Source organism: Tachysurus fulvidraco, chromosome 4 (assembly GCF_022655615.1).
Source record: "Tachysurus fulvidraco isolate hzauxx_2018 chromosome 4, HZAU_PFXX_2.0, whole genome shotgun sequence".
Lineage (NCBI taxonomy): Eukaryota > Metazoa > Chordata > Actinopteri > Siluriformes > Bagridae > Tachysurus > Tachysurus fulvidraco.
The window spans coordinates 20,499,758-20,643,936 of NC_062521.1; the positions used below are offsets into that span (position 1 = coordinate 20,499,758).

Below are 144,179 nucleotides of genomic sequence, written 5' to 3' on the forward strand. Positions count from 1 at the left end.
ATCCACCTCACTATATAAGCACGTGGTCTGCAAACACTCCTTGCCAGATTGTCTCATCGCGTTACCGATCGTGTATGCCTTTCCGGCCTGTAAGTTTCACTTTCATTTCCCGTGTTGGATTTCAGCCGGGTGTGTGTGTCAAACTGTGGATTTTCCCTTTTGTTATTTTTTGGATTACTCAATTTTGCCTTTGTTGGCCAGAGACCCTTTTTTGTGTTTTTGCTTCTTTCGTTTGTGGATCAGTCCTATTTTTCTGACATTTTGGTGGGATTTATTTTTTGTTTTTCATTCTGTGGACTTAAGGGCCTTGTTGGATTATTCATTTGTTTTCTTCAAGAATTTTTCCTGGACTCGCTCTTCTTGATTTTGTTTGTGGATTCTTCTCTTAGTCTCTTGTTGGAACATTTTGCTTGGTCTGTTTTTTCTGCGACTATTTATTTCTGTGTTGGATTATTCCCTGACATTATATACATTCCCTTATTAAATCTATTTTTGTGGAAGTCGTATGTGTTCTGCATTTTTGGGTCCATACCCCCCTGCACCCTGACAGTACAATCTGGCCAACCATGGACTCAGCAGAAGCACCAGACTTGCCCACTATTCTCTCGAACCTATCACAATCTTCTGCAGCCCATGAGAAGCAGTTACAGGATCTCACCAAAGCCACTCATGAACTCATACGATGTGTTGGCTCTCTCTCCAGTCCTGCTGCCTCAGCCCCCACACCGGCCGAAACTCCTCCAGTCATGCCCCCGGTCCGAGAGCCACATCTGCTACCTCCTGAACGCTTCAATGGTGAACCAGGATTGTGCCGAGCCTTCCTCATGCAATGTGCGGTCGTCTTTGAGCTCCAACCCTCCTCTTTTCCCTCAGAGCGCTCCAGAGTGGCCTACATTATCTCCCTCCTGTCTGGCAAGGCAAAGTTGTGGGCCACTGCACAATGGGAACGGCAGTCACCCATCTGCTCCTCAGTCAAAGCTCTCTCCTCTGAATTACGGAGGGTTTTTGACACCACGCTCCCGCAGCAAGATGCGGCCCGGACACTGTTCGAGACTGCACAGGGAAGCTGTTCGGTGGCAGAGTATGCAGTCGGGTTCTGCACAGCCGTGGCTGATAGTGGATGGAATCCCACGGCCCTCTATGACGCCTTCTATCGGGGACTCTCTCCTGAGCTTCAGGACGAACTCGCTGGCAGGGAGCTACCCCATGAATTGGATGATCTCATTTCTCTAGCCACTCGAGTCGACCGAAGGATCCGGGAGCGAAGGGCTGAGAGAAATCCTCAGCATGTCTACCCCTCGCCCCAGCTTTTCTCCTCTGCCAAATTCCCCACAACCCTCATCCTCTGCCATACCCATTGAAATTGGTCGGTGGCACATTCCAACCAGTGAGAAGGAGAGGCGCATGGTCAACGGACTATGCCTATACTGTGGACAGGCTGGGCATATGGCCTTCTCTTGCCCGGCAAAAGGTCGGGCTCGCCATTGAGCAAGGGGGCAGTGGTGAGCCAACAGCATTCAGTCCCCTCTAAGCCTCTTCTAAAGCTTCGGATCACGCTTGACAGCCAGACTCACGACTTGGCGGCCTTTTTAGATTCAGGAGCTGATTCACAATTCATGGCCCGTGAACTGGTACATCAACTGGGTATTGAGACTGAACGTTTGCCTTGTTCACTCATTGTTCGTGCCCTGGATGGTCATATCCTCCATCAGGCCACTCATCGCACCAAGCTGCTCCAAGTCACCATAGCAGAACATCATCATGAGAGGCTGTCATTTCTGGTCATTGCTTCCCCTCAGACACCTGTCATGTTGGACTTCCCGTGGCTTTGCCAACACAATCCTCATCTGGACTGGAGCAGTGGGTGTGTCCTTAAGTGGGGTACCCATTGTCAATCTCACTGTCTCCAGCCCCCTGCACCCAGTTCCTCCTCTGACCCCAATGATTCTCTGGACCTCAGTTCAGTGCCGCCTGTTTACCATGACTTCAAGAGGGTTTTCAGTAAAGCACAGGCCTCCTCCTTACCCCCCCACCGACCATTCGATTGCGCCATTGATCTCCTTCCCGGGACTTCTCCTCCTCGTGGTCGTCTATTCAGCCTCACAGGGCCAGAAAGGGAGGCCATGACTACATACATTCAGGAATCACTGGCTGCTGGTCTTATTCGTCCGTCCTCCTCCCTGGCTGGAGCCGGGTTCTTCTTTGTCGGTAAGAAGGATGTTTCACTGCGACCCTGCATTGACTATCGGGCACTTAATGCCATAACAATTAAGAACCGATACCCACTGCCTTCTGCTTTTGAACTGCTCCAGGGGCCACTATCTTTTCCAAGCTCGATCTCCGGAACGCCTATCATCTGGTGCGCATCAGGGAGGGTGATGAGTGGAAGACTGCTTTTAACACTCCCACTGGTCACTATGAATATCTTGTCATGCCGTTCGGCCTCACTAATGCCCCGGCGGTGTTTCAGGCGCTGGTAAACGACGTGCTACGGGAGATGCTTAACCAGTACGTCTTTGTCTATCTCGACGCTATACTCATCTTTTCCCGTTCCCTGGAGGAACATCAAGTGCATGTCCGGACCGTGTTGCAACGCTTGCAGGAGAATCATTTGTTTGTAAAGGCTGAGAAATGCGAGTTTCATGTCAAACAGACCACCTTCCTGGGGTTTGTTCTCTCAGTAGGCAGCATCCAGATGGATCCAGTTCGTATTACGGCAGTCAAGGATTGGCCACGCCCTAGGTCACGCAAGGAGCTTCAAAGGTTCTTAGGATTTGCCAACTTTTATCGGCGATTTATACGGGGCTTCAGTGCGGTTGCCGCCCCCCTCCATCGGCTCAGCTCCACTCTTCAGACCTTCACCTGGAACTCGGAGGCCGAGCTGGCCTTTAATAGGCTCAAGGAGCTCTTCACCTCTGCCCCCATATTGACTCTACCTGATCCAGCCCTCCAGTTTATCGTTGAAGTCGATGCATCCAATCAGGGAGTAGGAGCCGTTCTCTCTGAGGTCATCCAAGGACAATCGGGTCCACCCCTGTGCCTTCTTCTCTCGCCATCTCACCCCAGCAGAACGGAACTATGCCATTGGGGACCAGGAGCTTCTGGCTGTTAAACTCGCCCTTGAGGAGTGGTGTCACTGGTTGGAGGGGGCGAATCAACCTTTCATTTTTTGGATCGACCACCGCAACTTGGAATATCTCAGAACGGCCAAACGTCTGAACGCACGGCAAGCTCGCTGGGGTCTCTTCTTTGGCCGGTTTAACTTCACCCTGTCTTATCGTCCAGGATCCAAGAACGGCAAACCTGATGCCCTGTCACGCTTATACTCCCCAGAAAAGGAGAATTGTAGCACCGAAAGTGTCCTTCCCACTTCAGTGACCGTCCGGATTCTTCAACTGGATATCGAGAGGAAGGTCCGTCAGGCCACCTCTGGGCAAGCCACTCCCAGCAATTGTCCTGCAAACAGACTTTTTGTCCCCAATAGTCTACGCTCCCAGGTTCTCCAGGGGTGTCATTGCTCGCCTTTGTTCTGTCACCCCGGTGTGTCCCGCACCTTGGCAACCGTTCAACAGCGGTTCTGGTGGCCCACCCTCCGCCGGGACGTTCGCCAGTTTGTAGGGGCATGTACCACCTGTGCTCAACATAAGAGCTCTCATACTCCACCTGCTGGGTTCCTTCGTCCTCTTCCTGTCCCTCGTCGACCGTGGTCTCACATTGCCGTGGATTTTATTACTGGATTACCTCCCTCGGCTGGCCAGACCACCATCCTCTCTGTCATGGATCGGTTCTCGAAGATGGTTCACTTTGTATCATTACCCAAGCTCCCTTCTGCCAAGGAGACTGCTCTGCTCCTCCTCCAGCACGTCTTTCGACTGCATGGCTTGCCTAGGGACATTGTTTCTGATCGAGGACCTCAGTTCACATCAGGATTCTGGCGAGAGTTCTGTCGACTACTGGAGGCCTCAGTCAGCCTGTCATCTGGATTCCACCCCCAGACCAATGGTCAGGTTGAGCGTTGTAATCAAGATTTGGAGGCAGGTCTTCGCATCTTATGTGCTGAGCAACCTGAGTCCTGGTCCACCAAGTCGGTATGGGTGGAGTACGCCCACAACTCCTTGCCCTCCTCAGCCACAGGCATGTCTCCGTTCCAAGCTGCTTATGGATACCAACCACCTCTTTTTTCATCCCAAGAATTCGAGGCTTCTGTCCCCTCTGCTCTCGCCCTAGCCAAACGTTGCCGTCACACCTGGAGAAGAGCTCGTGAGGTGCTTCTTAAGTCCTCACAGAACTATGCCCGGTTGGCTAACAGCAACCGGCGTCCGGCACCTAAGTACCGTGTCGGCCAAAGGGTATGGCTATGCACCAAGGACCTTCCTATCAAGGGGTCTTTTCGCAAGCTCACTCCTCGCTTTATCGGACCATTCCCCATCGCCAAGATACTCAACCCAGTAGCCGTACGTCTCAAGCTTCCTAGCAGCTTACGTATACATGCCACTTTCCATGTGTCTCGCCTCAAGCCCGTTCAGGCCTGCTCTTTGGTTCCCTCCTCCAGACCCCCTCCACCCGCCCGGTTCATTGATGGGGGCCCTGCATTCACTGTCCGGCGCCTCCTACGCTCCAGGCATCGTGGGAGGGGTATACAGTTCCTGGTCGATTGGGAAGGCTATGGCCCTGAGGAGCGTTCTTGGGTACCGGCTCGTCACATCCTTGATCCTGACCTCATCGCCGAGTTCCACAGATTGCATCCCGACCAGCCTGGTCGGTCGTCGTGAGACGCCCATAGGAGGGAGGGTACTGTCATATTTTTCCTACCCTGTCGGAGGTTATACGCCCACTTCCGGGCGGCAGCCATCTTGGCTGTGGCACTTCCGGGTTACACTATTTTATAATCCACCTCACTATATAAGCACGCGGTCTGCAAACACTCCTTGCCAGATTGTCTCATCGCGTTACCGATCGTGTATGGCTTTCCGGCCTGTAAGTTTCACTTTCATTTCCCGTGTTGGATTTCAGCCGGGTGTGTGTGTCAAACCGTGGATTTTCTCTTTTGTTATTTTTTGGATTACTCAATTTTGCCTTTGTCGGCCAGAGACCCTTTTTTGTGTTTTTGCTTATTTCGTTTGTGGATCAGTCCTATTTTTCTGACATTTTGGTGGGTTTTATTTTTCGTTTTTCCTTCTGTGGACTTAAGGGCCTTGTTGGATTATTCATTTGTTTTCTTCAAGAATTTTTCCTGGACTCGCTCTTCTTGATTTTGTTTGTGGATTCTTCTCTTAGTCTCTTGTTGGAACATTTTGGTCTGTTTTTTCTGCGACTATTTATTTCTGTGTTGGATTATTCCCTGACATTATATACATTCCCTTATTAAATCTATTTTTGTGGAAGTCGTATGTGTTCTGCATTTTTGGGTCCATACCCCCCAGCACCCTGACATCCTCAGAGATAAAGGAATCCTTAAACCCGGAAATGTGATTGTACTTTATAAAGGAATCCAAAAATTGTACCACAAGACACTTGGTTTTTGCGTGTTTTGTTTAAATGTCTGAAATAAAGTCTGGGCCTCAATTATTTATTTGCATATATAATAAAGGCCTTGTGCTCAGCTGATTTAAGGTTCTGCTTAAGTTTGTGGATTCCAACACACCAAACAAACACAGGTTTTTGTCATTACAAACATCACATGAAATAGCCATGATATAGAGGTTTTATATTGGTGATATTATGAATCAAATTCCTAAGCCTGGGTTGCTGCATGTTCAACCTTTATTCCTGTTTGCATGATGTCCAGTGATAGACTAATCGCCCGAGCAAAGTGTATTCCCAGAGCACAGAGTGACCTCTTTCTACTGAACATTGATTTCTCTTCCATGGAGATCGCCAAGAGCACTAAATCCCTTGGTGTTCACCTGGCAGAGAACTTCAATCGGTCACCCAACACCAGCTCCATCAGCAAGAAGCATCTTCGTATGAAGGCTGAGGACAACGCATCTCCCTCCACTCATCTTAACCACGTTTTACAGTGCGACCATTAAAAACATCCTGAGCAGCTGCACCACTGTCTGGTTTGGGAATTGCAACATCCCAGACTGCATTTGGGCCCTCACAATCAGACTACACACTCTTCCAATATACATCCACATCCACATATACAGCACCACCCATATCAAACTTTTTACATGCTGTTCTGCACACCGTTTTTGCACTCAGTTTTTAAGTGTTCATTCCAGTATCTCTGCACGTACATACTGTACGATAGAACATACAGTATGTAAACTGATCTGCACTTTTTTTGTGTATTGTCTTTTGTCCTGCACTGTTTGCACTAGGTTGCACAGATGTACTTTATGTGGCTAGGATTAATTTACTAAGTCCTTATAGCTCTGTGATGTTCTATGTAGCACAATGATCCTGGAGAAACGTCTTATTTCACTATGTACTGCGTCAGCTATATATGGTTGAAATGACAATAAAATCTTCTTGACATGACTTGACCTGGGCAGTTTTGGTGAGCAAATACTGTACATGCAGCATGTTTATGGGAACTGGGAGAAAACCAGGAATCCGAAATGAAACCCTTGTATTGACATAGGGAATATGTGCATGTATATTTTTTCATTCCCTTTTTTCGTTATATTTTTAATTAAGTGGATTTGTTGCGCCACTTCGACAGAATATATCAAAGCATAACAAAAGCAACAGAAAATGTGTATGTTTGAGCTTTTATTTTGAAACGGAAGCTGCGTAGCTGGGGCAAGTTTCTCCGTTGCACATGTGAGGAGTGCATGCGAATATGGATCACGCTCAGAAGTGGAGCGTTTTACCAACTGCTCCGAGTTTAAAACACCTCACAGAGGCAGGATTTGGGCTTCCTAAAGAGAAACAGCACGAAGCTGTGCAGGATTTAGTGAAAGCGCACATCGAGTCATTTGACCAAGCGGTTACTGATGGACTGTGCCGAGTGGTTCAGGTCAGTGCTGTGGGGCTCACGTGGTGCAGGCCATCAACAACACTGGCATATAAATAAGCTTTATCTGTTTTACCATCATCATACACAGACTCTCTTAGATGGAGAACTGCAAGTGTTGTCTTATTGCATTACTGTAGCTTACACATTCTAAACCCTGCATTTTCATTTATTTGCTGTATCTCACTGATCTAACTCATTTAACAGTCAAGGACTGATGTAATGGGGTGTATAGCAGGGAAAACACTCGTCCTTTTTATATATGACTTTTAAAAAAAAAATAAAAAATTATTAAATAATGTATTCATGCGTCCTCAATAAATATAATCAGAATATTTGTATCCCATTTAGTAAGGCATGTTTGTGTGTGTGTGTGTGTGTCTATATATATATATATATATATATATATATATATATATATATATATATATATGCGTGTGTGTGTATGTATGTGTATGTATATATATATATATATATATATATATATATATATATATATATATACATGTATACGTGTGTATGTGTATAATATATATATATATTATATATTATATATATATATATATATATATAAAGTGTGTGTGTATATATATAATCAGGACAGCTTAGTTGATCAATCATACTACAGTGCTGGTGAATGCTGGACTCTGATTGGTCAGAAAGGTGTTAAATAATTTTCCATAACAGCATGTCTGGCAGTATTGGTTTATATCAATGCACTTGTTTTAATATGCTGTCATTTCTGTACTAACTGCTTACACAGGAACTGGGTATAGCAGAAGCTCCAAATAAACAGCTTTTAAAAATATGCATAATTGTTATGGTGAAGCTTATAGTTATGGAAGGAGTCCATAACGTATTAGTGCATTGTAGATGGTACTTTAGGAATTCTATGTAACATGACAAAGCTGCCTTCATGTTTATCTTATTAGCTTTAAGTGAGGTGGGGGTATAAACATAATAGCCACAATAACATTGTTAAATGGGATCACACCAACCATGCCCCTGCTGATTATTTTCCTTTAAAAGCATGCCCCATTGTCTTCTATGCCTGGCACGATCCTTCTGAAAGTTGTCCTTCTCAGTTTCACCTTGTCTCTCCTCAGGCCATTCCTCCTCTGGAGTTCCTGTACAAGGGCGACAGAATCAGCCTGTCGTTTGTGGAAGCTGCTATCCACAAGCCCGCTGTTGGCAAAGGTGGGATCTGCAAGGATCTCCATGTGTATCCTGCTGAATGTAGAGGAAGGAGGTGCACATACAGAGGAAAATTAATGGTAGGACAGGCTGAGGCATTGCAAAATAAAACCAAATACCTCAGCATGGTTGAGTTACTGACATGATCTCCTCTTTATGTTACCTGTGTTTATGCCTGCAGGCAGATGTCAGTTGGTCAGTCAATGGGATCCCTAAAGGAATTATTAAGCAGTCGTTAGGACAGGTACCCATGATGGTGAAATCCAAACTCTGTAATCTCCACGGACTCTCGCCTAAAGAGCTAATAGAGCACCATGAAGAAGCAGAGGTGAAAACTGAGATTTTAATTTTTTAAAACCTACAAATAGTGGTGTAATTCCTGGAGAAAACCACATTTCTCCTGTGTATGCATATGGTGCTTGCTTAATCTTTCTCCACATTTGTCCTTTAGGAAATGGGAGGCTACTTTATAGTGAACGGCATCGAGAAGGTGATCCGCATGCTTATCATGCCAAGGAGGAACTACCCCATCGCCTTGTCAAGACCAAAGTTTAAAAGTAGAGGTCAAGGCTACACTCAGTATGGTGAGTATTAACATTGTCCTACCATGGATCTAAATGCAAAAGTTTGAATTCCCTCACTATCAAATGTATATGACCTTTACATAATTTATACTAATAAAATATTGGGTGTGATTTCACAAATTGTAGCTAAAATAGTTTCAGTCTTTCTGAATGTGATGTATATTCTTCAATAACTGATCCATTTCCTTTTGGCTTTCAGCTTTTTTTTTTTTTTTCTGCAAAAATCTTTCTGCCTTACTTTTTGGATTATTATATTGATATCTTGATACTTTGACATTTTGAGTATTTCAAAAACTGCTGATCTCCTAGGATTGTCACAAGCAACAATCTCTAGTGGTTTAAAAAAAAATATATATATATATGTTGTGGAAAAACACACTGGTGGAAGCACCATGATGTTAAGAGAGGTCCTCACCATCTCTTATCAACAATGTGTTTCAGCCCGATGACCCTCAGAATGCAGTATGTCCTGAGAATATATCTGAGTAAACTTTAAAGACTGATGTGTGTGAAATTCACTGATCAACAGTATTTGAAAAACTGTCAGTGAATTTTTCTTCCTTTTGATGGGAAAATGAATCGAAGCCTCTGGACCTGTATCAGTATGTTTGTATGCGTTGTGCTGCAGCCTCATGATTGGCTGTTTGGAATTGGTGCATAATTAAGCAGGTGTACAGATGTTCTACAGAGACATAAAATAATAAGTGTAACATGTTTTTAGCAATTTCAGTGCATTGCGTGAGAGAACAACATACATCCATTAACATGAACCTTCACTACCTGGATAATGGAACGGTCATGCTGAACTTCATTTATCAGAAAGAGCTCTTTTTCCTTCCTCTGGGCTTCGCTCTTAAGGTAATTCTGAAAAATATGCTATTTATGGGCTATGTTCACATTACCAGGCTGAAATGACATAGATCTGAATTTGGGTCATTTGCACTTATGAATGTGAGCCATTAAGATATTCAGAAATAAAGAGATCAGTATTGGAAAAAAAATTGTACAAAGAAGCATATAATGTAAATGTAATGATATTCTTCCCTTAGACCTAAGGCATATATTCTGTTATGAGAGTGTCTGAAAGTGTCCAGATAATGGATTCCTTTATAAAGCTTTGTATGAAGCTGTAGTAAATTATATATAATGTATATATGTAATGTCTATGGCTCACAGGCCTTAGTGGACTTCTCAGACTACCAGATCTACCAGGAGCTAATAAAGGGCAGAGAGGAGAACTCCTTCTTTAAGAGCTGTGTGTCAGAGATGCTGCGCTTGGTGATGGAAGAAGGCTGTACTACCAGAGGGAAGGTGCTTGACTATCTAGGAGAACGCTTTCGGGTCAAGCTGAACTTGCCTGAGTGGTACACACATGAGCAGTGTGCTAGATTTCTCATGGAGTAAGTCCTTTTTTAATTAGTCATAAACTGCAATGTTAGTCATTTAAATAACAACAACAGATAAGTAGTTAATTAATGAATGAATGAAGTAGATTTGTTTTCTGCTGCCTATAATGTCTGCAATATTTGTTTTTCCATTTTCCCACAGCGAGTGTTTGTGCATTCACCTTAAGTCTGACACTGAGAAGTTCTACATGCTTTGTCTGATGACACGAAAGTTGTTTGCTTTTGCCAAACAGGAGTGTATGGAGGAGAATCCAGACAGTCTGATGTGTCAGGAGGTCCTCACACCTGGGCAGCTTTTTCTCATGTTCCTGAAGGTGAGCTTTGAGCCTGTGTCCTCGGCTTCCTGCTCTAAGCTTACAGGTTTGAACCCCAGCAGTGGTGTTCAGCATGTATTATGGCGTTATTCCTATTATAGTAATTTGATCATATAACGTGTGAGTGCATATAGTGCCTACTAATGTTTTATCCTTTAATATCCAGCAGAGATTTATTAATGTACACTGTAGCCCCAGCTTTGTCAAATGGTACAAAACGTTACTAAAACAGGGATACCTGTATCGATTTCCTTGTAGTACATCCCTCTTTTAATGTGTAATTATTTGTATTTTTCAGGAGAAAATGACTGGTTGGCTGGTTTCTGTGAAACTGGCATTGGATAAAAGAGGCCAGCGATTCACAGCATTGACCACAGATAACCTGACTAAAATTTTCAACATGGGCACTGACCTCACCAAAGCCTTTGAGTACCTGCTGGCTACAGGAAACCTCGTCTCTAAGACAGGTATCATTATGTAATACTCAAAAGTGAAAGTCTGGACTTGCTGAACTATTTCTTATTTGTATAAGATGCTGGTTTACACATCTTTCTGTCTCTTAGGTCTGGGTATGCTGCAGGCCAGCGGTCTGTGCGTGGTGGCTGACAAGCTAAACTTCATTCGATATTTGTCCCACTTCCGGTGTGTGCACAGAGGAGCAGCGTTTGCCAAGATGAGGACCACAGCAGTGAGAAAGCTTTTACCTGAGTCCTGGGGCTTCCTGTGTCCTGTGCACACACCTGATGGAGCACCATGTGGTCTGATGAACCACCTAACAACCCACTGTGAGATTGTGGCTCCTGTTCACCCCACTACTACAATCCCTGCCTTGCTCTGCACACTAGGTAATCAACAGTGTGGTCACACCATAGAGGGACAGTTGAGAGATGATCTGATGCAAGATTTCAATTCTTCTTACTCATCGATTTGAAGCAGCACTATAGTTCTAATGCTTAATTAGTTTCCTTTAGTTTATTAATAAATAACAAAATAGTAAATCATTATGTACAAACTAAAAGTTAGGATTTTCCTTGTGATTTAAAATTTGGGACTTTTCTCTCAAACTTTAATTACCTCTGATTTACTGATCTTAAAGTGGGTCTTTTAACAAGGCTTTCTCTCTTTGTCAGGTGTTACGCCAGTGGATGGAACTCCTGGTCAGCCGTACTCCTGCTGCTATCCTGTCATACTGGATGGCACCATGATCGGTTGGGTTGAGAAAGATCTCGCACCCGTTCTTGTTGATTCTCTCCGCAGGTTCAAGGTTAGTATCACTTTTTTCCAGGTCAGTCAGTACCATCATACAGTCATAATAATAATAATAATATGTTTTGGGGTATGGACACATTTTTTGTGCTGGTGTCATTAAGAAATTGACCTAAACATCTGAATTGTTCTAATTCTTTTAAAGCTTTTTTTTTGGGGGGTGAAATAATGTTTTCTACTCTTCATACAGGTGCTGAAGGAGAAAAAGATTCCTCCGTGGACTGAAATTGTGCTAGTTCCTCAAACGGGTAAAGCAAGCTTGTACCCAAGCCTGTACCTGTTCACAACACCGTGTCGCATGGTGCGACCAGTCCGCAACCTCGCCTTGGGAAAAGAGGAGCTCATTGGCACCTTCGAACAGGTCCATCAACATTGTCAATCTCACATCAGTTATAATTGATCACCAGCTTTATGTAGTGATGAGCTTTATTCGCATCATTCATCCACCAAGCACCAGTAAGAAATAACTGTGCCAGTATAAAAAATGGTCAAGGTGGTGTGATGTGTCCTGGAGTGATTTTAATTGATTTTCTACCTCTAATGCCATGTGCTAACGTGTTTTATTCTTGTTATACCACAGCAGTTTGCCAAAAAGTACATTTTGATCGGTTTTATCCATTTATAGCTGCATTTAATGTTGGGGAACCTCCACAAGACAAGAGAGTTCCTTTCGCTATAGCAACTAAAACACCTGTATCATGTTACATAGAACCTGGAAAGTGAAAGCTGTTTGTCCTGAAGACTTTCCCACTGACACACTGAAGACATCCATAAATGTTAAATAAATGTCTCTTCCCAGGACACTGTCCGTGTTAAGACCTATTATGAAGTACTAGGAAGTACTATTAGGAAGTGTGTTGAATTACAGCCATGGTCTATTGTAATGGCTTTGTTATAGAAAAAGCATCAATGCCTTCTGACCAATCAGAATAGAGTATTTAACACAGATGTGCATGTATAACTAATATGAAGTGTACAACATTTATAATGGAAGCACGAGGTATTGAGTCAGCATTTTATGTTGTTTCAGATTTACCTGAATGTAGGGATATTTGAGGATGAGATTGAGCATGGTGTCACCACCCATCAGGAACTCTTCCCCCACAGCATGCTCAGTGTGGTGGCCAGCTTCATCCCCTTCTCAGATCATAATCAGAGTCCTAGGAACATGTACCAGTGCCAGATGGGTAAGGTTGCTCACATACCACATAGTGATCATGCTGTAGTGTTCCAACTAAATTTAAAACATGTCCAATGATTGATGTGTAAAAAATTGTCCCAATTTTCTCTCACCTTTGTGTGCAGGTAAACAGACTATGGGTTTCCCTCTGCACTCGTATCAGGATCGCTCGGATAATAAACTTTACCGCTTACAGACCCCCCAGAGTCCACTGGTCCGTCCTCTCATGTACGACCACTACAACGTAGACAACTATCCCATTGGCACGAACGCTATAGTGGCTGTGATCTCTTATACTGGCTACGACATGGAAGATGCAATGGTCAGCACTGATTGTCTTTCATTGTAATTGTGCTGATCATTTTCTGGTAGATTTGTACTTGGTTGCATGTGTTTATCTAAATTGATGTATATCTTGTCCAGATTGTGAACAAGTCTTCCTGGGAACGTGGTTTTGCCCACGGCTCTGTCTATAAGACTGAGATCGTGGACCTGTCCTTGAAGGCCAAAGGTGAGGACAGCATGGTGTTTGGGATTAAATCAGGTGACCCAAAGGTGTCTGGCAGGTTGGATGCAGATGGATTGCCACCTATAGGATCCAAGCTAAATTACGGAGACCCTTTTTACAGCTACATCAACCTCAACACAGGCCAGAGCTATGTTACCTTCTACAAGTACGTTATCACTATCATTTACTGTGAATTGAAATGTCTTTACATTGCCAGTTATCATACAATCATTTCTGCCTCACTGGAAAGCTAAATTAAAAAAAAACTTTGTTAATGCAATTGCAATGTACAATAAAAACAATGTAATCCCTGCTTCTATCCATGTTTCTCTCAGGAGTCAGGAGAGTTGTGTAGTGGACAACATAAAAGCATGCAGCAATGATGCAGGAACAGGCCGCTTCAAGCGTGTGTGCATTACTATGCGAGTACCACGCAACCCCACCATTGGAGACAAGTTTGCCAGCAGGCATGGCCAGAAGGGTATCCTGAGTCGCCTGTGGCCGGCTGAGGACATGCCTTTCAGTGAGAGTGGCATGACCCCTGACATCCTGTTCAACCCGCATGGCTTTCCGTCACGCATGACCATCGGCATGCTGATCGAGAGCATGGCGGGCAAATCTGCAGCAATGCACGGCCTGTGCCATGACGCTACGCCGTTCACCTTCTCTGAGAAGAATTCGGCCCTGGAACATTTTGGCACCCTGCTGAAGGCAGCAGGTTACAATTATTACGGCACAGAGCGTCTCTACTCAGGACTCAGCGGACTGGAACTGGAGGCTGACATCTTTGTAGGTGTGGTTTATTACCAGCGTCTGCGCCACATGGTCTCGGACAAGTTCCAGGTGAGGACGACGGGTGCGAGGGACAAAGTGACCAATCAGCCAGTTGGAGGGAGGAACGTGCAGGGTGGCATCCGCTTTGGAGAGATGGAGCGTGATGCCCTGCTGGCCCATGGCTCATCCTTTCTGCTGCACGATCGTCTGTTTAACTGCTCGGACCGATCCATAGCTCAGGTGTGTGTGCGCTGTGGCAGTTTGCTATCTCCACTGCTGGAGAAGCCACCCCCTCACTGGTCAGCCACACGACATCGGAACACTATCTGCTCACTGTGCAAGAAGAGTGATGCTATCGACACAGTGGCTGTCCCCTATGTGTTCCGCTACTTTGTGGCTGAACTGGCGGCAATGAACATTAAAATTAAACTAGATGTGAAGTAGATTTCTGTTTGGTATTTAAATATGCAGCATCGAATATTATTATTCTCATGGATCATAATTACAGACTATTGCTCTTCACACTTTTTATGTCCAGACAGTTTATTTGTCAGTGTTGGCAATTGATATAATGCTATTTTTATATTGAGACTTCATAGAGATGTTTTCTTTTTATGGATTGTTTTAAGAGTCAAGTGGACTCTGGCTTCTTCAAAAACATTATCTGAGCAATATAACAATACTGTACACTGCTGGATGCTAAGAAACTTGTGATTGCAGGTGGATGGGGGTGGGGTCGATTTGTGATACTTAAATATACTCACTATACAAAATACAACACAATATATTCACCTGAGGAAAAACAGTAAAATAAGAATATAACTTGATTGTCTAATATTTCTTTATTCAAAAATGACCTGAACAAGAGGAAGAATTAAACTGTTGTTAAGGAGAAGTATTATTATCTGTGCACCTGCTAATCCATTACTGGGAGCAAAATGACATTGGGGTGGGGTAATTGGGACACTATTGATATCACATCTCTCCAAAAACTATGTGATTATAATAATAAAATGATTATTAAAAAATGTGAAGTTTTTCATGCAACTCCATAAGTTTGTTTATTCAAAATCATTTATAAAATTCACATACTTGTATATAAATATTTCTATTGCCTTAGCTTAAAAATATCATTTCAGTTTAGCTAAAACATCAGGCAAATCCAGCACAGAGGAAATGGTGTAATCAGGAATCACACAGTTCTCTAAAAGAACGTCTTTGCTCTTATTAATCCACACTGTAGCTCGAACCCCTGCATCAAACCCACCCTGGATATCTGTGTCCAGTGAATCTCCCACCATGATGCACTCCTGTGGCTTCACTCCTAGCAGCTTGAAGCAGTGTGTGAAAATAGAGACTGCAGGTTTCTGCTCAGTATGTTCTCCTCCTACCACCACAGCACTGAAGAGTCCCTCACATCTCACTGCCTCCAGCTTCTCCCTCTGTGTCTGTGCATCACCGTTAGTCAGCAACAGCAGTTTGCATGAGTGTTTGAGCTCTTGCAGCAAGGCTAAAACCTCAGGAGATAATGCTAGAGCCTGGAGACGTGTGGTTTTCCAAGTGTAGTAGCAGTCAGAGGCCAGAGCATGGCCAGGATCCACACTCTGTGCTTCCTGCAGGGCCTCGTACCAGTGATTTATCCGAACATCATCAATCGTTATGCCTGCAGATGGGTCAAACCTTTCTGCACGAAGTTTATGGGCAAACCGCTTACAAATATCGCTGCTGTTTGTGTCCTTCAGTTTACTTCTCAACAGCTCGCAAACCTGTCAGGTTTATAATATAAGTTTTAGTAAGTGATGCTAATATTTAGACAATTAAAACTTTAGGATGAAGACTACTTTTTGTATTAGGACTGGGCAAAATTGCCCTTTCATTTATTATTTCTAATATTCTTTAGAAAAACAGAAAGGATTCACCAGGTTGTTTTGTATAGAGTAAAAGGCCCAATGCTATTTTGTAAAAAACTGTTTGAAATTTTGTTCACCTTCTTCATGCTACATATAACAGACCTAGAAAAATTGCTAAAAAAAAATTCTGAAGATTCTACTGTAAATATAATTAAAATCAGACCAGAAATAACAAATGAGAGTTTCTCCACATCCTGCCTGCCTTTGTCTTCTCCTATGTTGTCATTCACTAATAAATTGCTAATTTATTATCAATGTTAAGCAGGATAGCACAGTGATCAGAAATCAGTCAAATGTCTGATTTTTATATACATTTTGCATTTCTCATACCCTCCCTGTCCACTTTATTAGGAACACCTGTAGTTTACCTCTGCAGCAGACTAAGCTAAAAAAAACATGTGAATACAGATCAAGAGCTTCATCGCCAAACATCAGCATGGAATAATAATAAAAAACACAATAAATAATAGGTAATAGGTAAAATAAAGAACATATTTTATGCAAATAATATAACTATAATATACCTATAAAAAACCTAATCAGCAAGAAAGCACAACGTAGAATCCATAAACAAAATATAAAGATAATGAAGATTTTAAATATATGCAACTAATATGTAATACTGCTATTTAATTGATATTATTTAATCTTGTGTAATTCGGTGTCACTTGTTTTCATTCCCCAATCCCACCTTGTGTAAAGCAAGCTGTCCTGCTCCTGCTGTGTCCACCAGAGTGTTGTCCAGATCAAACAGTATTGCTGATATTCCGCTTTTCTCCATGTCGAGCAGGGAATATTCACAGCCTGTATAATTACTTTCAGCGAATAAAAATATAAAATCCAGGAAGCGGATCTTCAGAGGTAACGTCAGCAGGACATACCATTTAAATTTTGGTTCCGGTTGTTTGTGTGAGTCCGGACAGTTTGAGAGGAACACAAGTTGTGCGAGTGAATGTTGTGTGAAATGGTGTTGTGATTTTAGCTCTAGCTTCTTTATCTTTCTTTTTCTTTTATATTTATTATATATTATTGACATGTTTACATTCAGTTACACGTATACTCTCACATTATATACATATCAACATATTATTTACACCTATTATTTATTCACAATTAACGACTTATTTATTAATACCGCTTTGACTGCGGTTGTTTTTTATTTACATTCTTGAAATTGCACAAATTAGACGTGACTTGGCCTGTTTCATTTCAGTATAGTGACAATAAAGGAATCTTGAACCTTTGAATCTTTCAAGTTGGGTCATATATGTATATGTGTACATATGTATATATGTATATTTGTATATATTTATATATGTATATTTGTATATGTGTATATATTTATATATGTATATTTGTATACAGTACAGACCAAAAGTTTGGACACACCTTCCAAAAGTTTGGACACACCACCTTTTCAACAGGACAATGACCCCAAACACACCTCCAGGCTGTGTAAAGGCTATTTGACCATGAGGGAGAGTGATGGGGTGCTGCGCCAGATGACCTGGCCTCCACAGTCACCGGACCTGAACCCAATCGAGATGGTTTGGGGTGAGCTGGACCGCAGAGTGAAGACAAAAGGGTCAACAAGTGCTAAGCATCGCTGGGAACTCCTTCAAGACTGTTGGAAGACCATTTCAGGTCTCTTGAAGCTCATGAAGAGAATGCCAAGAGTGTGCAAAGCAGTAATCAAAGCAAAAGGTGGCTACTTTGAAGAACCTAGAATATGACATATTTTCAGTTGTTTCACACTTTTTTGTTATGTACGTGTATAATTCCACATGTGTTAATATGTATGTGTGTATATAATTTTCAAGTATCAAGGAAGGTTCCGGGGGGCACGCCCTTAGTGGTTAGCACGTTCGCCTCACACCTCCAGGGTTGGGGGTTCGATTCCCACCTCCGCCTTGTGTGTGTGGAGTTTGCATGTTCTCCCCGTGCCTTCGGGGGTTTCCTCCGGGTACTCCGGTTTCCTCCCCCGGTCCAAAGACATGCATGGTAGGTTGATTGGCATCTCTGGAAAATTGTCTGTAGTGTGTGATTGCGTAAGTGAATGAGAGTGTGTGTGCCCTGCGATGGGTTGTCACTCTGTCCAGGGTGTATCCTTCCTTCATGCCCGAGGACGCCTGAGGCACAGGCTCCCCGTGACCCGAGGTAGTTTGGATAAGCGGTAGAAAATGAATGAATGAATAAATGAATGAATGAAAGGAAGGTTCTTTCCAGAACATGTGGTACATGAAAGGGAACGAAACTAAGCACTTGAGGTCCCAGTGACAGCAGCCTAAATATCCAACTTAGTGATAGAAGAAAAAAATAAAACCCATAAATATATAACTGTATAAGACTGTAAATATATAACACTGAAAGACTGAAAAACAGTATGACCTTTCAGAGCAGTTTCTTTGTACTCTCGGTTCCTCTTATCCTACTAATTCTCAACAGACATCAGTCTAACTCTAACCCCAACCTGAGAGTTTTGCACTTTAACAATATATAACATTCTATATCCATATTCATCACATTCATAGCACACTCTACTATATGTGGATCTAATCACTGTATTCGGATACTATTTCTTTTTCTTTTGCAATTTTCCACCATATTTTCCTATATATGATATATGTTCTATTTAATTTTATTTAATTGCATTGTATTTGTATCTTATTTGTATTTTTTGAGTTTGTATTATTTCCATTATTTTCTGACTCGTAAAAAGGACAGTTGTAATAACAAAACAAAAACATTTCATGTTATATCATATCATATCATGCTATGTATGATATTGTATGAGAGATTTCAATTTTAATTTGAGTACATGATATTGCCAATATTATCTGACAATTACACACATATCTGTTTATTGAACATATTATTCCAAAAACATGGGACCAATATAGAGTTGATTATTCACTAGATATTGGAGCATGGTTGTGGGGAGCATTAGTGAGGTTGGGTCAGGGAGCCTGGGTGCAGTCAGGGCTCTGTGAAGCCTACAGAAGTGCTTCTAATCCAACATTGATAGATCATGTCCTTTTTCAACCTCATTTTGTGCTCAGGGGTAAAGCTCAAACATGTTTGGACTAATCAAGTCAAGTTCCAGTGAAGGGAAGTTATAAATAATTATAAAGCATAAAATGACATTGTAGATAATCACATGTCTCCAAATTTATGTCATGAGTTTGAGGAAAGCCCAAATTGTGGGCTTTCCTCAAAAAGTCACATACTGATTCACATACTGATACACACATACCAAATCCACATACTGATTACCATGTAGGGTACGTCTAACAATTTGTGTCTATTCTTGTATTCATCACCTAATGGGGTATTATATTAGAAGTGTGCTTTAAATACTTCAGAATAATTAGATACCCTTTGAAATATAGTGCCCCTTGGAGTTGCATTACATGTTTATGACCACTAAAGGGTGCCAAGTCATTACATTTAGGGCTAGATAGCCTAAAACACACATAAACATATTTGCTATTTAAACACATTATCACCACTTATGTCCTGATAAAGGACACACAGCTTGCTAATGATCCAGAATTAGGTTGCCATCTGCAGCAGAAGTGTAATTTCAGGATTCTGTGTGGTGTTCCAGAGAGGAGAAACAAGTTAGAGGACCCTGCTTTTAGTAGCCAAGCATTTTTAAAAAGAATGAAATGAAAGTAGTTAGTAAGTAGAAGGATTGGATCAATTTGACTGAAACAAGGTGTTCTTTATTTATTAATCTATGAAGAACTGAACTGCTGAACCCGAGTTTAGTCCACATTTCTCCTGCAGGCATGCATCTAATGTAATAATGGTACTCTTAAATAATTGCACGCTTTACAGAAGCAAAATCTGCCATATAAGAAAAATCTGCCATAAAAACTCATATACTGTATGAAAGACAAAGAACAACAACAACAACAATAATAATAATAATAAATGTGCATACAAAATTAGAGCCTATATCAGTGAACAATGATGGGGGAAATTAGGCCACTGCAAGTTTCTGATTCCTTCCTTGAGAGCTCATGTACTACTTTATGTAAGCTGAACCTCACCTGGTAGCGTGCTTACAGACCTGGCCAGGTGCCAAAGGTTTACACGCAAATATGTATCAGTACATACTGCACTCATAGTGACAACTCAGGTCATTTCTCACGCACAAATATACTGCTCATAGCCCAGATGCCAAGCCCTGTGAAAGCTATTCTGTCATAATGCCAGTGACTTTTAGAAATGTTCTGCAAACCTTGGTTTCAGGAAACAGGGAGTGTGAGAGCAGTTGTTAACCTAGTTTCTACTACTGAAAAAAACCCTGCTTCCTGAGGTACTGGATCCTGCAGATAAATGCAATTAGCTGTATTTTCACTCTGCCCTTTTCTTTAATTGATATGTTCAAAAGTCATATGTACATATAAATACAAATGTTCATATTACTCAGTGGGGGAAACGTTTGATATTTTTGACATTTTTCTGCATGCTCTCCAGGCAGACGCTATGTTTTCTCCTTTTCATCTTGGTGGGTGGCCGGAGCTGCAAGCACGCTATCTGGTAATGTTTCTCAGCTATCACAACCAACACCTGTCACATGATGTTCAGATGCTTCAGATATATATGAAACCCTAAACATATGAGGAAACTCAAACAACAGGACCAAATAGCACATCTTGGGATTGTGCGTCTTCAGCTCACAATGAATGCCTTTTAGTTTAGCAAGATGAATGGTCAATAAAATAATAAAAAATATTAATAAAAAAGACAGAAACAAAATTATTGATACTTGAGTATCACACAGGTGAAGCGGTCACTAATATATACTAATATATGTTGTTGAAGATATCTTTCGGTTGCTCCCTGTTCAAGGACGTCACAGCGGATCGTCTGATCACAATATTTGATTTAGGTACAGGTTTTACGTTGGATGCCAATCCTGAAGCAGCACTCTCATTTTATCCAGACTTGGGACCAGCACTGAGAGTTTGTTGGTTGGTACATACATATTATTCTGTGAATACACAAACATACACCTAACATCAATCTACATCAGTTATTGTGAGATTTAAAGATCCCAACTATATTTGTGAACATAGCTTGCACTTTTGAAAAAGATTTCTTCCTTACATAGAGAAATCAGCCTATGTGGAAGCATGCAGTGAGTCGACTGCACCTTTTATGTTTCCTTTTCAGCTGGCTACTGAGTCTATCTGATTTGTTATTATATGCATGTTGAGACCTGTGTGTGATACATTGCTTAATCTGAGCATGAGTGATAAGAGATGGTTTTCAATATGGCTGTCAATAAGAGGCTTTTTGGGCATTTGAAGTGAATAATGGAATGATATGTTTTTTTTTGTTTCATTGTTAGTCACTCAGTCTCTTGTTTGTCTGACACTTTAGGCAATGAAAGAGTGTTTTAAAAAGGAGGTCCAAGATGAAGTCTTGTGGTCATACTGTAATAACTTCCAGGGACAGGAAACATTCTTGTTTTGATGAAGGCCTGGATGAAGTGCTGACAGCTGGCCAGCGAGGCCGTCTTACCCATTAGTCCGTACAGCATCTGTCACGACTGGGTGATTCACATTTCTGAACACACACAGAGTGTGTGAGTGAATTTTCTGGTGTATATTAAAATAATTTAGAATATCAGGTAACTAAATCAATGACCATTACGTGGTCTTTATACTTAACTTCTGCTTGTGGTTATAGTCAGCGATGTTGGTTGTTGAATTAACTTCACATTTCCAACAAAAATAATCTATTTTCTTTGCAATCTGTTTAAGACAAGGGCTTCAAACACATTCATGTATGTGCCTATAGTAGGCTTAGTACACTTGTCCAACACCTTTATCACCTTAAACACTGTGCTGCATTTCAATGTAATTTAATTGATTAAATATTAATAATTATTATTTTTAGTAGTAGTAGTGATGTTCTACTTATTGTATAAACTTTTAAAATAACTTTTAATTAAAAAAGCTGCATCAGTTTACAAACGTTATAAGAATTCTATATATAAATATTATGAGATTTAAAAGAAAAGACTAGCACACCATCTTAACCTTCATCTTCTCCTAAAACTTCACAACACCCTCTTAATGAGTTATGGAGTAATTCATAAATTGGATTAAATCAGGGATTTTGTGAGCAGATAAAAAATAATGGTTCCTTTAGTGTTAATTATTTAGGTTCTAGTAGTACTGACAGCAGACCGACATAAAGCAAAGATAAATGATAGCATGAAAAATGCTATCATTTATTTTTAGGAGCAACAATTTCTTCATAATTGAGGTTTTCATATGAATCATCAGTGCCCAGTAGCATCTCAATAGTAGTAACTGAGTATAAATGAGTACTGGTACAGTAAGAAGGTCTTTATTAAGGAGCAGGGTGTATAATTTGTATTGCTGGCACTAGGTGGTCGATTAGCCGAGATTAGCCAAAGATTTCATTTGGTCAAAATACTTTAAATAACATGTTTCAAAGGTCAAAATACTTTAAATAACATGCTTCATGTTGATTTTATAGATGCTGGAAAGAGCAATTCCCTTCTCCGTGTTATTAAATTAGAGAACCCTGTTTGTACCAGTCATGTCAATGGTCAGTAGTCATGAATTCAGACCGTGGGAGTTGTATCCATAAGTTACAAGTTCAGGCCCAACAGCTGTTAATGACACTGAATACTCACAATGCATTTGTGAGGCTATAAAAGATTTGTGCCAATAACATTCTGATTACAAATAAAGATATTATCAAACATGTCATCAGGTGGTTTAAATGAAATTCATACCAGGGTTGTGGTGATAGAGGATTTACGGTCACTGAGCTCATAAGCATTACCATTCAACTCATGACAGTTCAGTGTAAAACCACAATAGTGTTAAATAGCAGGAGTGGTTTGCTCTTAACTTCCACATAAACTTTTATCTTATTAAGCATATAGTTTGTCTGTTGGTATTTTAGCAAAAAATGCTGTGGTGATAACATTCATGATTGTGTCATGACTGACAAGTTTTTGTTGTGACATTACAATATATTTGTTGTCTCCCAAACAACTGTAATGGTTATTACACTGCAGAAATGAACATGTTTCCTTTTTCCAACCTTTGTTTCCTCCTTTTTGGCTCATGACTCGTGCATACATTAATAACCAAAATGAAGTAAATATGGAAATCATTGATAACATGCAAAGTATGTTTAGTATAAATAGATTCTCTCAAACAAATAAAGCGCTAGTCACATTATATTTAGAAGGAAACCAATGAGTGTTTATCTAACTTGTAGAATACTGGCAATGAGGATGTAATGCTTTTGTCAATATCGTGTCAGAACTTGATTACGTAATTTCACACCTTCTACTATATCACGTGTTCAGTTACGACAGAATGACATTATGGAAAATAATAGAGCACTCATCTTTACAAAGATTAGGTCATTTCCACAAATGCCAATATGTCAGGTTTTTTTGGGCTTCATAATGACATGAGTTCAACATGTCATGCTATTACTTCAGAGCTAGTCAGCCACCATAGAGACAAAAACAGGAGAAGAACGTGGAAAATAATTGTATATGTCCATAATGAGACTAAAAGCTGTTCTCATGTTCTTATTTTTGGGAATGACCTCAGGTTGCATGGGTCTGAGAGATTATGATGTGCTGTGTTTAGTTACCAGGGTTTAGTTAGATTGTGGGTTTTGAAAGCCACACATTGTCGTGTTTCTGGAAGTCACGCAATTCAGTCTATGTTAAAACATATGACCTATATGCCTTAAATCACAAATGTGGTATTTGAAGATTGAACTAAACTGCAGTAACACATCTATGCACAATGTGTTACATTTTTTGTATTTTGCAGTAACATCATATTTTTTTTTATAGTAACATTGTAAACAATTGAAATTAATTAGGACAGACAAACCTGTCGTCACTGATATGCTGAAGGTTTCTGTGAGATTTATGTAAGGAGTCTGCAGTGTCAGTTATTTGTAACAGTCAGTAAGTTTTCGATCATGGGAAAGGCTTCAGGACATAGCACTGAGCACATGATATCATGACAAGCTGTATTTGCTTGTCTTATCTTCTCTGTTCAATTGAAGATTTAAAAAAAAGGAAGACTGTTAAAGGAATGGCTGTGTATGATGATATAATGTAACCGGAACAAGCTTGTTTAGGAGATTTTCCATATTAAACCATAATTTAAGTTACTGTCATTCAGTAATTTTAAGATATTACTGAATGAATGAATTTCTGGTAAAGAGCTGTCATATTTATGATGCACTATTATTGGACAAGAACTATCTTCTTGGAACTATCCAGTCATCAGAATCAGAATCAGAAAGGTCTTCATTGCCAAGTATGTTTTCACATACGAGGAATTTGTTCTAGTACAGGAGCTCCACAGTGTAAACAGAATGGCAATGATAAGAAATGAACACATATATAATAGACAGTTGTATGTACAGTGGAAAAAAATGTGCAAATTGAAATATAAATGTGCAAATTGAAGTATAGATGTGCAGATTCAAATATAGATGTGCAAATTGAAATATAAATGAGTACATGTAAACAATGTAAGAATAGGGTTTGTTCTGTGTATGTTAGGTGTGTTAAGTGTTCATCAGATGGATTGCCTGAGGGAAGAAACTGTTCCTATATCTGGTCCTTTTGGTGCTCAGGGCCCTGTAGCGTCAACCAGATGCAACAGTTCAAAGAGTGAGTGTGCTGGATGTGAGGGGTCCAGAGTGATTGTCTTTGCCCTTTTGCTCACTCTGGAGAAGTACAGATCTTGGAGAGCGGGGAGTGTTGTGCCAATGCAGCAGTCCGGACTCAGCAGTCCGGACTACCCTCTGTAGTCTCCTGAGGTCGGATTGGGTAGCTGAGCTGAACCAAAAGTCACTGATGTTATTTTCCTGTAACTATGCCCTGTCATGTGTTATTCCTTACACAGAGAATTAATTACCTTTATTTGCATCTCTAAGGCAATAAATTGACAATGCTCTTAAATAAATGACAATAAATCAATAATTGTATGACTATTTATATGAATTAGTCAGGATGTTGGTTTATAAAATAATTCAATAATGGAGCTTTAATATGTGTAATAAGTGTAATACGAGTAAGGATGAGTGTGCATGTAAAATAAATAAAGGCAAAGAAGGGAATTTTAGCCTGCCATTTTGAGTCTTTGACTGATCAGAAACAAAGACAAGGAAGTACAAAACGTCAAAGGAAAAAAGATCAAGAGTTGGTGATGATGCTGAAGGCACTGGCGTTCTTTCAATTACCCTGGTGAAAAGAGCACAACAGTGATAACGTTGTCAGCCTCCTACCTCACTCACCAGAATGATGGAAACATGGAAACTACCACCTCCTCCTACGTGTGGTCAAAGTGTAGCAGTTGTACAAAGAAGCCATTGATCCACTGTGCATCATGATAAGTTTTCTTTTTAAGGAAGTAACATTTGTTTTATCTGAGACAGGAAGTGATTCAAGAGCTATTTCTGGTGTATTTACTAGCATGGCAGTTTGAGTCTGTGACGTTTTTGTGGTCATTTCATTTGCACATTTTTCTAAGCATTCCACAGTGCTGATGCAATATACAGCTTTCTACACGGGTAACAGATGCCTAGGGATTTAATAAAGCCAATTTTAAGGTATTTGCATGAGCCATTTTTAGAGAGTACATGTCGAAAGCATGAAACGTGTATGTGAGAGGGGAAAGAAAAGAGGATATACTGTATATATAAGTGTTTGCATTACATTAAATACTTCAGAAACCTCAGTTTTGATGTTTGAACAGTGACAGTGTACTACATGTTACTGGATTTGAAATCAAGCATAGATTATTGTCTCATTTAAATTTGTAGTAATAACAGGATTTAGTATATGGCATGCGCTCTTATCCAAACCTCCAAAGAATTTGACTGTGCTGTAATGTATATGTGACAAAATAAAGGTTTCTTCTTCTTCTTCTTCTTCTTCTTCTTCTTCTTCTTCTTCTTCTTCTTCTTCTTCTTCTTCTTCTTCTAAATGTATTATTTTTTATCTAATAAAACTCTCTTGTGCTTAAACTAAGATTGTTCAAATTTGAGAAAATCTTTAAATATCATGTCTCATTGTTGTCCCTTGCATGTCAATACTTTTTAATATTTGAACAAGCATGAACGCACAAATCCTTCTGGCAATATGCCAAGTAATACAGTCAAAACGCAAGGCAGATTTTATGTACTCTTCCTTTGTGACAGGTCCTGTTCCTTTCATTGATTCTCTATAATCTTGACACAATACTGCTGTTTTAGCTAATCAGTGAATGAAAGTCAAATTTGACAACAAAACAAATCTGTAGCACACAGTTTCATCTTTTCCTCAATTTGTGTACCATGTGACTTTTTCCCAAAATATCATACAATACTGAGAATAGAGACAGACAAAATTACACTTTAGCAATATACTTAAGCAATTAAACCCTCTCAGCTTTGTATTTGATTAAAAAACACCAGAACAACAAACCACAGCGAATGCCAGAGCAACCAAACACAGCAAATACAAAATCACACAGTCTCTAACAAACAGAGCAATACAGTCATCACCAGGCGATGAGGCTCAAAGACTTCCCAAAACAAATAAAATATGTGTCCAAGCTCCTTTGTGCTCATTCTGATTAGATAATGTAGTGCTGCTAAAATCCCTCTGTCTGCACAATTACAAAACAGTTTGTTTTGGTTATGTTGCACAATATAATCTTGTGAAGAAATGAGATAATCCAATGAGGTCAGAGGAGAATAGTCCAAGTGGATTGAGCTGCAAGGATGGCTACAGTTACTCAAATAATACCAACTCTATACAACCAGTGTGAGCTGAAAAGCATCTCATAATGCAACAAGTGGATCCTTGGAGGGGATGAGCTACAACTTTAGAGTAAGTTCCACCACTTTGAAGTGAGATCAGGAGTCTGTGGATACAGCGGGTATTTATCAGTTGTGCTGATTGAATATTTGCACTCAAACTGTGTTTGTATTTAAACCTGATCTGGGTTTGGTTTAAAGCAATTTCTTACATTTCATTTTCTTTTTTGAGTTAAATGGAAATACTTTTATTAAGCTCTGGGAACATGGGAAAACATGGCACAAATCCCAGAATTAGCACTGTGTCTTAATTCTGGCTACTCGGTTCATCAAACTTAGCTACCCAACTGCTGAGGTGCCAAGAACCTTTTTTCACCCTGCTAATGCAGTTACTTGTTTTGCTTGTACCTACATGTACAGGTGCAACAAACAAACTTGCAGCCTAATTTAGACAAAGATGAATGACTGAACACTGGAAAGACACTGCATAGTGCGGTATGATCATGTTAATCAATGTGGATTTTCTGTATCTTTTTAACTTCATATCTGACCGTTCTCTATACCCGGATGAAAGAAAACTTCTTCCTTTCACAGGATCTGCAGGTTCAATGCATAACTTTTGGTCTCAGTCAGATACCATTTGTATTTTTCTAATCCCTAATTCAAATCAAGGAGGACTCAAAAAGCATTTAATAAACTAAAATAAATTAGATCAGTAGGGAAACTTATGAGGCCCTGTAGGGCTTTTTTGAAACCCTGAAGAGAGTGTGAAAATAACAAAGGGAGTCCAGAAGTGTAAATCCATACCTAAGTCACTTGGCATATTAACATTAATTAGTAACCTATAAACAAAAGCTTGTCACTACGTCCCAACAAAAGTGTTACACTCTTTGATGTGTCAGTACTGATATTTAGCAGTTGATAATTACAGAACACTTTATTTGTCATGTTGATCCTGTGGGAGGGATATTTTTATTTGGGTCACGACAGAAAATCTAAAAATATGAAACATGATATTAAGAAAACACAGTACAGCCATAATAGACAATGCAGTAAAATAAACCTACTTGATCAACCTAGTTGACCCACTTGATCACTTCAGACTCAAGTGATGCCTTTAAAAAAGCTGGAAATAATAACACAGGTTCGAAATTTATGTAAGACCGGGGGTTCTTTCTCATCTCTGGATTATGTGATGTACTGTATATACCTGGTTTGTGCTATGGTAACCACTATTTATTTACACAAAGACTTTCACATGTTAAAGCCCTCTGGTCTGCTTTCTTAGCAAAGGCACTTAGCAAGTCTTTTCAGTATTCAGCATGAGAATAACGCTAATACACTGGAGATGAGAGACATTTTGTCTGTGTGTTTTTAGGATATGAGACAGTCTGACTCCTGTGCTCAAAGGAGCTGAATTGCCAACCACTTATATAAATGATATTCTATTTAAATACAGAAGATAACAGGTAACATGGTGTATTGCTAACAATAGGCTTACGTTTTCTGCAAGAAGTTTCTACTTAATTTCCAAAGCTACAGTACTTAATTTCCAAAGCACTTTTTATACACCAAATATCTAATATGCTGTGAGATAAAATAAGGATTTTCAGGACTTTTTTATATTTATTTATTTGATTTACTCCCGGACCTGTATAAGTCTGACATGAATATATGCAGGGGAAGTTTAAAAAAGTACAATAACAAATGTGTCAAAATACTTATTTCTCCTTCTGAAACTACTATATGAGATACCCTCATATAGTACCCTTTTACTCTGGGCTTCATGTAAAGATGAAACCAAATTAACCTGAATGAATAAAAATAAAGATATTGATATTGAGCTGCACTGTTAGATATTTCTCATTTCTGTCACGGACACAAAATAACATATCTTTTCCAACTGCTGCTCATGCTGAATCACAGACTTTGGGGTATGAGCTATCTGTCCACTTCTCTAGTGATGAGCTCATAGACTAGACACAATTTCCTCTTACCCACTCATGACCTACCTACTATGCCCAGATTCGCTCTCTTTAACTCTCAGCCACAGACATCTGTCACATCATTGGGACTCAAACTTGTGATATTGCAACAATAAGTTTTCTTTTTGTCCTACTCTTCATGCTCGTTTCTGCTATGTATTTGTTGTGAGCCTGTCTAGAAAAGGGCTTTCTGAGAGCTAATGAGAAATAAAAATTCATTTGCAAAGATGTGCATATTATATATAATTTCATATAATAAATGTAAAAAAATAATATGGTGTATTCATGAAATTTTTACAGTATTTCATTTCATTATGTAAAACAAATTTAATATTGTGCTAACAAAAAACAGGTACACAACAGAACTAGAAATAAACAACGACTTACTGTATTTTCTGGGATAAATGTAACATAGGATATTTATTCCTCTTAAACCACAGCAATTTAGCAAGGCTATTTTCTTTATCCATTTATTGTTTGTGAAAATTCTAGTTATCACTTTCAGGAATTCTCTCTTTTTTCCTCTCGATATTAACTGGATTAAATAAATAAATAAATAAATAAATAAATAAATAAATAACAATCAATATCATCTGTCCTGACCAACTACCCATTTTGGAAACCTCTAACTGTAACAAAACAATGACACTATAGATTTTTCTCAGAACTGCAAAACAAACATCTCCTCACAGAACGTTTCATCATATCAGAAACTTTACTTACAATTCTTTACTCTTGTAACTAAATGCCTTTCTTGTTAGTTTAACTGTAGTTACTGAATAATTCATCAGAGTGAAAAATATGCTCTACAGAATAACAACCCAAGACTGTAGCCGATAAATTTCATGTCATCATACAGTATTTAATCATATATTATGGCAGGTAATTTTTAATTGTAATGCCAATAACAACTGCATATCACTCCTTGAGTTGGACACGACATAATGTACACGAACTAGATTTAGAAAATAAAACAACAACAATGGATTATTGAAGCCAAGCTATTATTACATTTATACCTTTTATCTATTATTTGTGTAAAACTTAAAACAGGCTATTTACTGGAAAGGCATTTGTGTCTAAATGCACACTAATAAAAGTGAAATTCATGATTTAATGTAAATATTGAACAATAATAAGTAAGGTGCAAGGCCTCCCCTGTGCTCTTTAGGGGTTCAAGGGTTCAATAATGATTATGTCTGGTGATTGAGGAGGTTGTAGAATACACATTTTTGACTGCAGTTTTGAGACACTAATCTTGATTATTTTAGTCATGTGCATGGTTCTATTACCATCTTAGGAATGGGATCATTGTAAGGAAACAGTGCTGCACAAAAGACTACGCCTGGTCCTCATATTGTCATTACTAAGCAATCATCAGACCTCCACTTTTGGCTTTGTTTAAATATACAGTAAACACATCCAGATGTAGGGACAAAGTGGTAAAAGATGACTCATCAGACTTTAATAATTGTTTTCCATTATTCAGTAGTACAGGTTAATGTTCTTTATTTGTCAGTACAAGCAGCATTATGTTGCAGCTGACTGAAAGGTGGTTGTTCTCACATCAAAATCTATGTTTTTAATCATTTATGTAAACAATGTGTCAATAAACATGACACACGCTTAGCCGACTAGTCCCCTTGCTCTTCAGTCACACATACTGAAGTTGTACATAGTCAGAGGTTGTAAGTTAAAGAATTATCATGTCAATTAAATTTCCACCTGCTGTGACTCACTTACATCCCTTATCTGTGTAAAAGATGGAACCAGGATGCGATATTCCAGGAGAAGGCAAACTGGTTGAAAATTGAGAATGGTTGGAATGGCCTGATTTAAAATTTCTGGACAACGTCTAGTACATCCCACAGATGATTAAAATCCAGCGACATGTGGTACCACAGCACTGTCTTGTCTGTCTTGTTTGTACCAGGTTGCACAGTGGTTTCAATGTTATGGCTGATTGGTATACAGCTAATAATAGCTTCATATGGTGCTAAATCATTCATTCATTCATTTTCTACCGCTTATCCGAACTTCTCGGGTCACAGGGAGCCTGTGCCTCAGGCGTCATCGGGCATCGAGGCAGGATACACCCTGGACAGAGTGCCAACCAATCACAGGGCACACACACTCTCATTCACTCACACACTACGGACAATTTTCCAACCTACCATGCATGTCTTTGGACCGCGGGTGTGAACCGGAGTACCCGGAGGAAACCCCCGAGGCACAGGGAGAACATGTAAACTCCACACACACAAGGCGGAGGCGGGAATCGAACCCCCAACCCTGGAGGTGTGAGGTGAACGTGCTAACCACTAAGCCACTAAGCCACCATGCCCCCCTGGTGCTAAATCAGATTAAGTTAATTATATGAAGGAAAACTTGAAGAATTGATAAAGAAATACTAGATAGATTAAGTTATAAAGATTGTTTAAGGTTGTATAAATTGTATAAAAAGACTTAATTCTACTGACCCTTAATCCTGTTAATCTATCTATCAAAACAAGCTAGCTCCATTTTCTACGTGCAAATTTATGAGGAAAGAAGCAACAGCAACTCCTCCCCCTCCTTTTTTTTGTCTTACTTCACACACAAAAACTTTTTTCCCCTCCCTCCCTCTCCTTCATGGGTCTTTCGTGAGAAGACAGTCAAACAGGGAGCAGCTGGGGTGGAGCCTGTGGTGTGCTGCAACAATAAATGTACAATGGCTCATCTTTCTAACTCTACATGTCCACTGACAAAGAAACCACAACAAAGCTGTAAAGTAGTGTGGTATGAGTAACTTAATAGCTTTTGTCATGTGACGCTTGGAATATATTTGGTAATCTTCTGAATGCCTCACTTATAAAAATAAAGTTTAGATACAATACTGAATACTATGTACTTTTACATAGTCATTTAAACCAAAAAAACATTAAAATAATTTTCTTAAATATCAGAGAACTGTGCAAGCATTAACATTACAATAAATTAAGCATTACAATAAACACAATACAATACATGTGGTGTACACTTTCTATTAGGATGCACATATAAAATGTATATGAATCATGTGTTAATGTTTCAAAAATTATGACAATTGTCTTGTCTATATTATTGTTACTTAAATGATATGAAAATACTCATTTTCCAAAAGCAACAAATTATATCCTGTACATACTGTCTATTACATGGTAGTAGTTGTGGTAGATTGTTATTTCAAGATATTTTTCATGAAAGCCACAAATGTTGGGGTTTGCCTTGAAGAGGACTACGCTTCAATCAGTGCAGGCCAAGTTTGGATTATTCGAAACAAGCACTGAGTTAATCCGCAAAAGATGGTTGAGAAATTGACATTTACAGTACAGACATGCACAGCCCCAGACTCACAAACATACACAGTGTAAATAGATGACACATCTTTACAACATTTATAGCAATAAGTAACCAGGTCTGTAGCATGTGTAGAGTTAATGCATTCCAGTTTTATTCTACCACATTTATTTTGCTTCGGTAAATGCAGTGAATAAAGTATTGAGGGTTGGCTGCACATGAACAACTATTGATGCACTTGCAACATGTAGTGACATCTGATAGTGTTTGTGGGTTGAACAGGGACAGTGTGGGTGGTGTACGGGTATGCGTGCGAGAAGCAAAAGATTGTAGAGAGCTCACGTGTTCCTTCCTTCCCACCTGGCCAATCCAGTTTGGCATGCTTCACTGAGAATGATACATCTTCCATTACTAGGTTACATAAGTCCGTGTAAACTACAAAGAATGTGACAGGTCTGCTAATACATACACATTTACAAGTTCCCTGCTTTCTTTTTCTCTGACACACACTTGTTCTCCCCCCCTCTTCTCTCACATATACACACAGCTTTTATCAATGGAAAGAAGAGAAATGTTCCTGTCATTCATAAAACACCTCTGAATGAAAAGAGGTGAGAGCCCATAGACTTTTTTAAAAACCCTGCTCATGTGGACCTAAGCACGAGAGCTAGGTCATGACAGGCTAACAATCTGGCTAGCTTCCATCTTGCTGTTTAATCTTTCAATAGGATGATGTTTAGACACAGTAACAGTGGAATCTATAGAAAACTTGTGAAATTTTTATTTGGCATTGACTGGATGTATAGTATCCACCATGTTGGGTCTATTCTTGCTAAAACCACCTTCTCTATGTGCACATATCCACACACACACACACACACACACACACACACACACACACACACACACACACACACACACACACACACACATATATATATATATATATATATATATATATATATATATATATATATATATATATATATATATATATACTGTATCAGATTTCAGATGATTGGAGACCGCTGGTAAGCTAATTTTCTTATATTGAGTCCTGGGCATTGACTGGGTTATTGTAACATATACAAGTTTTTGATTTTAAAGCACTCCAGTGTAGCTTTGACAGTATGCTTACATATGATGTCTAGATGGAAGGTGAACATCCATCCCAGTGTCAAGTTTATTTCAGACTGGAACATGAATAGAAGAGTCCATTATCTTCTTTTCAAAATTAGACTCTATTTCACCAATGTTCTGATAAACATAAAAGTATTTAAGGTACTTTTTTCAAGGTATTCCAGGTAGCTTGAAATACACAACTCTGAGGATCTGACCATTGCTCATCACATCCAAACTCAGAGGTGCTAAGCCAGTTAATGGTTGTACCCTCTATGACTGTTAGGGGACTTGTTGTACCTTCTCTGTACAACATCTGCACCAGGTGATGTAGTAGAAGAGCCACTAAAATCCTCAAGGACTTCACAAAGACTATGTCTGTTCAGCCTGCTGCACTCAGGCAAGTGCTTTTGTAGTGTCAAGTCAAGTCAAGTCAAGTCAAGAAGCTTTTATTGTCATTTCAACCATATATAGCTGTTGCAGTACACAGTGAAATGAGACAAAATTTATCCAGGACCAGGGTGCTACATAAACAAAGACAGAGCTAAGGACTTAGTAAGTTAGTCCTAGCCACATAAAGTGCATCTGTGCAACCTGGTGCAAACAGTGCAAGACAAAAGACAAAAAAGACAGAGGGACAAAAGACGGGGCAAACAAAAAATACAAGGCATTACACAAAAGACATAAGACAATATAAAAAACAGTGCCGACCAGTGTAAATACTGTATGTTCAATCAATATTAGGTGTGTGGAAATACTAGAATGAAATTAGTATTATAGCACGAGGTAATGTAAAGTATTGCGCAAAACAGCAAACGACTGAAATATGAGACAGCGTGTGCAAAGAGCAAAAACAATGTGCACTACAGCTTGTAAACAGTTTGTAATGATGGTGCTGTAGACATGGATGTGAATTGGAAGTGTGTATTTGGTGTAGATCATTGCAGTTCATACAATTGATTGTGTGTGTGTGTGCGTGTGTGTGTGTGTGTGTGTGTGTGTGTGTGTGTGTGTGTGTGTGTGTTTATGTGCATTGTGCTCGGTACAGTTCAGTTATGTGATTACTGGAATTGAAAATCTCAGGAAGAGCTTTATCCCTAAGGCCATTAGACCCCTCAACATGGATATGTCCACCATACAGATAGCTCAGACTTCATAAAGGCTCTCTTTTCACTATGTGTTCTACTGACACGCTTGTTGAACTTGTACTTGTTGTAACATTTTTGTAACTTTATTGGCTTATTTCTGTACAAGTAGAAGTAGGCCAGGGTTGGGTTTGTCTGCATGTGACAAATAAATAACATATTGGTCTCTTAAGCTGTTAGTCCATTAATAATTTAGTGCTCTGTTTGGAAACTAGTGGTGTAAAACAATGCCATGTATTCGATTAGTGATCCAAATCAGTGGGCAGCCGAAACTGAACCCTACCATGAAACTTACCATGATTTTTCCAGAAACATTACAAGGCACTGGAAAAAAACAAGCAGTAAAATGCAGAACTGTCAGTATCTTCTGTAAATGTTGTCTGTCAGCCAAATCACTCGAGTTCATAACTGGGCGATGCCCAGAAGCCATTGCATCATCAGGTGCTAAGAATAAATGAATAAATGGCTGAATGCTGTAAATGCACCATGCAGCATCGCACATTAATATGAATGAATGTATTCTTTCTTTGTCCTGTAAGCTTCAAATCTAATTGCTTGCTAGCAACTGCATGAAAAACTAAAAATCCATAGTCATGCATAATTTTTTTGCATCCTTTGATTTATTGCGCAACTTGCACAAATCCTATATATGTATTTGTTTAGAAAATTTTAGCAGTCCATTCATAAATAATGTAGAATAAAATAGAATTGTAATATTGCAGAATTCTGATTATATCTATTATGAAAACCAAACAGTAAGACATGTTTCCATGTACCGTTTCATGTGCCCTTCCACAATCAGTGTATATGTTGTGAACAAAATAAAAAAGGAAGAAAAAATGTAAAAAGTTTTATGCTTAACTGGCTCTAAAAGAACTACTGAAAGTAAGCAGGATCCTTTGATGAGGTGAATCAGGGCTGCTCTCTGTTGCTCTATGTTGTTGGTTCATTTAAAAGCATAGTATTTTTTAAACCACTGTGGGTTGCAATGCTAATCCCTTTCACTCTAATTACGTCTGAGATCTGTCTATAATAAACTCTATGGGAGAAGCTGGGACATCCTGGCTATGTTGTGGCAACACAGAGAGCATCATGGTTGAGCAGTTCTGCTTCTCACATCTCACAGTCTGTTTGGCTTTTGTGTGTGTGAGGAGGTTCTATGAGGATTTTAAAGCCAGTGAAGCTGAACCCTCATTAGTGGTAGTCAATGAAGTGAATAACATTCACAAATACTTTGGAGGGAGTAAAAGATTTCCAAATCAAAGAGTCTTTCCACATGTAATCTCTCTCTCTCTCTCTCTCTCTCTCTCTCTCTCTCTCTCTCTCTCTCTCTCTCTCTCTCTCTCTCTCTCTCTCTCTCTCTCTCTGTCTCTGTCTGTCTGTATATATATATTTTTCCACAGTATATATAGAAACTGCCACCAAAGTATCTTATCTCACATAATAGCACATTTGTAATAGATCATATCCTCCAGAAAGTCATATAATGGCTTGTCTAAAATTAGAAATGAGAGAATAATGGGCTAGAATGTTTCCTTGTTGGCTAGACACACAATATCCGTGACAGGCCACATACAGTCTCATTAGAAATTGATACATGACTGATGGTGAAATTTGCTCATTTTCCTTTTCAAAATCCCCCGCATCTCCTCCTAAGTATATAGAGCTCCCTTCCTCCTCTTCTTCCTGTGTGCTGTTTATTTTGGAGCCAGACTTCCCACTGCCCTCCAGAAGCCATCTATTTATTATTGTGGAGAAAGGGGACATGGGTGGAGAGGAAGGAGCTTGTTTTCACTGGGAATGCTGGGAAACCTGGGAATATGCCGGTTTAGATGATCGTACGTGCCTGCATGCGTGTTGGCAGGAATATTCTGTGATATGCTACACCTGATATTTAAAGGTCTTAAAGGTCCAACATTTCTCCTTGAAGAACAATAAAATATATCTATTTATACAGTGGTATCCAAAATACTGAGAGTACCAGTGTAGATGTTTTTCTTTTATATTCTATTTCTATTTATTCATATCATTTTCAATACAAATGATATTCATTCATTCATTCATTTTCTACCACTTATTCGAACTTCTCAGGTCACGGGGAGCCTTCATCTCAGACATCATTGGGCATCAAGGCAGGATACACCCTGGACGGAGTGACAACCCATCGCAGGGCACACACACTCTCATTCCCTCACGCAATCACACACTACAGACAATTTTCCAGAGATGCCAATCAACCTACCATGCATGTCTTTGGACCGGAGGAGGAAACCGGAGTACCCGGAGGAAACCCCCGAGGCACGGGGAGAAAATGCAAACTCCACACACACAATACGGAGGCGGGAATCGAACCCCCAACCCTGGAGGTGTGAGGCGAATGTGCTAACCACTAAGCCACCGTGCCACCCCCAAATGATATTATTTGCATGAATTTATTTGAAAAACAGAATACAGTATTAGAAAGATTTACATAATTTTTAGAGTTTCATGGTATTTGGTACATCCCTATTTGAGCTGGCATGGACACCACAATTTTTTGCAAAACCTTATAGTCCATTTTAGATCAAATCAATCCGAGTGGTGTTTTTAAAACATGCTTCAGTTAAAGTATTAGGATGAGGAAAATCTGACCTTTTGTGCATAGTATTTAACCTGGTCACTATCACAACTTCTCTTCCATTTAAATAGGAACATAGAAATAGTGCAGAATCTTAAATATCACATTAAATATTACTTTCTTTGTTTTAAATTTGATTTAAATTCTAAAATCTTTATTTTTATATTTTAAATGAAATTTAAAAGTTTATTTCCAATTTTAAATGAAATAATATCCCAGATTTTCACTATGGATTCAGATTTTTGGATGCCTCTGTATAGATATCTGTATGTAAAAATAAAGCTTTTGGTATTAAACAAAAAAGAGAAATATTGTTTTAATTGTGGAAACTAGACAGTCGCATCATGATATGATCATGTATTTATATGCTACGATGGACCCCCACCTAATTACTTTACATCACTGTGTAGTTGTGTGACCAACCAAAGATCATTCCCATGCTCAGTTTCAGTCACGTGTGTGTCAGGTATGAATGGCTTATTAGTAACAACAAAAAGCCCAAAGGAAATGGTACAAATTCTTCAGTGAACAATACACTCGAATGATTAGCTGTAGGGGACTTTCACCACAGAGGTGTTTCAGTTCAAGGGGATTTCAGCTTTTTTCATTTCTATAAATACATTTTGTCACGCCATGTCCTTTAAATAGATTTATGTGTGCCATGTATTCATTTAACTTTGTTCATCTCAAATATTGTTTGAAAAATACAAATCCTCTCTTCATCTTCTAAATTAAGGACCATGAGTTGTCCTTCAGTATAACTTTTACCAAATGTTCATATATTAACAAGTCTTTATGATCTTAAAAATGTATTAATTAACCAAAGTTATAATATGAATCAAATATTCATTAACACATTAGGTATTCAACATAGGGATATGAAGATGAATATTCACAAATCTGAATCTTTTTAAATAATGAAATTTACACAGTGCCTTTTTGGATTTACTTTATAACAGTTCTTTCTTTATATTAAAATATATCAATTAAAATATCAAATGCAGCATTGCTGATATTAACAAGCATTTCAGAACTGCGATGTGAGCAGTGTGTACTGTATGGTGCATGAAGAAGACAGTCGTGTACTGTATACTATACTATACTATACTATACTATACTATACTATACTATACTATACTAGAAAATCAGAAAAGGTTTAGAAGTAAGTACCTAAGGGGCATTTCAGTATTATTTTTTGTAAATTCAGTGCAGCTGACCTCCTCACACACACAAAAGCCAAACAGACTGTGAGATGTGAGAAGCAGAAATGACAAAGCTATTTTTGGAGAGAATTATTTAGCATCATTTGCCTCACAGGCACTGAGTTTCACACACGTGCCACAGGTAATGTAAAAAATGAAAACTTGTTAGTTCACTGAACAAATTTTCTTCCTGTTCTGACATTTCCGCAGTTGTGCTGGCCTTGCATGAAATAGCTTCTATGGAGGCTGATACCACTGGAGCATGGCTGTCAATCATCATTACCTGCTTGTGAAAACACTGCATCTGGGTTACAGATTGAGAGGGCAGCATTTTCTTTGAGTTTCAGCTGACCTCTGATCTCTAGCAGAGGGACTGGGTAAACACAGGGGGGCTTAGGAGATGAGCTCCAGTAACATTTTCTGTGCTCCAGGGAGTCAGTCTGATGAGGCTTTTGCAGGCAGGGGTTTAGATTTTATTTTAGTAAACTGAAATAGATCTGGAAATCTGGAATGGCAGATTTAAAATTGTTCAACAATTGCTGTACCTCTAATGATCTTAATAGAAAAGCATTAAAGAAAGTGACTGGTTGGACAAGATGTGAAAGTGTACAGACATTCAAAACACCGAATATTCTACATTCAAGCGTTAGATTACATTAACAAATTAACCTGGAACTGCGTGTTTTTTCTAAAGTTAGTTTTATTTTTAATTTTGATCATGAACTAGAAAAGTACTATAAATATGGATTATTATTTTTTTCCCGTGGTAACATTACCCCACTTTAATGTACCACATCATTATGCTTTCTTTTTAAACTGTGTACTCAGTGTCCACAAATGACAATGGCACTGAGGCTATTAGATGTAAAAAGAGTTCATGTGATGGGAAATAGGGGCTACGGCTACAGCTTCCCAAACTGAAAGCGCACTCGTGCGATTGATCACGTACCACCATATGACTATGCTCCCATTCTTTCCAAAGCCTTCTTCTTCCAAAGGTTCCCTCCACCCCTCCACTATAAAAAAAGAAAAATTTCGAACGCCAATGCAGTATTACAGGGAAAATGCCATCTTGGGGTCAGAAAAAAGGGAGACGCCTTCACGGGCTACTGACTACGCTTTGGCAAGGGCCTCTGCAACAGTTGGCTAGACAAAGAAAAAAAGGAAATGGCCTGATAGAGAGACGTCCAAAGGCCACAAGGCCATTAGGATAGCTGAAAAGGGTTTTTATTATTTTCTGGGAAATGTGGGGGTTTTTGTGGAATAAGCTGACATTTGGAGTCACGGAGTGACAAGAACCAGGGCTCTGTTTTATGCTAATTGGCGTTATGTTTATAGTAATGAATTTTATAGGCACTTTTCCAAAATCAATGTAAAATTGAATGGAGACAGGACAAAATCCAATTCTCAAGCTGAACACTTTATGGACTGGCAGATTTAAACCCTTTCATATTTCAATCATTGTATAAAGAAGCAGTGTGTCTGCTCAGGACAAAAAATGTATTTATAAAGAGTTTACTGTCCAGTAAATGGTGAGCTTTTTTTTCTATGCAAAAATAAAAACATCCCTAATGTTCCCACTCACTCCTACTGAGGCCATAGATCCAATTCAATTCATTTCATGTATTTGTATAGCGCTTTTTAAAGTCAACATCGTCATAAAGCAGCTTTACAGAACATAAACATATATATATATATAATATAATACAAAATTCAAGATTAATATTAGATATATTAAAATGTGTTTGTATTACACTTTGTATTAATAGATCTGGTGTGTGCAACAATGATGTATTAAAAGCTTGTCCAAAGAGTGTTAATCTTTTATTAATTAAAACAAAACATACCTGAATCTGTCATAGGATCTCCTTGAAGTTGTGGCCATGCTGTCTACCAATAACAGTTTACAGTGTGTTAGTGCAGTGACATCCAAAAAATATCCATTAAGTAAAATAATGAATAATGAAGCACATTGTTAAAATTAATACTAAATAATAATAATAAAAAAATTATAATAATATATAAATTATAATAATAATAATAAAAATAATTGCCACATTGAATGATATATTATAGAAGCGCTGTTAAAGTAACTGCATGTGATGAGACAGCTAACAAATTAGTTTAAGAAATGCAAGTAGATATTTAATATGGATGTAACCAAAGATAAATACATTACTTAAGTAGAACAGAAGTATTCTAAACAGATATGAATATAAATACAAATATCATATACTTTGTTTTTTTTCTTCAGGTTTAAATCTAATACATTATCAGGCTTAAACAGATTGCATCACACTTCTATAGCATAATACACTGAATCATTTAATAAACTTTAAAGCATTACATTAAAGGTTTATATTGATTATAAGGATTATAACTATAATAGCTGCTATTGCTATGTAAAGACTGAATTTGAATGTGTTATTAATTTATGGTATTCAAATATATATATATATATATTTGAGATATAAAATCAGAATTCTGAGGAATAAACTCTGAGATGTCTGTTTTGTACATCTATAGCAAACAAATGAAGAACACCGGTAAGTTTTACGCATTTAATGGTCCTTTTTGGTTATGCTATGTAATATATATAAATATAGATAGATAGATAGATAGATAGATAGATAGATAGATAGATAGATAGATAGATAGATAGATAGATAGATAGATAGATAGATAGATAGATCCAGATTTTATTTAAATTGATATTATATTATATTATATTATATTATATTATATTATATTACAATAAATGTCATAATCAATTCCCAGAGTCAAAGGCACATGTTTTATCGTGATCTTGATTAAGTCTAAGGATGATAAATCATCTTTATCACTCATTTTCTCAGACAAATGAGTTTATTCAAAGCCTACCAGAAAGATTAGATAACCAAGGACGTTAAATTAATTTACAATATGAACACATACATTCTTAATCATATGCCTAATATGCTGGAACGTTTAATGTTCTTCATTAACAATACCGCATTACATTACATAAACCACGTAAATGCAATTACATCTCTGGCTATTACTGTCAGTCGTTTGGCTTTAAAATACCTTTGTTTTGAGCTCAAACAATTTCACGTTGACTAGCACTAGTAGCCTGCCGAGGCAGACCACTCTAAAAATGAAACTTTTAATTAATTAAGAAAAAAATTTCAATTGACTTCATTTTTTTCTAACAACATACACAGAGCAGCACCAAAAATGTGACGTGACATGACATACAGCTAAGTACAGTGACCCATACTCAGAATGACGAACACGCACCCGGAGCAGCCATTTATGCTGTGGCACCCGGGGAGCAGTTGAGGGGGTTCGGTGCCTTGCTCAAGGGCACCTCAGTCATGGCCGGCCTGAGTCTCGAACCCACAACCTTAGGGTTAGGAATCAGACTCTCTAACCATTAGGCCACGACTTCAGTATTGTAAAATACTGTAAGGATAACTTGACCATATATGGGTTATTGGGGATGTTGTGTACCCCTCAGTGTTCATGGTGGTTACGGATTTGGATCAAATGGATGAGCTTCCTTTTCCCCCGTAGTTTCCTTCATACTGAAATTTAGGATAAATGCATTAAAACATCTCTTAATATGTTCAAAATGAATACGTATAGGCAAAGAAGTTAAATTATTTAATTCATTTTCTTATTAGTAATGTCATGATTGAAAGAAGCGGCTTCATGTGCCAGTTTGGTTTAGATTTAACCCTGAGACATAATCTAGTTTTAGGCCTACTAAAAATTCAAAATAAGGCAAAATAAATCTTGACCATTTTGTCAGAGGAGCATATTTATTACTAAGAACACAGTGGAGATCAAACAACTTGCATATTATTCTATTTATTTATGTATTTATTTCTGTGATTTTTATCAGTTAAATTCCCTTATTTTCTTTCTTTAATGTGTTCTCTGAGAATCTTGACTGAAATTTCATTTATTTTTTGCATTTGGAGGGAAATAATCATTCAGGGACTTTCATATCAGAGCCTCCCAAACATTTAACCTGTTAAGTGCACTACAGAAATTTCAAATAAAAACTGACAATTATAATAAACAATAAACTATTAGTAGAGGAGTTATATAGATTATTGCTAGGATTAAACTAAAACCTCTGAAAAAATATTTTCAAACATTCATGATCTTTCTTTAGTAGCTACTGTACCTTGAAATCACTGATCAGAGAGTGAGTGTAATTGTCTACATTTAAAAAACTGAAGCCAAGAAGATATAAATACTTTAATCAACAACAAAAAATGAGTGCACATTCTTTGTTTAAAAAAACTGATGATCATGTCAGTGTCAGTTTATTAAAAGTATGCACAGAGGTGTATTGGTGTTTATTTAACATTGTGTCTTGCTTCATTTTGAGATAAAGACTTAGAAGTTAGGTCTGATTCAGACAAAATGCTGTGTGTGAGACCTCTACCCCTCCAGCCCAAGGCAATAACATAAATACAGTAGGCAGATAAATACTTTTCTATATTGTTTGTTTTGTCCCACACTCATCCAATCACTTCAGCTGAAGGAATGTAAAATATCAAATACTGCAGAAAGGCAATTGATTCCATTTGCTCCATATCTCCAACTTTAGACATTACGCTGTGATCTTGTTAAATTATTGCACTGCAGGATGTTGACATGCAGTAGGCAGAGCGAAGCATCTGTGTAAAACTGTATAAAATACACATCATTCACCACTGATCCTTTATTGTGTGACAAGCTCACATGACTGCTAGCAAATATGTGAAAAATGTAAACACTCTAAAAAGATACCTTGAACTAAACCCTGAACCATGCAAGAGAGCATTAGTCTGATATGCATTAAGTGTACTGTTGACATAGCTGACATATAGGCTACAGTAAATCAGATAAACACCCTGTACAAGTGTGGTGAACAGAAAAGCATTTCAGAACACACTACTATATCAATAGTGATTTTCTTCAGGCTAGGATTCCTTTTAATTCTTAAAATTAAGTTAAGTTTCCTCAAGGGTCCCAAATTTTGTGGATTTAACTAATTAATTTATGTTCACAAACATAAATTTCAAAAACCTTGCTGATGACAAATCATGGTCAGGGAAGCACAGTCAAAAAAAACTCAAAAAAAGTGCTCTTTTATGAATGCTAAATAAAAAATCATTACAGAATGCACAACGCATCAAACCTTGAGGTGGATGAGTCAAAAACTCGAAGGCAGCATAATGGAATAATGCACTTCCAAATGACTAGAGAGTATGGTAAAACATATCATTTGGTGCTGTTTACTCAACATCTCCTAAAGATTAATGTAATGTTTTTTCAGGCTACATTTAGCAGAGGTCTACATGGCTGATTGATGATCACTTTAGGATGCACTTCAAATGCTACAAATCTTATAGAAGGTTTTGGTGGTTCTGCACTATACCAGACAATCGTATCCTAAGAAAAGCATTCATTGTTGAGCATGTTAGAATTCTAGGTGTAACAGACAAGTTCAAATGCATAATAAAAGGGACTGTCTTTCTGCAAAGCTAAATGAGACGGCCAAGTTTGACAGGTCCAATGCCATGGTTTGTACCACCTCAGGAAATTATAGGTTTTTGTTAAGGTAGGGGCACATGATTGCCATGATGATGATGATGATGATGATGATGATGATGATGATGATGACGATGAAGTTGATGATTATTTTTGCTGTTGTTGTTGTTGTTGTTGTTGTTGTTATAACCAAAATGGTTTAGTCAAAAATAGCATTGCAAGACTTTTCTGATTTTTTAAACCTTATCATCTTTCTATCTTTATTCATATACCTTTAACTCGTGTCTATAATTTTGCCAGCATTTGTCATTTGTCACTGCGTGCCAACATGTAGTGTTAAAATTCAACCATATCTTATTCTAACCTGTTGAAAACTTGGTTAATATCCATGTTGTTGTTTGTTAAAGGCATGCAAATATACTTCACCTAATCTGAAGTTTATGTAACTTAAATTACTAACATTCTTGTTGTCGCGTCCTAATTGCTTATGTTTGCATTACGCATGGCGCTGAATAAATAAATGATATTTTTAAAATGGTGCTGTTGCATATTGTGACTCTGACAGATTTATTTATAGCCGTAAAGTCAAATAAATTATTTAAAACATAACGTCTTCATAATTAAAAGATAAACCTTGGCGTATAACTAGAGACGATGTTTTGGAAAATTATAAGTTATCTAGTGAGGTTTTAAAAAGAATACCAAATTACTATTTTAAAACAACTTAATACTTTTTATATTCTTTAAAAAAAATTTGGAATCAAAAATGATTTATTATTAAAAATGATATTTGTCTCTTTTTGTCTCCATAAGTCACGTAACTGATTACTGCGCTAAACTTAGTTGAGCGCATGCGCTGTCCGTGGTACTGAAGGACAGCTGCTGTGGAGTTTTCCGCTGATTACGCTGTTACACATTAACCTGTAATTATACACTACCCAGATTTAATAGCTAAGGTAGACGTCTGTAAAAGAGTGTGATTTATTCGTATGAAGGTCCAACCGTGAACCTTGATGTATTTTAAAATTAGGTATTGCCATTAAAATTAGGTATTGACATTGCCAAAGTAAAAATATTGAATCATTTTTGGTTTTGAAGCAATAAGAATACTGAAAGTCTTTATCACAAGCGTATGACTTGTTCATCACGTACAATGTATGATGATGATACGATGGACTTGAAAACCAACAACAGACACATTCTTCTGTTTTGACCAGATTAGACTTATATTCTTTTTACATTACAGGTAAAATCTAGCGCTAAAATCTCACGTTATATATATAGACTACTACTCTTTAAGTTTATTTCTATGTAAAAAAAAAAAAAAAGTAATATATATTCATCAAAAACCTTAACAATATAGGTGAGTTTTGCTGCATGTGTTGAACTATTAATTCCCCAAAAATGTACCCTGACAAGAATAAATGGATAGTGTCCTCCTAGTGGCAAAATGTAGGATGTCGTGTCTATTTATCATTTTAAAAGCAAATTTCGATTTGAACATGTTTATTCATAGTTCTTTATTATTTCATGATTTCTTCATTGTGAATATCGTAATAGCCTTTTGTACTTCAGGTCAAAGGTTGACTCATTCCTACAGCAACACTTTATATAACATTCTCAAGAATAATAACAAATGAGTTTCCTCCGCAGGGTGGCTGGCGCACCCTTAGAGATAGGGTGAGGAGCTCAGTCACTCGGGAGGAGCTCAGAGTAGAGCCGCTGCTTCTCCACATTGAGAGGGGTCAGCTGAGGTGGCTCGGGCATCTGTCTCGGATGCCTCATGGGCGCCTCCCTGGGGAGGTGTTCCGGGCATGTCCAACCGGGAGGAGGCCCCGGAGAAGACCTAGGACACGCTGGAGGGACTATGTCTCTCGGCTGGCCTGGGAATGCCTCGGTATTCCCCCGGAAGAGCTGGAGGAAGTGTCTGGGGAGAGGGAAGTCTGGGCATCCCTGCTTAGACTGCTGCCCCCGTGACCCGGCCCCGGATAAGCGGTAGAAAATGGATGGATGGATGGATGGATGGAAGAATAATAACCTCAAGACTTTGAAAAATAATACTCTATGCTTAATTACAATACAACAAGAATATATTATTATTATTATTATTATTATTATTATTATTATTATTATTATTATTATTATTATTATCAACAGTGCTCTAAATGCCCAATGCTGGGCATTCATGAGTGAAATGAGTGGTTAATATTAATAGGCCCATGGTGTGCCAAGAAAACTTTTCCCACACCATTACACCACGTCCACCAGCCTGGACTGTTCAAAGCTGGTTTGGTTCATGAAATCTTGCTGTTGGTGTTACATTTTGACCGTATACCATCTGTGCACCTCTGTATAAACAGATTCATCAGACTAGGCCACTTTTGGTGTCTGTGCTCACTACAGCCTCAGCTTTCTGTTCTTGGATGAAAGAAGTGGAATCTGATGTAGTTTTCTGATGTACATCCACCTCAAGGTTTAGAATGTTGTGTATTCTGAAATGCTTTTCTGCTCACCACACTCATACAGGGAGTTTATCTGAGTTACTGTAGCCTATATGTCAGCTTTTACCAGTCTGACCATTCTTTGTTGACCTTTCTCATTAACAAGGTGGTTCTGAGTAAACTATAGATACTGTAGTGCTTGAAAGGAAATATTCAAACTATCCCATCTGGCACCAACTATCATGACAATGTCAAAATCATAGAGATCACATCCATTATGATGGTTCATGCGAACATTCTCCGAAGCTGCTGGACCATATATGATGGCCCATATAAGATTCTATGGATTGCTGTCACAAATAATTTCCATAAAATAGTTGACTGCTGTAAGATAAATAACTGGTGATGAGCCAAAGTACTTCTGGATTACAAAATTATAGATAGAATTATGGATTTGTTTATTTATGGAGTGTTTCTGAACGCAGACACTGTATTTCAATTCAGTTTGTTTCTGATATAAAATTGGGACAAAAGAATGCACTATTGTGATTCCTAACTCATCTATATCAGCCGCTTTTTAGAAAAAATTCAAATACGTGATTTCTGAGTTGTTGATTTATAAAATATTCTAAACATTATTTGACGTTATTCGGTGCGCCTGAATTGTCTCTAAGTCAAAACACATGTTCCCCTCTGTTTAGACTGTCAATACAGCGTATTTCTTTCTTTAGAGTACACAAACATCATGTCTATTCTACAAACTAGTAAAATACACTTACACATTACACATTACACAATACACATTAGCAATTACAATTAAATTTAAATTATCTGTGCACATTGTAAATGTTTGTTTAATTATATATGAAATCTGGACTAAGGCATTTGTGTATACATTTCCAAAGTTCAGTTTTTACGAGTTGAACTTACGAGCTAAAAGGCTATATTGTGCTAGAGCTGCTGTACCAGAAGTCCTGCGTTGCTGAGTGACGCCGCTTTCACACACAGAACACGCTGTTAACTTTCACGGAGCCAGCATCCAACCCACGTTGCCAGATCATGTACATTTACTCGAAGTTAAAATTACTGACGTGGTAGTGGATATCTGCATAAAAAGGTGGATGGGCAAACCGGAGAATTACAGTCTACTTTGGTTTAAACAGGTTCACCGTGATTGGGTCAGGAAGTGTAAATCCTTCGAACTGGCAACTTAAGTTTCTTTGATTTTTCTGTGTGAGTGTGGATTTGTGGAAAGAGCGAGCGAAGCCGAGAGGAGGAGGAGGTGTATGGTACATAACGTATAACTAATTCACTCAGCTCTCGTCTGCGTTACTGGAGCTACGAACTGCGCGTCTAAGGGACTGAGTGTGCGCCGTATCCAAATAAGTGTACTGATGTTTCGAAGTATTGACTTAACCTTAAACGGTTTTTATTTTTGCTATATATCAAGAGTTTGGATATAATTTGATATGGTTATACTACAGTGCGTTCTGAGTGGCATGTTTCTTTTCATAAAAGCATTGAGTAAAACTTTAACGTCGCGTCTTCGTGATCACTCTGTTCCTAAAAAGACGTTTGCTTTTCCCACGCATTTAAAATGATAACTGCAGGCAAAAACATGCTTATAATTGGTATAAAATTTGTCTGATTTGTAAAATGGATTTCTGCTTTGGAGCTGCTTTACGCACCAGTTAATGCATCATATAGATGTCAAACACAACAAGGTTTGTGAAATATTAGAAGCACATTTTGATATATCGATTTATTTTTATTGTTAAAAACGTAGAATGGGTTTTCCAGAAATTATACCAGACTTTCCCCAGCTGTCGATGGAGAACATTTTGCTGATTTGGCTTGCAATTTTGATCGCAGTCCACTTGCTCACTGATTTGGTGCGCCACTGGAGTATGCGGACTTTACCGGGCCCTTTTCCGTGGCCGATCGTAGGTAATGCGGTGCAAATGGGGAGCTCCCCGCACATCTACTTAACGCGCATGGCGCGAAACTACGGCGACGTGTTTCAGATCAAGCTTGGCAACAGGTCCGTGGTGGTGCTTAACGGCGACTCTATCCGACAAGCGCTCGTGCACAAGGGTGTAGATTTCGCAGGCAGGCCTGATTTCGCCTCGTTCCGCTTTGTCTCTGGTGGTCGAAGCATGGCATTCGGCAATTACAGCGACTGGTGGAAGGTGCACCGACGAGTGGCGCATGCCACTGTACGCAAGTTCACCTCGCGTAACCAGGATACCAACGCCATCGAGAACCACGTTGTGGCAGAATTCAAAGAGCTGATCTCGTTGTTTATGCGCGAAACGAGCGCACATGGCTATTTTGAACCCCACCACTACCTTCTGATGTCCATGGCAAACATTTTTAGCGGACTGTGCTTCGGGAAACGCTATTCGTACAACGACGCCGAGTTTCAGCAGGTGGTCGGGCGCAACGACAAGTTCACAAAGACGGTGGGCGCTGGCAGCATTGTGGACGTTATGCCTTGGCTTCAGTTCTTTCCCAACCCCATCAAAACACTGTTCGACCAGTTCAAGGAACTCAACACAGAGTTCTATGATTTCATTCTGGCCAAAGTTGTTGAGCACCGGAAGACCATGGAGCCGAGCATCGTCCGGGACATGACAGACTCGCTCATCATGACGCTAGAACGCGGCATAACTGGGGCTCCCGGGGTCTTATTGGATGAGAAGTACGTGACCCCGACCATCGGTGATATATTCGGGGCGAGTCAAGACACCACATCCACTGCACTGCAATGGATTGTTCTACTGCTCGTGAGGTATTTCTCATTCATTTCTATTCATATTATTGAACGAAATATCTTTCGCGCACTTTACACTTTACAGGATTAAGTAAAATGTATCTTAAAAGTGCAAGTGATCTGTATATTTAAACAATAGACGGTAAAAGTGAATAAAAAGGTATACTTATAAATGCAGAAAACATATAAAAGGTTGAAAAAAAATTAAACTAGCCAGCACTTTTATCGAGTCGCCAAATAAAAATTAGATATTTTTTGCACGTTTTGCAGCAGACTGCGCGTGTCAGTGCGCACCAGACATATTTAATAAGTAACCAGAGGAGGAGGCTACATAACGCATAGGGACTGAAATAAGAGCTCGCCAATCATAAAGATACGAACAGGACACAGTAGAGCATTGAATGTATGTATGTATGTATGTATGTATGTATGTATGTATGTATGTATGTATGTATGTATGTATGTATGTATGTATGTATGTATGTATGCACGTGTGTGTATGTATGAATGTATGTATGTATGTATGTATGTATGTATGTATGTATGTATGTATGTATGTATGTATGTACGTGTGTGTGTATGTACGTGTGTATACATACATACATGCATACACATACATACACACACACACACACACACACACACACACACACACACACACACACACACACACACACACATATATATATAGATACATACTATCATACATCTATACGTGTTCCCAAAACTCTGCGATATTCAATAATATCGCAGAGTTTTGGGAACACATATAGATTTAGTTTGAATCTAATATCTATATTAATATAATACTCATGACAGTAATTAATGAGAGAATGAAACAATCATGTGCCAGTTTTGTGTATTATTAGCTATTATTTCTAATATTTATCATAGAAAATTATTTTTCTAATGGAACACGGCACATTAGAATCGTTCGTAAGCTGAGGATTTTGAGTTAAATCAATTAATTTGGTCAGCATTTAGATGTGACATTAACCACTGAGTTGGATTCTACTGTGTGTGGTTCTATTTTATTTCACATAAAAAAATACTTATATTATTTCAAGAGCTAGGGATTTACAACAAAAGCATTTTGCTGCAGAATTTATGTTAATGTAAATGTTCATGTGCTCTGACTGACTACTTGTTTGCATTTTAATACCAAAAGTGGTTCTACCCTTTTCCCCATGTATTTGTTCTGTAATAAAATAGAAAAACAAATCCTACTTTGTATCTACAAATTTCTATAAAACAAATAAAATGTTATGCCATATAATTTAGTCTGATTCGCCCAATTCTGTAGGTATCCAGATATTCAGAAGAAACTTCAAGAGGAAGTGGACAAAGTAGTGGGAAGGAATCGTTTACCTTCCATCCAGGACCAACCACATATCCCATATGTAATGGCTTTCATCTATGAGATGATGCGGTTCACCAGTTTTATCCCGATGACAATCCCCCACAGTACAACCAAAGACACCTCCATTAATGGATATCCCATTCCCAAAGGCACCGTGGTTTTCATCAACCAGTGGTCCCTGAACCATGACCCCAAAAAGTGGGATCAGCCTGAGATCTTCAACCCACTACGCTTCCTGGATGAGGAAGGGGAACTAAATAAAGATGTCACTGGCAATGTCTCAATCTTCTCTATGGGAAAGAGGAGGTGTATTGGAGAGGAACTGTCCAAAATACAGCTCTTCCTCTTCACAACCCTACTGACACATCAGTGCCATTTTACAGTGGATAAACAGCCCACTATGGACTACATGTATGGGCTAACCCTGAAGCCCAACCCATTCCAAATAGCAGTAACTCTGCGTGACTGATTGCACTGGATGGAGATGGACCACATCTTCATGAGCAGGAAGTGAATGAAGAGTGTGAATAAACTATGAACAGTGACTAAAATAAAAACTCACATCTAGTATCCACCAAAATCATTTAAAAGCTCTGTTGTTTAAAATTGACATTATAACCAGCATAGTTTTAATTTCAGTTTTTGGGGGAATACAATACTAATACCACCTAATCCTTTGTACAAAGATGTTTAACTATGTAACTGGGTTCAAAATCTGCCATAGGTGTGATCAGCCAATCCAGTGAACCCTTGAACAGATTTTGAACAATTCTGTATAAACATTTTTGTTAAACTTCAAGAAATGTGTTCAAAGATAAATAATCTGAAATACAGAAAAATACATATAAAATAGGTATAAATTAACTAATAACAAAACTATTGTCTGGATCACTATAATTCAGGGAATTTGATAATTCACATAGCTGCCTCCATTTCATGGTTTTATATCCTTGTAGTAATTTAGTCAACAAGGTTGTGCTAAACCTAACCCTAGCTTGTCAGTATGAAGACTGACTGTTTCACACGGAACACAGGGCAGCACTGAAGGATTTATTCTTTTTTGAATAGAACTCAAAAAGGGAACATAGTATTTCTTTGAGGCTGTTAGTATGGTTTCAATATAACTAGATTGAGATGTGAGCTTAACGTGACTTCAGGCTTTCAGCCCTGCACTTTTTCTCCAAAGTCTTCATTCTGGTGATGTAGACAAAGTAAAAATATCAAGAAAACAAAAAGTCCTTGTGGGTGAATGAATTAAAACACAGGCATTAGGACATGGCATCAATGTATTAATCAGTACAATGCACAATTTACTCCCTACAAACATTAGGGGAACATAACCAATATTTCCTCTTAAACCCTTGCCTACAGTTTTAACTAGGCTAAATAATTTAATTCATGAAAAATGAAGGCGGCTTATAGAACAATGAACAATGAAGCAGATCACTGTTATCAGGTAATACCTACTGTATGTGTATGAGAACATGTTAATATATTTATGAAATAACTACACTCAGGCAACCCTTTCTGATGTAAAGTTTAAGTTGAATGACTGACATTCAGATAGTTGTGGACATTAAGGCACTGGCAAAATTCAGTTCAGTCAATAACCTCATATTCTCAGTTCGAACTAAAGAGGCTAGTGCATATATTCAAGCTATATGTTTAGTTCTACATATTACATTTACTTGTTTTTGTTCAAGAGTTAGTAACCTTTTTATTTTGTGCTTTGCTATATATTATTATTTGCAGAACATTATTAAGCACACATGCATGCGCACACACACACACACACACACACACACACACACACACACACACACACACACACACACACACACACACACCTCTGAGATAACTGTTGTAGCAGATTCATTTTAATTAAATATTCATATATTTATATGACGTATTGTATAGAAAGGATGGCCTATTTTTTGTTTGTTTCACAAGGCTGATTGTTACGGGGTTTATGGGGTAGAACCCTGCCAGACTGAGGAGCAACGTCTAACCCATAACAATCAGCCTTGTGAAACAAACAATCTGTAAACCAATAGCCCTTGATTTTTTGATTGCTGTTGATAAGTTGTTGCTGGGAGATGCAGTAAATGTGTATGGTCTTGATACTCCTGCAGTAGAAGGTGATAAGCAGGTCTTTAATGGTGGTTTATTTTCTAAAGAGACATTAGAAAGTGGAGCTCTGCTGCTGCTGTGCTTTCTTCTTCATCTAGGTAGTCTTACAGTTCATGACTGATATGCTCTATTCTCTGATATGTGCACACCAAGGAGCTTGAATGTTGGCACTTTCTTTATCATGATTCTATTCATGCAGGGAGCAGGAGCTTTGCCACCTTTTGTGAGGTCTATGATAAGCTACTTGGTCTTATTGGTGTTGACCACCAAGTGGTTTTGATGGCAGTAGTGAAGAGCACTGTATAACATAACAGTGAGGAAATTCTGACACAGTGTATGACAGAGCTGAGATCTGGTGTCTGTGGAGGCAATATGTTTAACATACAATAAACATGATCAGACAAAATCCATAACAATAGAGAGCTATGGGCTTTTATTTTAATTTGCTACCGATCTGTACTATTTGTTTTCACTGTAATTGAATTTAAAGTTATGTTTTAAATAGGTTGATCTATAGGTTTTATTAAGCTTAATCTAGGGTCCAAAATAAAAAGCTAGTTATTTGAGTGTGCTTGAGGCTACATATGCAGCAAATTTCTTAGAAATGTAGTAATGAATCCAACAAATAGGACTCATATTACATGGTACTTTTTTAGTCCCCATACTGAGAGGCTTCAGTTCTCTAATGTTCACTGACTTGTAGTTTAATAATGATCTTAACTGGTAAGAGTTTCCAAGCATCTTGTATAACCAGCCACAAATATTCTACTGAATTTATCACACTTGCTTGTTTTTACAGATAACTCCAGACAGGCTCCATTGGGTTTATTCTATTTAGTTATTATTTATTATTTTTGTTAATTTCTTGGTTTCTTTGTTAACATACAAATACTTCTCTGTAATGTTCACTTATGTATATATGTTTAGTTGCATCATTGTTTTTCATTACATGTGTAATAAAATATTAATTGATTAATTTTGCAAAAATTTTGTATCATGATATTGTTTATTGTTTCATTCAGAATTCTCACTTTAGAATGTTTTTTTTCTCACTGTAAGCTTAGATATTTGTCTGCTCTGAAAATTCCACATATGTAAAGTGAATAGTGGTAACTGGTAAAGCAATTTATATTATGAGCTTTTCTGTACATTCTGTAACTTTTTACTGTATATGATCATAGGATGATATACATATTCAAAATTATGTTGCTGTATGAAACGTTTATGTGATAGCAGGCAGTGTGGCTGCCTCACAGGTCCTAGTCCCTGAGTGTATCCTGAGCTTTTGTCTGTATAGAAACAAAAACATGGCAGGAGGTGAACTAATCTAAATGACCCCTATGAGTGAATGTGTAGGTGCATACTGCCCTATGATGTAGGTAGAGCCAACATCCACTATGAGCCTTACAAATATAAAGAGGTTAAATACTATCGTGAACAAAAACATAATCATATTCTTATATATGTTTTACTTTTCTTTTGTTCACCTTAGTGTTTACAATTTCTTAAGTGGTCATCCTGTTTCACTGAGGTATGAATATTATAATTCGCTTTATCTACATCATTCCTTAACATAAGAAGGAACTGATATTGTAGGAAGGTTTGAAAGATAAAAAAATGTGGGATATTCCAGCAGGTCAGTGATCAAAAACATGCATCCAAAAGAGAGATTCTTAGGAGACTTAGGAGGATCCAGAGTGATTAAGTATTAAGAAATGGTCTCAGATTCTTTACTCTGTATTCTTGGTCTCATCAAGGATCCTTTTTAATAAGGTCACTGAAAAATTATTTACAATTTTTTTTTATTACAAACAAAAAACAATACAGCTTTGCCAAGAAAGGCAAACATTTCTAGAGCTGTCTCTGTATGTATGTGCATTTATTAGTAATAGGGCTGTAATGGCACTATTTATAAGCAGTTATATTGAGTGTAGTGAAAAAGAAAAGGGAAGCGTTTAGGACAGACCTCTCAATGCACTGCAGCTTATCTCCTCTCCCAGAACATCCTGTTCTTGATCAGCCAGAGACTTCCAGCCAGGCTGCCAGTCCTCAGTGCGTGACAACTGCAGATAGAACCAACTGATTACTGATACATCAACACCACCATGTCTCGACCTCAATGCTAAACTAAAAAAAAAAAGGTAAATGTAAAGGCCTTACTTGCTCTAAGATTATATACACATATTGCACAAGAGAGCAGACATGACTATCTCTAGATAAAAAAAAGCACACATGGAGGAAGACATGAAAGACAGACCTAGTATCTGATACAATATCATAACCCTAAAACTCCTGTGTTCATTCATTCCCACAATGCAATGCAGGGCCTGCTTTTGGGTTTGTGTACAAGAAGGCACACCTCTCACACGTATACACACATCCTTGCATAAGCAGTCTTTTCTGTGCATCAAGGCTACACTTATACAGTAATACCACTAATGTGAGTGCTTAAGACATACAACAAAATCACAACTTATTTTTGGTTATAACAATTAACAGTAGATCAAAACATATGGTATACTGCCCTTTAGTTCTTTTTTGTTATTAAAGTTATTATTATTCTGTGTTATTCACATCACTATTATCCATTCAAGCCATTCTTTTAGTCAACCATGTGGCATCAGAGCAATGCATAAAATCATACAATTACACATCAAGTGTTTCAGTTAATGTTCACATAAGACATCAGTCAGAGGCTCAGCAAAGTTGTAGAGATGAAAATTGGACCAGGTCCAGTTTTGGTGAGGCTGTACCACCAGATTCCTGCTCATGGCTGTCAGAAGTTGAGCCTGGTGCAGTTTTCTGTTGTATCCAGCTCAGGGTTTGATGTGCTCTGCTTTCTGATGTGTTTTCTTCTTCACCACAGTTGTAAAGCGCAGGCTATGAGTTACCGTAGCTTTCTCCGATCTCTGTAATCAGCAAGGCATTTGTGTCCACAGAAAAGCCACTCATTGCATGTTTTATTGCCTTTTGCTCCTCGTTGTAATTTGTCCATCAGTTGTTTCTGAAATACTAACACCATCTGGCATCAACCTTGCTATTGTAAAAATCACCAGATTTTGTGATTCTGTTTGTTATGAACCTTAATTGAAGCTTTTGACCTGTATCCGCATGGTTATAGATATACCCGTCATGTTCTTGTAACATTGTCTGCAGGACACACACAGGAACTTGAGTAACAGTATCAGAGCTCTTTATCGGTAACAGACCTGTATTAATAAACCCCTACTGTTTCCATTACTCTCTTTAAGTACACAGATGCAATATGATTCCATTAAAGGAAGCACATTTGTGACACTGACCCTGCAACTGCTTAAGCTCAGGAATTGTTTCCCTTATATGCATATTGGTCGATTCTGGAAAACTGTGCAATGTTTATTTTAATATAAATATATCATTTATAAATATGAAATACAATACAAACAGCAAAAAAAGAAAATTGATCTAAAACGATTGTGCATTTTACCAAGTATTTTCATACTACTCCCTTGACAACTATCACTATGAAATTCTAAAACATTTATCTGAAATATTTTAAAATGTACATTTATATAACCTTTATCGAGAGCATAACTGTAGCCTTGAATGGACAGTGTGGGTTGGACACCGATTAACTCTGCCTTTTGAAGTAGTGTCTATACATGCAGCCACTTGGGGAAAGTAGCTGTGCAGAGGCGAACAGGTCACTTCCCTTTGGAGCTGACTGCTAGGCAATGATGGTCTCATGTCAGCATGCTCTGTAATTACTTCCTGTTCCAGATGTCCATTGCGTGAGAGAAAAGTGAGAGAAAGAGAGCAATAAACATTATCCTTCTCTTCGTGCATTAGTTTCTATGTATAATTTTCAGCTTATTCTTGATTTTCAGAAATAACTAGGACTTCAAACACTTCTGTTCTACAAGAGACATTCATCAGGCCTTCCTTCTGGAGGGAAGTACCGAGATTATTTATTGTTTTTTATCAAGACAACTGACTGCAAATGATTCAAACCTGTTACCAATCGCAGCCCTGGAAGTTACAGAGGGAATAATCCAGATACATTTGACCATTTTAGTGAGGGTCATATATTACACATTCTAATCACATAACATTTATACTAAAACACATTTGGTAGATCAAAGAAATGTAAAACAACATTATTTAGTATTTTTATATATGTTGTGTGTAAATTATAATATGGAGAATATGGCACTTTATCTCTAGACCTGCACAGCACAGTGCCACTTTATACACACCATACTGCACATGGACACTTGAAGGACAATCATTAAAACCATACATATTTATGTATATGTACACACACAATTTTTTTCACATATATTTTCATATTTTATATAGTTTTTATATAGTTTATACTTTTTATTTATCTACCTCCTTTTGGTGTTTTTTTTTAATCTCTAATTGCATCCCTTTTATGTTTGAATACCAGACAGATGGAAAAAGCATTTCACTGCATGTTGTACTCTGTATGTATGTTAAAATTGGATTTGATTTGATTTTTAACTCAACAATACCAGCAGCTACTATTTCACAGATTACACATAATATTCCAAATTTCATAAAGAATAAACTACAATGAATGATATATTGCTGTTGCTGACAAACTACAAGACTACAAAACCCTTAACAACAAATTAATAACAAAAACAAAACAAAAAACCCAGGATGGACATGGGTGCGACATTTTCTTTTGGTTTCTTTGGTTGGGCTGAAACATATACGAAAACTAAAAAAAGTAAGTAATCATCCTTACAAATACATCCAAACAAATATCATGGGCAAAATTTAAACAATATATTTAAACATCCAGTTTAACATCCATTATACACTTATGTTTTTGACAGAGGGTTGCATTCTTTTTCATCCATTCTTTTAGAGGAATAGACTAGCTGTAAATACAGCTAGTTTTAATTAGACCTAGGTATACATGATTGGAATTACATTACCCTACATTAACAAATTCAGGATTAGATTTATAGTTTTATCATACTGCCTATACTAAGAAGTGGGAGCATATGACATCTCTCATATTTACTGTAGGTACAAAGAATCTCTAAATCGAGGTCAGAAGCATTTCATTAATATTCCAGATTTCACACTCAAGAAAGATGTAAAACAATAACAATTACAAAAATCCACTAATCAGGTTTAATACAGTATATGCCCTCCATCCCCTCCAAAATATATATATATACTAAATGTATGTTTTTTCCAAAGAACAAATATGAGAACACAATGTACTGAAAATAGACAAGAAAGAGGAGAAAATGTGCAAAACAACATGTAATGTAATGGATTGGATTGCAATGAACACTGGTCATGATGTCAAGAACAGAGGAAAGCTCTTACACTTCTGGGATGGTTAGATAAAGAATTCATTATTTGTGTGCTACTAGTGTATATGGGTGCTTTTCATGACTTTTCGCAGTAAATTGGCATATGCCACAACTATGAGGTAACATATTGTGCTCCAGATTATCGCCCATTCATCTCCAGTCAGCAAAGATGGGAGAAGTGAAACTTGATCTGTGACAGATTAAAGCATGACATGCTGCCTCATAGTTTGTGCCATATGTCGTGATGCAGCTTATTGCTGGTCAAAGTTTAGTTGTCTTTAATAGTAATAGTCATTTACATTCAGCAGAAAATTTTAAGTCAGAGTCAAAATAACAGTCATACGGTCACAACTTGAGCCCATCACCACAACTGTGGCCTAAATGTAGAGAAGACATGAAGAGTGTTTTGATTCTGTTTCTGATTAAAGAGACAAAAGAAGAGAGTCCAGCTCCTTTTGTGCTTCCTCGTCCTGTCACAGACAAACAAAGATGTAGAAAATTTAAGGCAAACATTTTCACAAACCAAAAAGATCAGACTGTATGCACTCTATTAACCTACGTCTCTAGTTATTATTTGCATATCCGATGCAGCGTCACACATCATCTTGGCTTGGTTCTTCTGGCCCAGGTCTTTATAGCACTAAAATCAATGGAGAAAAACAATTCACATCACCATTGTTAATGCAAAAACATGATAAATATGAAGATATTTGTCTCTGATATTTTACCTTTGCTAAAAACACATAGTTGAATTTAGAGTATCTTGGACAGATCTCCTCTGCCTGTGAAAGAAAGCATAACAAAACAGGTTTTTGCAGAATAATACTAAATATTCTAAAAATCGTAAGATCAAGAAATTAGTAAATGTTACTTTTGGCACTTTGTAAAATACTTATTTGAATTTAGAGCTTGCAAATGAATGTTTTTTGGCTCTCATGCATTTATTTGGTTCTTAGGGTAAAGCAGTGCAATTGAAAAAAGAAAAAAAAAACATACTTGCACCTAAATAAATAAGGATTTTATGTATTTTTTAAATAAGCTCCATAAGAATTTTATGAGTTTAATGAGTTTAAAACCAATAATGAGTGTGATAAACCATCACTTGCCAGTTCATCAAAAAAAACCCAACCATCTCATCTACATTTGCATCAAGTTAAAGGCAGGGTCTCCGATTTTTGAAAGCCAATGTTGACATTTGAAATCACCAAAACAAACACACCCCTAACCCAAATGTGTCCCACACCTGTATTGATAGCTCCGCCCACACATACATATCTAACCCAGGCAAATAATGAGAATGCCTATCGAGAAGGAAAAAAGCGCCTCAGTGTCTTAAGTAAAGTTGGTCGCATATTCACAGATTGGAGTTTCCAGAGTCAATAACTCCTGAGCTAAACGCTGTTACTAGCAAAACGCGGTTGTAGCTGCCTCTCTATATTACTACGATAGAAAAGAGGTGTTATTTGTGTAGTAACAGAGTTTAACTCAGGAATCTCCAATCTGTGAATATGCGGCCAACTTCCCGCTCCTTCAGTTCTCTCCAGCGCTGGAAAGCTGATCCTATATTAACACGGGTCCTACTTCTTGCCTTATCGTAAGCCTTTCTTCGCTTTCTTTCTTTGTTTTTATCCTGCATGTCAATGTTAAAACCGCTTTCTGCTAATGTCACACATGCACACTGAACAATCTCTCCGCCGCATATTGACAAGACACGCCCCTTTCTGCTCATTGGCTACACGTTTGTTTATTATTCGGCCCGACTCAGTTTTCTGAAGCATTTCTCAAAAATCAGAGACCCTGCCCTTAATCATAGCATAAAAGAAAAACTACAGCATCCAAGTGTAGTCCTCTAAATAAGCTTGAAATGTTTCCCTGATTTTTCAAATCACTGTCATTCAAACCATCACTTATGCCAGTAAACACTTAGGTTTGTTTAACAAATAATACTCCCTCTGTTGGCTGAACACTGGTCAAGAAACAAAGGATCTTCTCATGCAGTTCAGGCTAAAACAGCCCTAGTCGCTGTGAGCTGGTCGGCAACCTCTTTTAGTTGCATGAGAAAATTTTCAGCCAGAACCTGTTTCTCGGTGCTGAAGCTCTGTTTTTGTAGCTAACTACAGCCAGGGGATGTTGTATAACTCCACAGGATGTGTTTAATAGAAAATGAGACAGCTCTTGGCCTCCAGGCACGATGCAACAAGTTACAACATACGCCACTTAAATCAAAATTGATGGGTGAGATATACAAGATGATGAAGAGGCATGCAAGTGAGTGTCTTGGACAGGAATGATTTTATTTCTTTATATAAACATATGAAATATTGGAACACAGATTAAAACCTGTTAAAATACTCTAGGTTTAGTCTTTAACTGGGTGCAAAAACAATGCAGGGGTAAACAAAATGGCTCTGTGCTCCCACACAAGGCAGATGGTAAAAAGATCCATAAACTCAATGAGAAATTATGTTATATTAACTGTATATATCAGCAACAGTGACTTAAGTTTCTACATTTTAACTTAGATATTAGAAATAACTAATTAGCTAAATTTATGTAAATTGCTATACTCTGTACAGATGCAACTTTTGTATGTAATGGTATTAGAAATAATAAGTAACAATTTTAAATGGCGATGAATGACTTTATGCATAAAATATTTAAACAAAAACAAGTTTTAAAGAATCTTTTAGAAAGATCTTCTGGACTTACGGAGTTTCCACTCAGCAAGTGCGGCCTACCTTGAGAAAGTTATGCAGGGCATCGTGGACTGTTGCATTCGGAGGCTCTCCAAACAATGTAGCAGCAATTTTCCTCTCAATCCATGTACACTGGGCCACCTGAGTGTCCACACACACACATGCACACACACTTTGTTTAAGCTCATTTTCCAGAAAAATCCAACACTGAAACTGTTATTTCTTTGTTCTCTGTAAGAAGGTGCAAATTAAGGTGTACAGATACGTACATATCAGGTTTAACACTAGATCTTTGTTCAACAGCAATACTGTGCAAATTGATGTAAGACAGCAGTAAATACAGCAAATACGTCCAGCTTTTTCCTCTATATGCAGAATGGATTAAAAAAAATGCTCCACACCCCTGTTAAAATTACAGAGATTAGTGATGCAAAAAAAAAAAATCAAGATAAATCATGTCAGAAATTTTCCCACCTTTAATGTGATATTAACAACCAACACAATACAAGTGGGAAAGCAGCTAGATATGTTTTGCAAACTATTTTGCAATAACCTGGGTGCATTAGTGTGGACAACCTTTTACAATGGGTCATTTAACTAGGCTCAGAATTAACCTTAATCAAATCACATTCGAAATTCAATTCAATGTTCAAAAGTAATTATCATACACCTGTCATTAATAAAGTGATCGTGATTAACTGATTTTGTAGGATTTCCTTGTTATCGTCTTGGTTTCATTTGTCTGCAGAAGCCATGCTATGCAAAGAGCTTACAAGAATGTACATGATCCCACTGTAGAAAATGATCAATCAGGACAGGGTTACAAATTCCCATGAAACCTGCTGAAGGCCATCATCAAGAAGGGAATAAAATAGTTCATCACAATGACATTTCCAAGAACAGTACAAAATGGATGCTGCCATGAGACATCCTGCAACATTAATGAAGCTGCAGGAATATCTTGGCATGCACTGGTCACATCCTGCATGTATAAACAATCTCTTGAATTCTTCACATGTCTGGACCGTGGGGTTGGGTAGTTATGCTAAAACCCGTTTTCATAAAGAAAAAAAAACACCCAAGCCTACCTAAATCTTGCCAAACCCATGTGGGAAAATGTGCTAGGTAGAACATTTTGGGGAAAATTCCAAAAGATATGTTTACCAAAGAAGACCACATACTGTAAAGCATGGTGGTGGTGGCATTATGTTATTGTATGTGGACGCTTCTCTTCAGTTGGGATTGCTGCTTAAGTGAAGATAAAGGAAATCTTGGATAGCTACATTTCCAATCTTTTTAAGAAGAAAGCTTGCAGAACTCTGTTAGACAGCAAAAAAAAAGTTCAACATTTTGGAATGACCAGATAGATCCGAATCTTATCAAAAACATGTAGAATCGAAAAGGGCTGGGGAAAAGATGCAATTGAATAATCTGTAGCAAGGAATAAAAATTGGAGAACAAAATGCCAGTCAAAGCTGTGCTAAGCTAACTTTTACCCAAAGTGCTGCATTACAAGCAAAAGGTGCTTTGACAAAGTATTACTGAAGGACAGTAAGCACACATCATGTCGAGTGGATTTTTATTGTAATTTCGACCACATGTAGCTGATGTAGCACAAACTGAAATCAAACAACGTTCATTTCATCCAGAAACCTGGTGCTACATAAAGACACTGAGCTACATAAGACAACACACAACCGTGGGCTAAAGAGTAAAAAGAAATTAGCCTATTAACAAAAAGTCAATGTGTTGAACAAACAGTGCAAGACAAAAGACAGTCAAAACAAGCTTATGCAACCAGGTTATTGCAGTTTCCCCTATTTGTGTGGTTATAATAAAACAGCACTGCCTGAAGTGTGGTATTCCACTCATACTACTGCAGTTTGCTGAAGATAACTTTTTTTTATTTGTTAATGAATGACACGAACCACTTTTTAACCATCCAATATGCCATTTCTAATCTTTCTGCTGTTCATAAAAAACAAAAATAGTAAAGAATAAATTAACCTATTTATGGCTTTCAGGTTTTCATGCTTCGGCTTGCACTTAAAGGTTGCAGAGCAATTAAATCTCCCAGGCAGAAGGAATCCAACGAATTATGCATAATGCTTCAGAACAATAGTTGCAAGCGCTGAATTTTGACCTTGTCAGTATTAAATGAGTGAAGAAAAGGTGAAGAATGTCATGAAGAATTGATTGATATACTTCCACTTCAACCTCTTATTTCCACTTAAGAGAACTGTCAAAGAACATTGTCAAGACACATTGCTTCCTGTTATTGTTTATGTTACAACAGCTGTAGTCTGTTCCTCAGCAGACTCTCTTGTTTTCTCAATCTTGAAATTAATAAAACAAAAAAGCAGCTTGTCCTCTTTATGATAAACCAGAAAGTGCAAACTCCTCTGTCGTGAAGACTCTCCTATGTCAGGATACTTACTAATACGTTACAAAGCAGTGATGCTGACAGACTACATTCTGCATGTTACATGAACCACTCCTAACAGAAAACTTTAGTAATATAAAGAAAAAAAAATTTCATTTCTAAAACACAAAATATGAAAGTGGTATAATCTTGTACTGGTCCCCCAACAACTGCAAAAGGAAAACCCTTCCCTTCTTTCATGTACTTTCTTATATGGGATTTCTTAAACAGGTAAAACAAACAATAAACAGGTAAAACAAACAAACCTCAGTGGTAACAAACAGTAATAGTGTGGATAAATTTTCTTTACTCACAGCATAGCACCAGCGGCCCAGCAGATAATAAGACAGTGGATCCTTTGGCTTCAGCTCAATGGCTTTATCCAAATGGTCCTGTTTATTTAAGAAAGACAAAGAAAGCCAAAGAGATCCATTACTTTACATTACGTGACTTATTTATTCCTGCTCCCAAGTACGTCTAAAATTCCACCTCACAAACATGCAAACGATTACAAACATACTGAACCACTCACTCTGGGCGGTCACTCAGACCCTGTACCATACTTTAGCACATCACCTCAGTCTCTCTGTAGCTTATTCTGTGTTACTGTTTAAAAGATTGTGCGGGGAAAGTAGAGCTCAACGTTACCTGGGACATTTATGGATGTTTTCATAAAATTCTGACAAAATACACATCATCTACTGAAAGTTAATCTGCCCACTATATAAAAAAAATGCTTGCTAATATAACTATAGATAAAGTTATTAATACAAAGCTCTTAGAAATTGTGTTTTTAGATTTACCTTGAAGAGATAACCATTCTTTATCTTATTCTGGATAGATTCGTATTCTGATAGAAGTCCACATAGAATAGCATACCTAGGGACACAAAAGGAAAGGCAGATTCTTAATAAAAGTCCCTAACCGTAACCCCCCCCCCCCATGCCCCAACCCACAGATTAATTATAAATCACTTCCCATTAATAATCTGTTTGACAAGCATGAAGTAAATACATTTCAAATGAATCTCCTTCACTGGAGATGGTTGTACTCCATGAGTCCATCAAGTGCAAGGCTTGAAAGAGCATGACTGCCTAGTTAGTGTTTTTTTTGTGTACGTGTACATGCACATGCTCGATGGCAGGTTTAAAGAACATTTTGAGAGGGAGGTATGAAGTGATCAAAGCTTCACCACCACAGCAAAGTAAATCCTGCTGGTAGCCCCACTCAAAGAGTACATCCTGAGCATGAACGCCGTTTAAACAGAGCATCAAGCGATGAAAACACTGTCAGTTACCAAAATGGTGGTGGCAAGCATAGGGGACTCAATTTCTATAAATATATGTGTTCGCATGTATGTACATGTGAGAGATAGTTTCAGCTTGTGTATGTTGGTCCTGGTGCTGAAGTCAGATTTCTGCTCAGAAGAATGTTTATTTATTTATTTATTTATTTATTTGGGAGAAGGTCTCTGGGTTGGTCACCCTACCATCCTTCGTGACCTTCACTTGAATCCGACATGCTGTTACTAATCAGCCTGCTGCTCCCAAAACAAAAAAAAAGTAAAGAATAAACAAGCTTATCTGCTGGTTTCAAGTTTCACTTCTTAAGCTTACAGGAAAAGTTGCAGAGCTGTTAAATCTTCACCAATAATGTTCATTTATTATATTAGATGATTTATTATCTCAGATATCAGAGCTAACTCTTGTGTTTTTTTTTTTTTTTTTACCTTTTTAGCATAACATAAGTGAAGAAAACTTAAAGGATTTCTTAAATTTTGATTGATGATTTCTATTGTATTGTGTAAGATTTGCTATCTCCATTTGTTATTGTTCATTTAGCGTTAGATTAAAAAAAACATGCCGTTTTTCACATCTCTGTTTATCCTCATAAGTCCAAACTTAAATATACAAAAAAAAATACAATTTGTTTATGATATATACATAAAACAAAAAAAGAAAAAATTCTGATATAAAATGTTGCCCTGTGAAGGTTGTTGATGTCACCATTTTTTATTTTATTTTACTGCTCTCACAATATTTCTGTCATCAACTGCTGTTATTGTAAACTGTGTTTCTGGGTAGGATGAAGAAACAGTGCACTGTCCAATAAATAGTTAGAGATTTTTCTCTAAATAAAACTCGCCTGCACACACACCAATTAGTAGCAATCTCTTAGTAGTCAAACAAAAAAAATAAGGAATAAAAAAACTGTCAATAACAGATGTAATATAAACCAGAATATTTGTAGAATGTTCATAAAACAAATTAACCCATCAACTAGATAATTGCATGGATGAATAATGTGTAGCGGTATCATGATTCATTGCTAATAAATTTGGAACGAAGTCAGAGGGTAAGATAATAGCAAGACACATAGCATGATTACTAAATGATTACTAATACAGCCTCCGATAACAGAATGTACAGGTGTGAAGAAGAAAAACTATTGCTCAACAATCCTAAGGGTAATTTTGTTTTTAGCTTTTTTCTCTTATTAGTATGCGAAGTGCTCATACTGAACTACAGCACATAGTTTTCATGTTCTGGCAATGCCTGTAGAGGTGTGTGCTAACCTAAAGGTGTGTGAGCTAAATGCAAAATGTCTTCTGACTGTCTAAATGCATCACAGGTTTGGCACATGCCTGACCTAGGAATCTGGGGATTCCCCTCTAAATACGAATTGTGGGCAAACATCATTCTAACTCAATACATTCTGTGGTTACTTTAACATTAATAAAGTCTTTGATCGTGTTTTTTTAAGCAAAATCAATTTTGTTAAGATAGACAGCAATTTCATCGCTGTCCTTCAAACTGTATTGTGATGGAAGAGAAAAACATACTGTTCCACAGCACTGATAAATGTCTAGCCATTAATTCATAAGCTGTTTCCTTAAATAAACATTCACCATATCAGTGATTACAAGCACGTTTTTAACAGCAATGTACAAGTTCCTGTGAATGTTTTTATGCTCTGTGTATTTTAGAAAATGAGGAGTTTTACACACAATGCTCTCTCGAGTTTACACAGAATGGTGTGAAAAACAAAAAACATTCAGTAAAAGAAGAAAAAGCATCTCAGGACACACAATATGTCAAACCTAAAAGGTGACCACAAATAAAAATGCTCTAATTACAACTATTTAATGGATTTATATATCCATTTTATCTGTGGAACAGATAAAATGACCGCATATTTACCTGAATTTATTTGACACAGACACACTCACATGAAGATGTATTAAATTGGGTGAAAACTGTACTTCTATGTACTTCTAAATCGGGTGAAAACTGTAAAAATTACAGAAATATTTATAATAATATCCCAAGTTTTCAGGGTTCAAAAATATTTAGGGTTTGAGTATCAGGGCAAGAGAAATTAGGATACTATAAACAGGTTTTAAGTGGTGTTTAAAGCCAGAGGTGTCTCAGTTTTTTCTGCCAGATGCTTACAGTTGGGCCCATACTTACTTGCTTATTGATGTAATTTTGCCTCTGTACCACCTTAATAGATTAGAAATAAAGTCGTGAAAATGTGACTAAAGTGCAGATTAACCTGTTCCAGAATGATGGATAGAGAAGAGTTTAAATAAGGAAAGGAAAGGCCCATGATACAAAGCATACCACATCATCAAACATGGTGGGGGCAGTGTTACAGCATCAGCATGTATGGCTGCCATTGGAACTGAGTCACTGGTGTTTATTTATGATGTGCCCGCTGAGAAATGTAGATAGATGATTTCTGAAGTGTAAGGTTTCTGTACTTCTTTATTATACGTACTGCTCAAATTCAGTCAAATACTGCAAAACTGATGGACAGCATTTTATAGTACAGATGGATATGCTAAAACATACAACAATGCAACCCAAGAGCTTCTTAAGGCAAAGAAATGTAACGATCTTCAGTCGAAAGAGCGGAGACTGTGAAAGAAACTGTTAATCTAAGTTGCCACTTGAGAGACTAACCCCTATAAGTTCCTATATTTTTACCCATACACATACACATGCTTATAAAGGTGGAGAGTGATATAAGCGATAAAGCGATAAAGTGTGTTAACCATTAATAAAAACAGATGAATAACAATGGAGCGGTTACTGCCAATAAGTTATGCAAACCTCTATCACTCAAAACATCATGTGATAACAAAGAGGATTAAGAACAAACTGGTGAATGGAGAGAGGAAGATTCATTAAACCTCTACTCTAAAACTGTTAGACCTGCAGGAAAGGATTCTAACTACCTTTCTATGTACACAAGTATTTCCCCATACTTGGCCTTAGGCTCATACTGAAACAGCTCACACAGGTATTCCCGACCACTTCCATTCAAGGACAACTAGTATGTTGTATTTGTCAGTAAGGTGACAAATATATTGTGCAAAGGCAAGTGGCCAGGTATAACACTAGGATAAGTGTTCCAACACCTTATTTCCCTCTCAGAAGGATTCTTAGAAACCCCCTTTCACAGAAGTATTAAGGCACAGTAATGCATAATTAACAAAACCCACCTGCCTGTAATACAAACTCCTCTATTGTATATTACAGCTAAAAAAAGGGTTCTATTACTCTACTAGATTTCTGTTGAGGATTTCCTGTTAATCCTGTGCTAAGGAGAAAATGGTGGCACCCAACACAGTGGGATTTAAATAGACTAAATTCAGTTACATGGATAAGAAAAAGGATAAAGAATAATCTTTATTATAACTTGGAATATGAGGGTGTGAGCCATCACATTTCCCAAATGTCAACAGAAATTAAATAGACATGCAAACTTACTCACATGCACCCACACATGCACCCACACATGCACCCACACACACACACACACACACACACACACACACACACACACACACACACACACACACACACACACACACACACACACACACACACACACACACACACACACACACACACACACACACACACACACACACACACACACAGTAGTTTTAGGTCAAACACATCATCCATTCCAGGTTGGAACTTCTTGGTGTGTGAAATATTACATGGAAAAGATTAAAAATACTTGGTGGAGAGCTAAATCCAAAAATGTCTCTGATTGTGCCTGAGCTCAAAAGGGTTCTTTGACAGAGGGAAGTATTTTCTTTCCTCTGGGTGAATCAGGGCAATACAGTACTATAGTCCTGAATATTTCACTTTGTACCCTTGTATCCATGTAGCATGCTTTAGATTTATAATTAACATTGTGTACCACAGTCATCAATGTGCCAGATACAAAAAAAGTATAATTTTTTTTATACAGTATAATTTGATCATACATGCTGTTGGTATGATATCTGTTCAACAAAAACTATGTACTAGACCACACGGTGGCTCAATATAAAAATGAATCGGTCTATTTAACACCTAGTTACCACATCTTTTAAGCATGTTTTATTCCCAAAGCTATCTTAAAGATGTCTGTCATCACAGTTCTGCTTAAGCCTCTTGAGCTGTGTGTTTATTGGGAAATTTTGCTTTCAATCGTTCAGTGGTGAAACCAGAGAAACTGAATGACTTTATGTAATCCAAGTGTTTACAGACTCAATTCATAAATTTGGAGCGATGAATGCTCAAGTTAAGACATGAGCAGGATTTGATTAAGAATGAAGCATTCACAGCTCTGCAGATACAGATATCTGTCTCCTGCCAAAACAAACAAACAAAAAAAACCAAACATAAAATACAACACAGCGCATCTCGTACCATACTGAGATAAAATATCATGGTGACTGCTCCTTTCATCTGAAGTGAGGACTGTTCAATTTTACCTAAAGCACAGATTATTTACAAATTAATTACAGAATTTATTACTTTTCAGAAGTTTAATGTGCTTTTAAACATGAATTGAAACATTCACTTCTTGACAGTCTCTAGCTATCTCAAATTGTTATCACATCTCATTTAAAAATTGTCTTAGTCCCATAACTACATACATGTTTCTTCAAACAGACACTACTAGCTATGTAATTAAATCTTGTAAACAGGCAGCAATAAAACTCCTGACAAAAAAACGTGACCTTGACCACAGTCAGCTGTCCAACTACAGGCCATTATCAAACCTCCTCTTTATCTCCAAAATCCTACAAAACGATTAGAATGCAGCAGGTAAACTCAAACACTCCACAGAAATAACATTCATGAACTCCATCAGTCAGGATTTTGACTTCATTGTAGCACTGAGACAGTAACGGATAAAATTTTAAATGACATACTGTACTACTGGCTTCTGATTAGGGTTGTGCATTCTTACTTGATGGATGATGCTTGAACTTAGAGACTTTTTGACAACACCAATCATACAATTCTCTTTGATAGACCCGAAAAACACTCTCTGCTGTCTCAGGTCATAGTTGACTGATTATCATTTTATGGATGCAAATGGTGATTTCTCTATGCAAACTGAGGAAAAAAGTTTGTACCACAAGTTTCTGATTTTGACCCACTGTTTTTGTCACCTGAGTCACCTCAGACTTGCTCATTAGAGATAAATACAAATACTTTTAAATATATCTAATATTAGTCTTGAACTTTTGTATTATATTAATCTTTATATTAACCTTTTGTTCTATGTTGATGCTCTGTAAAGCTGCTTCGAGACAATGTCAATTGTTAAAAGTGCTATACAAATAAATTTGAACTGAATTGAATTGATTTTACTCTATTTATGCAGTTGAGCCAGATGATAGACACCAGGTTTATAGACAATTTTATTAATGTGTAAAGTCAGACACAACACATTAGACAGTGGATTCTTATTAACTTCATTCAGCACTTCATTTTGATATAACATAAGTACTTGTACTGGGACCACATGTAGCTAGAAGAAAGTGTTCTGGTTACACAATAACTCCAGATGGACGGCCTTTCAGTTTCATCATGTGCAGCAGTAACTAGCTCTTACCTTTGTTACTTCTAGGTAGGACATTCATAATGCCTTGTACACAATGTACCAATAGGTGCATAATATTCTCCAATTAGGTCCAGAATGCAGCAGACTGAGCCCTTACTGGAAGATATGATCACCCCATCACACTGCATTGCCTACCTTTATACGTAATTAAATAAAATACTCCTGTTGAAGTATTGTATAGACTTTCACCACAGTTCCCAAATTTTGGTCTTTTATGATCCACCAAGCCTATTTCCATTGCAGGGTACAGGCTCTTTGTAGGTAACTCAAATAGTGTAAGCTACAGCAGGGGTCAGATCTTTCTCTTACAAAATCCAGCAGCTATGGAACAGCAGTCAGGACTCAGAAACAGTGTCAGTGTTAATGCTTATCCTAAATCATATTTGCGTAGTCAAGCCTTTTGTGGTTTTTCTTTTCTTGTATTATAATACAGGGGACATGAGAGTATTTTACACATATACACAGTACAGTACAGTATGGAATTTAATTTTCAGACTTACTGGAGCATAGTAAACATTTCTAAAGAGTTAATAAAAATACTCTTGTGTTAATAAAAAAAACTCCCACACTGGACTACTGTATGTACTGTGCTGGCATAGAAGCCAGTTTTATCTTTAGGTTGAGCTTGGAGAAGAAGCCTAGAGATATTTTAGGAAAGAGCTTTTTGGTATGTTAACAGTTGGGGACTGAAAATTGAAAGAACACCACCTGAGTATGTACAGGAATGAAGCTTCAATAAAAACAATTCTGTTTTTCTAATTGTTTGTCTGCTTGCACCTATTAAGGAGAAAAATACTAACAAATCCATCATGACACCAAAATGCTACATCATGCACACTGTGTACAATCTGTCCCACTTAGAATCATCTTAGTGTTTAAAACAACTTAATTATTACTCACTAGATAGGTACATACTTTATCTATTTTTTTAATAGATGCAGCTATAAACACTTACCACTGATGACTTTCAGCACACATCGGGTTCAGCGAAATGGCTAGTTCTCCGATTTGCTTTCCTATAATGAAACAGTGATTAGCTATTAGTTATTCATAAAACACAAAAAAAGAGTCATGGTAATAACTTAACCATTGCATTGTGAGTCCAAATCCCAGCCCTGCCAATCTGCCAATGCTGGGCTTTTGAAAAAGTTCAAAAAGTACAACTGCTCAGTTGTTTAAATGTTATGCAATGAAATTCTCATGCAATGCAAACTTTTATTTCTAGGCTACACAATAGTAATGTAAAATTTAGTTAGTTAGAGAGGTTGATATTAAGAAATTAGATTTACTAGATAAACTGGGTCTGCAGTGGAATTTTAATTGCAGACCATCTACCAGCTGGTTTACCCCTAAAGACTTTGACCTCTCCATTGTTCTATGCAAAAATAACTACATTCTAAATGCTACGAGTCATAAAGAGCTTCTAACAAGTCGTTCTTTTTTTTTGTCCCCCTTGTTAATCCACTACAGTCTGCAGCATTACAGTCTGCTAAATGGTTTGCTATAAAAGCATTCAACCTGAGTCCACAATAGTGCTTGATTATCTTGAAACTTCATCCACCTATACCAGAGTAATGTCGGACTGATTCCAGCTTTACTATTAATCCATAGAAACCAGCCAAGTGTTGGTCCTTCCATCTGCCACTGGACTGTTTGATTCCTTGTCTGGCTGGGACCTTTCCAGTCTGAAACCCCATCAAGCTCATGTTTCCCAGACTCACAAGTGGAAAAACCGAAGCCCATTTGCTGCCATTGAGAGATCATGAGATCCTGGTGGTTACATTCATCTGTGGGACATTCATCCAACTCTGGGACCTGTAAACTCAGATATGCATAAGGCACTTTTCACTGAGCATGTTATTCTGCCCTGAAAGTCAGGTTTGAACATAGGTACATTGCTGGCTTCTGTCTTGAGCCTCAATCCCCCTCTGCCTGGTAGAGAAATAGTTTGTCTGATTATGTCGTGTAATTAAAAAAACAAACAAACATGGACATCCAAATACAAAACACGACAGAAATGATGAAATTTTATAAGAACTCATGAAAATCACCAACTATGATGCAGCTGAGGTGTAGTGATCTGAAATTCCTACGTACCAGCATATATAAGATCTCAAATAAGTAATAAATATAATCATATAAACCTCATTTGGGAATGCTTTTTCTACAAAAGTTCAACAAATTCAACACCCCTCAATGATTCTGTCTCAGTGCCACAGACCATCAAGAGCAGCTTAATAACTGTATGGTTCAGATCAGCCTCCTTCTGCTTAAAGACCCGATTGTAGGTAATTGTGTGCATAGCAGCAGCAGCTCTGAATTTAGGAGATTCATTAAATAAGGGCTGAAAAGAGAACTGATCATGGATCCGAAAGCCTCACTTCAGGTAACCACTTTCATTCCATCAGAACCAGTACCACATGACCACTCACCAATTCACAATGATAGTCAGTATTAACAAGTCCAATAACCAATAAGCAGAGCTGACCTTCTGTCAGTATATAGTGTTGTATGTGCATGTGGACCAGTGTTTGCAATTTATGTAAACCTGTGAGCTTGTAAATGTTACAAATAACTAGATTATGGTTCTGAATTTTACAATATATAGGGTAAATGAAAAATTTGTACCTGTTTCAGCATATATCTTCTTCTCTTGAAGGTCTCCAGCCAGGTCATGAGCATCAGCATAGGCTCTTGTTAAGCGCCATAGGTACTGCCACTTCTGTTCATACTGATTCAGAAAATAACTTCAGTTGACTTCTCAACAACTACAACTATATCCTGTGTATGACCTCATCTTTAACCATGTACTTTTAATCTAATTCCTTGAAGGCTACATGTAGTAATATGTGCTCAGCAATTAGTCCTACAGATGTAAAGCAGAGGAGAAATAACAGAACACAATGTTAAGAGTTCAGCTTGTTAGACTAAATCTGAGACTAAAATAAAAATATGTTTCAGTTGTTAAAGAAAAGTGGCATGTACATAAATCCACATGAAATATGACAAATTTGTTACAAATCACATAAAAGACAACCACCTGAGACCCGTATGCTACTGTTGTGTACATTACAATTTCTACTGATTGTTTCTCTTAATTCTGTCTCTTAATTCTATCTGTATAAAAAAACATGCTGCATGTTACCCACAGTTATCTTGTGCCCTTTGAGTGGGGTTCATTTAATATTTTGATTTGATTATTCACTAAAACATTAGGAAATAATATATGCTTGATATGCACTGCCAAACAAAAGTATTTGAACATGCAGGGGTGTTTTTTATGTTTTTATTTTTCAGTTTACGAACGAATGGAATTTAATTAAGGATAATATCTAAATATCCTCGCCACGTCTCTCAGTATAATGGGCCTGAGTAATTTATTAAAGGCAAACTATGCTCGTTTCAGTATACAGTTGATATTAAATTATAGATTAGATTGATCCTGACTGACCTATATACATTACATGTAGATATTGTTTTCTTTAAGAGGCCTCCTTTCATTTGAACCCATTTATTTAACTTAAAAGGTTCATTTAATATTTAAACAAAAGTTCTGCTTTGGCAATAAATAATGCATTTTAGTATAATAAAAAATCACAAATGTGAACTAGAAAGGCATATCAGATACAGAAATACCCAAACAACACAAAAGCTTTTCAAATGGTTATGTACCTCGATGAATGTGATTAAGCATAAATCCAGATCATCAGCTATTGACTAAACTTTAAGGTTGCTGTATTTTGTGCTTCATGTTCGAGAATGAGATTCATCTTACATTTCAGAATAAGAACTCTAGGGTGCAGAAGTGTCTCAGAGACCTGAATGTGTCATGGCAGACTGAGAAATTTGAAGTGATTTTGGAGAGATTCTGGCTAATTCATTCTGTGACTGACTATGCAATTCAGAGAAATAATTACAGTAGCAGGAATCTCTCTAGACACTCATGACATCCTTACCTTTACTTTAAAGGGGAAGCGTAACCAAATATTAGATAAGAAATCAAACCCGAGACTAATTATTTTGTCTGCGGAGCTTATCAGAAATATGTATGTTGGTGAGATCTACCTCTTCTTTCTTCTCAAGAAGAGCAGACAAGCCTTCTTTCTTTTCAGCTCCGTTACGCACATGCAGCCCATCCGCTCTATGTAACAGAACCGTTAGCTCATCCGGCGGCTCTACACCTTTGCGATCCTCTTCACTCTCACCTTCGTCTTCAGTGTCAGTCAGTGCCGTGATATATCTAAATCAAATAAAATAAAATCACAAGAATGAAATAGGTCTTGATATCGGAAATGTAGACTATGTTCAAGGTCAAGGGATTCTATAAACTGACCGACAGATGATCTTTCACATTACATGAGAAGGAGCAGCTTTAAGGCCGACTGCCAACAGTAAACCCGACATTCAATGAGCAACCTTTAATTTACTCTTTGAGCTTAAATGAGTTGTGAAGAACCTCAGTGTCACTCAGTGTATTTTGAAGTTTGTATTTAATGTTTATATTGCTGTGTGGCAATGCCTGGCATTCAAGGAACATTTCTTGCTTTCAGCAATAATCAACTTTTATAGGTTTGCAATTATAAAAATACAAACATGATGCCTAACTTTATCCTGTTCAGCAGAAAATATTCTGCATGAGCCAACATGGTGAATCCCAGACACAGTGAATGTGTTACTTTTTTACTGTCTGCTAGCTAAAAACACTGGTATGTTCTGTTTTATGTGATTTCTCCCCACAACCTCTAGGAAGGGCAGGAACTCCCTTTTTGTGAAAAAAATCAAAGTAACAGTAATCAAAATCCCATCTTAACAAAAGGTTTTTTAGGAAAATGTCAAACAGCTTCAGCCAGACTGATTAATGCTTAATGATTACATGCAAAACAACCACAAGTTCATTTAAAAAGAAAGTATGTTGGTTAATAGTTTATAGCTGCCAGCTGCATCAAAAAGACTTTCTTACATGTTACAACTGATATCGAAAGGGTTTTCTGGGAAAAAGAAAGAGACTTGTTTATTACGGTCACGTGAGGCAAGCAAAGCCCGTATTAACTTTAAGAGCCTGCAAAAAAAAGCCCCTCGAGTTCATCTTCACCTCACTTCAGTAGAAAGCAAGGTGTAAAAATCAGCATTAATAACAGACTCAGGTAGCAATAAAAGACTGAACGGAGGAAAAGTGAAAACATGAAAGAGCTGCATTAAACTTTGGCAGGGGCAAAGTGCGTCATCTGTGGTCCTGTGAAGTGTCAGAGCAGGCCATGCAAACAGAGGCACCTCCAGGTACATATACAATATACAGTACATATTGAAACTTCGATGCTTCATCCTTAAGGCATAGCCCTGACATGAAATGAAACTCCAATGTCCCCAAGGTGAGCAGAGAGAAGATAAAATGCAGTTATGATGCAACTTCTTATTTTATTACTATTGCTAATTAAATTACAACTATAACCATGCACAGTTCTACCTTGTGCTTCTTTTGTGGTTCTAACATAAAAAAGGGCTAAAATTACTGGAGATTCCTGAAGTGCTATCTTCCCATTTAGATCAATTTTTATAAATGTTTAACATGTCCTCATCTTAGAAGGGTTTCAAAGAAAAAGACATATTCCTCCTGCCTTCACACTGATGTTTGTTGAAGATCACTATTTTCCTTACCTAAAGACAATAGTTATAATCTATGAGATCCAGGGCTGAAATTCACACTTCTGTACAATATATTACTCTGTACAATGATATTCATATATCAGTAATTCGAGATAGCCAAACGTAAACATTATAACATTACCACAGCAGGAGTAAATGAATGCTGAAAGGATGTATACTGCCCCAACACTTTGAAGGAGTTTCAGCAGCTCTGCTTCTGAGGTCAGTGACTTTTCCGTCACTTAGCACGTACTTGAACGGCATCCAAGGATTCCAGTATTCAAAGTTGAGTTTTGGAAGTGGTCATGAAAAGGCCCTGTTGTGCCTTGACTTTGTTTGTTCATTCAAACGTCTACCAGTTGACTAATTCATCAGCAAAGCCTGGCTAGTTTTTTTTTCCAGCTCCATACTGTTGCTTGTTCTCCCAATTACTAAGAGATCAGCACATTCCTGCTCTGCAACGCCTGATACGCTACAAGCCGAACAAAAAAAAAACCTTTTCTGCTCATCATCCTGTGCTGTTTATAGAGGTCGACAGAACATTGATGACAAATAGCCCTTCATGTGCTGATAACATAAATCAAAAAAATGTACTGTTTTCTTTTTACCTCTATGTTGAACTTTAATATCTTCAAAAGATTGAAGACAGCTGGAAGTGTTGGGAAGGAGGGGAGTTGAGATATTGAAATGCTGAAATGAATGAATATTTGCACACTAAACATAGTGATGGTTTGTTTCTCTTAAAATCCCATAATTACCCATAATTAATATAGTTTTACAGTGTGTTACAGAGCAAATGTCTTAGGTTACATAAAAAAGTTGTCTTGAAACTTTGTTTTCTGCTTTCCAAAATAACGTCATGTTTTAAAGAGGGCATAATACTTATTTAAGTAACTAATATATATATATCTCACACACACACATGTATATATATATATATATATATATATATATATATATATATAGTTACTTAAATAAGTAATATACCCTCTTTATATATATATATATACACATACATATACATGTGTGTGTGTGTGAGATTATTTATTTGTTTGTTTGTTTGTTTGTTTGTTTATTTATTTTATTACATACTCATGAAGTATGAAGTGAAAATGGATGTTTTAGTGTTCCTGTCCATCACAGTTATGGACACCAATGCAATCTTACATCTAGTATATACTAATAGTATATATTTAAATATAAATGTTTAGTTAACTGGTTAGTGACAGGAGTAGTTAAAAAAAAAAGTTCATCATCATGCTTAACCAAAATTTAAAAATTTTCTAATAAATGCTATTTTTTTTCTTAGTTATTCAGAAATTCCTGGCCTCCTAGTGCAAGCTCCAGCCTACTAACAAATTAAACTGAAGCTTACTCCACATCTTAGATACACGGGGCACCGACAACCTCCGACTTAACCGCTTTCAGAGAGGAAAAATTGACAAGACAAACGCCTTTAAAATAACCCTTGGTGTTGTTGCCATCCCAACAGCTTCTGGACCTGCATGAATTAAGGTGATCTCATTCACATCAACCCCCTAGAGTATACAGACAATGGCTCAGTGTGCCTGGATACGTATAAACAGTCTCTGTGCCTCTTAAACACTACTCAAATCTATTCAGGCCTAAAGTTGAGCAACCTTTCACTACCAAAAAGCAAAATTACTTTACTTCATAAAAAACAACCCCACCATCTCTCATCGATTCTTCCCACAGTTATTATTTTCCCTAGTGTCTCTGATGATATCATCATCTACCCTGGTATTGAACAGATGCCACTTGTTGGCTGCAGTATTGCATGAGTAAGACATCGAGGATGGCACTGAACCAGGTGGCAGATCTAACAATTAACATGCTTCATTTTTTCCTGCCTTAAACTTTGATCCCCTTCTCTCCATCAAGCTGTCTGTTTTCCAGCCTGTCAACCTTACAGTCTGCTTAAAGAAGACAACAGAAATGGATCAGTAACTCATAGATGATGCAATGTTTCAGGAGGAATTTTTTTTAACAAATGAAGTCTCTGACAGTGATGAAAGAAAACAAGAAGGACTCTATTAAACTGGGTACCTGCCAAAACAAACAAACCATTTCCTAACCAATGACTTCTTCTGCTACTACTTCCATCTTCGTGCCTATGAATATCAACCTAATTTGTAATAAAATTTAGTTGTCTTACTGAAATGCTCAATTTTGTGAAGTATTTAAAAAAATACATGAATAAAAAAGAATGAGGGTTGCTAGCAATTATCTTTCTCTAACACATTCATTCTATTGAAAGTGTAGCAGAAGAGCCTTTGTAGTGACAGGTACTGTACGATAAACAAAAACAGACAACACAGTCTTGATATGTGGTGGGTGGCCAAGTTAATAGGGGATTACTGAATGGAAGCACAAGATGGTGATTTGAAAAGGAAGCAGAGTACATCATCTACATAAACACTGACGACAGGGATAGATGAGGGAGCCTAAACTTGGCAAACAGTCGTCTCCTGAACCCATGTATCATCCTGTCAGTTGCTGGGTGAACAAAACATATTTCAAGCCATAAGGATTAGTCCTATTACAACAAAGTTACATGATATCAAGTGAACAACTCTTAAATAACACTATGGAAAATACACAAGGATGACAGGCTAATCGGATTCACAGTTCAGTTTAAAAATTATGAATGAAGATTGAACATCACTGCTTAAAAGTTTCATTAGTACTGAAAACAACACACACACACACACACACACACACACACACACACACACACACACACACACACACACACACACACACACACACACACACACACACACCAAGCAGTATGAACACACATTATTTTCATGAACTAAAGGTAATTCTTTTCCCTTTACAGTGCCTAGAATGATCTAACAAGTCTGGGCCTACATAAACAATATTCCTAAATCAACACTTCTTAAGGATAAATTGTTCAAATGCGATAGTTAAAATGTCCCTAAGCAACAAAAGACAGCTATGACGTGTGTGCTCGGCACAGTCAAAGGGATTACAAGTTTCTACATGATGTGGTAAATATAAGGTTCTCACAGCTTGTCAGCCCCCTGCAGTCATTGACGGGTTTGCACGCTCACAGCAACACAAGGGAACTGAAGAGCAGCAGTAAACAATGAACACTGTGGACTAAGTAAAGGTTTCCCTGAGTCTCAGATCTAAAACTGTGCTGCTGTTGTATGTGTACATCTACCATGACATGATTCTTTTTTTTTAGTTTATCCAGAACTAGTGGTAAAGATGTAGAACTACTGCTCGAAAGGGTGCAAGTTTAAATCCCAGGCACCCTGACATGCCATGGTTAGGCCCATAACAATCAACTGGACAGTTGTATAAAGTCACTTTGGTTTAGGGTTTCTGACAAATTAGGTAAATGTGTCCATTTTTAGTAATGAGAAACAGCAAAGCTCAAAGTCCTGAAGACCATCCAAATTCAGAAAACTTGAAGTTACAGCCTTACCTCTGACTGTTCTTATTTTTACATTTCTAAATATGTGATGTGTTTACGATAAAAGTCCCAATGCAGATGTTACTATACAAATGATAACGTATTAGAACGAGCAGTACTGTGACATCCACTGTTATAGAAAATGAATAAAATCTTCTGATCAGAATGATGCACCTAACAGCACTGTATCTCCATTCCTGGTGAGAGTAAAGAATAAAGTGGATACAACACCACAATACTTGTCAAAAAAAATCCTGCATACAGGCAAAATAGAAACAAACAAAATGTGGGTTTCCATAAATCTTTGGAATAGGTAGCAAGCTCAAATGCAAAAACCTTTCCAAATACCTAAAACAACAAGCCATATATAGAAAAGCAAACAGAAGGGCTTGAAGGAATAATGAATAATGAGACTGGATATAGCTTGTAAATACTTCATTTTGAAATTCAATCCACTTTTCTAGTCTTGTGTGGTAGAGATATAATAGTAGATTATAGATCAATAACCACAGATAAAGAGTCAAGGACAGATAATGATGGCATTTTGAATGTATGTTTCAGAATTGAACTGAACTGTTTGTGTTTTTGCTGACCACCTCCTCCACCCAGGAATATTCCCACACGAGTAGTTTATGGAAGCATGCAATGTTAAACAATCCTTCAGTTTGACAAACAGGATAAGTATCTTGCACTCTCGGCACACATGTGCATCCTTAGCCAGCATGTACCCGAAACCCAACATCAAAAGCAACTACCCCTTTTCTATAGTGCCACATACTTAGAAGTATATACTCACTGGCCACTTTATTTCCCCCCATTCATCAGCTAATCATCTGGCAGCAGGCATGTGCAGTGTATAGAACTATGCAAATATATAATAACGTTCGAGTCAAACATCGGAATGAGGGAAAATAAGATCTGAGTGACTTTAATTGTTGCATGGCTAGTATTCATGAAACTGTGGATCACCTGTAATTTTCATGCATTACAGTCTTTAGAGTTCAAACGATGCCAAATATAAATAACATCCAGGGACTGATGACTCTGCAGACAGAAATGCTATGCTGATGAGAGAGATGAATGACATGAGATTCCCAGTGCTTTGCTTCCACATGACTGGCTGATTGGATAATTGCATGAAAGTGCAGGTGTTCCTAATAAAGTGGTCAGTAACTGCATCTCTAATAAATACTGTTTAGATTCTCTTAAGAAGGACAGCAAATTCCACAGTATTCCCAGAGTATTGTAGCACTGCTCCTACTCTGGAAGTGCTGTAACTTAAGGCCTTCTTAAGCAGGATCAGGTATAGTAGGGATTCCTGGAAATGCCTGGAAGACAGAGAAAGCTGTGGAAATGGATGCAGGGATTAAGAGAGTGGATGCAGCTGGGCTGGGCCTTTGCCAGCAAAGGGGCCTCGGGGAGAGGAATTTCTTAATCCTCCACAATCCCACAGTGAGCAAAAGTGATCTTTAATTAGACAGGCTGCTAGACACATGTCTGATGTCTGTGCTGCTGCTGCTTAATATGTACACAGTAAATGGAAAGATGGGCTTCCATGAAATTCAAGGGGAGCTGTGAGTCAGTTCTAGCTGGTGATGTTCTCAGTTTGTTGCCCTCTGCTGGGGGAAAAACATAATTAAGCTAATTTCCTAATAACTACTGACTTCAACTCCATCATGAGTTCCATCATCAATAAAGACTAGTGAGTCTGTTTAAGAAACGGCCATTCAAGCATAAGCCATGACACTACAGTACCTCCACTGTGCTTGACTGATGAGCTTGTATGTTTTGGATAATAAGAAGCTCCTTTCTTTCTCCAAACATTGACCTTTTTATTGCTTCAGTAGAAGTGAATCTTGATTTTACAACTTTAGTGGTGCATCTCCGTATTTCATTGGGAATTCCAATTTGTCCTTTAAATGCTTAATACCGGTATGTGTTTGCATCATCAGTTTTTTGGTCTCTATATTTCTGCTCTTAAAGTATTCTTCAAACAGTGGATTGTGATACCTTGTTTACGTGTTTTTGGATTTTACTTTTATTTCAGTAATCAACTGCTGCTGTTTTTCAACTAGATATAAACATCAGTAGATGGAGTTTAAAAATTCTTAGATAGAGTCTGAAATTCTGATCCATCCTCTCATTTTATCTCAAATAATTGGTATTGCCGTTCCAATACTTTCGAAGTGGGCAACTATAAGCAAAAAAAAAAAAACAACCCCTGTTAAAACAAGTATCTGAAATGGTGTCTATAAACAATTCTTTGTAGTTTTTTCTGACTCTTGTATTCTTACATACTACATTTGAAACACGTTTAAATTGATAGTCACACTTGATACAAACACAAAAGGAAACATTCAGGCGGAAGGTTTTAGTATTTTTTTAACACTATCCACAGGATGGATCCCTCCACCCAATACCAGGTTTCAGTGTTTAAATCGAGTACTTAAACACGAGTCTAGAGAAAAGGAGGAAATGGAAGATGTGTTGATATAAAGTCAAATCAAGTGAAGCCTAGACAAGCTCCTGCAGTACTCTCACTGCTGAGTATGCCGCAAAATATCCTGCCTCCACACATACACATACACACACACACTCAAGCTTGCACGAACAAACACACCTTATCCATTTACTCTCCTTACACACTCATTCTTTTCAAAGTGTCAGAACATTCCATATTCAAGCAATCATCCAGCCACACACCTGTACACCATTTAATACTTCATAAACAGTTTACTTTTGAAACTTCTTTCCACATGCTGCACGTCTCACATCCCACATTACAGGCACTGATCTGCCTAAATGATCAAATCTTTGTAGGTAGAACATCTGCGGTGTCTTTTGCAACAAAGGCCACCTGTTTATCTTTGACCCAAGAAAAACTCAAAATTACAATTTTCAAATTTGTGAAAATTGAATGTGTCATTTGTAAAATTGAATCTCTTTTGATAAAAGAATAATGTGAAAAATTGCTACAGAAACACGAAGAACCAAATGAATCTAGTTATATACTGTAGAAAGAAAAATCTATCACTATTAAAGTCCCCATGTCATGACTCAACAAATTGGTTCTGTACTATGAAACAGTCAGTGTTACAACACAAGTAAAAAAGAACCGATGAACCACAATTGCTTCTACAAAAGACTATCATGGATGAGTCTTTAATTTCTTTCTAATTTATTGTTAATTTAATTTTGGTGGTATTTTTTTAAGAATGTGAAAATATTTCCAAAACATTTCTTTGTATTTGTTTCCTGACATACTACTACATTGTTATTCATAACGCTCTAAAAAGGGGTGGCCAACCCACGCATGCGGCTCTTTGCCCGGTTTCATGCGGCTCTTACGTTCATATCGACGTTTGTATTTGTGTCTTTGTAATATGCGTGTTCGCTTCGCTTGAGTTCAATACGGTATTTTCGTGAAACACGCATGTGAGTGGGATGAAAATACCTCAAAGTTTCCCAGTAGGAGCAAGATCATTTGAGTAAACAATTTGTGTCAAGTTTGCTCTCAAAATGGCGAGGGGAAAAAAGGTGATTATCATGTGTGCCGATGTTTATGATGATGGCTCTTTGTTGATGTTGATGTGGCTCTTTGTGGTAAAACAGTAAAAAACGTCTCTGACTGGTGGCCACCCCTGCTCTAAAACACAGAGGCACTTATTGAACTACTGCATCTCCAATGAGATTGACGCCTCAAACGATGGGAGCCAAGATGTTGAAATATCAACTCTTACAAATTGCTGCACGAGACTTCAGACTCCCGACTCTTCCAACTAATTTAATCCCAGTGGGTGCTGAGATGAATGTTTTGCTGAGGAAGCAAAACATGTTACAGATTTGTGGCAAATACTTAAGGCCTTAGGTTATCAACAAGTAGATTGTGAGTTGTGAGTCTAAATCCTGGCACTGGCAAACTGCCGCTGTTGTACCCCTAAGCAAGACCATTAACTTTAATCTGCTCAGATGAAATGTTTGCTGTGTTGGAACTGCAAAATGAATAACTCTAACTCTTTCACTTTGGTATCTACTGTACAAGAGTTCATGTGATTGAAAGTGCTTATAAAAATTCCCAAGCATGTGCTGCAGTGAATATAAGTCATACCGTACAAATAACAGATTGTGTGACTGGATATTAAGAACATATGCTTTAGTAATATACACAATTTAAAGTGTAGCAGCTTCATAATAGCAATCCATACACCTCTGAGGATAACATCTTTGGTCTAATCACCCAACCTGCAAACACTGACATCTTTTGACACAGGTTCAGATGATTGTTAGGGTGTTTACTGGAAGAAATTTGGACGTCTTATAGAATGGTACTTTTCGGAAAAACGTTGTTTATTCACTCACCATCTTCTTCCTTGAGAAACATACACACAACAGGTTTTTTAACCTCGATCAAATCATCCCACAGTCGTGTTACCTTCACATTTAAATAGACGTGACAACTTCCATGGCTCCTACACGTCTGTTCATTATACCACTCTCTACCTTTGGTAAATCTGTTCTCTGGTTTGGTTTATTACATGTACATCCCTGTTCCAGGGGAAGAAATTCTTAAAGCTCCAGCATATAAAAACACCTTATACAACTGTGCTTCAAAATTCTGGCAACAAAACAGGACAGGAACAGACTGCAACACACAGTGAAAACAGCAGAAAAAATAATTGGTGCCCCCCTGCCCACTCTCCAGGACTTGTACGACACAAGAACCAGAAAACGGGCAGGAAACATCACCACTGCCCCTTCGCACCCTGGACACATCCTCTTCCAGCTCCTCCCTTCTCTCAGGCGATACAGAACTTTGCTTACTAAAACTGCCAGACACAGGAACAGTTTCTTTCCCCATACAATCACCCTGATTAACAACTCACCATAATTATATTCACTGCTTCATATAGATAAGTACTGCATTAACAGGACTGTCAGTCATCAAATCATCTGTATATATTACACACATTAATGCTGCTATATACTGTATTGTACAAAAATCATAATATTGCACAATATTGTTATTTGCACTCCCACACTTTATGTTCATATTCTATATTCATATTTAATACTCATTCTGTCTATATTGTATCTCATCATCTGCATGGTCTTGTGTAGTTTGTACAGTATAGTGTTATTTATGTCTGTACTTTTAAGAGTCACAAACAGCTGGAACCAAATTCCTTGTGTGCGTCAACACACTTGACCAATAAACCTGATTCTGATTCTGATGTGTTGAGTGTGCTGGTCAGGTGTCCACATACTTTTGGCCATGTATATTCTGATTTTACATCTCTTTGTTTTAAATAAGTATCTTTATTGTTATTGTTTATTGTAATATCTGGATGAACTGGGTGGTACTGTTAATAATGGCATACATTTAACGCTCTATTAGAATATGTAGATTTTAGCTTTTCCAGATGTAAGAAGATTTTAAAATATTAGGAAGGGCTACACAGGATTAGAAAAATCCAACTGAAATTTGGGCATAGAAGCCTTTATTATCGCCACATATACATTACAGCACAATGGAATTCTTTTTTTAGCATATCCTAACTGAGGGGGTTGGGGTTGGAGTGCGGGGGCAGCTAAGATACAGCGCCAAGTAGCAGGGAGGGTTAAAAGCCTTGCTCAATTGCCCGGAAGTGGCAGCTTGGCAGTACTGGGGCTTGAACCCCTACCTTCCGATCAACAATCAAGACCCGTAACCACTTCAGCCTCTACTGCCTATACTGGAGACTTTTCAGCTATTTAAGATTAAACAAATTCTCTTAATCAAGCTAGCCATTGTGCATAGTGAAGTAAAACACCAACTTATAAAAACAGTGTGTGGTCTACATCAAAGCATACAGAGTTTATTCACATTTAAAGCATTTGGCGGACGCCTTCAACCTGAGAGACTTACATACATCTTATATTATACTGTACAACTGTGGGGGCTTGGGCCGGGGTGGCATGAACACGACGTGATTCTGAAATGGAACCCTTTTCCATTCACAGCAAATTAGAAGGAACACTATTAGACAAAAATGTAGAATCAAATAATCCTCCGTCATCAAAAGTTTGTTATTTTCAAACAAATGCTTTATGAAAAGACGTCTGTTGTTTAAGTTATTTTGTTCTGGCATGTGATCAAGGAATTAGAGGTGAGGTTGAATGAGGCTGATTGAGCCTGTAGTGCAAGATTATGCACGCACACACAAGTACATACAAACAAACACACACACACACACACACACACACACACACACACACACACACACATATATATATATAAGACACACAAAACAAACATATATACACAAACACATGTAAATAAATACTACCACATAAATATACATGCATGTGCAAGTACACACACACACACACACACATATGCACGCACACACAAGTACATACAAACAAACACACACACACACACACACACACACACACACACACACACACACACACACACACACACACACACATATATATATATAAGACACACAAAACAAACATATATACACAAACACATGTAAATAAATACTACCACATAAATATACATGCATGTGCAAGTACACACACACACACACATATGCACGCACACACACATGCACGCACGCACACACACACACACCCTCCAGCACACACACACACACCCTCCAACACACACACCCTCCAACACACACACACCCTTTCTCAAACCGCAGGTATTGCTTCATACCTGCCATTTGGCTGTATGTGTGATAACAGAACATGAAAGTGCAGAAGAGTTGAAAATGAGGAAAAATGTAAACATCGATGTGATTAACAGACAGGAGAGGGAAAGACAGGCAATTCAGCACTTGTCGACATCCAGAAAACATCATTACCCGCCTTGAATTAGATTCAAAGGAACTGCCTTTGGGAACATTTCCATGTTCTGTTGACTTTTGAACAGCCACAGTGTGTAAACGTCATTAAAATGAAACAAATCAGACTGATAAATCCGACCAAACGTTCATCATGTCTTGCTCTTTTGTACTATAATTCAGTGCACAATACACCTATATACACTCAGAAACTGATCTAAACACTCACCCTCCTTCACTTTCTGCTTCCTCTGAGCTTTGCACCTGTGCTCTGGACACAGCGCTCGTTCTCTTCCTCCTTGTAGGTGTGCTTCTATTCAGTGGACTTGTCCTATGACTCCGCCCTGTTAACTCATCTCTGATGTGGTCCTGCAGGTGTGGAAGAGCATTCTTCAGGGCCTTCACCTCCTCTTTCAGCTCTGACACACACTGAATCAGAGCTCCAAGGTGATCCAGCACCTCTGTCTGGCTCGCATGCAATGCCACACCACCGCCAAGCTGGTCCGAGTTTCTGCTGCCTGAAAGATAATAGGTACTTGTCCCTGCTGCCCCCACCATGGCTTTCCGCCTCTGGTACCAAAACGCTGCCAAGCTGATCCCTGCTGCACCAGCCAGAACCCCCAGTGCCAGGACCTTGCCATCCTGAGCCATCCTGCAAGAATGAACAGACATCATAGGATGTATAGCTGTTTTGTGACATTTTTGTGAATCTTGTGAAACGTATTATTCAGCAATAAGACATCAGATAATAAATGGCTGGTAGGGTTATGAGACAAATGAAGAAATGTAACTTAAACTGATCTGTTAATTTGCACTGAAGATTTCTTTTAAAATGTTTTGTCTTTTTTTCTTCCGTCTTGTTTTTGTTTCTCAATTTTTTTTGTTTTAGATTATTCTTACCTTTACTCTTTAATCATTATTTTTAGATTATTATTATCTATCATTTATCATCATGTTCTGTCCCTTCTTTCTGTTACCTTTCTTTCTGCCTTAACTTATCTCTTACTTTCATTGGCCCCTTTGTTCTTCATTCTGCATTGTTCTTTCACCCTTTCTTTTTTCAATTTTTTTGTGTTGTTCATTCTGTCTATCTTTCTTTTTGTAATGTGTTCCTTCTTTCTTTATATTTTTGTCTTTCCTTTTTGTTCGCATTCTTTTTTCTCTTTTTTCTCTCTCATTTTTTTATTCTTTTTGCGTTCTTTTTTCTCATTTTTCTCTCATACTGTTTTCTCATTTTTTTCTTATTCTTTCTCATTTCTTTCTTTCTTTTATCCTTGATTCATTTCTGATTTCCTGTCCCAGATAGATCCAGAGATGATGTCACAAATATATAGTGACATTCACTTATCAACTGAGTTTTTCAAGAAAAAAAAAAAGAGAAAAAAGTACATTTAATGTCAAAAAAAATAGGTGGTGAAAAAATTTCTTACTGGCTACAAACAATAAAGTCTGTGGTTACTCTTAACTGTGGTTAAGAGATATACAAAGATACATACATACAGAGATATAATATTAAGACTGCTTATTTGATAAAAGTATAAAAAAAAAGGTAGCCACCTGGCAAATGCAAGAGGTTTTGTAAGCAGAAATGCTCAATATGTGAAAAGGCATTTAATTTTTTTTATTTATTTTTTTTTATAACAAATCAAAACCACTGTGATTTCTAGATTATAATGAAACTCTTTGCAAATTTGGAAAACTTGTGGAGAAATATTTTTTAGGCGTGTTTCTTTAACAGAATGTGACTTCTGCTTACTAGAGCTGAGATTTTTCTGGGGGGAAATGAACGGCACACGCTGCCATTCACTCTGGTAATCTACGCATTATTGATAACATGACAGCAAATCTCTCAAACTTGCTCATTGGGGTAAATACAAACACATTTAAACATATATTAACCCTGAATTATCGTATTATATAAATCTTTATATCAACCTTTGATATAAGAACATATTGTTCTATGTTTATGTTCTGTAAAGCTGCTTTGAGACGATGTCAATTGTAAAAGAAAAAAAAGAAAAAAAAAAGACAAATAATACAAATAAATCTGAATCGAATTGAATTAAAACTACATGGCAGACCATAAAGGCAAGTCGAAACGAACTGGAAACCCCAGTAGTTTTGTGTTACATTTTAACCCTTATAATCTAATTTATTTTGAGATTCCATCATCATAACTCTCCTTATCGCTCCCTTGTTTACTTCCTGTTGGAATACATTCCTTGTTTCCCACAGAACTCAGCTTCTAATAAACATTGTTGATAGAAACGGAGTATAAAAGCAACAGCAGCAACATGAAATGAAAGAATATGAAAGCAAGATGTTATCGCAGTTTTGGGAACTTAATGCCAAGAAATACAGCAAATATCACACTAAGTTAACAAATCTTGTTTCCTTACAATAATAATAATAAAAAGTAACATACAACACTGACATGTTCTTAGTATTGTTAAAACAGCGAGATAACTACAGTACATAGCTAGCTGTCTAGCACAATAACATTAGAACTCCGACAGAAGATTAGCTCTAATGCGACTGAAATGACACGTGAATAGCTCCTGTCCTGAAACACAACGCAGATTTAATCAGACGTTAAAATACAGTAAAACAAACTGATTACAAACAGATTCTTACTGCTAGGCAACTCTCCTGGGTTTGACAGTCCGTGTTGCAACATTAACAACAATCCGGGCGGCGCGAGTAGGTTTCAAAACGAAGGTTCCGCGAAACGAACGTCACCTTTCTTCATTACACAATTCATGTTGCTAACTGAACGCTAAAGAAGGCTAATTTTTCCGTTTACATTTCATTTATTTACATTTCCAGCATTTAGCAGACGCCCTTATCCAGTGCGATTTACATGATCTCATTTTTATACAATTGAGCAATTGAGAGTTAAGAGCCTTGCTCAGGGGCCCAGCAGTGACAGCTTAGTGGACCTAGGATTTGAACTCACAACCATCTGATTGATAGCCCAACATCTTAACCACCTTTGTCAAATTGATAGTGAAATTGATATACCATTGCCTTATTTCCTATGTCAAATGACTCTACCTACATACATTTTATGAGGACCATCAAATGAACATCTACATACATTTTAGCTGAAATAATATAATGGATTTTTTAAAAATATTGCCATATATATATATATATATATATATATATATATATATATATATATATATATATATATATATATATATATATATATATATATATATATTTAAAACCAAAGCTGCTCCCAGTGAACCAGTCACCATAATTACACTCTGGATTACTGTTTAACTGCAATAATAACAATAACAAAGTATTTTAAACAACACATACAATAACAGAAATTTTGAAAATGTTTTGATAAAATCTTGTATATCACGGTCCTCAAGTCTTTTGCAGTCAGAGACCTTGTACCATAATATTTTGGCTATACAATGACTGTTTAATGGAGCTGTTTCTAAACTTTCCATGCTGAGAACACCTGTTATTAAAAGGAACACAATCGTTATTAGTTTCAGGTTAACATTTATAACCCTGCCTGTTTTGGAGTTTTTAATAAAACCGGTTCACGTCAAGCACCCAGAGAAACAGGCCACTAAACTTGTAGAACTCAAACACACATACAAACTCTGATAATATTGGATTATTTTCTGAACCCACTACATGAACCATGGCTATAAAGGACTAATAATCCAAACTCACAGTAAAAGATGCAGAATTACATTCCCTGTATCCATGAAAATTATTCTTTTTTTACCCTAAGAAAACAATTAGTGTTCACTACTAGATGATTAAAATATGAACGCTAAATCTCATTCAACCGTAATTATCAAAGGTAACAAGCAAAGCAAAAAGACAAAGTTCATCACAGTCACTCATTAACTGGTGTATGAGTCAGGCAAGGGTGACTGAAATAGTCAAATAAGGATTTTGTGAATATAACACAAACAAAAACATAAAAGATTTAAAAACCAAATAAATACAAAAAAACTTACTTGAGTTAAGCAGAAGACTGTGGTTATATTCTTATCTCTGTTATCCAACTGTGCTGGACTGTGGTTGATACACATATAATCTGATCAACCTTGAACTGTCTTGCTGACATTTAAAGCAAGGCTGCTCTAGCTGATGGCCAGGTTCTGATTTTAGTCTGTTGGAGTTTAATATTAACTAGGGTGGACTCTTTTTAAAAAGATATGTATAGGACAACATAGGTTATAAAGTCATCTCTGTAAAACAGCAAAGCAAAATATTTAGTTTTTCTAATTAATCTTTTTTGGTACGTGTAAAACATTTAGGTTTGAGATCAGAAGATGAATATGAAATTTTCTGATATTCTAATATTAGAAACAAGACAAAAGATGAAATTCGGATCTATTGTCTCGATTATCATCGCTTGATTATCTCAAACCCTTCACTGTATAGCAAAATATTTAAAAAATTGTTATTATAATTTGTCTGGGCCAAATTTCACTCTTCACTTGCAGTTCAGATCTGCACAGTTTATAAATGAACTAACAGAAGACAATTTTAAATGAGCATAGTGAGTATAAAAATCTTGCATGTGCATGGGAAAATTACATTTTGTAGTAAAGTAAAATGCATTCATTCATTCATTTTCTACCGCTTATCTGAACTATTCTTGGGCCTATCTCAGACGTCATCGGGCATCGAGGCAGGATACACCCTGGACGGAGTGCCAACCCATCGCAGGGCACACACACACACACTCTCATTCACTCACGCAATCACACACTACGGACAATTTTCCAGAGATGCCAATCAACCTACCATGCATGTCTTTGGACCGGGGGAGGGAGCTGGAGTACCCGGAGGAAATCCCCGAGGCACAGGGAGAACATGCAAACTCCACACACACAATGCAGCTACATTTAAATTACATATTAAATGTCCTCAGAAATGCAATTACTCAAGAAACATCCATACTCAAAACTAAAAATGTATCAAAGCCAACCTTATTTGTAGAGTGTAAAGAAGTGTCAGTTACTTCTTCACTCCACTTCAAAACACACAGAGGGAAAGATAAAGCAATAAAACAAATAAAGCAACAGGTCATCGCATCATTAGCACCCATCTGTCACAGCATTCACAGTGTGATCTCATCAGTACAATAATCTAGTCACTCCAGATATTTTACATATACTGAAGCTTCAGAATCTACAGATTCTACAGTAATTATCACGACACAATGAGTAACTGCTAAATCATAAACATTGTTCCCTGTTACTTTATATTTGACAGGGAAAAAACTTGGATTTCATGATAAATGGACACTCTGATAATGTTTAATCATTATGTTAAACCTGTACAAACATCCCTTTTAACAAAGTGTACTTCAAGTGTGAATGCAACTTCAGCGTCAGGTTTGTAATTTTACGTGCACTGTTAATCCTCTTCCATGAAGAACATTCACATTTACAGCAAAGTAATAGCACCTATTTATAGAAAGATCTACCGAATGGTTTATCTCCTGAAAAGGTGAGATAAGGACAACACAACCCCCATGGAGGGGGAGGGAGCTCCCTTGGCGCCTCTATGAAGGCTACGTGCAGTTTCTTCGACATCCTTCTCTCCTAAAGAACTCGGTATTGTTCCAAGCCCACATGCTGGAAGCTCTCCATTTGGAAATATGTTGCACGTAGACACTCAAACACCCACACAGCTAAAGAAAACAGAGATTCTGAGTTTTTTAGGGCTAACCCAACAACCAATAGAAGAGATGAGGTGATATCAGTCATGCAGCCAGCCATGGCCTTGCTTTGTTCAGGTCAAAGCCTGCAGATTACACATCATCCTAAAGGCAGAGACAATTTCCAAGCCTGGCAGCTGCACCAAGCCCCACGCTTCGGTACAAAACAAACACACATACAAACACACATACACAAAACCAGCATACTGTGACTCATCTCATTTAAGCACTCAACACATGAAACACCTAAATTTATATGTGAAGAGGTGGTTAAAATCAGCCATGCTTATTGCAACATCAGGAAAAGACCACAGAGCTTGAGTATGAATAGAAATACTGGATAGAATGATTAAAATAGAGGTACTCAAAATGTTCAACTGCAAGTCATTAAATAAAAGGATAGATAGGAAAAACCTTTGTGACAAATATATTCTGTACAGTACAATAAATGTAGTTAAAAGCTGATATCTATCGATTTACTTAGAATGTCAGAGTTCAATTTCAGAGCACCAGACTACAGAAAAATGTTTGCTGGAGAGATAGCTTTATTAACTTTTTGATACAGGCATTTCCATACAGACTCTAGACTTTCTCTAGGCTTTCCCTGACTTTCTTTGGAAGTACAGATGATGCTGAATGCTACAAAAACAATTATGTGAAACATGATTTGTTCCTCTGTTTAAATGGAATTTAAATGTTTGCCTTGTTGGTATTTGTGGTGATGGTGATGGGAATTTGGCTCAGCTCACTAACAAGAGCAGATATTTTTGCACCCAAATGGCACAATGATCATTTCTGACCTCCTTTCATAGTCATCACAACCTGTAATGTTTAGAGACACAGGGGTGTCATCTGCAAACTTCAAATCAATAAGTGCAGTGAATACAAATGGAGTGAAGACAGTTGAGCCCACATAATCCTTGGCGGAGAGCATACAATATTTCTCCTTATCTCTTATATGATATGATATATATACACTGATTAGTTTTCTAAGCAAACACTTTTCCTCCAGAATGCTAGTCGGTGCTTCCCACTGATAAATTATGAAACCATAAACTATGAAAATACTGAAACATACTATGGCTACCAAGAGAAGTATAAACAACTGGCGACTTCATAGTACAGCACCTGGTGACTTTTAGCTATAAAAACACTATGTGTCAGTGTAGCAGAAGGCCTGCTTGTGATTAATCTAAAATCCTCCAACAGAAATCATAAAGAGCTAACTGAGATGGCTAAAACAGCTCTTCAGGGTTCCAGTAAATGAAGCTTGACGAGTTTAAACATATAGGTTCATATTGAATGTCAGATTGAAGTCAGTATCAATCAAAGGGATGGGGGTCCAGAACAGAAGGGATGTATAGTCTTTGATATGTTAGAGAACCATATTTTCAAAACATTTCAATATGATCAGTGTAAGTGCTACTGGGTGGTAGTCACCATGGCATGTCAGTGCAGATTTCTGAGCTAATGCCTTTAACCAGCTCAATATCACCAACCTAATTCAAACCGCAAGATAGAGTTCAGTTTGTAGCTAAAAATGAAATTCCATGGAGCAACTCTCAAAACTTTTTGTGTTTAAAACTCACAGCATCATTTTTATTCTTAGATTGATTTTTATTATTCATTGCTTATTTAGCACCCTAAAAATGAGATATATAGTTAATGATTAGACATCAAACTCCAGGAACGCTTAGCTGACCCGTTAAAAATGGTTCACATTCATGAACTCAGCAATACAGAATCAGTCCTCTTACTTTCACACAGTAGGGATTTGCAGGTGTGTGGTGTAATGCACGCATTTGCATTTTTTAAATTTTCTGGAGAACTCTGAAATATGAAAAATGAATGGCATTTATGATAAAACATTTAACTGTGAGACTGATATGTGATGAGGTCTATCTGCCTGATAACATTGTCTGTATTTATGTTCTAGTGTGATCCGGATTTAGTGTTCATGTGAGTACAATTTAGGAGCAACACTGCCCCCTAATTTATTATGGTTTATACTGTTGGTTAGAACTGCAAAGGTTTGTGTTGGGGATTCAAGAGGTGAATCATTCACTTTATTTTAGAGGTGGACAGAGTACTTAGGAATATTGTATATATTCAAGGAGGAGATTAAATTACTTTGTACCGAGTAACGATGAACGATGTATTAAATAAATTTAGAGCAATGAAGATTTTGCAGTCAAAATAAGTGGCTTAAACAATGATACGAATTGTACTTGGAAAACATATAGAGCCGTATTTATTTCCAGTTCATTTAATCTTTTTGCCACATTAGCTAAAATTGTATTGCATCATGTTAAAAGGGAATTAATAAAGATAGCGATTCATTTTGTACAATATGCATTGAATTACGTAAAAAAGAATAGCATGTATTTATAGGAACAACCTTGAGAAAACATTAGCTGGGTCTGTACATGTTGGTTCTGTACACATCTATAGTAACAGGGCGGAATAGTTTTGAAAGATATGTCTGTACTGAATACATATGATGGATAGAAAAAGTCTGTACACCACTTATAAAATGGCAGGCTTTTGTGAAGAAAAAAAAAATCAAATCAAGATAAATCACAGCAAAATACATTTAATTTGAAATTACAAATCATACAAACAAATTGGAAAGCCTCCTGATGGTCCAGTGATTCGATTCACCAGGCAGGGAGCTAACCCAGCCACTGAAGAGCTAAGCCCAGATACAATGGGAGGGCTGTGCCAGGAAGGACATCCGGTGTAAAACCTGAGCCAAATCTAATATGGGGACAACTTGATCCACTGTGACAACCCCGAACAGAGAGCAGCCAAAAAAACAACAAATAAAGAAAAGAGGTGGAAGAAACAGTTTTAAGGAAAACAGGGAAAATAAGAAACTTACAAAAACCTTGTTGCATAAGGCACAGCTCTAAAACGGTGCTTTATTGAAGCACCTTTTGGATTTTATTACACCGCTTAGGGTAAGAGTCTTTTAGGGTAAGAGTCCATCAGCATGGCACCTCTTAACTTGGCAATATTTTCTGACTCTTTCTTACAAAAACTTTCTAGATCCATCGAATTGTAAGGACATCTCCTGGGCACAGCCTGCATCAGGTCACCTCACAGATTTTTTATTTGGATTCAGTTCTCACTGAATATTGAGTTCTCACTTGATCAATCAAAAACACTGATCTGTAAGTTAAGATTTGTATTTGGATATATGAATAGATGTATGAATTGGTTCACTGTTGAACTGAAAGTGAAATTCCTCTTACTTGTTTGCTAGCAGAGTACGATAATATTGACCAGTATTTGTAGCTATTCATGATTCCACCTGACATATTTAAGTTTGGATGCTTTTTGTGAGACAGGGCTTATGTCTATCTTCCCTACCCCATAGCCCAGATGTGTAAAGAATATGAGAGATTGTTGTTCCATGCAGGGAGTAATGAACACTTATCAAATATTCCTGCAGTTCTTGACCTTTTATAAAATCTTATATTAATTAGAATAAATTTGAATTAATCTAATTAATCCCCCCCATTTTTTCCCTAAAAATCCTTTTTTTTTGTACATAATTTTTAGCTGTTGTAATTTCACAATATGGAAGTGGAAATAGTTCTTTATTTACATTTGTTTCTCATTACAAAAACCTTCCATATTATTAGGGGTATGTAGAATTTTTATATTCATTGTATATATTACTACAGTTGCAGCAAACCTTAACATGGAACCAAATGTTTAAAAAGCTAAACTTTTTTGGAGCTATATATGTAACTGTCCTCACCATGACCCTGTGCCCTCATGATGATCTAAGAGCTTGCATGTGCCACCGTGGCTACCAATCTACGTGACACTCTGCAGTGGCCTTGCATACCATACCCCGAAGATAAATATCAGGCTTAGACCAATCCAGGTGTGTGTTTTGTGTCTGTGTACTGTAGGTGAAATACTCCTCAAGAACTCTGACACGTACACTTCTGTTGCTGATACAGCTGAGGATATAGATGACTGGCACATGCAAGTATAAACGTCAAGGAAGTATCATTTATCCTACTGAATGAAGATTAAATAAGATTTTTTCCCGTCAAAAAACAAATAGCTATTTATAAGCTATGTAGTAATACGTAAAGCTGCTACAAAACTTCCTGGCTCAAGTTGAAATTAAAACACTGGTACAGCTTTAAATGATTCACATAAGAATAAAGTAAGGATAAAAATACAATAAAAGGTGAGAAAGAAACCAGTCTACACAACAACACACACTGATATTGGGTACTGTTGCATATTAGTTGTCTGTCACCAAAGAATAGAAATAAGTAAGAAAATATCAATTAACGCTAGTTAAGAACAGCTAAATCTCAAGCATTAACTAATATATATATATATATATATATATATATATATATATATATATATATATATATATATATATATATATACATATAATTACAATATTCTACTCTGTTTAAAACAGTTGTGTTCATTTTTATAGCATTTTTAACAAAGTTTGAGAAATATATGGATTTTAGATATAACTTTTTACATTATCCATAATAAGCAAGCAAGAAAATTGAAATTATAAGGAATCATTTCCCTTCTATAACTGTACTATATGGCCAAAAAGCATTTGTCTAACCAGGAAATTCATTATAGGTTTAACATGCAGTCTATTTTGGTGAAGTTATGAACTGTTCACTGTTAGACACATTGAGTGCAAAACTGCGTGTAATTTCACTCCTAAAGTCATCATGGCATAGTAGTTCAAAGCCATTGGTGCAAAAATGATTGTATCAGTTGCAGTACAAAGCCATCTTTATTGTTTGTAAGTGGTACCATCTACAGCCTATGTGGGTTCATCCTCATAAGTGAGTGGTTTCCATAGGATGAGAACCCCAAACAGAAGAACATCACGAAGAACCATTTAAGCCCAGAGAGCAGAGGGGACAGGATCAATATAATAATTTTAATAGGCAATAATATAAACATGCTAATAATATAATACTAGAATCAAATTGTCACAATACAAACTGGCAAAATAATACTAACTGACTTTTGTAGTAATGAATATTTGGTCGTTTGCACAAGGGATCATTTATTTAAGGGAACATTTGTGAACAGATATCGCTCAAGGGTTTTTGTTTTTCCCCTTCATGATGGTTTATGACAGTATAAAAAAAAAATCACATCAAGTCACATCCACTACAATTTAGATTTCTATAATAATATAATGGGACTCAACATAGAAGGATTGTACTGAAAAAATGGGCACTTTTGTGATGTACCTGTATACTATAGCAGTCTCTTGTGAAAATAAATCTGATTAATGACCTTGATTAATAAACCTGGACTCTTAGAAACTCGAATATTGGTCACAAGTTAAGATGTAAATCCTCCACACACGTGGCTGTGACGACTTGTAGCACATACCAATATTTACCAGCAGATGGCGCTTGAATTATTGCCACTGGAACATCACATTATCTCACCTCTGAAATGGCTTAACCTCTGATGTCTTATAATCAATTTCTGTGTAAATTATATTACATTTAGAATTATGTATAATAAAGAAAGAAAACAATAAAAAGGTGAAATGTCCTTCAAAACAACCAATGCACGTTTCAGATAAATGACTTAAAACATCAATAGTTTCAGTACTTAGAAAACTGCATAAATTATAATTGATAAGATGCATAAATATTTAAAATACTTTAGACATATTATTCTGTGTATCAGCTTATCTTGATGTCCCACAACATTCACTCCCAGGTAAACATTCACCCTTAGGAACAATTTGGAATATTCCTTATGCAACATGGTTTTTTTTTTTCTTCGATTGCCGGTTTTCAATTGATTGACAAAGTCACTTCAAAAAGATAATCAAATTGTTATGCATGTTTATTAATAGTTCAATATTTGTAATTTTAATTGCAATTGAAATGAATAGAATATAAATGATTCTTTTCATTTCAAAATGTAAGACTTGTGAGGTAATATGATAACATCTGAAGCCTCTCATCTCAAAATTAATAAATAAATGACAGATGAATGCTTGACCTTGATTTCCTAAATTCATTATTGATTAAAATTTATTTAAAATAAATCTTTAAAAGTGGTTGAATGGCACAGCAATCATGGAACAACCCACTGACTGCCCTAATATTACAGAAAGGTTGAATGTAATCATGTCATACAGTATAAAAAGTATACTTTGGGCTTATGTTTGAAACAAATCATGGTATATAGATCATGGTTTTGCAAACTTTAGTCATTTCGCAGTCATATCTTCATTCCTCGAAGCTAAATGGTGTTCAGACTGTGATTACAATAAACACTAGCTTTAACAACCAGAAAATATTCATATGACTTAAATATGTGGACGGATGCAGCCTCTGTAGCATGAAATCATGTCTAGCCAAGACATAAACAATATTACACAGCAATATGACTAATTTAAAATAAGCCATTTGGTTTAATTATGCACAATAACTGTGGTTCCTGAGCCTGCAGACTGCATCATGCAACATCATGTCTCAAGCTGTTTCTGCAACAACAAACACATAGTCTGAAGCATTTAGAACTTTTCATACAAGCTTTTGCATCGTGTCTTTGCAAATGAGAAAAAAATGTGTTTACTTTTATAAGCTTAGAAGGGGAAAGACAGAAGCTGTGGTCTTTAAATAATTTTCCTTTCAGGAGGTGCAAAAATTCATCATTCAGCCAAAAGGATCTTGTTTGCACATCCTAAGGAATTTGGACTGAGGAGAATAAATTGTTAAGGCTAGAATTAAAAGCCTTAGCACCCACACCCGCACAATCCTGATCTCGCTCTAGTGCTTGTTGCTGAACATTAAGAGTAACAAAGGACAAATGACAATATAAAACACACACACACACACACACACACACACACACACACACACACACACACACACACACACACACACACACACACACACACACACACACACACACACACAAGATGATTATTTACCTTCTAATTAAAATGTTCTTTGTGATGAAGCAATGACGACTATGATGACCATAGCAACCTTACCAAGTTATGGATTGACTGCTGATGGTTACTAATGATTGGAGACTCCTCCCTAAATAACCATCTGCTCACATAACCCATTATCAGATCAACAATTTTTTTAGCTTAATAAAAGTGAAACTTAATATTCATGACAGAGCTAGTGATAGTTGGAGTTATATCAGAATTAATCATCACTTTCTGACCAAAAAGAACTGACCATACAACAGCTCTGTGTACGAGACTTTCAATATTGCTGGATGGTTTAGGAGTGCACACTTGCTTGTGTGTTGCTCCATGCTGAGGACAGAGGAGCCTGTTTCCTTATGCATGCCAGTGGTCAGCCTTCTGCCTACACACCCTTTGCTATTTCAGTCTCTCTCCCCTCCATCTTACCCCCCCCCCTCCACCACCCCCACCCTTTTCCAGCTGCATATGGGCTAATAGGGAAAGTAAAGGGAAATAAACCAAGAAAGAGAAAAGAAGGGGTGATTCTAAGAAGTGTAAAAGCTTAAAATACTTTAACAGTATCTTTATAGTACTGTAGGCAGACTTTAAATGTCTTTCTTCTACTGTGAGCACAAGTAAGTGAACTAACACAATATGTAAAAGATGTGAAAAGTTCAGGAAGTAGTCACTGGATTAAAAGAAGTCATACGAAAGAGCAACAACTTTGTGGTACTCTACAGTACGTAGGCTTCAAGGAGAACATTGTGAAGCATCTGGTATGTTTTATATGGACACGAGCCACTGAATGAAATCAAAGGGACTGTAACGTGCATATGCATTCAAAGGAGCTTGATGGCTGTTAAAGTGGTTGCATTTGGCATACACTGTCTTTCATGCAGTGTTTTTAAGGAAGGCGAGAACACTTGCATAACACGTGAACATTCTTGCATGTACAACGATGGTGAGGATGGCTGGAGGAAGAACTCAAACTGACCTGCTCGCCTCCTCTTTTACAAGCAGGAGGACACACAGGTCTTAACACTTACTGCAGTTTTAGACAATACACACGAGGCATGATTGATCTATTACTGTAAATGGGAGCGATTGAGTAATAGCTAAATGTGTGAACACAGGCACATGATATGTGTACAGTCATACATGGGTTTTCATTCATTTTTATACACTGTGATTCAAACACATAAACATGCATAACTTTCATAACCTTGGCATAAAAAAAACATGACACACACACACACACACACACACACACACACACACACACACACACACACACACACACACACACACACACACACACACACACACACACACACATACACACATTAGCTACCCTTTATGGAATCCCAGATCTGGAATTCTGATCCTAATAATATTTTCGCTTCTCCCTCTTTTTATTCTCCTTTAATGTCCATGGACAGACTGGCCACTGTGGCTCCAGCTTGACAGATAAGTGGACACAGCTGGACAGTGGGGACGAGTGGACACAGACTGTCTGATGATTTACTCTCAGCTCAGTGACAGGCTGAAGAGCAAGCACCCGTCAACCTGCTGCTTTCTGGGCAAGAAACTCGAACCACATGGGAGATCCCCTTTCAATAGCCACATTTGAGGAACACACCAGGCGGAATCTTTCCCACTCCAAATGAACAGGGATCTTGTGGTCAAAAGTAGTCTTTTATGTTTTACAAAGATATAAACCACAGTAAGCCCGGGGTATAGGCTAAACAGTGCTATCAGTCCTTACTAATCTTACTAATGATCAGCTGTGATTTATTTTATTTTTACTTTTTACTCTATACATAAGAGATTCAGTCCAGGACATATATTTGCCTTACAAAAGTTTCAGTAACATGATATATTCATGTTCACACACATTGTATATACCAATATACACAAACCAAAGTGTTTATGACAGAAACAATGTTGCTGTATAGAGTCATATTTTTTCATATCGTATATATTTTAAATATACTCACATTAAATATTGTGAACATACAGATGGTCAGAAGTTAATAAGTGCTTGCTTTAATACATTATCCTTTCAGTAATAACAGCTTATTCACAGGGACATGTATGGTACATAATACATATAATCTAAGGCTAATAATAAACTGATTTTAAAACAAAACATGCTGATATTTAACAAAGGTAGTAACCTTTGACAAAGGGGAGCTTAGTGTAGGTTGATTTAACATTTACAGAAGGAGTCAGGACAGGACAGGACAGGAGAATAGAGAGAGAGAGAGAGAGAGAGAGAGAGAGAGAGAGAGAGAGAGAGAGAGAGAGAGAGAGAGAGAGAGAGAGAGAGAGAGAGAGAATAATGGTAGGCTGGTAATAAACAGTTTTATAATGCAATCGAAAACAGGAAATTGTTTTGTAGATGTTTCACAACATTAAATGCAAATGTAAATGGGTGAGAACTATGGAGTCTAGGATAAAACCTTTGGAGTCTAACAGGGATAAAACACTTTAGAATGCCCTATTTTTGTAAAATAATGAATGTATTGGATGATTTTGGTATGTGTTATTTACGAGGAAAAGCTACTTAAATACTTTGGCGTAAAAAAGATGGTACTCAGGAACCTCTGGCTCTAAAAACATTTGACCTGTCAGGTTTTCTATATGTTGTAAAAGCTTTATTATATTATTTAACATATATAAACGTTCCCAATGTCAATTCACTATTTTAACACTGTTTCATTCCATAGTGTTCATTGTTATCTAATTGGGAATGTTATGTAAACATTGTAAAGCAACCCATTAATTCTGTGGATTTTTTTAAACATTCTTTTTGAGATATTATAGTATAACCATCTTATGCACATTTTAAGATAGGTGTCTATGACATAGGTTAGTACTAAAAAAAGATAGTTTCAATAGATTTCACTGATCTGTATGACAGGGCCTAAGTATGATAAAGAATAAGAGATAGTTCCTCATAAGATACCTAATAACTGAAAAATTATTTAGAATAACCAGATGGTTATTAGAAAATAATTCATTGTAATTCAGTTTCAATCTAATAACACATATTTAAATTCAATTCAATTTATTTGTATAGCACTTAACAATTAACAGTTCACATTGTCTCAAAGCAGCTTTATAGAAGTATAAAAAAAAAAGAAAAAAAAAGACTTTACTCAAAATTAACTTTTTGATATGAAATAATTACCCACTTTATACAACACACTTATTGGTTAATTTTGTTCATATCCATTGGACCTTTAAAATGTTACTCAAAATATGAGCTCTGTTCCAAGTTCTGTTGGAAACTAAATATCAAACAGTGCAATTGTGTATTATGCAAAGTGTACGTACTTAACACAATAAATGCTGGAAAATTTTAAAGTACACACTAAGTTATTTGATGTCTGTGAGATTAAGGGAGGTTGAACAGGATGAAGTTGTGTTGATGTGATGGTGCAGGTCGCTGAGTGGAACAATGCAAGCAAAAAGGAGCATGTCAGGCACTAGGAATGCTGTGCTTGTAAATTCATAAACATTAGAAAGAATGCCTTGACCACGGCTGTTTTGCTATTATGGAAGGAACTCAAACCGCAGCACTCAAGAGGACCACAAACATGGAAATGAATCCCTGTGATAGAGCAGCTTGCTAAAAATTATTCTAACGGCTGCCGTGGCAAGAAAACCTCCTATCTGTCATCATCAGACTCTCGGGACAGTAGCAATTGATCTGAGCTTTCGATTGTCTGAGCTTCTGTGTAATGGAAATGTTTGAGAGAGATGTAGTTACTTGTTTGATGAGTTTAAAATTGGTCCAGGTTAAGCTGAGGGCAAATTTAATAGCCAGGTTTCGGTTTCACTGCAAAGAATGAAAATGACCGTCAGTTGTATTGCCTGTCTACATTGTTATCTACAGGCTTAGGTTTTCATTATTGGGAATACTCAATGATATATTTTATACAAAAAATGCTGCTTGACCTGGTGGTTTCCCAAAAACATTCACATTACAGATACAGGTCAAGTGATTCAGTTCACATCAACCATCAGAATAAAGAAAAAGGGGATCTCTGTGACTTTGATCATGACATGGTTGTTGGTACCATATGGGCTGCTTTAAGTATTTGAGAAACTGCTCATCTCCAGGGAATTTCACACAATAATACCAGGTGATCAGCAGTTTCTGAAATACTTTGACCAGCCTCTTACACCAAAAATATAGTGCATTGCCCAAATCATTTTAATTAAAAAACACTGTATATAATTCTTAATTTGTTTTAGGGTTCCTATGAATTCAGTTGTTGTCCATAACCATATTATCTTTCTTTGTCATATTCAGCATTTACATGAGTCATTACGGCTGTCTACAAGATGTAAAACAAGTGGGAACATGTGGATAAATTAAGCTCACTGCTGATTGTGTTGTGTGATATATTTGAATGCGATGATAGAAGGCATGTCTTTTATCCTTTTACCTACCTTCCGTTGTGGATGTTTCATGGCACAAAAACCCATTATAACCCCTTGGTCGTACATTTTAAGTTAATCGCAAGGATGCTGATGCATGTTTAAATAAAACTTTAAAATGTTTGATCTCAAAACTACACTGTTAACAATACTATTAGAAGGCACTAATAACTTATCTTTCATAAAACTGATATAGCATCTACCTTTTAGATACACAATCATATAACACACAAGATAACAGTGTGTAGTGGTACATTTGACAGTACAGTGTGTAGCATAGTCCCTGAGTCCCAGAGTCCTTGATGGTACATTGATTAGCTGACTCACATCTCCAGAGATCCTGCTTTAACCCTAGAGCTTGGATTACTATCCCAGTGTAATTTCCGTTCATGTTCATCCCATGTCCGTGTGGGTTTCCTCCAAGTTCTTTGGTTTCCTCTCACCTCCCGAAACCATGCACCTTTTATGACACTTCTGTACATGTCAACTGTCCCAGCGCTAATTTAGTCTTACAGAGAAAGAGGTTCTTTTGAACTCTTGAAAAATGATGCATCTTGGAATCATTGCCGCAAGGAAAATATCTTGTCTTAATGGAGTTATATTGTAACATGGATATCAAATGAAGTACCTTGTAATGCACACCTGGGGCAATAGTACAGTGTGGATCATGTTTTTCATCATGGGTTGTTAAGTAGACTATGAACGTTTAGAACTCAAAACCAAAACTATCCTGTAAGAAACATGCAATATATATTCCAAATCCACAGAAACTTACTAACTGTGTAATTTAAATAAAGAAGAAGGATTTTGACAAACCCTAAAGTTATTTTAGGCTTGTGATATCAAATTATAAAATGGCTGTTACTGTATATTATGTGTGGCTGGGCACTGTTGTTCATCATTTGTCTTATGTGAGACTTCTTTATCCCACACACAAGGTCAGAACAACTGTACACGTCCCAAGGCAATTTCTGTACACACACACGCACTCAACAGCCTAGCATGTGCCATATGTTTCATCTACTCTGCATACTCTAAGTGGAACAATATAACCCAAACCAAAGTATCTGTGGCATGTACCATTCCTATCCCTCCACACTCACTCACCACACACACACACACACACACACACACACACACACACACACACACACACACACACACACACACACACACACACACACACACACACACACACACACACACACACACACACACACACACACACACACACACTCAGGGTCTGTATTAAACCAGTCATTGAAACTCATGAAGATAAAGATGTTATTGGTGATTGAGCAGCAAAATTACGCACTTCTTAAAAATTGGCATCAATTTACACAAGCCTTTGAGCCTTCATATTATACCCTTATTTACTTCAAGCATATTCTGTGCTTCAAAACAAATGCTGGCTTGAAATGGCTCATTAAGACTTCATTTCCCAAATGTTGCAGAATGTAAACCTGTGTTACAAAGATTACAAAGATAGCCCTCTTCCTTTCCTAAGGCCTATGCTGGGATTTTTGTGTTTATAAAAAAAATAGAATAGTATCACAAATAATCCCCTGTCTGACGCCACAGATACAAAACAGATGTACACGAAAGAAGCATATCAATGTCTGTGCTTATTTTTCTCTCCTTTATCAGTCTGACAAACTGAAAAAAATTACAACTCAGGAATTTAAAACATTTCCCACTTTAAAATGGGTTGATGTTTTATTAGTCATATTAATAGGAATTTTACTTTCCAGACTGGACCATCAGCGTATATTTGTAAGAGGAAGTCTAGAAGGTTCCACAGCTGTTAATGAAATGTTTAGTCAAAGCTGAAGTTAAGACCAACAAGCCTAGTATTGAATCAACAGAAGTGTTAGACAGTTTGCTTTTAAAGTGTCACTATGATAATACCATTTCACAGGATCAGGAAAGTATGAGGGGAAAAGAGAAAACAAGTCTAAATATAGTGTTTAAATGTCTGGAGCAAGCATTTAAATGCAACAACTAAACAAGTAAACTTCCTGAAGGGCTATGGTAGAGAACAAGATAAGTAATGAAGATATACACCATTTGATAGGACCCTGGTCCATTGCATGACACCAGCAGACATTCACACACTTATTTAGACCCAAGGGCAATTCAACCCACAGACAGAGGAAACCAGAGAACTTGGAGGAAATTCAAAAAAATATGATCTAAGTAACTTTGACCATGGCATGGCTGTTGACGCCAGACAGGCTGGTTTGAGTATTTCAGATACTGCTGATCTCTTGATAGTCTTGATAGTCACAATAGTCTCTAGGGTTTTCACAGAATTGTGTGAAAAACAACAAACATCATGTGAGCAGTTCTGTTGGTGGAAGTGCTTTGTTTATGAGTGAGGTCATATGAAAGAATAAACAGGACACAATGACTCAAATAATCACTCTTTACAACAGTGCTGAGCAGAAAACCAGTTCAGAACACATAAAATATCAAACCCTGAAGTGGAAGGGCTTACAACAGGAGAAGACCACTTAAGTTCCAATTCAGTCAGCCAAGAACAGGAGTCTAAGGCTTCAGTGGTCACAGATTCACCCACAATGGACAGTAGAACATTGGAAAGATCCAGTGAATTTTAACTGTTTAACTGTCCAGGTTGGGTGAACCTGTGACCAACGTTGCCTCAGGTTAAATGAAGCAACTTGCCCGTACCTGCAAGATTTTATGCTACACTGCTGTCAGTGTATAATGCAGTACCATGCTGTTCACAGTCTAGAAAATTATCTAAAAAGCCACAGGTCTGCTGACGTTTCTTAAACTAATCTCTTGGTCTGTGGAATGGTATTTACTGACTATACTGATAAGAAGAGGAGGATCTTCCGGATTCCTAAAAGGGAGTGACAGACAGTGTCCCCTTGAGGGGTCTTTCTACAAATAAGTAATTAAGCATACAATGATAAAATCTTCTGGGATATTTGTTCATTACATTGGAATTACAGTAGTGGAAATGGAGACAATTTATTTTACAGCCCCTAAATTCTAGAGTTTAGCTTGTATGTGGTACAAACTTTGCAACATGAAAAAAGTTGATTTGCTTCGAAAATGTTCTTAAGATGATGAAGCCAGGTATGTTGTCACTCCATGTTTAGGTTTGTGTAGCCACAACACTTGGCACAACACAACTAAGTACTGCTTATCCTTCACAGGGTAACAAGGAACACCCTGGACAAGGTGGCAACTCATCGCATGACACAAGCACAAACACATGCATTCACACACCACAGAAAAATTTGGAGATGCTAATCACGGCGTGTCTTTGGATTCGAGGAGGAAACCCCCGAAGCACAGAGAGGACATGCAAACTCTGTACACACAGCATAGAGTTGGAAATTGAATGCCCAGTCCCAAGGTGTGATACAAACATGCTAACGACAAAGCCACAATGCTATCAAATCAGACTCATTCATTTTATCTCCATAAATTCATAAATATAACAAAGGCGCACACTATTATAATGAGTAGTTCATTATTATTCTATTATAACTAGATTGGTATAGTCAGCTAAATAATTTATCATTAGATGAGTTAAAACACTTAAACTGTAATGACTAATGGGTCATAGAATCTGTTAAGCACACATACCTGTCACATTACAGTTTCCATGTTCATTCTCCTGGCTCTAAGCCTTTCCCTAAAGTAATGCCATGTTCATCTCTTAGTCACTGCTTGTATGAATTTATTGTATTTGCTCATTGGACAATCTAATTAGAAATCTAATAAGTCTGATCTAATCCAGTTATAAATGTGCTTAAGCCAAGCTGGTCCGAATGAGGAATAAACAGGATGCTGCTGTGCTACTCATCTTCATTTTACTCCTTTACCAGTGAGTCATTGAAATACGACTGCTTTTCTTCTTTCCGAAACAGAGACATTGACTCTTGCTGCCATAATGGCACAGTTCATATATGCTACTGATTCCTTACATATCTCACACAAGATATAGTTTCTGTTTCTGCATTTTAGGGTGAGGTCTCATGTTTGACTGATGGCTAAACCTAGCACTTCTATATCACCATCTGGGTATTAAAAATATATATTCAATATATGGCCAAAAATTTGTCAACGCCTGACAAACACACTCATATGTGGTTTAGCAAACTGTTGCAACACAATAGGAAATGCACTCTTAAAAAATATTTCAGAATGTCTTTGATTGCTGTAGCATTGCATATTCATTTCACTGGAAATAAGAGGCCCAAACCTGTTCCAGCATGACAAGTCAGGACCATGAAGACATGTGTTGCCAAGGTTGGTGGAAGAATAGATATATAAATGTAACCTACAAAGCAATTATTTCATGCACAGTGTATGAATATGAGTGTATATTCTTCTACACTGGAACTTCATGCCAGCTATTTGCCTTTGGACATAATATAAGTATAAATTGGCTCGAGTCAATGCTTTGGGTTGGCCTCAGTGTGACTTCTTTTCTGTGGCTCTTCTACTCTGTACCATTTCCACTCTGTAATAAGGGCCAAGTGTGCTGCCTGTTCTCAGCAAATAAATAGCTGTGTTCTGCAGCTGTCCTCCAGGGCAACTCTGACGCTGGTTCTTTGGGCCAACCACAATCTGATTACAAGACAGAGGGGTCTGTGGAAGAGGTTACAAGAATTTTTTTGAGGTTTTGAGGCGTTGACTCCCTCCATAATTGGTCTTTTTCTTTTTGCCTAAGTACATCAGATTTCATCAAGTCATCCTATACAGTAACAAGCAGAGTGATGATGCACTTTTTTTTAAACTTCTTTAATCGATCTTTCTTAAAGTTACGACTAACCAAACGCAGCCTATTTCTTTCACGTCAAAGGGGTCCAAAGTGCACAGTCCATCAGCCTGGGTTAATTTAGGTGCATTTCTGAAGGGAAATTAGAAAATGCTGCGCTCATGCCTGCTGTCAGCTAAAAATTTATTAGTGCATTAAGGGAGTGTGTTTCTAAAGGAGTCCTGGTGATAAGCACAGATGGCACTTTCAGTGATTAAGTAGGACATTTCAAAACTGGATTTATGGAAAGCAGAAATGGACAGAACATTTTACTCAAGAATATTAACTTTCAAAAGAACAAAAAAAGGCAGTACACTTTATCACATGAAGTAAAAGCTTTCGTTACCAGAGACAGAGCTGAAACTAACACTTTATTTCTACTGACTCAATTTGCTACAAATTTTGTGTTAGTTTAAAAATACTGGTGCTAACAAGATAACACATGTTCTGCCACACTTAGCCACATAACGGTGCCTCTGGTGGTGCTAGAGTATGTGAAAATCATGGTGCTAAGTTTGGATTTTCCTTTTTTTCAGACAGATATATTCTGAATGAACAGGGACCATATTTACTGCATTGATATTAGCCGTAAATCCCTGTCAGCCTGATGAGAAGCTAAGTATTTTTAATAAAACATTTAGACAGACATTTCATAGATTAAAAGAAGTATATGTTTGGGGCAAGTCGTGGCCTAATGGTTAGAGAGTCTGACTCGTAATCCTAAGGTTGTGGGTTCGAGTCTCGGGCCGGCCACGACTGAGGTGCCTTGAGCAAGGCACCGAACTCCCCAACTGCTCCCCAGGCGCCACAGCATAAATGGCTAGCTACTGCTCCGGGTGTGTGTTCATGGTGTTTGTGTGTGTGTGTGTGTGTGTGTGTTCACTGCTGTGTGCACTTTGGATGGGTCAAATGCAGAGAACGAATTCTGAGTATGGGTCACCATACTTAGCCGTATGTGATGTCACTCACTTAAAAATGCACCGCAAAGTGTCTGTAGTGTGCATATTTTCATATTTTGCATATTTTAAATACTGTTAAATATTTTAAGTAATAGATTTATAGCTGCTTGTACCTACCGTGTAACTATGTATCACAAAAACACAGCATACAAATCTCATAAGTGTGTAAATTTATTTGTTCTACTATGAAAAAACAAATCATATTCAGGGTTAAATCTTAAAAAAAGTTTATTTATTTGTGATAATGTTCCGAGAACTATATGACACCTTTATGATTTCAAGTTGCTTTTCCCAGCATGTGAGAAACACTGTAGAACAATTTTTATAGATTTTTCCATTCAGTCTAACATCATTGAGTTTTTATTGTGTTTTAACTTGACAAAAGCAGAATTAAGTAATTTTGTTATCCACTGGAATTAGTTTGGGTTGCAAGAGTCAAATCCTGTCTTGCAAGTCTGGCTTTTGGTTTTCTGTATTGACTTGGACTTGCCTTGGATTTATTGCCATTTGTACTTGGATGTGTCAGTCTTGTCTGTTCGTCTTGCTAAATATGGCCTTAGCGCTTCGAAAAATGTTTGTAAAAATGTAAATTTTGTCTTCTAATGGTAACTCAATTATGTGCATATGGTCCAGAAAGCTTCAATAGGATTCTTGATAAATCTTGAGATAATTTGGAAATTTGGTCTGGCTTATATGAAACTGAAGTAGAAAGGATTTGTTAGCTTTATTCTGTCTGGACTTGTTTATAGACTACAATCCTAGAATTAGCCTTTATAAGTGTTTTTTTAATTTTTATGTTAACTGTCATGAAGGGCTTATGTATATGTTATATACCCATATGAACTCTTGAAATAAACTGTTACATAGGAAAAGAAAAATGCAAATACCTACAAGTTATATAATATTTAATGACTAATTTCATCCCTCCTGCTTCAGGGTAGTTTCAGACAAATCTCATTACTAGTTTAGTTTCTTCCCAAGTTTGACTATAAAACTGAAAGAAATGACTGGCTTTGACAGAAGAAGTGTTAATTAAACAGAAATGGACGGACATTCTAAGGATTTGCAGAAATTCTGACCCAAGCAGATCAAAAGAAAGGCAAACTCATTACTGCAGTTATGCACTGCTTGTACATAAGACCAGCTTTACTATGTGAAAGTCTAGACTTTACTGTCAAAATAAATCTTAAATAAAAAAAACTAAAATACATCTGAAATAATACCAGAAAACACTGACACATTGACACATTGCATTCTAGAATGGCAGGCTGCAAAAACTCCAGTTTGTTTTCTCTGCTTAACCAAAAGGAAACTCCTTAAAAACTGGGAAAATGTAGTTATTCCTTATGCCGCAGTTTGAAAACATGACATTTTAGCAGATGAAAACACACAGCCTTAGTGTCAGCCTTAGATGACACAGACATTCCTGGCTATGGGTCACAAGTTTGAACAGTATTTTACTGTATATTTGTTTACACTGCTCTAGCTGAAGTGGTACACAGCCTGGCTGAACACTGTATTAGATGGTTTTAGTAGACGCAGTAAAACAGTCAAGACAACAATTTTTTATCAGACAATTTATTCATATATTCTATATATGTCAAAGAGAATAATAGCTTTTTCGGAAGAACAAGTTGTTCTGGGTGTGTAGTGGAAAGCTTTAAACATATTATTGAACTTTTTCTAGGCACTGTACTGTATTTTATTTAAAACCATGTGCTTTCCACATGCCTCAATGAGATCACTCTTTGCACATCCACCCCCAGGGCCAAAGTGCTCCCATTCAGAAAGCTGTTTAGATGTTACCAAACGACGCCTGATTCGGTTAATTAGTGGGTGGCTCAACTTTAGCCCACCAGTCAGAACAACCAGCCTGAAGAAACACAGTCAGCCTCTTTTACCCATTAGAGGACTAAATGTGTTGCAGAGCAGCAGATAAATGGATTATGGAGCGTCTGTGTGAGGAGTGAGTTCAGGGCAAGAAGAGATTTATATGTTTTTTTATGACTGTCAAATGCTGACACTGCAAGCACAGAACTTTAAACAAACTTGCAAGAACACGCCAGAAGCTACCTGTTCTTAAACAACCACTCATGTATACACACTCTGTGTCTCTGAGGCACACACACAACCACTCACATATACACACTATGCGTCTCTGAGGCACACACAACCACTCACATATACACACTCTGTGTCTCTGAGGCACACACAACCACTCACATACTCTGTGTCTCTGAGGCACACACACAACCACTCACATATACACACTATGCGTCTCTGAGGCACACACAACCACTCACATATACACACTCTGTGTCTCTGAGGCACACACAACCACTCACATATACACACTCTGTACCTCTGAGGCACACATAACCACTCACATATAATCACTCGTTGTCTCTGAGGCACACACACAACCACTCACATATAAGCACTCTGTGTCTCTGAGGCATGAACAACCACTGACTTATACATACTCTGTGTCTCTGAGGCACACACAACCACTCACATACTCTGTGTCTCTGAGGCACACACACAACCACTCACATATACACACTCTGCGTCTCTGAGGCACACACAACCACTCACATATACACACTCTGTGTCTCTGAGGCACACACACAACCACTCACATACTCTGTGTCTCTGAGGCACACACACAACCACTCACATATACACACTCTGTGTCTCTGAGGCACACACAACCACTCACATATACACACTCTGTACCTCTGAGGCACACACACAACCACTCACATATACACACTCTGTGTCTCTGAGGCACACACAACCACTCACATATACACACTCTGTGTCTCTGAGGCACACACACAACCACTCACATATACACACTCTGTACCTCTGAGGCACACACAACCACTGACATATACACACTCTGTACCTCTGAGGCACACATAACCACTCACATATAATCACTCGTTGTCTCTGAGGCACACACACAACCACTCACATATAAGCACTCTGTGTCTCTGAGGCATGAACAACCACTGACTTATACATACTCTGTGTCTCTGAGGCACACACACAACCACTCACATATACATACTTTGTGTTTCTGAGGCACACACAACCACTTACATATACACACTCTGTGTCTCTGAGGCACACACACAACCACTCACATATACACAATCTGTGTCTCTGAGGCACACACAACCTCTGACTTATACATACTCTGTGTCTCTGAGGCACACACAACCACTCACATATACACACTCTGTGTCTCTGAGGCACACACACAACCACTCACATACAGTATACACACTCTGTGTCTCTGAGGCACACACACATCCACTCACTTATACTGTACACACTCTGGGTCTCTGAGGCATACACACAACCACACACACAGACACACACACAGACACACATACACAGACACACAGACACACAGACACACAGACACACACACACACAGACACACACACACACACACACACACACACACACACACACACACACACACACACACACACACACACAACCACACACACAACCACACACACAGACACACACACAGACACACACACAGACACACACACACAATTGCTCACTTACTGTATACACACTCTGTGCCTTTGAGGCACATACATTCACAGGCACTCACACACTGGTTCAGACACATAGGTAGACAGATGAACCGTTTTCATCTCTCTCCTCTCTTCCTCTTGCTGCAATATCACTGCAGAGCAATAATTGTTGCCAAGGAAACCTGCAATAGGGGAAATGTGTAAAGTGATAAGTCTTCAATAAACCTGATGTGCATTTTTCCTAGGAGCGCTCAGGAAGAGATATTTACAGTAAACAGGCACAGTAAACATGCTTGTCCTTTAAGAAAAAAACACAGTAGGGAAGAGGCTGTAAAATTTAAAGCGATTCCCACAAGAGCAGCCCTGTGGTGTGCTGTCGTGCATGTTGTCTGAAGGGCAATTCAATGAAAACAAATGTTTTCTGTTGTAATGAGACCAACAAGGCTGCACTGCATCGCTTACACATGGTTTAAATGGGCCCTGTTGTGCTCTTTGTCATGTGCTCTTTCTTTTTCTGTATGCGTGTGTGCGTGTGTGTGTGTGTGTGTGTGTGTGTGTGTGTGTGTGTGTGTGTGTGTGTGTGTGTGTGTGTGTGTGTGTGTGTGTGTCTGTGTGTGTGTGTGTGTGTGTGTGTGTGTTTAGTAAGAGGCAAACCTAAATGAATCATAAAAAAGCTAGTGAAAGTATGTACACAAGAATGGGAGGAAAATGCCCGAAGATCATTGGTGCATAGCTTAATGTGTATGTATTTTGGGAGGACAGAGATAGTGCTGATAGCCACTGAGAGAGAAAGTACACAAAACACATACTGTATATCTCATAGCAAGGGAGTGCACAATTTCTGTTAGATTTACAGTGAGGATTAATCCATTAATCTTAATGTAAAAGGGTGAGGAGGAGAGAGCAACCAATCAAGACAAGGGAGGGTAGAGATTATGTGAGAAACACAGGGAGGTAAAAGGAGAGCATGAAAAAAGGGTGATTGAGAACCAGCATCTCTTAATAGGGCATTTACAGCTCCACACTTTCTCCACATAGCTTATAACGTAACTGTCCATTCTGGATGTAGCAGCAATTCTAGGAAACTGAGAATCCACAAAAATAGAGGCAAAGGGATATTTAGACAGAGAGAGAGAGAGAGAGAGAGAGAGAGAGAGAGAGAGAGAGAGAGAGAGAGAGAGAGAGAGAGAGAGAGAGAGACAGAGACAGGTGCTGCTGGAGCGGAGAGCAGGAAGGAGGAGGAGGAGATTTCTCCTCGAGCATAACGCAGCAGAAGAGAGAAGCCGCACACAGTTACTCAGAGGAATTCCTAAACAGCTGTCCGGTAGACCTCCTGCCTGTGAAGAACAGACATCCAGAGCAAAGAGACGGAAAGACAGAGTGAGAGACATTGAGGAAGATAAAACCGCTGTAGACTACACTACACAGATGTCATTTGGGGCATTAAAATTTCACAAGACAAGCTACTACTTCTGCAAGAAGAACTAAGACGTTCATCTCAAGAAAATAAATATACAGGTAAAAAAATTTAAGCTGTGAATTGAATTATAGGGACAAATTATTCTGCCAATATATAACATGCATATTTTAAAGGTATTGTTAAGGTGACATTTACATGTTGTATTATACAGCTTCTATTCTTTAGTTACTTTTTAAATTTGAGTTAGCAGTTATAAGATGTTAGATGTTATAAGATGTATTAGTAAATTGTGCTACAAAGTTTTAGAAAACTAAATGCTTATGGTTTATGAGTTATGACTGTTTAGCAGCCTGCTCATTTGCGACTCGAAGGAAATTAAGGGGGCGTGTGATTTTCGGTAGAGAAAAAGAATTCAGTAAATTATTCCATTAAATTATTTCATGCATGCCACATGCCAGACTATGTTGAATAGGTTTTTGTTTGTAGGATTTTTTTTACTATGTTCTTAGAGTAATGTGGAAGAAATGACACCCAAGTGCAAGATGGACAGAAGGACCCGAGCATGTGCCCACAACAAGAGATAAAGCACAGCAACGGCAATCTGATACTTTTTTGCCACTGCAGCAAACACTTTCCCACTCAGTCGACACACTAACCACAATAACCAAAGAACTGCTATTGAGCGGCAGCCAGAAGAACTTGGAGAGTTCTTCCAGCTGTTTTGACGTCCCCTTTGTGTATTTCAGCCCTCTCATTTCATCTTCGGCACGCGGTGAGCCAAAGACAACATGGGGGCTGAGAACAGAAGGATAGGTGGACAGCAGGGGAGGGAAAAAAAGAAAGAAAGAGAGAATAACAGATGAGGTTGAAACAAGAAGAATACTTGCTCCACCCTGCCTGTCTCAGAAGACTCAGAGTTCTTTAGCCCTCAGGCCTCGAAAGGAAGCGCCTAGCCTGAAGTATAATTACAGCTCCCTTTATGTTACAAACTGGCAAGCCAAACTGGAGGAATGCTGAGTGAAGGCTGCCATTAGCCTATGTGCTATCAGCCTTTAATCTCTTTTATTACAGGGTGCAAAAGATGGGGTCTTCTGACTATTTTGGATATAGGAATGTTTAAGGGTAAGGGTCGGTATAGAGAGACAGTTTGGTCACTCCAGTGACATGCTAGTCATTCAATTCCTCAGAAACGGATCAGCTGTATGTGTCTAGCATAAGATTATCTCAGTGCACAGTTGGGATGGATCTTAAATACAGCATCAGCAACAACAACTGCAGAGCTCCATTCAGAGACCACATTTTCAGCCAAAAAAGGCCAAGGCTAAAATAGGCTAGAGCTACACTCAGAGACAACACTGTTATGGGCACTAAATTAACAGCTGTCCTCGAAATGCACCTCTGCATACAGTGAGCTGAAACTGCTGAATGTTATTGTTGCACTTGTTTACCTGAGAGCATGCTCATATTCGCTCATATAATAATAAGCGGACCCACATTCTCCGGCTCTGATTTAATTACCAAGAACAAATTAGAAGATGACATAAGTCAACACAAGGATCCTTACTTACTGTCTCACTAGTCCCCATTAAGACCCCCTTCTTTGTAACTTCCACATCTCCATAATTAAACAGCACCCTCTTTGTGTCTGAAGTGGGTCCAGGCTTTGGTTTTCACTCAGCCAGCAGGATCAGAGATACACTGATGACCTGTTGGCATTCAGGCCTTATGCACCATTGTGGATGACTGAGATAGTACAGCACTAACACCTCTGAAGAGACTGTGTGACAGAAGGGGGTGGGAAGATAGAAAGGAAATCCATAGTTATATCTGAAGGTTGAGGACATGGACACAGCCATGTGGGTGGCAGAGTGGCAGCTGCGACTTGAAATATGCCCTGCTAGCTGTATACCCATTCAACTCATGTTGATTAAATCATGCACAATAGAAATGCATAGTAATATATAAACTAAATAATGAAGCTTTAATGATAAATAAATTAGTACCAGTTTATTGACCAGTTAAAAATTAAATGTTTTACTTTGTTTAGGTAATAATATTTGCAAGGCAAAGATTATTTGCCTTGCAAATAATGATTGCACTGAACTTCCTTGCCAACCTTTTAATATTAGTTTAAATTTTCAATTAAAAAAAAATAGGTTTTACACCTTAAAGCTTAACAAAAGTTCATAAATGTATTAAATCTTTCTCAAGGGAAGTTTTTATAGCTTTGGGTTCTCCTATAGCATCCTATAGTGGTTCTAATTTTTTTGTATGGTCTAATAATGTTGAAGGTCAAACTAAATTCCTTAAGGATTATGTAAAGTGTAGAATGATTAGGAATCTGACACAGTAATGAATGATTATATGGTTGAATGAATAAAGGAAAAAATTAGATATTCTATCAATATCTAAAGCAGTAGAAAAGAGTGAGAGAGTAAGTGAGTATCAATATCTATCAATATTAGATAATCTATCAATGCAACTGTGTCCTGTACATAATTAGTTTGTTCCAAGTGTGCTCTTGCAGACCATTTGCAATTACATGTCTTAAAAAGATGACCAAAGACAGGCTGCCTTCTCCTTTTTCCATATTTTTTAGAACCAGTTCAGAATATTCGTAAAAATGACACTGTAGTATAGCATGGTGTTTAGTTTAAATACCACACAGTAATAAAAGGGAAGCATTCACTAATACAGTGCATAGGTATTATATTTTGGTTGCTAACTGTTATTTTAAAAACATCTTGGGAACCACATTAAATTTAAATACAGCTGAAGGTTTCAGCCTTACAGTCTTTGAAATCTCAGACAGGGTTTCCGATGGAATGTGTAGTTATTTGTGAAATTCCTCATGTGAAACTTGAGCACAGGGTCCTGATTCCCAACCAAAGTGTTAGATTTGCACCACATGACAAGTCTTGACATCAAATCCCACCACAAAGAGTATTACTGTATTTACTGACACGCATCCTTCACTGTATTTGCTATAACATCCATCCTGCTTTGAAAAGCCTCTTGCATGGCTGTTTCAGCTCAAGGCACTAACACTGAGCTGAAAGTACTAACCATTTCCTCATGGAAAAATAACGCATGATGTGTACATTTTCTTAAAGACATTTTGAATCAGCAAGTCTTCCAGAGTGTGAGAGCCTGTGAGTGATCAATAAGCTAATAGTGCTAATAGGTGTAATGACATTCTCCTGTCTCAGCACTTCAGACAGGGCTCTCTGATTAATCCCTCTCTTTTCGCACATACACAGAGAGGCTTAAACACACAGAGCTCCTATTAGAAAAGAATGTGGATGCTGATCACGGGTGGGGAGAGGGTGCTTGTGGCACGCGACAGGCGAGATTGTTGGTGTGAATCCAATTTGCTTTCTCGATGGTGTGTGTGTGCATAGTAGATTCAAGGTCAAAATTCAGAGTTAAATAAATATAATGGACATCGAAAGGATTATCACAGAGACTAAGCAAAAGACAAAGAAGACAGTTAGAGATAAGTAAACAGCCAGTGCAACGAGTAGTTTAGCTAGTTTAACTGTGACGCTAACAGTTTTCACACTTCTCTTTTCCCTGCACATGTTTGCCTTTCACACAAACTCATAATCTCTTCCACCACACATTCACTTTGTCATATAATATAATTACAGTGATTTAGGCTAGGACAGCAAGAACACTAACACACATTCATTAGTCTACACACACACGCACACATTTCTTATCCATCCATAAAGCTTAGAGAAACTATATTTAGCTCTCTGGATGTTAGTCAAATTAGGTTTAGGCTATTTGTGTTGAAAGGCATCAGCATCTAAAAATGTCTTTAAAGACATGTGGACACTTTACCCTCTGGACTATTCAACCACACACACACGCACAAGCGCGCGCACACACACACACACACACACACACACACACACACACACACACACACACACACACACACACACACACACACACACACACTTACGTTGAGTAGGCTAAAAAGAACAATGCTACTCATTCAGTCTATGTAGGAAGAAATAGCAGTCATTGTCTAAGTACCATTCATTTTCCCTACACAATGTCACAAGTACTGTGATGTTGTGTACGTGCACTGTAAATTGTTAGCATTTTAACAGAGTCAAGTCATATATCCTGAGGAAATGGAATTTGGCTGTTTTGTAAACAGATTGGAATTTCTGCTGTTTTGTCTTCTTTGGCTGCCACTTGCTGTGTTCAGGGCAGAGAGAACACAACGCTGAAGCTTGTAGTGTCTTATTTCAGCAAAAGCTTAATACACTATTTTATTTGTAGTCACACAGAAAATTGGATCGTTGATAAAATGTCCAGGTCTGAGCAACATTGCTTTTAGTCGCATCTGTTAATAGCTGAAGGTGTTTTTCTGCTTGAGGTCTCAGTGGCAAGAAAATGTACTGAGCTGTGCTGCAAAAAGAATGTGGATGTTTTTTCAGTTGTACGGACTGGTGCGAACTTGGCCGAGCCACTACTTTTGTGATAGCTTGCAGTCTGTCAGTGAGGGTCAGAGCTTAGAGGTTTCTCAAAAGTAAATATGTCTATAAATGGGCAAGTAGTCTGCCTCTCTTTCTCTCTCTTGCTGTCTCTCCTGCCCTCCTCTCTCTCTCTCTCTCTCTCACTCTCCTCATCTAGAATATATCCACTTTAAATGCACTTAAACCTTGCTCTTTTTGCATACATTATATTTAAAGCATAGTTTAGCACATAAAGTCTTTTTAGGAATATCGTAACTCTGTAGAAATATAGGTTTTCTCTGCTTCACTCTGTGTGCATGGCAGTACGGTAGCTTTCTTTCCTGAGTCATTCTCACACTGATCCTTCTAAAGCCATCTCCTCGCTTAGACCAATGTGGAATCCAGCTGGTCTATATTAGCACATACTAAACAGGAGCCAGACTCAGTTTGATCCAACGACAGCTTGGGCCTCTCACCATTCATGTCTTTCTGGTTTTTATACTGATCTGAGATCAGGAGTATGATGAAGTCATTTTGGGGGGCTATCCTCTGTAGCACACAGTGTTCTTCCCCTCACCAGGGGCTTTGCTATGAATTTGGTAAAGTGATATCTTTGTTGGGCGGCTTCATGATAGATGCCATATATCGTCAGTGACAAACTGCTAAGACTGAGAAGACTAGTCAATAAAAATGTCAACTTGTGCATGAGGGCATTACTTGAAAACTGAATGGAATGCAAAGTAAAACTTCTCAGCTTTGTTCATTACACACATACTACTTTACAGAAGACAGATCCCTTTTGTTTTCTTGACTGAAACTATACACATTAAAAAAGATGAGATCGGAGGGTGCACTCTTTGTGTTCTACATAGATCCTGTAAGAGTTCCCTTAAAAGAACCAGTAAGGAACCCAAAATACATCTTGATACAAAAGACTGTATTATTAATGTAATCCAAAAGTAATATCCAGCTTAGTTTGAAAGAAAATAGTATTAATATAAAAAAGCAAAACATTCTGCAAAAAAAAAAATATTTAAAAGATAAAAAATCATTTTAAATGTTTCTCTGTTTTCTCTAGGTCAAAGACATCGCATCTGGCCTAGTAACACCAAAGCAGCCCAACAGTGAGGCCTGAGGACTCTGTCACTGTACTGTACATCTACGATCATCAAGTGTCTGAGAATGTAACTCCTTTCATTTTCTGGGGAGAACTCAGATCAGCATCAGTTCTGCATCATAGGATTACAGGGTTCAAAGACATCTCCCTTTCTTCTTTCTCTTCTCTCACGGATTTTACTGTTCTGAAATGCCGGCCAAAACTCCCATTTACCTAAAATCCAACAACAGCAAGAAAGGAAAGAAATGTCGCCTTAGAGATATTCTGTCCCCAGACATGATAAGTCCTCCACTGGGAGACTTCCGCCATACTGTCCACATTGGTAAAGGGGGATTGTGTGACACCTTTGGTGACATGACCTTCCTTCAGGGCAAATTTGAGCTGCTTCCCGGGAAGAGTGGACTGATTCGTCCACAATATGGTGCCCATGGCGAGTTTATGCGAGCTAACAGTGCATCTGATGCATCCTACATTGAAACTCCTTCACCAATACTGAAGAATGCTATCTCCCTTCCTACTATTGGGGGGAGCCAGGCTCTGACGCTGCCTCATATCACTACCACCATGTTACCCATGACCCGAGACTCTCTGGACGACCCACCCACTCCACCTGCCAGCTCAGAGGGGATTGATGACCTTGAGATACTGCAAATGGAGAACCTTCTTCAGTCCATAACTTTCTTCAGACATGATCCCAGTCCTGTTTTGGAGGAGGTTAGTGAGAAATCCTTATTTCCTATCAACTTTATGGAGAAATCACTGGAAAAGAATACCTCCATTCCCCAATACACCTCTGAGAATGATGATACTGAAAAGTCTATGTCTATCTTCATCAATGGCAATCACAATGAAAATGGCAACAGCAATAGGAGTAGCAAATGCAAAGACAATGGAATCAACAATGGCTATAATGACATGAACAGTGATATCTTTCAGTATGAAAAAGAGCTGGCCAGCATGAATGGAGATTGGGAAAATAGAGATAGTGGTGTAGAGGAAGGACGCATTTTTGACTTTGACTTTGAGCTTTCTAAAAGCAAGAGTTTGTCTCAGGAGTCTGTGAACCACAAAACTGGGTCTCTGCTGTCTCTTGAACTGGACTTGGGCCCTTCTATCTTGGATGACATACTCAATATCATGGGTAAGCCTGAGTCTTGAACTGTGCCTCTATGCAAAGGCAGGAAGAGAAAAGAAAGACTTGCCAGTCAAATTAATTTTTGGTATTCTACATAGGAGCAAAGGAACTAAAAAGGCAAGGATGCCTCAGTGATATCTCTCACAGTATATTTTTATTCTCAACTTCAACTTTCTGTGCTTAACCAATGTTGTTTCTCTTGTAGGCCAAAAGAGATGCATGCTTTATCAAATTTAGGGAAGCTACACAGAGATATTGTGCCTTTTAATGTCACCATCATTTTAAGAACTAAAACTGTTTGGTGTGTTCATCAGTTCCATCACAGGTGTAAATAAAGGCAGGACATTTTACTGTATGCTGTAGTTCACTAATGCACAATGTTACATGTTATGTAATAATGTAATGAAATTTCTCTAAGAGATTTACTGTACAGCTATGTGAATTATCTCCAAACTTTATCACAACCCCTCTGCCCTCACCCCCACCCTGTACAGATATTATATTTATACTGACTCTGTCATTAACTGTGCTACAAAAGCATCAAATCGTATACCTATGTTTTTACTGTGTGGAGATACAATATAAAATAAATGAGTAAATAAGTAACTTTTTGATATGTCCCATTTGGTTATCTTTTGGGAAATGCTATGATCTATGAATTATACATATTTATGAAAATTAATGAATGCTACAGATGTGGAAGCAAGGAGAATATGGAGCCCACCCACCTTTTCCCTCATCTCTGACATTCTTCTCATTCACCCAGAATGCCCTGCATTGGGATCAGAGGTGGGTGAACAGTGCAGTCATTTCTACAGCCAGACGCCTGCACCGTTTGTCTACAAGTTGCTTGGTCAGAGAGAAGAGAAGGACTTATCATTCCCTACATTCCACTGAAGCAGCACAAGTGCATAGGGCAGGTCATAAATAAACATCCTGGACCCTGACAAAGGGCCACGATTTTTAGTTGAGGCGAGGATTGTAAAAGCTAACAGTCCAAAAGCAAAGAGTTTTTGGACTGGTTCCAAAAGCAACCTGTAATTAAGAGTTGTCACAAAGGTAATGCTGAAGCACAAGTATTACAATCAGTCAAGTGTAATTAACATGTCTAGAGTTGTCTGGCATTCATTTGTGGCTTGTATTCGTTTGTGATAAAGATATTTAAATAAATTTCAGCTGCTTTCACCTGTGTGAAATGTAGCTGTAATTACAATTATCATAATGGCTCTTGGTTGGTCCTAAAATCTCATGAAAGGTTTATTTGTTAGTTGCTTAAGGTTATTTTTATATCCACCTTTTAATTCATCAAAACTAAATAAGCAGTCCTCAAATCCTCCTGATTTCTATCATTAATGCAATTAGCTAGTTTTGGTGCAGTCCAAAGCCTCCTGTGAATGAGAACAGAAATAAACAGGCAATATTCTCAGCCATGGTTCTTCTTGCTACATTCCATCTGATTTCTCCTGATGGTCGAGAACTCAAGTCATATGTTAAACATTATTTGTGTGTTTTTCGCGTTGCACTGGATTCTAGTGAACAGATGTGGTTTTAACTCCTTTTTTTTAAGAAACCAAAATACAGGTCTAAACAAGGCAACTTATTTATATGTTGTATGCTTTGTATAACTTTAGTAAAGTTACATTCTTTAAGTCAAATTAAGTCCGTCAGAATATTCACTTTTTGCCAAAAAAAAAAAAAAAACCCCACCGGTATGTAGGTATGACTTTTTGAACCCTGAAAACCTTGTTATAGAGGTAATAGCCATGTGTGTGCCTACAGTGATATGGCATTAGTCTAATGACAACGTTTGTCAGTTCTGTTATACTCCAGAGCATTTGCCCTTGATAGATCTTTAGGACTTCACTCATGTACATTTACATGTGTATAAACATATTGTTTATATTCAGGTAGATTATACACACTTTCTGAGTACCAACTCATCTTAATCAACAGACCATGTATTATATAGTATATATTTATCACAAAATACCTGTTATTTTCCACTTTTTTCTGTTTTGTTTTAAATGTTTGCATTTGAAAGGCTCCAGTTCAGACTAAAAGCAGCTGGCAGCCAGTTTTAGTAGTATAGAAAGTGTGCACCATTGGGTATGTAAGGCATTTATACAAACCAATCATGTGTTTATGTATATTTTAGGGTTGCCGCTGTGAGGCCTATATGAAGAGAGCTGCCAAAAGAAAAGGCTTAAGAAACCACTTGTAATTTTAGTTCGATTTTATTTTACAGCATCTTCAAGTTTCTTTCTTATACAGTATAAATAGTATTTCATTTTTGTCTTCTTCTTCTTCTTCTTCTTCTTCTTCTTCTTCTTCTTCTTCTTCTTCTTATTATTATTATTATTTTATTGTTTATTGTTATTTTATTGTTTATTGTTATAATTATTATTGTTGTTATTGCTGGAAACACATAAGGTTAAGAACCTTAAGAACTTTCCAATTAATGCATTTGGTGTGTGTTCAGGAGGTGCACAACTGTCCTTAACTGTGACCATTTAACACAATATAAATGAAAAACTACTACTACTACTGTCTATAACTACTTTTCCTGTCCTATAACAACAGTAAAGCAGTGGCTAACATACAAAAGACTTGTGCTGAGTCTGAAGGACATAAAGACAAGTCATTATCAGCTGCCCAAATCTATGTTTATGGTTTAAATATTATTAGAATATGACTGCAGATAATCAGGGTGATTAATGTGCTATGACATTCTCTGTTTTCTTATTAAAACCAGGTCTACAGTATATCCTCATATGAGCAGAGCTATGCATGAACCAACAGAGACATTCTATGATTTCTACGGTCAGATTCTCGGGTGATGTCTGTGTCATTGGTGCTGGAGGAATAACTCTAGCTTAAGTGAAGAGATCCAGATATCAAGTGCCATATTTTCATTGTAATATTATGTTAACATATTTTAATTTGCAGTAAAGTTCAGCAAAGCATGTTGTCTATTCAAAATGCACACTAGCAGAAAATAAAGTCCAAAACTTCAGGGTTCAAAAGCGCAAATCATATTTATAACCAAACCAAAAAATAACTTTTTCGTGTGTACTCAGCTTGACTCAATCGGAACATCCACATTCCCTACTGACACCATGGTATGAAGCCTACAATATATTCCTGGGGAAGAAAGTATTAGGAGTAATCCTTGAACTGTTATTAAATGTCTCTTATGCCAAGGCCACACAATGCTGCACTATAAACTTCTCATTTCAGGGATTTGGTGAATCTACGTCTAGCCACCTTCTAATGTTATTCTTCCAGCACTAATGGCACAGACATCACCCGAGAATCTGACCGTAGAAATCATAGAATGTCAATATGCTCCAAGGGCTCTGTAGGTGCATGCATAGTTCTGTTTATATGAGGATATCGACCGAAAGAATAAAACATAGAATGTGGTATCACGTTAAGCACCCTGATTTTCTGCAGTCATAATCTTAGAACATTTAAACATAATCTGAGAACATTTCAAAGGAAATGTAGTTATAGATAGAGAAGCTAGCCAGCTGATTTGGCCTGGAACTGACATAGAAATTGTTCAAATCCTAACTATAAACTAGAATAAATTCTAGCTATTGTGTCAATTGACCTATGTTTTAATCTAGCAAGCTGTAAAAGTAACTAAATTGACACATATAGGCAAACTTGCGTTTTATGGTAATGATAAGATTTGTTACTGACTGTTGCTAACTGTATCCGTTACTGTTATAGCCATGAATTTATCCCTTTATCGTTAGGTACACAATTCTCCACTTATTTAATATATATATATATATATATATATATATATATATATATATATATATATATATATATATATATATATATATTTTACTTTCATTATGATACTGACTTTAACAGTGTGACTCAAATGAAGTTCAAATGATTTCTCTATGACATTGAATTATCATAGTATAACTTATATCTTGCTAATATATTTTCTAGCTAGTTACATCTCCTTCTTTATTTTGTGAGCAAGTATGAAATTGTTCATTGTAGGAATGATTCAGGTGTGGTACAAAAAAGGTAAAATTGTTTAAAATATATTTATGTTTATTCAGTAACTCAGCATGATGCTTTAATACATGTATCTGCATATCACATACCTTTTATTCAAAACTCATGAACACTTACAAGTAATCAGTTTAACAAGACATTTTGAGTTCTGTTCTTTCAATTCCTTCATGTCTTAGAGCCCCTGAAAGGTAATTTTCATATAAATCTCTTACGGATTAATCCAAACAAGCACAATCGAACAGATGAAACCTAATATGAACGATTTATTTTTCTTCATTGCCTGTATTCCTGTAGTGACTGCAGAATATATCACAGTGAAGATTGTATTTATATTAGAATAAATCTGGTGAGATATCATCTGAGAGGCCGTATGATTTTTATGTTGTGTCATATTTTTTCTGAACCTGTATCAGTAAGCAATGTTTATTTTTATTTTTATTATTCCACAGCTTTTATTATTATTTATATTAAACACCAGATGAATTTCTGAGGCTTTCTATATAAAAAGCGGATCCTCTATAATAACGTTTCACCCATAAAGGCTCTGTGAGTTGTGTGTAAAAGCCATGCAATTAAGTCTATAAAATACATTTTTGTACGATATGTTATTTATGTCACTTTTACTGTCATCTTTCAGTTTTTTAAGTCAACTTCCTATCTTTTATGTTTCATTGACGTCACTATGTTTTGGGCATTTTATACATGAAGATGAAATTTAATACTATATCAGTGGGAAAATTATGTGCCATGAGAACAGTCCAAATTAATATTATTTGAAAAACTTATACTGTACGAGCCAAGTGGAATGAGGTAGTGGGCTGTCTCACCTACACTCCATGAGTTTGACACATCTAATATATGTCTAGTACATGCATCCAAGAATAACTTCCTCATGCTGTCTCATAATTCCTCCTGTAAAATAATGGTCTGAGGACAAATCATACTGTATGGAAGGCAGTTTTAAGAAGACCAATCCTTCATACTGTATACATTGTGTGTGTGTGTGTGTGTGTGTGTGTGTGTGTTTATATATATATATATATATATATATATATATATATATATATATATATATATATATATATGCAGTACAGACCAAACGTTTGGACACACCACCTTTTCAACAGGACAATGACCCCAAACACACCTCCAGGCTGTGTAAGGGCTATTTGACCATGAAGGAGAGTGATGGGGTGCTGCGCCAGATGACCTGGCCTCCACAGTCACCGGACCTGAACCCAATCGAGATGGTTTGGGGTGAGCTGGACCGCAGAGTGAAGACAAAAGGGCCAACAAGTGCTAAGCATCTCTGGGAACTCCTTCAAGACTGTTGGAAGACCATTTCAGGTGACTACCTCTTGAAGCTCATGAAGAGAATGCCAAGAGTGTGCAAAGCAGTAATCAAAGCAAAAGGTGGCTACTTTGAAGAACCTAGAATATGACATATTTTCAGTTGTTTCACACTTTTTTGTTATGTACGTATATAATTCCACATGTGTTAATTCAAAGTTTTGATGCCTTCAGTGTGAATCTACAATTTTCATAGTCATGAAAATAAAGAAAACTCTTTGAATGAGAAGGTGTGTCCAAACTTTTGGTCTTTACTGTATATATGGTGCATCTATATATAGATAGACAGACAGACAGACAGACAGACAGACAGACAGACAGACAGACAGACAGATAGATAGATAGATAGATAGATAGATAGATAGATAGATAGATAGATAGATAGATATTGTTTATTGTTAAAAGGATCCCCATTAGCTGTCACCAAAGTGAGAAGCTACTGTAGTCTTCCTGGGGTCCACAAAATAAATAAATCACATACAATAATAATCTAACAGCAGTAAAACATTGTAGACATCATTATAACTATCATCAGAAATTATTCAGAATAAATTATTACAGTATTACATTCATTATTACATTCATACATTCCCTACTCACAATTTTAAATAGTGCATTCTCAGATGATACCTGAAAGAGACTTTACAATTCATTTTACGTATATTCAATGGGCAATTATTCCAGGAATTGATGGCACGATAAATAACTGTTCTCTTTAAAGCATTTGAATTTGGATGTGGTAATATTACCTGGCCGTCAGTCAGTCAGACAGACAGACAGACAGACAGACAGACAGATCTCAGCAGCTGATACTGACTTGTCATTGTGTCCTTAGATAGATAGACATCACAATGAAATGTCCAGCAGCATATGAAGAAAGACATCCCTTTTCTTTTCCTGGAATAAGGTGAAACTCTCAAGTTTCTGATGAATATGCTTTGGCCCATGTTCGAGGATTGCCAAAGAAAGCATAACTCAAACTGGAGGAATTTCTACAACTGTCCCAGAGCAGGGCTCAGAATATTGTGTCTCACAGATCCTGAGCTTTAACACAACAAGCTCTCACCAGTTTGAGAGAGCACGCACAAACAGCTTGGGAGCCTGGAGGCAAGTTTTACAAAGACATGTTCTATTTCTATTAAGAGGGTTCATGGTACAGGGCAGGCATATTTCTATTTTACTTCTTGTTGGTGTTGAGGAGCCTGCTGCATAAAACTACTGGCCCAAAAGGGAGGACAAGAGGAAGAGCTGCATACTGTACATGGCTCTGCTCGAAAAAATGAAAGTCATTTCCTACATAGAGAATTATAAAGAGATACATTACTGAAAAGGGAATGGTGTTGGTTAACATGTGGATAATGGAGTTTTGGCAAGAGAGGTGCTTTCACTAAATGTTGCTGGATCGAGTGTACTGATTGAGTGGGCCAAGTCTGCAGACCAGGTCCCACTTGTGTAAATTGTTCAAGGCTGAAAGAATGAAAGGGTTATTTGACTTTTTCCAATAAAAATAAAAGTAAGACACATTATTTCTAGAATTTTTTTTTCTTTCTCAAACCTGCTGAGAATGTGTTAATTAAATCACATTATTATTTGCTGATCATAAATTAAGAGAACAAAAAGATAAAAGCATGAATTGGAATCAAAACACAAAATTCTGCATAGTGATAGAGCTAATGAAAGGGAAAATGACTGTACATTGATAGAGTATATATCCATGCTCATTGCTGTTTGTTAGTTATTTCCATGCACCCTGTATCTCTAGAAGTTGATGACACTGTAAAGGGCTCAGGCTGCTTTCTTACAACAGTCACATCACAGACATTGTGACAGAGAACAGATGAGACATTGTGTATTCATCAATCCAAAGAAGTAGCTCACTGCTAAATTCCCAAGAAGAAACCCCCATCTAAAAACAATGATTTCATTCCATTCCAGAGTGTACACTCAAGATTCTCCAGGTGTTCACTATATAGTTGATGTTTCTTTGCTTTCTAAATTAAGTCCACTGAGAATCCTGTCTAAAATGGAAACATGTAGGGATCTAAACAGTACCTTTAAAGGGTTTTCCAAAGGGACAAGCATGAATGAATGAATGAATTACATGAATGAATGTATGTAATCGAGGCTTATTCCTTTGGCATGAATTCCATTTCCATCCCATGTAATGAAAACTAATTAGCTTATCACAACTATATAATTTGTTGGAAATGTACCTTACTTTGGGGCCTCAATTTAACCCTCTGTGTTGGTTCTTTGTCTTTTTTAGAGATGGTTCCATTTAAAATCTCTGTAAGCCACTAAGAACCATCAACTGTTTAATAATGATTAACACATTGTAGTTTATATAATTTGATATAATCTCTGTGTTAATTCAATACCTCTTTGTAACAATGATTGTAACAAACATCACAAAAAAAAACAATATTAGTATCCACAAATCTTGCTGTGCAAAATCTTCCTCATTTACATTTACATCAGAAGATCATGCATGCATTTGTGTATATTTGTAAACTACTTGTATTTAATTTGTGGTTCCGATATACAGGACAGTGTGTCTGAGTGTGAATTGTCTAAATTGTGTTAGTGTGTCAACCAGCAAGATTGTTTACGTGTAGGCTGGAGAATTTCTAAAGCTGCTTACCAAGTGAATATACATTTATTCAAATATGAAGGCTAGGTGAAAAGCCTCTCTGTCATGTCCTATGCCCCTGCTCTCACCACCCTGCATATTTTTTTCCAAACCTGAGATGTAACTGTCTATTATGTATTGTACATTCACTGTATGCTATAGTGCAGTACAAAACTGTACTCCAAAGAATATGGGTCAAACTTAGTTACAGCCATCTTGGTGACTCACAGTGTAATATGGTTTTTAGTAACAATTGCCAACTAACTACATTTAGATGTAATATATTCAGAGGTTAACTTGGGCAGTGTACGCAGCATACTGGGAGGGCTGGTAATTTTGATTTATGGCAAAAAGCATCATTGATGATATCTAAATCATAGAACAACATTCATGGTTTAATTTATGTTAATTTTTCATAAAGCATGCAATTATATAAAATGTCTTTGTACGCTGTAGCATTACAATCTCTCTTCAGTGGAACTTACCCGGGCCCCAAATTTATTCCAGCACTTGTACACAAAGCAAGGTCCATGAAGACATGGTGTGCCAACAATGAGGTAATAGAACTTGAGCGCGTGCACAGAGCCGTGACCTCAACCTGATTGAACACCTTTGATAAAAACAAGACTCCTCACCCAACATCAGTCCCTGATATCACTAATACGCTTATGGCTGAATGGGCAAATCCCCACAGCCACATTCCAAATTATAGTGGGAAGCCATCCTAGAAGAATGTAGGGAATAAATTGTATGGGTTGTTCAATAGCGTGTGATGGTCAGGTGTCTACAAGCATTTGGCCAAATAGTGTAGGAGATTACTGAAGCAAATTGGGTTCATTATTTTAGTTTAAATGCTTTACTGGGTCTTGTATGTTTTCTGGAAATGTTTAATATTTGGATATTTTTATGTAATTTTTGATGGAAAAAACTGACAAGAATGTAATTTTAGCATTTATAAAATACTAAAACACTGAAAGGTCTGGTCATGTAATTATGGTTTGTTAACTACAATATACAGAAGAAATGTTTAAATCACCTTTCCATAACAGTGAACTTCACATAACACACTTAACAGCACTATTTCCATGAAAGAAGAGGTCGTCAACATTCAAATACCATCTACACACAGACACACTCCATTTTTAGTTTAACCCTTCTTTTCCACTTCTTATGCGTTCCAGTGTATAAGTATAAACACAGTGTTGCATTTCCAAAGATGCCTTAGAAGATCCATTAGACTTCATCTTAAACAAAAAATTATCTTAAATATTTACATTTTAGGGTACTTTTTAATAGAAAATGTTGTAAGAGTCATGGAACGAATAATTATAGATTTGTTTGACTTCAGGGGAATACTGCCACACTCTGTTATAAGGAAGAAAGAACCTTGTTGCAGACCATTAGAATAATATTTTGTATTATTTAACTTGAATCAAAGACCTACACAGACCAGTAATAAATATATGAAACCCAGAGTTTTCAAATAAAGAGGCTTAAGGCAGCAATACAGTACATTCCAGTTATTATGGCCAGTTAATAAACCTGCTCAATTTTTGCCTTTTATGGCCAAGTGTTCTCTCTGTATCCTGTCTTTCTCTTTCCATTTGTCTCAGGTTCTCTCTGTCTGTCTCCTTGCCCTTTTATCATATGCCAGCCGGTCTCTGCCACTGTCACAATCTGATGTTTTTATAAGCGGTCATGTTGCTGTCATGCGGTCACATATGAAGGAAGATTCTAGCAGGTTGCTCTTCGCGTTCTCTCAGTGAACAGTGACAGCTGGTAGAGTTTCCCATTATGTTTTGTTTACAGTGAGCTTTCACACATTCATTCATTCCCTTACAGCTTTTAAAGGAACAAGACACACAAGTGTAAACCTTTGTTTATGTTACAAGTGTGTGTGCTTAAGGGTTGTTTCTTTCATTCACTAAATATAAGAGAAGAGTTCTCACCTTATAAGTGTCTAAGAAGCACTTCTACACTGAAGTTTACAGGAACCTTTTAGATTTTGACCATTTTAAATTTGGATCTATATAACTACACAACATTGACATCAAATAGACTCTTTAAGCATGATATTTGGACAAAACAGTGTAAAGTTGTATTTATATTATGCACTATGTGTAATATCTACTTCCATACATATACTTAGTTTTTTAGTATGTGTTGTGAAATGCCTACAATATCAAAGTAAAAATCCACCCTGAATGAATAGCAATATTATTGATCAATATCTGACCTTCAGTTGTGCAAAAAATTTATAGTATATATTGTAGAAACCATGGTTTCCAAAGTATGAACCTTCATGCAGATATCAACGTCAGTGCCACTGTGTTGTCCTTTTACAGACCATTAAGCCAACTTGCCAAGCCTGTGCCTTTACTCAGCACCATTGGGTCATATAGAACATTACAACCTGAGTCCAACATGTACTGTCTTCACTATGTCTACAGCGGAATTTCCATTAAAATTCCTCCAGGGTCCCGGATTCAATCCAGGGCTCAGGTAACTGTGTGGAATTAACATGCATGTTCTTCCCATGACTGTGTGGGTTTTCTCTGGATTCTCCGGTTTCCTCCCAGCCCACAAAAACATGCCAGCAGGTTGACTGGTTAAGAAAAATCAAATCCTAGTTGTGAAGCTGTTTGTGTGTGTGTGGTCCCCAGCAACTGCATATTCCCATCTAATCCCCAGTGTTCCTATAGTGCACTTCCTGGAATGGGATTTGGAGCCACTGCAACACTGCAATGAATGCCTCTGGAAAATGGTGAGTGAGAAAAGCAGCTCTTGCCTTATTGTGTTTAGGTGCTAAAGGCAATAACTTTTTATGTTGAAAGATTTTTCTCACATTAGTGACCATCATACAACTGATAACGATGCCCCCGTGTAATATCAGTGTAGCACATACCCACTAACTTCATACAGAAACTGCAAAACACACCACAAATATTATAATATAAACATGTTTAATGTGTTTCAGGGTGGCACATACACAATATATTAATTTAGCTTTATTGTATAAAATGTAGATATCTAGACATTATTTAATGATCCAATTTTCCTTCTTGTAATATCTGCTTTTTTTTATGAACTCTTTTAAAAATGAGTTTATTTATATAAAAAATTCCAGTTAATATTACGCATTACATGTGACCTTTTCCTTAGTGCTCCAAAGCTCACTTATCTACACAGTTTATTCTATGAGGACACAGCTCTTATTTAGAAAGGAAGTAGTTTATACAATATGCCATCAGGCTGGTTTTTGTCATAGTCTTTCTATTGAAGTTTAGATGACAGGCACAATATTAAAACATTCAATGTAGTTTTTGCTGTTTTGCAATTCTTTTAAAAAAAAAAAAGACCAGGGCTAACAGCCTATCAGCTTAAGCCATCAATATGTTTACAAACAAACAAAGCCTGAACCCTAGGCTGAAAGCAGACTGATAATAATAATAATAATAATAATAATAATAATAATAATAATAATAATAACAATAATAATAATAACAATAATAATAATGCCCAATCGAACTGTTGACAAAGGCTGTATTGAATTGTGTACTGAATTAGTTTTTTTGTACTGAAAAAGATACAGTTGAATAATTTAGTATTCATTAACTATAGCCTGAATGAGGCCCTGGATTTAGAAACCATACCCAGAAACTATAACATGTAAGATACACTGCAGCATGCATCCATTCCTGATTAAACTGTCATCAGTCTGATATTTTGTCTCTACATTTACTATATAATTTTGCTATTTGTATTTCACTTTAATTCAATCTCATTTGTATAATACATTCAGCCATAGACTCTGTCACAAAGCAGTTTTTACAGAAATCTTGGATTTAAGGTCCTTAATAAGCAACCAAATCCTATTAATATTCATTTACTGTAGCTTGACTATTGTTTCAGCAGAGTTACTCAGTTGGTTTCCGTGTGCCTGTTTTAAATGTCATATGATGCTAGGATATAACAAAGATTATTTTGGTAAACGTTTTTGAGCTGTATCAGCCGTTACCATCTGCCTTCTACATCTGCAGCATGAAGAATGCATTTAGTACAAGACACACCCTGGATATTTTCTACAAAGTCTGTGCTCAATAAACCCTGACCTCATTAAAGTCAAGGGTCAAGCTTGACACTGACCCTAAGACCTCAGTTGCAGCTAGGTATGCAACTTGGTATGTTGAATGAAATGGGCACATAGGTAGCTTAGTAACTACGGGCACATAGTAATCTACAACTAAGCATAGCCCCTTGGAGATTGAAGTATCCTATCATGTTGGTAAGACATATCAATATACAACACTTACGTAATTTTAGCATGACCTGTCAGTTTGTCTAATTATATTAATTCATTCATTCATTCTTCCATGTTTTTTATTCGTCACTTTGTTATTAGTCACTATGTACAGATATTCAGACATGACAAATTAATCTAGCTAATCCATCTATTTGATTTTTTTAATTTAATCTAAGTGCAAACTTGACATGTAAATAACCCCATAAAAAAGCTGCCTTTAAGGATCGACCCACTGTAAAAAGGTTACTCTGGCACTTTTGACAGACTGGAAAATTCCACACTCGTGAGTATAATGTTTCATTAGTCTAATGTGTGACCTAAGTGCAAGTTTAACAGTGTTAAGATTAGAAAGATCTGTGGGTGGCATGAACCATAACCAGAGGCTTCAATGTACAATTCACACAAGACTAAATTGAAACCAGTTATTCTTAGGTTAGATGCTTGCTTGGCATAGAGTTGACGTAGACTGTTTAAGTGCTCATACATGTGCCTATAATTAGTCATTAACACTTCATTATCACAGTCTTCCTTACAAGAATCTTTTTTTTTACTTTTTCATCAGTGGTAGAACCAGTTTATGCTCAGTTACAAGGTCAGGCTTAGGTGAGACAGGGTCTGAACAGTAACAGCAAGGTCAGTAATTTCCTATCCTCCAACCACTATTGTTGAAAGTGACGTGACATACGGCCAAGTACGGTGACCCATACTCAGAATTTGTTCTCTGCATTTAACCCATCCGAAGTGCACACACACAGCAGTGAACACACACACACACCGTTAACACACCTGGAGCAGTGGGCAGCCATTTATGCTGCGGCTCCCGAGGAGCAGTTGGGGGGTTCAGTGCCTTGCTCAAGGGCACCTCAGTCATGGCCGGCCCGAGACTCGAACCCACAACCTTTGGGTTACGAATCAGACTCTCTAACCATTAGGCCACTCTCTAAACATTAGGCCACGACTGCCCCATATTGTTCTTAATATGATGCCCAAAATTAGATCAGGATTAAAAGATCAGTGCTACTGCTGAGTCCTTGAGCAAACCCTCAGCTGCTTACTTTACTTACTTTCACCTATAGGCCTTTATTAAAATGTCTTAAAGACCAAAAAAAAAAATAAAAAAAAATAAGTCTTTCAACATGTCTGAACCATTGACTAGTATTAGAAAATTAATATATACTAATTTAGCAGTGTATATATGTCTAAACTAAGTGCATGCATATATATATTTATTTATTTAAACTTTTGGTACCTTGAACTACAATTAAGCTATTAAAAATCATATATATATATATATATAGGTTTGGATGAACCTTTTGCATGCAAACTGCTAATTTAGGCCATTTATGAGTTGATTGCATGCCAGCCATTCATTACAAAGACCCAACAGCAGCAAAGGCAGCAGTCACCAAAGATTTGTCACATGTCTGGTTCACCATCATTCAGGGCTACTGGGTGCCAAGCCTTTCACAAAAGAATTTTAATTAGCAGTAAGAAAACTAAAGTCTCTTAAAAAAAGAAACGCTAAAAGAGAAACGATTGCTACTGTTCATGTGTCAGTTTGTGTGACAGACATAGCTGATGAGAGTGGCTTGAGGATGTTTTACAAACACCTATTTTTTACTTCTGGGAAGCTTTGCAAGTAAAACAAGTCTAAAAGTCTAAAATATAGTGGATTTTATTGAGAAAATGAACAATTCATCTGACATGCAAGGTTTGTGCTGCAGGTGCTCTGATTACAGCAATACTGATTTTTTTTTACATGGTGGAAAACTATCCAATTTATCAATAGCTTTTTTTTTTTATGAACACTATTTGTAGAACCCCTTAAATCCACTTTAATGCAAGAGTCTCCCCATGGGAATCTACCTTGGGGACACCAGACATGTTTCCAGGAGGTTAATCAAAGATGAACTCAATTAAGGGTAATGATAAAATAAAATAAATTCTTGCATCAGTATTGGGCTTCACCAGCAATGCCACACTTTCTCTAGCCACAGAACTCAAATAAACCTTAAAATTATAATACAACAAACTAAAAGCAAGAAAATAAAACCTATTCTTTGCATATTAAATAACCATTTAACTGAAGGACACCAAATAATACGTCTTACCAATATTCAGCCCAGCTTTGTGTTTTCATTTTACACCTGTGGGGCACGTTGAAATTTGATGCTCTAGCGCCACCTAACGGTGTGTTTACTATAGCACTGTCAGACCCCGGAAGGAGGAGGATTGGAGAGAGACCCGTACGCAGGATAGCTTCAAATGAAGGAGGTTTAATACAGATGGGAAACAAACATAATCCACACGACACGGGGAACTAACGTACATATTAAATATGTCTTAATTAATATCGGCAACGAGGCTCACATATGTACACAAACGGAACATCAACACAATGGGGAACAGGTGTGATGACCGGAAGGAGTAGAAGAAGGCAGGGCAATCACGTGACACAAACAAACACAAACGCACATGGCCAAAGGTCTGCGCGGATCCCGGACAGCCACATTATAGACCATTAAAATGATACTGGGAAGCTTTAAAATGATCGTGGATTATATGATGAACACAGTTTTTAGATACAAAATGGACTTTTTTTTATGAGCATACACTAGGTCAATCACTATCACAATCTGCACCTGTTGGTTTGATTCCTTGAATGTTCTTGAGCCCAGGTGACTTTGTGGCTGAACCCAGGATTCTTGCCTAAGGTTCTCAACTACAATATATCTCAACTTTCCTACCATTCTACCATCACGTGTCATTATACAATGAGAATTTCATCATCATGGGCACTACTTAAAAGTGTACCGGGGGAACATACTACAGCCACGTGTATAGAAATTACATCACCACTCTGTGATGATTAAAATAATCACATCTAAACACCCTACCCGGGAGTCCTTGGGTGAGTTGGTAGCATCAACCCAGCTGGAACACTGCAAGGATGTTTCAGGGATGAATAGCCCTTGCCCTTAATAGCATATGCAACTTTATATGGCCAACATTTGGCTTTGTGTTACAGTCCCAGCATGCACACCCACACACACTCAAAAGATGGTGTCCAGGTGTTAAAACAGCACCTCAGGTGGTTATCAAGTGTTTACAGATCCACAATTGAATGCATAACTAACATTGTTGCTGCTTTATTTTTAATAAAAAATTAATACAATATATACCCATATAAAAAATACCTGCATTAACAGATTAACTGAATAGACCATGACAACATAGTAAACATCAATAGTTTTCTGCATAAGAGTGTTACATGCCCATAGATAAATCTATTTAATTGGTTATATAATATATTATTTTTACAGCTGAACCGGGGTTTTGAAAAATTAGTGCATGTTTTGTGTGATTGTACTGTACAGTATGGCTGCAAGTTAACATTTGCTCTATAGCACCATCTACTGCCAGTTAAGATAATAAAACACAAGTAGGAGCACAATATAGCACTGTAGCAAAACCTCACTCCCATGTAGATTAATCAAATAGTTATCACAACCCCTATATAGAACAACATGCTGTGTGGTTTTAAGGATTTCAGATTAAGGAAATTTATGTACATTCTGAAGTGAAGGAAATAAACATATGTTAATGAAGCCGGAAACAAGGACTTACTGTCAGTGACTGTAAACTGATTCACTGATTCACTGATTTATAATTAAATCCCCAAAAGCTTTTGAGAGGCATTAGTAAAACAGCCATCATACCAGAACAAAGAGCTCATTAAAATCTCATTGTCTAAAAAATGTCAAAACACAGAAGTATTAGTTTAATAATAGATTACCAGCATTATTCATGTGTCCATCACCTACAGTATTCAGCAAATTTGTTTAATAAGAGCCCCAGTCTACTTTGTTATTTTTAAATAAAGTTAATGCAAATTATGGAGAAATTGTGGTTATATAGATAGCGTTTGTTTACAGAATAGATACAAATGTGAGATTTATGCGTTTGAAATGAAGCTTAAAAATATTTATATAACTAGACTTTATATCACTATTCACACATGAAGTACCTGAGCCCAGCAGAAAAGCCTTTTCACTCACAACTTTTGCATGACTTTGAAACTAAATAAAGTCTATTGATCTTTTCGCCCTTGCTGCTTGTCTTTGTTAGAATCAGAGTCAAGTCTTAATTAACTGTGACCTGTTTGCCTGAGTCGCAGTACATGACCTGCATTCCTAAAAACATATGGATCAATAAATCTGCTATGGGGTGAATCTGCCCGATCATACAGTGTGATTTCACAAAAGCTTGGCATTTGTTCATTCAAAGATCAAGGAATTATATACCTGTATTGTTAAAATAATGGCATTCACAAGTACAGTATGTCACATATTATATGTTGAATATGATAAATTACTTTATGAGTCATTTCTGAGGCCCTTGAATTGAAGTTCCACGTAACAACTGCAGCCTACTTCTTGATACACATCTGGTGATGTTTAAATAAATTATACTAATTGTTTCTAATGAGCAGTTCTGTGAGGGTGCAACAGAAAAATGTAGTCTGCGTCATGGGTATTCTTGGATTAACTCAAGTAGGAGTGAATACCTAGAGGCATCATTACATGAGCTGTGAAAACTACTGCTAATTGGTCAAATTCTTGGCTTGTAAATTCTAAGAAGGACTGAGGGTTTACTATTATACATACAGGTGATGATGTTTTTTATAATACCCTTAATAGCACACACTCTTCTTTGGCATTGAATGAAGTATGATTAAAATACATTCATCCATGCATTCTAAAAATAATATAAAAGTCTATTTTGAGCTAATATAATACCCTTTTCACTAAAATATCTGTGGTGTACATCACTGCAGATAATCTCTCTTTTTCTTCTTCTAATCTAATCTAATCTAATCTAATCTAATCTAATCTAATCTAAGTCCATTGATTTGGTGTAATTCATTATGAACGCACACATAAAAAATATAAATATTTATGAATATCTTTGACCAATTGAAAAGACCTAAATACGGGTCAACAGACTGAATGTTTACCATAAATATCTTTTTATTTTTTTTCTCAGTCTGGTGGCTATTGATCTGAATAGATATGCTGAATATGCCGAAAGTCTTTAATTAAGTCTTAAACTCTTTAATTATTCTTATTGTTCGGTTATTTATCTTGAAGCCTTTTGCTATGAATTATACAGTAACTACAGTAAAAATAATAGGAAACATGCGGAAACAAGCATAAGAGAAAGTAAGTCTGACACAATTAGCTAATTCACATGATTGGCTGATTGGATAAATAATGACATGAATAAATAGATGTTCGGGTGTTCCTAATAAAGTGCTCAGTGAGTGTACATTTTATGCATACTGTATAGGCTACTTATAACAGATAATAATTAAACTCTCACAAACATTCTGCCAGCAACTCCAAATACAACTCTTACAACTCCAACAGATTACATCTTAACACAGTCAATGTGTACAAATATGCATGTACTTTAGTCAAGACAAAAGATTAACAAAAATATGTAAAGTGTCCTTCACAGCAACCTTTGTGCATGTTTTGGATACACAGTGATAAAACGTACAGAGATGCATCCACAGCACTTAGAATACATATAATCACTAAAATACGGACTTCAAAAATCTATTATTGGTTATCAAAAATGCACATCTTTTTTTTGTTTCATTCACACAGCAAACTACCGAGACAAATGACTCAAGTGCAGGAGACATGAGAACATGAGAACAGGCTATTGGAAGAACATTGGTGACTAGAAACACACAGCTGGTGAACAGTAGTTGGTAGAGAAAAAACTTTTTAACACACACATTATTACACACACACACACACACACACACACACACACACACACACACACACACACACACACACACACACACACACACACACAAAACAGTAGAAAAAAAAGTAGAGCAAAGAAAAAGAGAAAATTGTCTAAAATGCAAACACTAGTTAAATACAGTATACTGTATTCATATATTTAACTATAACTTTTGTAATTGTATGTTATATTGGAAATGTTAAAAAAAGATTTCTAAATATTCGTAGTGACATTTGAGTGTCAGCAAGAATCAATGGCAAGGTGTACAATACAGTAGTGAGAGCAGCTATGCTGTATTGGTTAGAGAGGTAGCAGAGATGAGGATGTTGAGTTTCTCTTTAGGAGTGACGAAGATAGACAGGATTAGGAACGACCACAGCAGAGGTTGGCTGTTTTGGAGACAAGGACAGAGAGGCTAGATTGAGATTTTTTGGACGTGTGCAGATGTGGAAGATGGTTATACAGGTAGAAGGATATCGGAGATGGAGTTACCAGGTAAGAAGTCAAGAGGAAGGATAAAGAGGAGATATATGGATGTCTTGAAAGAGGACATGAAGGTGATTGGTGCAAGAGTAAAGGATGCCAGGGATAGAGTTAGGTAGAAACAGGTGATTCGCTGATATTTGGTTAAATCTTGAATTGTTCATAATAAATTATAGTAAACCTATTTGCTGACTTCTAGAGACAAAATATAAAATACTGTATACAATAAGCAGGAGGCTACATAAGAAATGAACTGAGCATTAATAGGGACCAGACAGAAACAGAAAACAAAGACTGTGGCAGCAGGGCATGTGCAGTACATCTAAATATAATGATTGGAACAATAATTTGTATCTTGTATCCTTGTAACCTTTGTATCTTGCTGTGAGCTGTGAATTCCAGAAAGAAAGTCAAAGTCTGTCTGAAGCCAAGTCTTACTGAGCCAGTGCATGGAGTATTCCTTCAGATATTCTTTTTTACTTTTATCTTTTGAATTGGAGCCTCCATGCTGAAAAGCACCAAGAGAAACAAAGAGAAAGCATAATAAACAGTCACATTTATTTCCCTTACACCTGCCTCCAGTCCTCAGTTGTTTCAAACTATCTGAGGTATCACAAACACATCAGAAATAGATAAAAAGGATAACAGGATGTATTGAAATGCTCTCTGTGCAGAAAAATATTACACACTAAAATCTCTATCTTTATATGCAGTCTGGATTTTTTAGCTGCTAAATAGTAAAAGGTGTTAATCAGGAGAGAGCGTTGTGCTTGTACCTCCAAAGATGGCTGTGTGATGGCTGTTTATATCTGTATCATTTTTATATGCTTTTATAACATCCTGATAAAATACACTGCATTATTATTGTGTTAGTGTTGTGAAGGTTTTCATCAAGGTTTTACACACACACACACACACACACACACACACACACACACACACACACACACACACACACACACACACGCACACACACACACTCACACACACACACACTCAGATTATAATAATGAAAAAAAAAATGTTTATGGTTTGTTTCCTTTGTCTGTGCATTAGCTCGTTAGTGTGTCCGTTAGCTTTGTAGGTTGCCTGTGTAGCCTTGGACATTATTAATATTTCAAATATGTTCAATTATTTTTCTTATCTCCTTCAACGTAGAAGTATATGGTAAGAAGCTTGGATACAAAGATAGGGTTACACTGGGTAATTGGGTCACAGCTTTCTCCTTCCTTTCAAATCTTTCCTCCTGCTACAGAAATGTGAGCCGCTGCATACATTACTGTTCATTCACATGCTTCAGAGAGAGACAAGAGGATTAGAGAAGCCTCTTTGAAGTCATAAAAAACATGAACTCTAATTTTGTGACAAAATTAATATAGCTTAGGCAACGTTAAACAAATATTGATTTTTAGACTTCTACTCTTATTATTACTGATTATAATGAACAATAAATAATAATGTTCTAGAGGTTTGTTAATTTATTTAGTAAACTATATCAAGTGCTTATGGTACGGTTTGGATATAATACACTAAACAAGAAATATTCTTAAAAATGACAATAGTATGTTGTACTATCCTCTTGCATTCTCTATAAATGAAATATTTATTTACTTAAATATCATTTGATATTTAAGTGAGTTCAGTTGTCGTAGTCTTCATGAATAGCGTCATAATCAGACTTCACTAATACGTTCATGTGTTTTTATTCTCTCTGTTGTAAAATAGCAAAGTGATCTAGTATTGAATAGATGTTAGATCTACAAATGAAAACATTAAAAATTGTTTCTAGGGCCCAGGTGGAAAAGATTATATTCATTACATGTCACTTTGTGTGCCTTAGATACTCAGCACTAATACAGGTCTCAGTGAAGCAGCACAAATAGGAAGGAAGAGAGAGTTAGAGACAGTCAGTTGTTCTACTGAGCATCACACACAGCACACAACTCATAAATGATTCAGCAGAAGCACTAAGATTGTCCTGGCTGATCACAGCACAGACACAGACAGTCTGAGAACAGCTGTAAATGAAAGCACAAAGTAGTGTTTAACATTTACTTATGAGTGTTCCTTGACAAACACTGCAACACTGGGAATGTAATAAAATAAATACATTGAAACAGCAGTGAAATTCCATGTTGCAAGTCACAACCACATCGATACAGTGTTTCTGCAGTAAGAACACAGTCATTAAAGGTTTTGTTATCATGCAGGCTTTTAATACTTCATGATCAGATTATGTTCAAGGTTTCATAGAGGCAAAGCAAAGCAAATGATTTCAAGCATTAAACACTTTTCCCCTGGGGTGAGCGTGAATCTGTTAGCTCTGACTGTGTAAAGCAATGTGCAAATGATCACAGCTGATGTTGAGACAAATTCAGAATGTTAATGGGGCTGTTTAATTGTGTAGAATAATCCATGACAGCAAAACCAGAGAAGAGATTGATTGAATAATAAAGGAAGAATGTACCAATAGGGAACAGCCAGAAATGTCAACCTAAAATTTTTAATGCCTTACTAAAGCTGGGGTGCAATAACAGAGCAACCACAGTGATACCAATTAAAAAGATTGTAATGAATGCTTTTAAGGACCAAAGGTAACAGCTTGAATATAAAGATCAGATGCGGACTATTTAAAGAACCGTATTGGAGAAATTGTATTGGAAAACTGTAGATGAAATGTGGATAAATATGGACCCCATGCAGATATTGCACCAAAATTCACTCCAAAGTTGATTATCAAGCAAAACATATCACAATGGTACTAAAGAAGCCATTCACTTTATATTACACCAATTTCACAGCTGCTCTAGAAATCTATATAAAACCATTTCTTACATTGCATAAGATTACAAAAGTTTCCCTTTTTAATAAATTTTTGTAAAAAAAAATCTACCACATGATAAACTACCCTGCTGTATTCATGCAGTAAATAGAAAGGACGTATCTAAATGTATACAACATCAGATTTTTGACAGCAATGATTGAAATCTAATAAATAACACTAACTAAATTTCCTCCTCACTGCTAAAATTTTTCATGATAAGCTTTCACACAGATGGATTGGGAATTGTATTGCCTGTGGTTCATTTATATTCCTTATAGGCTTTAATGTGACATTTCTGGACAAAATAAAAGTGAAGCAGCAGAGACAGAAAAAGTGATGGGTTCAAATGGGTAGGGGTTCAATAAGCCCCAATACTGCCAATCTGCCACTGTTGTGCCCTTGAGCATGGCCCTTAACCCTCTTTACTTCAGGGATGTTGTTTAATGGCTGATCTTGTGCTCTGACCACAGCTCCCTTACTAGCCGGGATATGCAGAGAAGGGAATTTCATTGTGCTGTAATGTATATTTCCTTCTTCTTAGACGGAAATGATAAATAGAATAATAAAATGGAGATGTGAATAAAGCCCGATATTGGATGGCATAGCAGTAAAATTGCAGGGCTGGATATTTATGAATCAGTCACACTGTTCTTAGACAAGCTATATCCTTTTATCTTAAATGACTTTTGAGACACAAATAATTTTTACCACAAACCTATTCACTGTAAGCTTTAGGCCTCTTTTAGGATGACTTTTTATAACAACATTTTGTTAAAACAACAGCAACATTATGCTATGTATAATAAGGTCCTGCCATTTCTTTGTATTCTTCACCAACAGCCCAGTTGTAGACTTGCACAGCTCCAGAGAAAAATGTTCCTGTACCCAAGCTACATCTGCTGTTTCTTCTCATGGCCTCCTCAAACACTTACCTGTTGTCAATATGACCCAGTGCTGGCAATTTTCTCCGAGAGGAATCATCTTGCCATTGTTGCATTTTCCCTTGATTTTACAGTTCTCACCTTTACAGTTTTTACTCTCCTACTTCTAAACCACACATTTTCCATACTGACCTTTATTACATCTCACATCCCCTCATTTCCTTTCTGCTGTGTTAAACCCAGAATAAAATTAATGCACATTAATTAAGCACCAGCAATGTGATTTATTAACCCTTAGACTTACTGTAAGCCACTTAAAATTAAAGTTGGCTTCAAATTAGACACTGCACCATTAAAAGGAAACTGTGAGCAATAATAAGTAAGTTTTTCATTAACATGTACCTTATTAACTTAATGCACACTCAAGTCTACACACACACATTTTTTTTTTGACAATATCCAAGCTAAAGGAAACATTTAGAGAAAGTGAAAATCTCATTTAAGGGATTCAAGGTGGAGCAGACAGTAGCCAAGCCCGTCACCCCGAGGTTACCATATCTATATCAGTCTAATGCAAAGATAGAACAAAATAATTATTTAACTCATTTAAATTTTGTTTCATTCACCTGTTTACCCACAATACAGAGGGAGTTAATGTTAGGAATCTTTGTCATCAGAGCCGTTTCTGAACATTTAGGAGTCCTAAGCAATGTTCTACAACAAAGTTTGCTTCTATGCCACACTGGACCAGCACAAACCAGCACAGATACATCAAACAGGGAAGCACTTTCTCACAAACCTCATTTTTATTCATCATATTACCTGCTAAAATAGTATAGATTATACCACATCAACTTATTTAAAAAATGTCTGAAACTCCATGGGGGGTGGGGCGCTTAGTGGTTAGCATGTCGGGGTTCGATTCTCACCTCCGCCTTGTGTGTGTGTGGAGTTTGCATGTTCTCCCCGTTTCCTCCGGGTACTCTGGTTTTGTATTCCGGTCCAAAGACATTGGTTGATTGGCATGTCTGGTAAATTGTCCTTAGTGTGTGATTGCGTGAGTGAATGAGAGTGGGTGTGTGCCCTGTGATGGGTTGGCACTCCATCCAGGGTGTATCCTGTCTTGATGCCCGATGACACCTGAGATAGGCACAGGCTCCCTAGGACCCGAGGTTGTTCAGATAAGCAGTAGAAAATGAGTGAGAGTGAGTGAGTGAAACTCCATGTAATACTAAATGGGTGTCTTAACAAATAAACTTAGAAAATAAAAGACAAAAAAGGGAACATGGTAAAGCTAAAAAAGAAGATGTTAATCTTCTATGGATGTGTATTTGGTTGTGCATTCTCCACCATATTTACTGCCCAATTTAGTCTAAACTTTATACAGGCTAGATTTAATTG

The 144,179-nt window shown here is 37.3% G+C and overlaps 5 protein-coding genes across 7 annotated transcripts; 3 read left to right on the plus strand and 2 right to left on the minus strand.

The window, feature by feature from the left end:
• Positions 1–6,739: 6,739 nt before the first annotated feature.
• polr1b (RNA polymerase I subunit B) lies at positions 6,740–14,635 on the plus strand. The gene is made up of 15 exons (XM_027175042.2): positions 6,740–6,967; positions 8,071–8,238; positions 8,340–8,486; positions 8,610–8,742; positions 9,464–9,600; positions 9,919–10,142; positions 10,291–10,462; positions 10,761–10,929; positions 11,026–11,307; positions 11,593–11,726; positions 11,919–12,089; positions 12,759–12,915; positions 13,034–13,230; positions 13,332–13,582; positions 13,752–14,635. The coding sequence occupies exons 1-15, from the start codon at positions 6,791–6,793 to the stop codon at positions 14,632–14,634; spliced, it is 3,402 nt and encodes a 1,133-aa protein (XP_027030843.1). The 5' UTR covers positions 6,740–6,790; the 3' UTR covers position 14,635.
• Positions 14,636–15,017: 382 nt separating this feature from the next.
• Positions 15,018–17,008, minus strand: LOC113661084 (N-acetylneuraminic acid phosphatase). The gene is made up of 2 exons (XM_027175043.2): positions 16,792–17,008; positions 15,018–15,956 (listed from the first exon to the last, which is right to left on the minus strand). Exons 1-2 carry the CDS (start codon positions 16,879–16,881, stop codon positions 15,321–15,323), a joined length of 726 nt encoding a protein of 241 aa, XP_027030844.1. The 5' UTR covers positions 16,882–17,008; the 3' UTR covers positions 15,018–15,320.
• Positions 17,009–47,252: 30,244 nt separating this feature from the next.
• On the plus strand, positions 47,253–53,523 carry LOC113661120 (cytochrome P450 1B1). The gene is made up of 2 exons (XM_027175110.2): positions 47,253–49,086; positions 50,372–53,523. Exons 1-2 carry the CDS (start codon positions 48,083–48,085, stop codon positions 50,895–50,897), a joined length of 1,530 nt encoding a protein of 509 aa, XP_027030911.1. The 5' UTR covers positions 47,253–48,082; the 3' UTR covers positions 50,898–53,523.
• A 3,814-nt stretch (positions 53,524–57,337) lies between these two features.
• Positions 57,338–90,012, minus strand: LOC113661064 (regulator of microtubule dynamics protein 2). 3 transcript variants are annotated; one of them, XM_027175013.2, is made up of 11 exons: positions 89,865–90,012; positions 86,102–86,524; positions 73,996–74,170; positions 72,559–72,661; positions 70,886–70,946; positions 63,816–63,891; positions 63,327–63,404; positions 60,633–60,731; positions 58,623–58,676; positions 58,454–58,534; positions 57,338–58,364 (listed from the first exon to the last, which is right to left on the minus strand). In XM_027175013.2, the coding sequence occupies exons 2-11, from the start codon at positions 86,521–86,523 to the stop codon at positions 58,317–58,319; spliced, it is 1,197 nt and encodes a 398-aa protein (XP_027030814.2). In that variant the 5' UTR covers position 86,524; positions 89,865–90,012; the 3' UTR covers positions 57,338–58,316. The 3 variants fall into 3 exon arrangements, with proteins under 3 accessions (XP_027030814.2, XP_027030812.2, XP_027030813.2); XM_027175011.2 differs by lacking the exon at positions 89,865–90,012 and adding an exon at positions 89,572–89,704; XM_027175012.2 differs by lacking the exon at positions 89,865–90,012 and adding an exon at positions 88,507–88,658.
• A 23,491-nt stretch (positions 90,013–113,503) lies between these two features.
• On the plus strand, positions 113,504–121,053 carry cdc42ep3 (CDC42 effector protein (Rho GTPase binding) 3). Its single transcript, XM_027174834.2, has 2 exons — positions 113,504–113,821; positions 119,274–121,053. The coding sequence occupies exon 2, from the start codon at positions 119,502–119,504 to the stop codon at positions 120,468–120,470; it is 969 nt and encodes a 322-aa protein (XP_027030635.1). The 5' UTR covers positions 113,504–113,821; positions 119,274–119,501; the 3' UTR covers positions 120,471–121,053.
• The last annotated feature ends 23,126 nt before the right edge of the window (positions 121,054–144,179 follow it).

Coding starts and splice junctions, on each gene's coding strand:
- LOC113661120 (XM_027175110.2), top strand. CDS start 48,083: ATGGGTTTTCCAGAAATTATACCAGACTTTCCCCAGCTGTCGATGGAG. Junction 49,087..50,371: donor ATTGTTCTACTGCTCGTGAG/GTATTTCTCATT, acceptor CCAATTCTGTAG/GTATCCAGATATTCAGAAGA.
- LOC113661064 (XM_027175011.2), bottom strand. CDS start 89,606: ATGGATACAGGGAATGTAATTCTGCATCTTTTACT. Junction 63,892..70,885: donor TGTGCTGAAAGTCATCAGTG/GTAAGTGTTTAT, acceptor TTGTGTCCCTAG/GTATGCTATTCTATGTGGAC. Junction 60,732..63,326: donor TGGGCCGCTGGTGCTATGCT/GTGAGTAAAGAA, acceptor GTGGACACTCAG/GTGGCCCAGTGTACATGGAT.
- cdc42ep3 (XM_027174834.2), top strand. CDS start 119,502: ATGCCGGCCAAAACTCCCATTTACCTAAAATCCAACAACAGCAAGAAA.
- polr1b (XM_027175042.2), top strand. CDS start 6,791: ATGGATCACGCTCAGAAGTGGAGCGTTTTACCAACTGCTCCGAGTTTA. Junction 9,601..9,918: donor CTCTGGGCTTCGCTCTTAAG/GTAATTCTGAAA, acceptor TATGGCTCACAG/GCCTTAGTGGACTTCTCAGA. Junction 10,463..10,760: donor TTTTTCTCATGTTCCTGAAG/GTGAGCTTTGAG, acceptor TGTATTTTTCAG/GAGAAAATGACTGGTTGGCT.
- LOC113661084 (XM_027175043.2), bottom strand. CDS start 16,881: ATGGAGAAAAGCGGAATATCAGCAATACTGTTTGATCTGGACAACACT. Junction 15,957..16,791: donor GACAGCTTGCTTTACACAAG/GTGGGATTGGGG, acceptor TAAACCTGACAG/GTTTGCGAGCTGTTGAGAAG.